General features: G+C 39.7%; 3 protein-coding genes and 1 long non-coding RNA gene across 4 annotated transcripts; 3 read left to right on the forward strand and 1 right to left on the reverse strand.

The window, feature by feature from the left end:
• Window positions 1–7,316: 7,316 nt before the first annotated feature.
• On the reverse strand, window positions 7,317–8,908 carry LOC106907776 (D(5)-like dopamine receptor). Its single transcript, XM_014973626.2, has one exon. It carries the CDS (start codon window positions 8,673–8,675, stop codon window positions 7,317–7,319), a length of 1,359 nt encoding a protein of 452 aa, XP_014829112.2. The 5' UTR covers window positions 8,676–8,908.
• A 91-nt stretch (window positions 8,909–8,999) lies between these two features.
• LOC148153655 (uncharacterized) lies at window positions 9,000–20,965 on the forward strand. Its single transcript, XR_015766385.1, has 4 exons — window positions 9,000–10,631; window positions 18,275–18,338; window positions 18,436–18,495; window positions 20,772–20,965. It is a non-coding gene; the product is annotated as an uncharacterized LOC148153655 (long non-coding RNA).
• A 420-nt stretch (window positions 20,966–21,385) lies between these two features.
• On the forward strand, window positions 21,386–59,312 carry ccser2b (coiled-coil serine-rich protein 2b). The gene is made up of 14 exons (XM_014982821.2): window positions 21,386–24,164; window positions 37,841–39,078; window positions 39,200–39,367; window positions 39,692–39,862; window positions 39,949–40,022; window positions 41,930–42,103; window positions 43,989–44,079; window positions 44,224–44,302; window positions 45,662–45,718; window positions 45,821–45,935; window positions 46,245–46,328; window positions 46,412–46,498; window positions 46,661–46,786; window positions 52,985–59,312. Exons 2-14 carry the CDS (start codon window positions 37,878–37,880, stop codon window positions 53,399–53,401), a joined length of 2,844 nt encoding a protein of 947 aa, XP_014838307.2. The 5' UTR covers window positions 21,386–24,164; window positions 37,841–37,877; the 3' UTR covers window positions 53,402–59,312.
• A 10,440-nt stretch (window positions 59,313–69,752) lies between these two features.
• Window positions 69,753–72,890, forward strand: LOC106915316 (uncharacterized). The gene is made up of 5 exons (XM_088016629.1): window positions 69,753–70,141; window positions 71,460–71,601; window positions 71,667–71,889; window positions 71,980–72,264; window positions 72,636–72,890. The coding sequence occupies exons 1-4, from the start codon at window positions 69,872–69,874 to the stop codon at window positions 72,197–72,199; spliced, it is 855 nt and encodes a 284-aa protein (XP_087872755.1). The 5' UTR covers window positions 69,753–69,871; the 3' UTR covers window positions 72,200–72,264; window positions 72,636–72,890.
• Window positions 72,891–142,758: the final 69,868 nt, after the last annotated feature.

Consider the following 142,758-nt stretch of genomic DNA (forward strand, 5'->3'; position numbering starts at 1 on the left):
TTGCCAACAAAGAGCGACAGTTAGCAACAGTTAGCTCCTCTGCTGATAAGCGGTTGAATTTCTGTTGACAAGAGCAGCTGTTAGCTTCAGCGGATCAGCTGTTACTCCTGTTGACTTTCAGTTGACTTGCTGTTAGCACCAAGAGCAACAGCCGACGCCTCCGCTGATCAGCCTTCGCTTCAGCTTTCCATTTAAGTTAAATAAATGTTTAACAAATACATTATCTTTAAAAAAAAAAAAAAAGAAAACAAAAGATAGCTGTGTCCGAATTCAGGGTCTGCATCCTTCGAAGGACTGGTCTACGTAGGACGGGTCCTTCGAAGGCCGGGAATAAACTAAGACCGGAAGAAAAATATCTGTGGATTCGGACAGGTCTAGCCTTCACCAACTGTCCCCGCCCCCACCTCAGCGTAACTCATGTTGCCAAGCAACCGTGACAGCGTGAAGCAGAGAGCGGAGAAGAAACAAAAAACAAAAAAACAACGGAGCCGAAGTTTGTTTTTCAGTCATGTATTACTGATTTCTATATTATTCTTCAACTTTTATAGTAAAGGATGTTCCATAGTAAAAAGGAAATCTCTTAGTTTGATTCTAAAATGTTCAAATGTGTACTGCACTTTTCTACAAGGAATACAAATTATTCATTTACAAATATAATACTCTCCACATCGCAGATAGGACATTACGGTTAAATAAACCTATTATGTTTGAAGGCTTAACTTTAATTAATAAATCAAACCGATGTGCTCTGCTTTGAAATACTTTGTAAACCAAACATTTTCAACCAGACCTGTCTGAATAATATCGGTGTTTAACTCCCACTCATTGGGGAAAGCTAGCGGGAGTTTTTATAACAATGTGCCAGGAGTTAGGCGTTTTCTCTCGGTGTACCGAACCTGGAGCGCCTGGCCGGCTGACAGCTGGAGGGGAGCTGGCTGTTAAAGCAGCGGTAGCAGACAGGTCCGAAAATGTTAGAGCAATATTGCAATTAGGTGATGTATTGATGAACCGAGCATATATTTAAGATTTACACACTTACATTCTCGCCTAAAAACGTTGAACCAAATCACGTTGTGTCATTTAAAGTGTTATATAGCTAAATAATTTGTCGCTATTCACCGCCATTATCGCTCTGCCTGAATGCCCAGTTGGAACCCGCAATGAATTATGGGATATCGCGGGCCGTGAAGGATACACCGGACCCATCCTTCAAATCTGGGGAAAAGAAGGACGCATTTGAAGGATGCATTTGAAGGAGTCTTTGAATTCGGACAGGCCTTGTCGCCACGCTATGACGTAATCGGCCTACAAATCCGTCCTTCGAAGGATGCAGACCCTGAATTCGGACACAGCTAAAATACACTTTCAACTCACCAAGTCCAGTTCCACAACACAAAAAAAATGATCCCGAACGCAGTCAGGGTGAGAGAAAAAATATGCGAAAAGCTCCTTCTCAAGAAATAAAAACACAAACTCGTCTTAAACAGCAAATCAGCTACGAGTGGTCCATTTCTCTTATCCGTCTTTTCTTTTCAGCACAATCCCGTTTGCTTCTGCGCTCTCTGCTTGCTTTACGCTCTCTGCTTGCTTTCTCTCACGTCAGAGAACGTAGTAACCCGATTGGCTGAAGCTAGTCACGTGGGTTACACATAAATGCGACCCTTCAGAATAAGAGAATAACAATTTTAAGATCGATTAATTCCCTATTTATTTATTTCCTATTTATCTAATTTACTATTATTTTTATGAAGAGGCTATTTTAACCTGGGTTACAAATGCATTAGTTGGTATTAGTATCAACTAATGCATTGGCTTCTGACCTGGTAGTGGTCATTCGGCTGGTGTTACAGCACATCTTGATATTTCCTTCAAGAGAGTAAATGACATAGAATATAGTAAAGGAGCAAAAATTAAACTTTTTTTTAACAGTAACTTTGCAGACTTTAAGTGCAGCAAATCTATAATTGACCTCTGCCTCTCAAAACAAGCATGTAGTTTGGACATGATGGAAAAGTTGATCTGATCTTTTATGTAGGAAACTTTCAACTCCCTGGGGTAAAAAAAAAACAACAAAAAAAACATGAAGAGTCAAATCAACTATCAGCCTGCAAAATAAGAGTGTAGCATTAGTAGCGTTATCTGAGCCATAGGGGTTTTCTTTCTACCCCCCTGCTCTCCATTCTAGCTATTTTTTGACTTTACTAAAAAAATAAAAATAAAAATTTGTCTGTACAGGTGTTCTTGGATTTGTTTGCTGCTCTTCACCATTGGATCCTGTGTGCCTGTGCAAAAAAGCAAGTGTATGTGCTTAAACTATTGGCTCCCTAAGGTACCAAGTCAAAATCTTAGTTGTGTCTTATGATGTTTGCCTAGCTGAACATTGCTCTATGCTGGGGTGGGGGCAGAAAAAAGAATCGGTGACTTGTTTTGGGTGTCTTTGGTGCAAAAGTACAGCCAGAAAGCTGCATGCTTTAAGGATTATAAAGCATGGCTCTTACTGACTCAAGCATATTAAGATGGGCACTAAATTGCTAGTATTTTCTAACTTGATGCTTCACTCTTTAAGGTCAAACCGGTGAAGGCTACTATGCCAGAGGTTCTGGGTATAGAAGGGGCCGTTCTGGAGGCGTCTCCAGTTTTGGAGTTAGATCAGACGGCGGTGTTGGCTCTGGTTCTTCCACTAGCTTCTCTGGTGTCGGTGCTGACTACTCAGCCGCCCAAGAAGCAGAGATTGCCGAAATGGTGGCCACCCTGCTGGGCCTGAGTCCCGACAGTAGTCCTCCTGTCCTGCAGGGTCACTGGAGCGCTCGCCATGTTCCCCTCGGAATGGTTGCGACCTGCCTTGTGTACCCTTCATCCCTTGTTGTCCACACCGGCAGAGGCTACAAGCGAGCAAGAGACTTCCGCACCGACTCCAGATACACCCAGGATGCATCTGATCACATTCCTGTACCTGGAACCCCACAGAACCCAGGGAATTGGTCTAAAGGACACCAGATGGGCCAGTGAGGTAATTACTGTCTGAAATGTTCAACAGCCTGCTCTGATATTAATAGCTTTCTTTCCTTCAGGTGAAACTGGCTGGATGATTAGATCCTGGTGATTGGCATCCTTGCTGTGATGCGTCGCTCAATAAAGCACTGGCTAAATCACCCTTGTCTTGGATTTGACTAAATCTTGGTATCAAGATAAGTGGTGATGTGGAGTACTTTTAAAACTGAAACTTGGTAAACTGATTTCCTTCAACTTCTATCCATGGACCACATTTTTCTAAATTTCTTGCGATTTCAGTCTTTGCACCAGGTAACATTTAAATTGGTTTGGAAGTTTATCCTAAACTTTAGCCCTCTCTAATGTTTGTGTGGAAGTTTAGATGTCGCCAATATCCTTAAAATCAGTTTTGAACAAAATCTGGCATATTAAAATTGCAGACTTCCCATTGGGGGGAGATGGAGGTCTGGTCGTATTACAGAAATGGAATTATATTCTAGCAACTCATTGAACCTGTTGATTTCAGGATTTGGAACATTTAACAGAAATGGCCATCCAAAAATGTAGGAAACGAGGAACTCTGAGAAACCCTCCCAGGAGTGGCTGACCAACCAAATTACTCCAGAGAGCATTCTTCTGTAAAAAGACCCAAGAATATCAAAGATTGCAGTCTTCAGTTAAGGTCAGTGCTTCTGGACAATGTCTCATAAGACACAGTGTAAACAGTTTGACCTCAAGCACACTTGCACAGCATAGAGAATGAACCCAGTTTCCACACGCCCTTCTCCAAAGAAATGTGGTATTTCTTACTTGGTTGAAAGAATACGCAGACAGAATTTGAACATGCATGAATTCACGCTGAAACCAATCCGAAGAGCTTCTTGATGCTGCAGCATAAATAAACGTCCACTCAAGCAATCAGAGATATTCCACGATGTGCGGAGGCCGTCCTTGAAGCTGATGGTGGCAGAGATCAAGAGGAGCTGCAGATGGACTCATCGGTTCTTCAGTTTGCTCAACAACTGGATCTGGAGGCGTTAAGATGTCTCTTTCCAAATGATTACGGCTAAATTTGAACAATGAACTCATAAAGCACATCATTGTTCATCATGTGTTTTCTGCGGCTTTTATAGGCGATTTATCTTGGACAGAAAGGTGAGACCACATTTGAGTCAAGGTGGTGGTGAAATCAATCCCTCTGCAAATAAAATAGATGTTGCACTCAAAGGTTCTGGTTGTGGAAATGCAGCCATAACTTTTACAGCATTCTAATAAATTTTTGTAGAGAACAAAATGGACACACCCTTCTGTGGCCACCTGAACCCACTGTTATTACCAGCTTCCTAACAAACTTTGAAAAAAGCAGAGAGAGGAAACCCAACCCTGATTTACTGAGACTGATGTTCACTGCTGAAGGATTGGCTCAATCTGTTTGGTCCCGTGATTGAAATCTGACATGTTCATTGAAAGTCTTAGATGCAAGTCTTAAAAAGACTTGCATCTAAAAAAACATAAGCTATAAGTACACATAAGGATGTGTACTTATAGTAAAATGTTAGTTTTTAGCATTAGGTTTATCTTAAATGGATTTCACACACACACATGAAAATTTACTATACTTTGTATGAGCCTGGTTGAATGTTAGATTATTGAAGTTTATTTTTCTGTCTTCTACATTTTAAGCTCACACTGAACAATATGCTTACAAAAAAAGGCCTCCAGGTATCCTTTGATCTAGATCAAAAAACTTGCTGCTTATATGAGAAAGTAAAAATCAAAAGAAATCTCAGTCGGTTTGAAACTCTTGCCCATTGTTGTGTTTCTCCTGGCTATTAAACCAGTGTTTTCTGAGATCTTTCAATTCCCACTTGGCTTTCCAACACCAAAGTGAACAACTCCCTCTTGTTGGTTGCTGTTTTTGTGCATCACCAATTTAACATGATGTGAAACTTAGAAACGTTTTTACAATGCAGGGCGAGGAGACACAGTTCTCTTTGTATAAGAACCGGGTTCACTTAATTCATTTCTATTTTATTCGTATACTCAGCATGTTAGTCTATGACTCTATCTTCCATAATTAGAAAAAAAAAGAACAAGAAACTCCACAAACTTGTATAATAAACCAATCTAGACTGGATTCGGTCCCAAACCACAAAATTGAATCTGAGTGCCTGCTATTGGCAGAGCTCTATCCATTTCACAAGTGTCATCTTGTCAATTTAGGACCTCTTAAGTTGCTTTGTGAAACAATTTTATCATTAGGAGCTTCTTTTAGTCTTTTGGAATATGGGCCTTGATCACTGTTAAGCATATTAAGTTTAATTTCAGTTGAAATAAACACGTTTCAAACCCAACTATACAATGTAAACTTTTTGGGGAACATTCGACTATCTCAGCTGTTAAAGAAGCAAAAAGTACCGGGACAGTTGACTCATGTCGAAACAATGCCGGCTTTCTTCTGCTGAACATGGAAGCAGCAGCAACACCTCCTGTATGTGTGCGTGTGTGTGGTTTATTTCTAGCCAACAGGGACAAAAGCTTCAAACGGTACTCACACCTGCTCTCTGTTCAGACCAGAGATCATTGCCCCAGTGTGGAGTCTTGGACCAGTGCACACAGCCTCTGAGTGCAGCACTGAACAATGGCATCCAGAGACACCTCGACTGTAAGGCCTTTTTTGTTGCTCCTGTGTTTAATGGTTCCAGCTCTCTGATTCACAGGTAAAAAAAAAAAAATCAGAATGTCATCTTGTATTCTGACGTGCACAATGGAACATGTGAGGCAGATGAAAGGAGTCGAGGTTAACTAACTTCCAGGTTCCCTTTTTTCCCCTGAACCAATTAAAATAAACAAAAATGTATATAAGGAAGTATTTTTTTTAATCTTTCCTGTATGTTTCGACTTTTTTCTGAATTAAAATCAATCTGATATTATTCCTTAATTGATCAAACAAGTTCAACTTTTTTCTGCATTGGAAAGAATTCAGCAAAGCAGGTCTCACAAGCTTTCTTAGCGTTTCCGTCTCTCTCTCTCAATTACAACTGTTTCATTTATTAATCTAGTTTTAAATGTGGGCGTACACATGGATACTTTCTGGCATTTTCACTTTTTTCCTGTTTCATTTTCTTTCTTTCATAAACCCCTTTGGCTAAGAGTGTGTTTTATTAAATAGTTTTTGTGTCTGTACAAATCAAACTAATTGGGACTTCGACTCGGCCACTGCGTCCTTTCAGCAACAAAGCCAATGGTGTGGAGATTCCATTTTACTTTCCGCAAAAGTACCCCTTCTGGAAAGCGAAATTGTTTATAGATTTACATGAGAAATGGAGGATGTAGAGAACAAAAACAATGAAACATTCAGATTCTGAGTTAAAGCCAAAACCACAGATGTGCTTCATTCTAATTTCTCAGGCATGAGATGGCCGACCCGAAGCCCCGACAACTATGAAGAGGCAATCAGCCTTAGAAATTAATGACATAATTGCTGCCAATTATCCTTCCATCTATGAGACGTCTTTAACATATCAAAGACGGCGACACTCACATCAAACAACGAGATATAAGTTGGAAGAGCATCAATTACCCAGACAGCCTCTTGGGGGTTGTGCATTAATCTGTTGGCATAAAACTAATTTTTTTGCGGGGTTCTCTTTCAATTGGCAACAATAAGCTTGTAGATATAAAATTATTTACAGTCGGCATTGAAATACATCAGCTGCTGTGTCATTATTACAAATTTAATAAAAGAATGAAGCGTTGGGGGTGTCCAATTTAAGAAAGTAGTAGTAGTTGTCAGTAGTTTGTTCAATGGCAGACTTTCTGAGTCTCGTTCAGAGAGAGAAAGGCATAAGAAAGGTGTTACAAGAAGGTTTTTGAAGAGGCAGTGTGAAATTTGAGCATAAAAAAAATTGAGAGAGGATGTCAAGGCGATGCTATGATCATCAAAAGTAACAGAAGTTTCACACAAACTTTGAATTCCAGTGTGTAATATATCCATTTTGAGTGTTGATTTTTGACTTTGGTGGCTTACCATCCTTCACTGTCAAGGCCATGTGTGTGTGGGTCACAATCATGACAAGAAACACCTGAAATATTTCATTCTGTGTGTAAGGGTCAGTTTATGAGATTCATTTTTGAATCTAATAATTAAAACAAATGATTATTTTTAATGTTCTATCTGATTGAGATGTATTCACATGGCTTTGCAGACGAGCCAGATAATTTTTTTAAAAAGTGGGGACGATAATTTAAGGTGATACGTCTTCTAAAATAATCTGATATATTTCCAGGTAACAGTTCATCTCGGCCGGGTTTTTGAAAAACCCTCAGAGGTCCTGGATCTGACCGGGAATAACACAGCAGTCGTTGTGCTCTGAGGAGTTAAAGGGCATCATGTCCAAAGAGATCTCTGGCTCGCACTCAAACTGCAGGAGGGCGGGGAGCAGCAGATTCCGCTGGTTCCGGTGATCTTCGGAAAGTTTGTCGAAGTTCTGCTGAAGCTCCCCGGCCGTGCGCGCCGGGACGAGTCTCTGCGGCCCGGGCCCCGTCGTCACCTGCTCCTTCTGCAGCGTGGTGTCGTGGTGATAGGAGACCAGCTCGTTGCTGAAGTCCACCGTCTCCACCGCCGAGGCGGAGCAGCATCGGTTGCAGCCCAGGATGGTGGAGAAGGCCTTCCGGAAGTCCGCGTTGAACGCGTAAATCACCGGGTTCAGAGACGAGTTGGCCCAGCCGAACCACACGAAGATGCTGAAAGTGGTGTCGCTGACGCACGGCGCGGCTCCGGGCTGGTCCGCGTTGCAGAACGGCACCACGCAGTTCAGGACAAAAAACGGCAGCCAGCAAAACACAAACACCCCCATGATGATGGACAGCGTCTTTAGAACCTTGGTTTCCCGCTTAAAGGTCGTTTTCAGCGTGCTTTCGGTGTGCGTCGAGGTGGAGAGCCGCTGCGTCTGCGCGCGGGCTTCTGGAGCCTTCTCCAAAGAGGAGATGCGTCTTATCTGGGTCTGCGCGATGCGGAAGATCCGCGTGTACGTGCCCACCATGATGACCACGGGGATGTAGAAGCTGATGAGCGAGGAGGAGATGGCGTAGGTCCGGTTCAGGCTGGCGTTGCAGTCGCCCGGGCCGGTGCGGCTGGAGTTATCCGCGCGGTGCCAGCTGAGCTGCACCGGGATAAACGAGATGAGGATGGAGAGCGTCCAGGCGACGCCGATCATCAGGAAGGCGAACCTGCGCGTCATCCTGCGCTCGTACCTGAACGGGCTGGAGATGGCCCAGTAGCGGTCCATGCTGATGATGCACAGGTTGAGGATGGACGCGGTGGAGCACATGATGTCGAAAGCCACCCAGGTGTCGCAGAAGCGCCCGAAGAGCCAGACGCCGGCCACCTCGGAGACCGCGCGCCACGGCATCACCAGCACGGCCACGAACAGGTCGGAGACCGCCAGCGACACCACGAAGGAGTTGGTGACTTTGGAGCGCAGGTGGCGGAACTTAACGACGGCGGCGCAGACCAGCGTGTTGCCCAGCAGAGTGGAGACGATCAGGACGAACAGGACGCAGCCGGTAAGCGCGCGGACGCCGAGGACCCGGTCCGGTCCACGTACGTCGTCTCCGGCCGCCTCCACCTGCGGCTGGCTCAGGTGGCCTCGGATTTTACTTTTATTTAAAAACGTCCCCATGGAAGGAAAGAAAGAAGGAAGGAAAGAAAAAGAGTCACCCTCAGCACGCCCTGTCCATGTCCGGGTCCATCCTATCCGTGTTTCAGATGGAACTCAAGCAGAGAGATGCGCTCCGGTCAGAATCCGGGACTGAATCTGGAGAGTCTCAGCGCATCAGACTCAGTCACATCACCCTAAGATGTTTTACTTCTCCATGACCTCAGCTTCACTTTAAATCCACCAGAATCAACACATCCGCCACGGTTATTTTACTTTAAAGAGCTGGATATAACTGAGATGACGCTGAAGACGGTGACGCAACAAGAAATAGGTCAAGTACTTCGTTCAGTTTGAGTCTGTTAGATACCATTTTCAAACTTTTAATAAAAATGTTTAAACTGAATTGCCTTGGTATGATTCAATTAATTCACGTTTAAGGCTTTTATAAGTAATTAAATAAATTATGTGGTTAAATGACTTTGGTTTAGTGCAGTATAGTCACAGAATGTGTATCTTTAATTTCTAATATAGAAATATTTAAGCAGTGGGGAATCGAGATACAGCCAGAGAAGGATTTGAAAGTGTGACGCCCAGAAAACAAAGAAGGTTAACTCTGCCCTCTGCTGGACAGACGCTGATAGAACAGCTAAAAGTTCTATATTTTTCGTCTCCGAATATAACACGTTTTATGTGAATCTTAATCTTAAGAATCTGGAGTTTCATATCGCTATTGTACGGGGCTCCGTACTATTGCTTCTTTTACCTCTCGTTTTTTTTTTTTTTTTTTTTTTTCTTCCCCATTTAAAGCTCATTGCAGTATTAGATGTTTAGAACTGGAAATAATTTTAGGCTTAATATTAACCGTTTTCCAGATTATTACCTGAAAGAGTTGAGTTCATTTTAATTCAGACTTCAGCAGCTTTTAGATCGTATTTGTAGTTTCAAACAGCATGCAGGCCGGTCATTAAAGGGTTATGTTTACAGCCAGAAGATGACGTCAGAGTCAGCTGTGTGTGTGTGCGTGTGTGTGTGTGTGTGCGTGTGTGTGTGTGTGTGTGTGCGTGTATGTGCGCGCGCACACACACACTGTTCTTCCAGCTGTGACATTGCACAGAGGTTGCGTGTACTCTCAGGAGCAGCAGCAGCATCCTGGACGCAGCCAGCGCGGCTTGGGGAACCAGGACAATGCTGCTGGTGGTCTGGACCTTACTGAACGTAGTGGGACTGAAGGCGGAGGACGGCGGAATGGTGAAGGTATAATGCATTCTCCATTCTCCATGTTTTCATACTGACTACTTCCATGGAAGTTGCTCAGACACGTGCGGGGGGGTGGGGGGCTTGGGGTGCTTGAGCACCTGACCCTTTTGCTCCTTGACCCCAAGTGCCCTTTTGGTCAAATTTTTTTTTTTATTTGTTTTTTTTTTTTTGTACAACATATAATAAGCCAGTCACCTTGTTACCTTTGACCTTTTGCCCGTGACGCATGACTCAGTTGCAGTGGTGGGAAGTAACGAAGTATAAGTACTTCGTTACTGTACTTAAGTACAGTTTTCGTGTATCTGTACTTTACTTAAGTAGATTTAATAATGGATACTTTCCACTTTTACTCCACTACATTTTACAGTAAGTATCTGTACTTTCTACTTCACTACATTTCTACAGAACCGTCGCGTTACTTGTTACATCCACGTCGCATTGAGCTTTTTGTCCGTTAAAATGTGAAGTTCAGGGTCTTAAGGTGGCGCCGTAAAATCCAAGCAATGACTTACTGTCTGTTGTCACCCATCGCCTCCACCTTTACTCGCACGCGGAGCTCCAGACATGCGCAGTGGTGGATATCCGTCTAATCGTCAGTAATATAATAGCGCTGCATAAACCATGAGATATGGTGACATGTAAAATCAGCAGCGCTTCGCTTTCACAGACGGTGGGGACTTCGTGCAACTTTTAGCGTCACTTGGAAGGAAAGCTTAAAAGGTAAGATCTGTGGACGTGATGCTAGCAAAGCTAGCTGTACTGACTGAGACACATGCTGCATCTGCGATGAAAAAAAGTTGTCACTCATGCCATTGTGTGTTGACTGAGGTGTCGCATATGGGACAACGCTGTGACCAAAATGGAATATAGTATGACATTCAGGAACGATCCGATTCTTCGGGACGATCTTTACTAAGTCCTAAGGACTAAAGCCTCTCTGGGTTCTTGTGTACACTGCAGTAGCTAACACATATACACGTTTATTTAATCGCCGAATAAGTAAAAGTTGAATGAACACAGAGCATGCTCATTGATTGATTTCGTCTCCTGTCATGGTGGCAAACATTGCAGTGGGAGGGAGGGTGAGAACAGTCACGGTGCTCCTTCTGCTTGGTTTCTTGTTGCGCCGTTGGACAGTGTTCATAGTTGAATATTTGCCGTTAATTGCGATGTTTCAGTTGTGGTTTCTGACATGGGCAATATGGGCAACCGTCCAGGGTGTTATTTTTCTAGGGATAGCAGGAGACCTCTGTGGAAGCAAAACAGAATGAAATGAGTTTTAATTGATACTGGTTAAATAAATTTCAGCTCTAAGTATTTAACATCTAGGTGTTTTTATGGGAATGTGGATCTTTCAGATCAATCTGAGAACCAATTTTGATAAACTTAATTTTATTGTGTCATGTAGCGCAGGGCACTGGTCTTGGTCTCGGGTTCAGTGGTCTTGACTACAACTCTGCTACGTGGCTCCTTGGTTGCATGTTCTCCCTCACCCACCTTCTTTCCATCCCCTTTCTGTTGGATTTATTTCTAAATAAATGTCACTAATGAAGTTCATGCTATGTTAGGAGAGGAGACAAGATGTTTCCATCCCTGAAATTATGATTCATAGAATCACATATCTAAGTATAAACTGTTACAGAGAATAAACACAATAAGAACATGTTTAATCTGTGGCATTGTTCATTAAAATGGCACATTTCTTATGTATTAAAATTAAATATAATCAGTTCACTTAATGATATTAGCGATTAGGTTATGTATTCAGCAAGTACTTTTACTTTTAATACTTAAGTATTTTTAAAAGCCAGTACTTTTTTACTTTTACTTAAGTAAAATGTTAATGTGGTACTTTGACTTTTACTTGAGTACATTTTTGACTGTGTATTTGTACTTTTACTTAAGTAAATTTTTTGAGTACTTTCTCCACCACTGCACCTGCCATTAGTGCCACTGTTTTCGGGGATACTGGTTAGTGTTGTCACTGCCTTCGTCTGACCTCGGCACCTCATACTGGCACTTCCTCTGACACCTGCCATTATGCGCCACAAGTGCCACTGTTTTCGGGGCTAGCTGCCAGTGTTGTCACTGACTTCGGATGACTTCGGCTGACCTCGGCACCTCATACTGGCACTTCCTCTGACACCTGCCATTAGTGCCACTGTTTTCGGGGATACCGGTCTGTGTTGTCACTGACCGGTATCCACTTGTGCCACCTTACTTTATAGTAAGGTGGCACAAGTGGACACCTTACCACCGGGTAAGGTGGCACAAGTAAGGTGGCCATGGGTGCCACGGGCTGCTAACCTCATTCTCTATCTGTTCCAGACAGAATGTAGCATATGAATAACTTTAGTTCAAACAAATAGAAATAAAATACATCTTAATTAAAACATAATTCTCATACATATTTAAATATACAGCCGGCGTTCAGACTTAACAGAGAAAGACAACTCTTGCACTGAATGCATGTCAGATGGGACCTCTTCTGCGACAGCTGATAATAGCTACCACTAGGTACCTACCACTACAACTGACACTAGGTCGCTATGGTATGTCAATGCTGACAAGCTCCTGTCAGTTCCGGATTATAATTATTTTCATACAATGACCTTAATATAATGCTATTGATTATTAAACCGGGTAAGTTCACTAATATTGACTTATTAGTTAATATTAGTGACAGTGGCAACATGAGATATTGACAATTCCAGAGTGACATTATGTTCAGCATGGTTCCATGACAGTGCACAGGATGTCATAAGTTATAGAGGCTGCCTGGTCTATTACTTAATAGACCAGGCAGCCACTATAACTGTATCAGTGTTTTTTGTAAGATAATGCAAATTTTGTTTTAAAACATGTTATAATAATTTTCCAAAAATGCCTGTTAACCTGTTGTAAAGAGTTATTACTTATTTAATAAATTTAATCTCTTCTATTTTTCATTATTTGTCAAGTTCATTACAGATTTGTGTTGCATAAATGAAGGTTGCTTCTCTGTGTTTGTTTCTGGTTCTGTTCATTGTCTTCAAAGTTTTCTTATTCAAAGATGAGAGAATGACTAAAATGTGAGCTACAAAATGCATTTCAATAGCATTTTCAAGGCAGCAGGAGGACTTTCACTTTCAAGTTAAACCACCTTCAAATTTTTTACACTAATATTGAATATTGATAAGTCAAAACACAAAGTACGTACACCTCAAAAACTTTGACAATGTGTATATCCTAAGCAGCATTAAGAACAAGATTGTTACATATTTTTTGAAATAAAAATTACTTTGGGTTATACTTAAGATGCAAATGCTTTTTTCAAAGAAAATTGTGCTGTTTACATATTATTTTATTTGGCAGATATGTTTCAACATTTTTTAAAGTTTATGTCACAAAGTATATGCATAGTAATTGATTTGTCAATATTTATTACCCATTTTATGTAAATACTTTAAACAGCAATAACATATCATTTAAGTTTTCAATAGCCAAGAACTAAAATATTTGTGTATTATAAAATCCCTCTCTGAAATCATTTGAAGTCTTCTGTAAAATTCATGTTTAGTCAACGAGTGAATTTACTACATCAGGATCACATAACACATTATTTCTCCATGAGAAATTATAATATTTCATTACGTTTACTTTTTTTTTTTTCAAATTTTATTAATTTCTACAATATACGTTTTACACAACTACTACGTATTTCCATCTTGGCCAAAGCCCTATCTGGCAACCCAATGGAGTTCAACAAGCTCCACTGTAATAGTGACAGTGGTAGATTCAATTACTTTGGCCATCTTCCTTCAATTAAATTAAGTCAAAAATATTCAAGGTGTTAAATGGATAATTAACCAATACAATTACCATTGAAATAAAAATGTATAAACAGGCAATATAAAACACGTTTTCCAAAAATTGTCATTGTCATCCCCCAAAACATCGGCACCAGTTGTGACAGCTCTGAAACATTCTGGACACCTAACGGCAGCTCTAGTTGAAGCCAGACTCAGCTGTTGCAAAGGTGCCGAAACCAATGGCATCCCTGATTTCTGTTGTGTATTTGATTAATTCAAAGACGAAAGGAGTCGGCTGGATTATTCAGATGAACTTTAGTGAATAAATAGGATGAACGAATCATACATGATATACAAAAAGTGTAGGAATTCAGCTAACATAGGTCTTTCTGCGAAAAAAACCCTGAAAAATTATTTCTTCTTCGTCTGTCTTCAAGTTCTTCTTCTACTAGTTATAAAGCATCATGGGATATGTAGTCCATTTGCCGAAGCCAGTGGCAACCATGGTGGCAATGTCTATGGTGGCAACACTGGCAGCTAGCCCCGAAAACAGTGACACTTGTGACCAATAACAGCAGGTGTCAGCGGAAGTGCCTGTATGAGGTGCCGAGGTCAGCCGAAGTCAGCCGAAGGCAGTGACAACACTGACCGGTATCCCTGAAAACAGTGCCACTAATGACAGGTGTCAGAGGAAGTGCCAGTACGAGATGCCGAGGTCAGCCGAAGTCAGCCGAAATCAGTGACAACACTGGCAGCTACCCCCGAAAACAGTGGCACTTGTGGCGCATAATGACACCTGCCACCGGAAGTGCCATTAGTAGGTGCGGTGTCACGATTTGCGCTCGGCCCTGCTGTATGCAATAGGGGCACATCGCCAGTCCAAAACCTGTCATCTCCATAATGGATATATGTCTGATCTTCTAATTTCCTTTGCTGCATAATGTACATTGCATTTATTTTGGCGTTAGGTAAATGTATCTTGAAGTTGAAGGAGAATAGCACTTAAATAAAAGTCCAACAAGGATATTAATTTAGAATTAAAAATAACTGACCCTGAATTACCAAGATAGATATAATAATAAAAGCGTGTCATTAATGAAGGGGAAAAAACTCAATCCAGACTTTAAGTTTAGGGTCTGGTTTGCAGAGTATGCAGTTAATTCCCACCCCCTACCCCCAATTATTCATTGAAAAAATAAATAAATAAATTAACCTCAGTTAAGTAATATAAAATTGTAATCAAAACGTCTGGAATTGTAATTTCTTTAAAAAATATATATATATATTTTGTTTAAAAAACTTTTTTTAATTAAATAACTCATTTTTGTCTCGTGAACTTAAAAAGTTATTTGCCAAACATAAACTTTTATTTGCACACATCAGAAATCTTTTGTTGTGATTTTTGGCCCTGCCGACGACGTCATGTGAGAATCACAAGCAAAACTTTGAGTTACAAACAAAAACTTAGAATAGCAAGAAAAGATTTCTGACATGTGCAAATAAGCTTGTTTTGCAAATAATTTTTTCACTTCATGAGACACACATGTGTGATTTTAATTTAATTTTTTTTAAGCAAAACTCAGTAGGCTTTTCTCATAGTGACATGCATTAACAATTCAATTTTTGCTTCTTCTTTTTTTTTCCTGGAAGTTCCACATTAAAGTTTGATGCAGCTCTGCTTTCTAGAATGGACCATCTTCATCTCCACTGCAAGTGTAGCAAACAGGCAGCTCTTTTTTTATAGATTACAGTCACTAAAAGGTTGCATTGTGCCCTTGTTTATAGTTTTAATAGTGTAATTCTGTAAAGACAAAATATGCCTGGTCTAGCTCTGATTTACATATCTTGCTAAATTGCGGGTTTGAATGTAAATACAAACAGGAGTTTTTCCTTTTTTTAGGAATTTTTTGTCAAAATTGAGTGTTTTTCTTCAATAGCTTCCAGGTCATGTGACCTGTTGACTCAAAATCACTTTGAAATAATTCTACTAGTCTGTACAGATGAGGCATAGTCATTTGTTTTCCATTTTAAGCCATTTTTCTTTTATTACGAATTTTTTTTGGTCAAAATTGAGTGTTTTTCTTCAATAGATCCCAAGTCACCTGACCTATTGACCCAGAATCAGTGTGAAATAATTCTACTAGTCTGCATAGATGAGGCACAGTCATTTGTTTTCCATTTTAAACCATTTTTCTTTTTTTTAGCAATTATTTTGTCAAAATTTTGTATTTTTCTTCAATAACTTCCAGGTCTCGTGACCTTTTGACCCAGAACCAGTGTGAATTTGTTCTACAAATAGAGAGAGATCAGGCACACCAATTTGTTTTCCATTTTAACTAATTTTTTATTTTTTAGCTATTTTTTGTTAACATTTTGTATTTTTCTTCAATAGCTACCAGGTCTTGTGACCTATTGATTCAAAATTAGTGTGAAATTGTTCTACCAGTCTGTATAGATGAGGCACACTCATTTATATTTGATTTGAGTCCTTTTTATAATTTGTAGGTATAGCTTTTAGATCATCAATCAATCAAATTTTATTTGTACAGCATATTTCAGCAGCAAGGCATTTCAAAGTGCTTTACATAATAAAAACAAAAACTACAGAGTTAGATTTGTTTCACAATTATTCAATTAAAAAAAATGTCAAACAAAAAAGTAGTATTCAATCAAAAAAAAATTCAAACAGAAAAAATCTTAAAAACTTTTTAATCCTAAAAATATTTTTTTACGAAACAAAAAAATGTTTAAAGATTTTTTTTAAAAATTGAAATAACAAATTTTTGTTTGAAACTTTTATTCTGACATGCAAAAATAAGTTTCAAACAAAAATTCAAAAATTAGTGATTTAGGAACAGTCCGGGGGCGGGCCATGGCACAGGAGGCGAACTCCACGCCGGGAAGCGGAGTCGAGGAGGCGGGTCCGGCGGTCACCGCCGCAAGAGGCGCTTGGGCCCGTGGGGCCAGCTGGAGGCTCTGGAAGGCCGGCAGAGGGGCCCGCCAGCTGGAAGCTTGGACGGAGCACAGGGAGCACTGGGAAACTTGGACGGAGCACAGGGAGCACTGGGAAGCTTGGACAGAGCACAGGGAGCACTGGGAAGCTCGGACGGTGCGCGCAACTTCGGGGTGGGGACAGGCGGAGAAGGTGCAGCGACCACTGGAGGTGGAGCTGGCGTGAAGAGTGGAGTGAAACAGGAACAGACACGGAGGAAGACGGAGAGATGGTGGGAACATGAAGTTGGACAGTCTAGGGGGCAGCGGTCCTCCCTTCAGCACCGCTGACGCCGTCCTAGTCCACTTCCTGGCGTAGAACCTCCAAAACCGGGAGGTGGAAACAGGGAATCCACTCCTCCAGCCAGACCAGCATCCGGGTGGCGGTGTTGAGGCGGCTGACCAGGCCGTAAGGTTTCGACACTTCGTCAGCATAGCGCTGGATCTTCTTGATCTGGTGGGTCTTTCTGTAATGATAATAATCCACAAGAAGACAGACTTGCTGGTGCCTATTGTTGAGACGCTTTACCAAGGCCGAGAAAGAGTCACATGCTGTTAGACAAAGGGCCCATAGTAAAGAGTTACATTTTTGATTCTGTTAGACACCAAGGTCCATTTCTCACGAGAAACAGAAATTTATCAGGCCACAGACATGGTGTGATTTCAGGGAGTGTCCTCAGTCCATATAATCAGCTACCCTCCTCTTTCTCCTCAGACGCTGCACAGACTTTTTTAGAAACTCTTCTCGGATGTAATGGTAAAGCGTCTCCTTTCAGCGCTGAAAGTTAATAAAATAAGTAAAGTCTGAATGCTTTTCTTGGCTGATTTTATGCTCCGTGTGTCAATACAAATTATGATTCATCGATTGAGATTCTCATTCTCAACACTATCTCCAGCTAATGTTCCGGGTCATCCTGGACAGGTCGCAAATCTGTCGCAGGGCAACACGGAGACAGGTAGGCAAACAACCATGCACACACACACACACACCTAGGGAGAACTTGGAGAGAATTTGTCAGTATCCAATTAACCTGACAGTCATGCTCAGAGCCCAGAGAGAACCCACAATACACATGGAGAACATGCAAACTTAATAATTAATTATCACTCTTATCCTTGCTGGCGAGAGGCAGGGTCGCCCTGGACAGGTCGCCAGGGCAACAAGGGGACACACAGGACAAACAACCACACACACTCACACCTAGGGACAATTTAGAGACACCAATTAACCTGACAGTCATGTTTTTGGACTGTGGGAGGAAGCCAGAGTACCCGGAGAGAACCCATGCATGCACAGGGAGAACATGCAAACTCCATGCAGAAAGACCAGGGCCGAATTGAACCCAGAACTTTCTTGCTGCAAGGCAACAGCTCTACCAACTGCACCACTGTGCAGCCCACATTACAATCAAAGTATATAAAACTTTTTATAACCAGTACCTGCAAATGAACCACCTAATTCAGGGGATGCTGCAGGTAACCAAACAAAACCCAAAATCACAGGTAAACAACCTGGTTGTTCATTACAAAAAGAACCAATACATTCCAGGTGAGTAATGTCTTTTTTTCTCTTCATTGCAGGAAAGAAGGTCCAAAAGACCCAGTAGACGACGTGGCTTCCAAACAGAAAGTCCCAAGGCCCCAGGTAAGGACCTCACTTTGAGGAATCTATTTAGTCCTTTTTTTTATCATGTTTGTATTCATTTTGTCAGATAAGTAACTTTTCTCCTCCTTTTTTGCAGGAAGACAGCGAGGCGTACCCAGCATTTAAGTTTCCACCGAAGAAACAATATAATCCCCAGGTAAGTGAATCAATTTCAGGGAATTAAACAGAGTAAACAACTAATTGGTGAATAAAACTTGACTTTTGACCCTCCACAGGTCATGCAAAACAAGTGAAAGTGAAAAATCATCCGTAGAATTGCTTGTAGAACCTCCTCATCCTCTTACATGCCCAGTCCTTAGAAACTGCATGATAACAAAAACCTTTGTCCATTCATCCACTTTCCTCTGCTTTTTCTGGGTCATGGGATAACAGCTTCAGAAGGGAGACCCAGACTTCCCTCTCCCCAGCCACTTCTTCCAGCTCCTCGGGGGAAATCCCAAGGCGTTCCCAGGCCAGCCGAGAGACATAGTCCCTCCAGCGTGTCCTGGGTCTTCCTTGGGGCCTCCTCCCGGTGGGACGTGCCCGGAACACCTCACCAGTGAGGCGCCCAGGAGGCATTCTTACCAGATGCCTGAGCCACCTCAACTGGGTCCTCTCAACTTGAAGAAGCAGCAGCTCTATTCTGAGTCCCTCCCAGATGACGGAGCTTCTCACCTTTTTTCTAAGTGAGACCCCAAACACCCTGCAGAGGAAACCCATTTCGGCCGCTTGTATCCAGGACCTCGTTCTTTCGGTCATGACCCACAGCTCATGACCATAGATGAAGGTGGGAACGTAGATCGACTGGTAAATCGAGAGCTTCGCTGCTCTCTCTTCACCACTCCAGACCGGTACAGCGTCTGCTTCACAGCAGATGCTGCTCCAATTCGTCTGTCGATCTCCCGCAACCTTCTTCCCTCATTTGTGAACAAGATCCCCAGATACTGAAACTCCTCCACTTGAGGCAGGAATCCCTCTTCCAATCTCTCCCAGAAAGGAGACATTCCACGTCCCAAGAGCCAGGTTCTGCAACTGAAGATCAGATCGACGGGAACCCCTCCCTCAAGCACCACCCAGATCCAGAACAGTGTTTAGGACAGGAGTTTACAACACACAGTCAATACAATGCCAGCAGCTGTGCCAAAACCCAAGCCAAAACTGAAGCCGCTCATGAATGACTCTCCCCAGTCACTCATAAAAGTCCACACACTCCTTGGTGGACTCTGCTCCTGATTCTGCTGTTCTCGGTGCAGATGGTGGATTAAAGTCTCCACTATCTCATTTTCCTCATCGTCATCCAAATCGTACAGTCTTTTAAGTTTCTTCATCAGTTCTGCAATCTCATCTAGTAATTCCTCTATACTCAAAAATTGTAACCTCTTTCTTTGTATCTTGAGATAAAATTCCTCAAGTTCCTCAATTAACTCTAGATCCTCCATCGTACAAGTTTTAGAACAAGTTGTACAAGTTTTAGAACAAGTTGCCAGTCTTTCTTCAGTGCTCGAATGAAAGATCTTGGGAAAGTTCAACAGTCTTAAGACTGTTGTATGATGTCATAACAAAAGAGAATGATATTGTGACATCACAGTGAGAGTGATGTCATAACTGACATATTTGCATTTGCATATATTTATGCATTTTATAAAATATGTTTATATGGTTTTCTTTTTTGCATATTATTGAAATATGTTTAATCTATGTCATGTTATTTCTGCTATTATATTGTTTTTGTCGTGTTTTTAAAGTGTTTTAGTTCGTGAGAAAGTGTGGTGGGAATTTCCCACACAGTAACATTATGGCTCCTCCTTGCAGGAACTTGTTTTATGCCAGACACTGACCTTACCTTGATGCCCATTGTGTTTTACCAAATCTCTTTATTGTTGTTACAGTTGGTTAATCAAACTGAGCTTTACATACAGTTTTATACAAATATATGGTTCATTTATGTTCTTGCATTGTTCCAAAATGCAAGTTTATATAAAAATGGCATCCAGTTAATAAAAGATCAGTATTTTTATTTTATTTTCAGAACATTTTAATTACTTGCTTTGCTTTCTTTGAAAAGGATAAGGATTATCATGTTTTATTTTATTTCTTCAGCTCACTTCCACTGGATGTAGGATTATTTCTTGTATCTTATTCTGAAGATTGGAATTTTGATTGTAGAGTCCCTTTTTTCATCACATTCTTTTATTTTCTTCTTTATTTCTCTATTTTATAACTCAGTTTTTCTGACATGAAGCTTGGTTCAGCTTTTATGCTCACTTCTGAGCCCTGCTTAGAGCTGGAATTGTTCAATCAGATGGGAACTACAAACTTGCCTGCCGCTTTTACCCAGAATGCACTGCAGTTAGTTGATTGCTTCTCTGAAAGCTGAGTGCTGTCTTTAAAACTCCCCTTTTTCACAGTGCTCTTTTGATTCTTTGTTTTCAGACTCCTTTTCCTGATATGAAGCTTCATTCAGCTTTTAACTTCACTTCTGAGCTTCTTCCGACAGCTGGAACCAGGGGCGTCGCCAGGAATTTTGGGCCTCCTGACAAAATATTAGATTGGGCCCCCCTGCGCAGCTGTTGTTACAATTTTTTGAGTCTTTTTTTTGACCCATAAAAAATGTTAAAATTTTAAAAGCTTGCAACTTGCTTTCTTTGGTTCAATACTGATACTAGCACAATATTTACCGCAATTTTATCAATTTTACATGCAACAGTCCACATACAGTGTGCAGGTAGAGTGTTTAATTCTTTTCTATTAGTTTTAATAGAAATGTTTCTCCTCACAAGCAACAGTCATAGGCAATGTGGAAAATACATATAAAGCAATCCAGACTTCTAAAAAAAATGCTATGTAGTTGCATTTTATTCATGCTGCAGTATATAACTTTAATGAAAAATATGTTTTTTCCATGTTTGTTAAAGCTGTCACCATGTCGTGACAGTTTGTTATGAGACAGATAATCATTGAAAACAATCTCCTCCACTTCCTTCCTGAACTATTACCATCTAAAGTACTGCATTGTTCTGACCAAAAACAACCAATCAGAACCCGTAGGAGGGTCTTCGTGCTGTCATTCAACTTCATTCACTCACTGCTAAATATGCTAAGGATGGAGAAACAACTTATAATTACAGGGAAATCGTTTATCTGCCGTCATTGGCAGCTATGCTAACATTTTTCTATAAAACATGCCTTGCTCATAACGCAGTGACCGACTCAAGTTCAAATTCTTACAATTAACGTTTGGGTTTAGAGTCCGCATCTTCTTGCCATCACACATGGGTATTCCAGAGTGAAGAGTGTAATGCAAGAAACATAAAAATAGGAACATTTGGGATGGATTAACCTGTAACTGAATTCCCTGCCCTTTGCACACATGCTCTAAGAGTGGCCTATTTCTCTTATCGACTCGCTGATGAAATACAAACATATTGAAGTGAAAGGTGTTTTGCAAAAGAATTCATACCCTTTTGTCTGTTTCACGTTTTCCTCACATTACAACCACAAACGGGTATCTCAGTTGAGATTTTAAGTGACGCACCAAAACAACATTAGTGCATAACAGGTAAATGGAAGACAATTTCACAGTATTGTGCAAAAATCTAATAGTTTTGCACCTCTAAAGTAGAGAAATGAATTTCTAAATGAAATATATGCCCATTTTTCCTTGGAAAGCAGGTCAATCTTTGTTGGACTGGATACTCTGGACTTCAATTAGGCTCTTCAATTTCATATGTATATGTTTTAGGTTGTTTTCCCGCTGGAAGGGGAACCTCTGCCTCATTCTCAAGCCTCTTAAAGTTTTTCTTCTGATATATATTTAGCTACACACACTTGCAAATGCACTACTTTGTGTTGGTTTATCTTATAAAATCCCAATATAAGAACTTTTGGTTTTAGAAATACATCGGGTTTAACAGTAAAAAAGGGAAGGAAACTAACTGATTTTTTTAATGACCACTAGGGTTCAGTGCAACAACACCAGCTTGAAGCCTTAACTAGATCTGAAGCCTCAATCATCCTGACTCAAAAGCCACATTTTCCTGTATTTTAGCACCACTTCTTTGTTTAAAAAGATCAGCAACTGCATAAGACCCAAATGGTGCAACTAAAATGGGACTTCTGACGTACATTCACCAGATACCACTCCAAATTTTTCGCCCAGTGACAACTTTTTTTTTTTTTTTTTTTACAGGTTTTATGGGGCGATTTCGATTTTGTTCAGGTTATTTTTCAAAGAATTCAAAATACAGCAATCACCCTATAAAACTGTTTACATTCCTTCAGTGACTTAAAGGTGTGTGACCTTTCAGACTGAGGGTTTAATGAATCTGTTCACTGACAAGAGTCCTCACTCTGAAAGAAAAGCAAATGTAGCCAAAAACTGAGAAAATAAAGTGAAGGAATCAGGTTGAAATTCAAATTCTTCATTTTAAGTCAGCAGTGTTTTTTTTTATTTATTTATTTATATATAGCAACCAGTAGTGCTTCTTTGATAGTGGTGCCCTGTGTGATATGGCTCTTCATACAAGACACCACTTTTCAAATCGCTTTTCAGTTTTGAGTAATGCTTTTTTAGTGCCCTAAAAAGGATTGCTCTAGTTCAAAATCTAAAATGCTAATCAAATCTGAACTGAATTACACTCCGTTAATAAACTCTGTAAAAGAAAAAAAAGTCTGCAAAAGTTTATTCTTTGTATGAATATGCAAAAAGTAACCTTTTTAGGCATTCAGATGAACAGCAATATAGAAACTTGTCAAGCTTGAATTTTGAGAAAAAAAATTAATAAAAATAAAATAAATAAACCTTATATTCTTAACACTGAAAGAACACTTGTTTCTCAATATTCCACATGCACCATCAGGTGCAGAGGGAGGAGCTTTGCCCGGGGCAGCATTCATGCAAGAACCGCCACTGTTTGTTTTCTAGTCCATTTCTCCTCCGAATGCGTTTCGATCTGCTGCCATCATAACTACTACAAATTAATGCAGCGTATTTGAAAGCCACGCCCCTTTCTTCCAACATTTCCCTCTACAGACCAGATCATCCCAAACGGGACATTGGATATCTACTTCTCGTTTGTCCAGCGACGGCTCAGATTTCCTGTTTTCGAGAGGAGGTGACCTCCGAATTGCACAATCATCAAAATCTCAGAGCAGTGACTCAGTAGCTTACTGTTCGGTTCGGGTGTGCGGGTGGTCTCCTCCTCCGCTGTAAGAGCGGAGCTTTTCGTTGTATTGCGCTGTGTACCTTTAAAAGGTTAAATTCTTCGGTCTGTGAGCGCTGGGTTGTGTCTCCACTCGACTTGGCAGGCTCAGCTGTGCGTGTGTGTGTGTGTGTGTGTGTGTGTGTGTGTGTGTGTGTGTGTGTGTGTGTGTGTGTGTGTGTGAGAGTGAATGATTCAGCAGCTCGCAGCGGCAGCAGCTCCTACTCGGCTCTCTATCAAGAAGAGCAGCGCCGGCTCTCCGCGGATTTAACCAAACCCGTATTCTCGCCTAGACGCGCGAGGGACAGAGGCAAACCCCTGCAGGTGACAAACATCTCTCGGAGACCCCGTGCTGCAGCGTCCACAGGCCCCGGGCGGAGAGCAGAGGAGACCACAGGCTCCCGCAGCTCCGCATCCCTTCTCTTCCCGGTTCTCCGGGAGGATTTTTACCGCTCTTCATCGTTCTAATTCGGATTCGTGTGTCTCCGTCAGACTGACTCGTGTTGGATTCAACTAAAACACATCTGAACTACTGACTGATGATTTAGAAAGAAAGAAAAGAAAAAATAACAGCGGCGACATTTCCGGGATTCTGGTCTGGGTCTGATGCTCGGAGTGTCTGCAGGTGAGTGTGACTCGCTGGCAATTCTCAAATACCGGCATATAAATATCAGCATTTAATGTCACCATAGCGCAATAATGTCTGTCTTTAAGGAAAACTGAATTCCACTAGGTGTAAGGTAGGGGAGAAATATTGTTAAATAGTAAAGTAACTACAGATAAAAATGGCCTATAAGGATGGACCGCAGTGTTCTCTGCAGAGTTGATGCTGTGAAACGATCAGCAAAGCCTCTGACCTCCAGTGGAAGGGCAAAATTATTGAAGAAGTTGATTCTTTTACAATTACAACCGTTCTAACAAATTGAAATCGTTCTTAAATTATGCTGTGTGAACATTTCACACCTCAACTACAAATACTGTATATTTTTGTGTTGAGTAAAAGAGAAAACATTTGTTTGTCTTTTTGTCTGTTGTGTTTGTAAGTCAGGTCTGCAGAGTGACAGAGGGGCTGTTCTGTTTTCCTGAGCTCAGAGACAATGTGAGGAATGTCTCCAGAGCCAATTAAGTGTTTTCTGAACAGCCACATTCTTTACATCTTTGGCCCCATTATTCTCATGTTGAAGTCCCACTGCTTTAAATTTCCTCAAGTGGCTCCCAGAGCAGCGTGGAACATCATGGTTCTGTCATGTGAGGGTTTTAGCTTTAGTTAAGGCACCAGTTATTTTAAACCTCAGATCCTCTTGGGGCTTTCTTTGTCCTTATTTTTCTGTTGCTAGTTGTTACTTTGGGACTGGTTTTGCAGTTTAAAACAAACAACAACAAAAAAAATTGATTTGAGATTTGTTCTGCAGGTTCTGTTCTCTGGCGGATTTGTTCCACAAATTCTGTTATTTGGTCATTTTTTGCTCTTCAGAATTGCTTCTTTTAAGGTGATTTTCGAGGCTCTGTTTGTTTCTCTTGTGGTTTTACTTTCCTGTTTCTGTTCCGTACTCATCTGATGATGCACTTTTTATCCATTTGATAAAGTTTACATGAGACTTGTACCAACCTTATTTAATAGCTCATTAAGTAAATATTCCTTAACATGCATTAATTGACATGGTGGAAAGGTGTTACCACTCCCACAAAAGCTAATGTTAATAGCCAATCAGCACCAAGTAAAATTAATAGCACTTCTTGATTGGCTGCTTAACAAATGCAGCCAATAGCATGTCAAATAGCATTGTAGCTAGGTATTTCTTTAGATTTTTTTTAATATGCTCTACGAAAAAATCCACCAATTTTTTGCAAACAATTTTGCGTTAAATTCCACAGACAAACACACAAATAGGTGGGAGTCCACTCTGCTGAGCCCTTGTGGATTTTGTTACCATCGATTTACATTGTTTGTGTGGTGTAATGGGTAAAAGTCTTTAAAAATCAAAATATATTAGTTTTTAGACCTTCTAAACAGTGAGCATTTTAATCAATCGGGTGTGTAGAAAAACATATCTTTGTCTAAAAGTGCTGTTGGTCGTATTGTGAAACTCAACCACCAAAGAAGACAGAAGTTCTTCTTCTGTTGCGGATTTCAACCGAAAACCATCAGATTGATGAGAACCTAACAAGCGAGCTGTGTTTTTGTTGAAACGGACCACAATAGGATGAAAGAGTTTTCATCTCTTGCTTCTTAAAACCTGGTGAAGTCTCAGTTGTTCGTCTCGGATTGCAACTCTTTATGTTCTGATTGTAGGAGATCTGGACACGAGTGTTATGTATTCAACAAAACTGTTCCAAAACCATTTCAGTGATTAGAATGACTACAACATGACTGAAACAATTCAAAATGCAGTAAACTGTTTACTGTTTACTTTTATTCTTCTTTTGTGTTAACACAGCGCCTTATTTTGGCCTTGTTCCAAATTTACTTGAACTGATTTTTTTTGTTTTGTTCTGTTTTCTTGTTCTGGATGTTCTCTCCTCAAGTCCCTGAATGCATCGTCCCATTTCCGTCAGCTCTGTGATGCTTTCTGATAAACGTTGAGTCATTTCGTAGTCTGGCGTTGTTATCTGTTCGCTGCGCACTGCAGCTTCTCTCCGCCTGATCCACTGCTTCTCCGCTGACTGTGTGATCTGTTGGTTCTGCCCGGTTCTCAGTGCCAAGCGGCGGATCACAAGCTGCCTCAGCTGCTGTCAGAGGGAAGCTGCTGACCGCTCGGAACAGATCGGCAGAGCGTGTTACGTCCTGGCTGGGATCCAGACTGTTTTTTTGTTTTGTTTTTTTCTGTCTGTCTCTCTCAGGAGTTTCCACTTAATTTCTTCCCTCTGGCTGCTTGAATCCCCACAGAGGGGAAGACTTTGCAGAGATAAAAAGTTATATCTCTTTTTTTTTTTTTTGCAGTTTGATATAAAACTGACATTGAGGCCCAGGCATGTTTCACTCAGGAATTAGATCATTCTCAGACACTGTGATTTTTCATGGAGGAAGCGTAGACAATGATTTTGCATCCATGTGATGAAAGATTAATTGTTTTCTGTCTGTCTGATTAATAATTTAGAGAAAAAAGTGACATCAAGAAAATCCCTGCAGCGAGTGAAAGACGCCGATTCCTTAGGCGTCCTCCAACATCCATCATTAGATCACATGACCTGAGTTAGCTTTAGCACTGATAGACATGTCTGATGGGAACTTTCTCACTTCATGTTCTACCATTAAATGGAGATTATAACTAACAAATGTCATTTTTTTTCCAGCAGCAACTTTCTCTAAAGGATTGCAAGTCACAATAATTCAATAAAATTAGCTTTAAAACGAGACATTTTCAGGGATTAAAACAAGGGAATATTACTGTTATTGTTACCAGTTTCTAACTTTACTTGGTGAACTGTTTGTCGGTTTAAAGGCTTAGCATTGGCGCTAAGCTAATGCTACTAGTAGGGCTTTTATTTTCCTCTGTCCTCTTTTCCTCTTCCTGTCCTCATTTGCTTCTCCTCCTGTCCCGTTTTCCTGCCTCAGACTCTTTTCCCAGGGAGCTCTGATGGATAATTGAAGTTGCTCTCAGCGTTGCTGCTGGCGGCAGGAAATGTTTGGTGAATCTTTCCATCTCTCTGCCTGGGTGGTGTCTCTTTCTGCTGTGCTTCCTCTCTCTGGTGGAGCCGCTGCTGATGATGGTGACGAGGAGGAAGAGGACTGATGTCTCATTTAGCATAGAGAAATAATAAAGCTGTAGCATTAAATCAATGTTATCCAAAATAAAATACAAAAACTGCCAGTTTGTAAATGGCTAAAATCGCCCCAAAAAGATTAGAAAACTTTTCCCCGGAAAGAAAGTATATAAAACACTTGTTACATGTACTTGCACACATAAAAAGAATTGCTGTGAAACTTACAGGACTAAACATTTTATTTTAGGCCGACATGTCGAACACTACTTCAGCTTTTAAGCTACAAAAGGCATCAAAACTCAAAATTTTAAACATTTTTGTCCTACTTTCTACGGAAAATAAACATACATTTGATCAGTCTTTAAAAAAAAATTAATAAAATAAAAGTAGGAAGAAATTTTATCTATAGGTGTGTTTTTTAATGTACTGTTTCAACAGAAGAAAGTTTTCCTCCTGCCTGAAGGCTTGAGTTGAGTTTGCTCATATGAGGGAGGCTGCTCCTCCTCTGTAGGCAACATAGTGAAAGAGATGCTTTGTAGAAGATTAATGCTGCTGGTGGAGCTGCAGCACAACAGGAATGTTGTCCGTGCCAAGTTGCTATGAAACCCAGAGGAATGGATATGGGGTTACGGGGGTGTTCATGAGGGGCTCCCAGGAAATGCATGCGAGCTTCTCTCTCAGAAAACCTAAAAGGTTTAATCATAAGTGTTTCTGTTGCATCCTGGTTAATGCAGGTTGATATATTGTTATTTATTTATTTCACGCTACTTGGATGTTTTTTTTTTCACTCCTGAGATAAAAACCAAAAGGATGGAAACTCAGAGATGCAGTCTTTTTGGAACAAAAAGTCAGACAGGAGTTGGGGGTGGGGGGAAGATGAGCTGTGTTTGTGTTTCGCAGCGCAGTAGAAACACATGAACCTGTTTGACCAGTTACCTGTGGGAAAGAAAACCGCAGCCGAAGGCAGAGAGACCAGGAGAGTCGGGACTTCCTGTGGTGTCGTCATGGTTTCAGCGTGGTGGAAGTGTGTGTCAGAGGGCGACGCTCAGTCAGTTGGGATGTTTGTGTCTGTGAGTGGGTGTTGGTTTAACGCCCAGCAATGCAGGGCGTTCATGGAGTATGTCAAATCAGGCCGTCAAAGACAATTCTAGTAGCCTATTCATAAAAAATGACATTGTGTAGTTTGATATATTATGTTTTTATAAAATTATACCAATTGCATTTTACTCATTTCTGAATAAAACTATCATCTCAAAACTACTAGGTGGAATTTAGTCATATTTCATCAGTAAGGTAAACTATTAAGTAATCTATAAATTCTACAGAGTCGGGACTGCTTGGTTTTTACGGCACTGATTGCAAATGAAGCTAAATTTGGATCAGCGCACAGCGAATGCGCTGTGGCTGTTTTGGTTTTGGTACAACAGAAACTCTTTAACCTGAAATTGTTCCACACAAACATAATTAAATCAATATGTTTTTACTTACAGTTGAAGTTCTTAAAATCTATTCAGTTACTTTAATGTTTTCTCACCATCATTGCGTTCAATACATTAATCACAGGTCTCAAATTCTGTTGTAGTACGACTGTTTAATCTTGTATATTCTATGTAGTTTTCTTTTTTCTCGTTGGACTTTACGGTTTTGCGAAAGTTTGAGTCGCAAAACATCAAACGGACATCTTAACTGGGGATGGAGCAACTGGTAACTAACTGCTAATATACCCTTGCTACCTAGCTAGCTTGCTAGCTTTTTGTATGTTCATCGTGGGCAAGTGCAAATTTATCATCAGTGTTCATCTTCACCATTTAGAACAACCCATTGAATTTATGTATGTGCAATTATTCAAATATGATTTTTTTGTAAATCTATGTTATATTACAGGTCTTAAATTCTGTTCATAATGGTCTGTAAAAGATCTGGAAAGTCTTAAATTTGATCCATTGAAACCTAAAGACACCCTGCATCCCAATGTTTCAGGATTTTGGAAGTAACCAGGTTGGAGCTGAAGTTTTACATATCTGTGAAACTGATATGTTTTGGATTTTGCATAGATTCAACTAGAGAAAGTGGAACAAATTGGATTTTTTTTTACTAATCTTTTGCTAAGCCTGACTGTTTATGAATTTAATTGATCAATTTGTCTGTGAGGGGGTATTATGGCTGAAAGTGATTGCGTGATAAACAATTTTTATTTTATGTTTTTGCTGATCCACATCCTGACTCCGTCGCCCAGTTTGTTTTTCAGCCTGAGAGTGGCTGACCTCAGATCAGGTTTCTATTGATTCATTTATCTGTGGACGTTGGAAGAGGATCCTGCAGCTGAACACTGAGCTCGTCTTACAGCTTTAATGGACAGAAATGTGTTAGTGACTGCAGCCTGCTCTCTGGGGCCAGGGTCGACCAGTTTCCAACCCACACTGGGACCAGTCTGGGACCATCTGTCGTTTTGCTTCTCCATCTGTGGCACAGAGAGGTGGTTGGTTTCACTATAATTTTCAAAAGCATGAGCTCATTTTCAGCCGTTATGTTTAATTAGGCCTAATTATAAGATTCTCAAAGAAGATGATTCAATTTTTCACCATTTAACTTGTGTATTAAATTTTTCTTTTAGCTTCTGTTTTTTTGATTTTGTAAAACATGGCTTCCACTCTCATTGTTTTCAGAAGCTTTCCTAACACTAAAAGTAAACAGTCTATAAAATGGAAATCGTTGTCGTTGTTATTCAAATTAAGTGGATAAATCTGAAGGCCTGAGATGAAGCTGTTGACCTTTTTCTGGCTTTCTAGCCGCCGGCACTCGGCTCCTCTCGGCTCAGCGAGCAAAGAAATGGAGCATGACGACATGATTGGTCTGATGTACAGAGAAGGAGGAAGAAGATGGAGGAGATGCTGGATTTGTTTTTGGATAATTATTTTCCATCAGGGTCCATTTGAACATCCATTTCTTTTTAATTTTTTAAAAGATTTTGTTTAGTTATTTCATATAATTACAATATGACCTTTTGAGTCAAAGTTCTGTTGTAGTTTCAGCCATTTATCTGCAGATCTGAAAAGCTAAAGTATCTAGAGGTACTCCTCCATCCACTTTACCACTTGTAGCAAAGCAAACCCTCAACATGATGCCAGTTTCTTCAAACTACTAAGCATTAGCTTGGTATTTACAATTTTTCAGAAATTGCTCCACAAAAACTCACCAAAACCAACATATCTAGTTTAATGTAGTAGTAATAGTATTTTCGAGTACGTAAAGAAAACTTTGAATCCTGCAAACGTTTAATAATTTCTCCAGATTATTTCCTTGTTATGTTTAACATTTTGCACTTTCTCCATATACAGGGATCTTTGAATTAAACCCTTAATTACTGTTTGATAGACAACATGTAATTAATAACACCAGAGCGACTTCTTGTAACTCCTCATAGTTCACATGACTCATTATATTTTTCCGATTAAAGTTTGACCTTCGACCTCGCTTCAGTTACAGACAGCAGCTCACACGCTAACCGAGACAAAGTGCTGCGGCACGGATTGCTGCTCTGCGCTGCATTAATGAAAGCGACTCATTAGCCCAGCACAGTATGTGCAGCTTTAGCCTGCCATCGTATCTGTTATCAGAGTCGATAACGTAGCTGTCAAGGTCAGGACTTGTGAGCATATCTGTGCCGCAAACTGCTGAAAATGACTGTGGGATTATATCGCAGATCACTTTTATTGCTGAAAGTTTTTCCTAATATTCCTGGTGGTAGTCAGACAATGACCTGATCCTTTTGCTGCTTCTGGACCAATCACAGCAGAGCTTTTTTCTTCTCCTATTGGTGCTGCAGCTGACTTTGACCCCAGAGGTTCATTCATTAATTCAGATGGACTCTGTGGCTGTCAGCCAACTCTGCTGACTCATCAGAACACAGATGACCACACTGGCTGTGTGTGTGTGTGTGTGTGTGTGTGTGTGTGTGTGTGTGTGTGTGTGTTTCTTGAACACGCACCTTCTTTAACAGAGGCATAGAAACAATGGAATCGGGCAGGATTACAGATGACAGATTAAGGTTTAGTTCCCCTCAGAGAGGCCGTGGTTGTGAATCAGCGCAGGGAGGAAGGTTCTGATCGATCTGCTCTGGTCACATGGTGACACTTTGAGCCCAGGGAACATTACCCTCCAACAGAGTCTGCCCACGTGGCAGACCGGTCAGTGTAAACTTTTATCAATTCCCTGTGTGAATCTCCAACGGCTTTTTCTAAAGGAAACGCACTGATTTTTGGTTAGATTTTCTTCAATCGTACATGGTTGTTATACTGTTATTCCTTCCCTGGTTTAAAAAAAGCAATTGTTTTCATTTTATTATTGTCTACATTTGGTTATATTTAATATACCTTGAAATATCAGCTAGCTATATTTCCCAGTTTCTTCAGGCATTTTGTCATTGTTTCCCTGTATAAAGAACTAGCATACCTTTAATGAAACCGCTTATGTTTACCTTGTACAATATCTGAATTATATGGCAGACATGTTCAGTTTGTCTTTGTTGGTGTCACAGACTTGAAATTTGTAAATAAAGTTATAATTTACCAAGAGTTTTCCCTCTTTGGATTTTCTAAAGCTTTGTCTCACCAATACAGATTTCATTTAGATTTTCCTTAAAGAACTACAGTGTAGCAAAGTATAAGAACGGCACTTGTCCTTATACTTTTCTTTCAGCACTTTATTGCTATTTTTCAGATGTTCTGGAATGAGCAGTCATTGATTATTTCTTTGGGGAGTGAAAATTATGTTGTGTGTGTGTGGGATAATCACTTTAAAACAAAGTTTTAAGATTATTTCAAGACAAAATAACTATGGAGTTCACAATTGTAATTTTTATCTTTTATATTAGCTTCTATCATGGCTACCATTACTTAAACAGCTAACTCTGCATATTTTATAGAGAATGTCAATCTTTACATTAACTAAGGTTTCCAAAAGACTTCAAATACTTCCTAAAAACTTGACAGATGAAGATTGAAAGCTGCCTTCCTGTTATCTGCTGAAAGCCTTCATCTCTTTCAGACACAATTTCCTTTCAAATTGTTTTTGTTTTACATCCCTGTGCTTCCTCTGACAGATTTTTTTTTCAAACACCTCACTGACACTGAAAATAGCTAAACTTGAATCATAATCCATTACCAATGTCCACAGAGTGTTGTCAGTTAAACTGGGAAAAGCTGGAATCTGCTGATTGTGTCACCAGTTGTTTTCTTGGCATTCATCTAACAATGCTTCAATCCCCTCTGAGTTACTTTGTTGTAGCAGAGTTTGAATAGCTGTGATTTTATTGCTATTTTTACCCACAGTTAGGAAACCAGCGCTGAATAGAAGCTATAAAAAAAAAAAAACTTTTCATCATAGGTGATCTTTGTCTCCGCTTTGAAATCAGACTTTATGCGTGACTCAATAAAGTCATATAAACTCCCATGTTAGAGTCGACAATGCCTTCCAAGCCCAGTTGTGCTACATATGTGTTCTCCTGTTTGCAGGAGTGAGTGGGCTTTGCACAGGCCACAGGAAGAAAGGAGAAACTATTTGTAGATATAAAACGTAAGGGTGAAATTACACAAATCAAGAGAAAATCATGATGTGATGAAATTGTTCTATGTTCATTTCATGAACTGATGGAAACAAATATGATGATCGATAATAACTCCTTAAAGCTCTGCCTTATCTGTAACCATCATGACTTACGAAGGGAAGATGATGAGCAAAACAGATTGCTGGTGTGTTAAAAAAAATCTTCTTAAAACAAAAATAAAGAATGCTTAGTCTGGTGGGGGGCAAGTAAAGCCTGGCGACCCGCCAGGCTTATAATACACTATTAGTTACAGGGGTCGCTTTTATGATGCTTTAAAAGAATAACAATTTGAATCAAAATAGCAAGGTAGGCTTACCCAGAAAGTCTCTCTAAAGCTGCTGCTCAGCCTCAAGAGATTCACATAAAGAAAGAAATACAAAAAAAAGATGATTAATGAGCACAGAGGAACCACAGAGGCATGCAGAGAATGGAGACAGATGCAGCATCTCATTATCACTGAGTCATGACCTCATTCTTCTCTCCATTCCTCCTGTGTGTCCTTTACAGCAGAGACTGCTGCAGTGCACACTTCATCACACACACACACAGACACACACATTCTTTTCCACCAGCGTTGGCAACATTGAACTGTCTTGCAGACATAACCAACTACTACTTAAACCAGTACCTTGTCCGTATAAAGTCATTGCCATGACATCAAAAGGCCCAAAACATTTTACAGATAACACAACATAGCACATAATGCCTGTAAAAAGGCTTATCTTTATCTTTATTGTCAGTAACTTGTTACTGACACAATAAAGACTGCGGAGGCTTATAGTACCAGTGAAAACCCCAGATTCCTGCCATAAATAAGATTTTAAGTTTGAACGGTTTATGTCGTTTTTAGGATTATCAAAAATTAAATATTTATGCTAAATACCAGATTAAGAGATAATAAGAGATTTATTTTGGTGTTCCATTGACTCCCTTTAACAATTTGGTAAGCCGTGGCGGTGATGTTAGGGCAGGGTGGTTCAAAGTGAAATCGGACACAAGGCAAGCGAGGCGTCGAACAGATCTGTCTTTATTACACCGGTTCTGTCAGGACAGACGGCCCAGAATCCCAGTAAACTATTGTGAAAAGCTTGTGGAACGAAACCCAAAACATTTTGAGGCATACGGCCTATGTTAACTTTTAACATTTGCATCTGAATGCATATTTGAATCAATGGAGCTTGCTGTAGCTGAATGTTCTGGAGGGAATCATTGGTATCAGAACCAGAATAATTCACAGATCCCTGTTGACGTCAAGGAACTTCCGATCACAGTTATCCGTTCCAGACACAGATCCTAGTCTTAAATGCCAATCTGATTGTCCATTAAAGTTAATAACATCAACAACACATAATGCTTGAACTCTAAAAGCTAAGCTAAGAAAGCTACCATGCTATTCTCTAACACTCTTTCTGCTTGTGATGGAAATGAAACATTGAAAAGCTGCAGTTTTGGACTCCATGTTTGTTGTTTCTGCTGCAGATTGTGTCTCTGTGGCGGTTGTGGTGAGTCTTGAAGCATCGCCTCTGTGTGACGGTGACACAGCAGCAGGGAAGTCATGAGACAGCCGATTGCTGCGGTTCAGCTTCCTCTTTTGCAGGATGGAAGCGGTCGAGGGTTGATGCTGCTCATCACCCATTGATCATCAGAGTCTGTTATCCGACATGTGGAGGAGCCTCTGCCTTCATTCGGGACTGCTTGTTTGTGTAATCTTACATCTGTTCATGACCTTCAGAGGGTTGTTAAATAAAGAAATAAAAAAAATAAATAAAAGTCATCCTCTCACAATAAAATCACAAGCTCCTCAGCTGTTTCCTTTCGGGCTTGAAGAAGCTTGTGATGCGCAGCCGGGTGGCTCCGGGTGAGGAAAAGACTGCGGAGGCTTATAGTTATAATTGCTGTTTTATGTTCTAGTTTAAATGAAGACGCCATGTGCTGAGGCTGCAGGGCGGCAGGGTGATGTTGTGCTATATCCATGACAACTTTTGGAGTCGGATCAAGAACAAAAAGTGCTCCTGCATAGAATATTTGACCTCTTCTGTTTTTTTTTTTTTTTTTTTTGTTGTTTTGTAATTGGAGAAAATTGACTTCAGAGAGCAAATATTCTGAGGAATTCCTGCCTAAGTTATGGAGGGATTATTGAGAGAACTCGGCCCTGGTCTGTGAACCAGGATGTGTCAAAAACACAAGGATAGCATTTCATTTTTGCTTCCTTCTAATCCAAATTGAATGAAGTCATGAGGGAATATACCAGAAAATCAGCATTAAGTCTGTCGCAATTGCTTAATTGTGGCAATTAAGCAACTAATCACGTAATAGATTAAAATGAGAACTATCATTTCCCTTGTGATTTTTAAAAATATTTTATTTATAGTGACCTCATGATCCATCTTGTTTATGGTTCCAGTTGCAAGTGGTTTTTATTTCTTGATTTTGGTTGTCGTGTTTCAGTTTGGATATTTAAAATGTCTTCCAGTTTCAGTTTTAAGTGTTCTTTACAAAATCAAAGTCGATTAGTCTTGGATTATAAAGGCATCATCAATATCTAAAGCGGTCTCAAAACTACCATGTTGTCGTTTATCACAGTAATTACTGGGACAATTTATCTTCCAGCAAAATTTGTTATTGTAAAATGTCAATCTCTCTCTTCTTGTAGAAGAATCGATGATCCTTTTCGAACGGGTTATCCAGATTCAATGCAGTGCTCTCACTGAATGTGACTGGGATTCTTCTAAGCGAATGTGATGAAAAGAGGATGAAACAGGCCTGTGATGCCATCTCAGACTTTTATTTCTTCTTTATTGTCCATAAAAGCAGCTTTGAGCCAAAGCCAATAAACTCCTGGTGTTACGGACCTCAGCCGCCGCTTTTTAAATGAGCTGCTTTCGGTGTTAGTTTCCTGGTTCTTGTCTGTTTTGTATTTGTGTAAATAAATGGGAGACCACATTTTGTCTGACGCTCACGCCAGTTGGTCACAAATGTTAGTCATCCACAGATAGACAGAAAAAAGGTTTAAATCACCTACAGTGAGGCATTTTAAGTCAGATATAAAATGCAGCTAAATGAATCTAATTTCCTGTCTCCAAAACGAGTAGAAACAAGCAAAGTACAGACATAACTGTGGTGTAAAACTATTAGATATTCAATCTGTTACTGTGAACTGAATATTGTTAGCTTATATATGAAGAAAGATGTAAAATGCAATTTAAAATAAAGTAATGGCATCCCAAAAAATGCTTGGTTGGTTGGTTGGTTGAATGTAGGAACACACACACACACACACACACACACACACTAGCTGATGTTTGCAGTGTTTCCATGTTGACGCCGTACAGTCTACATGGAAACGAAGACAGACCACTTTCTTTATGAGCGATTTGCATGTTGACACCCAAAATAACTTTCTTGCTCCAAAGAGTGCAGTACCAAACAAAGTGGAAGTCCAAAGGTTAAAGGTTAAATCAATGGTCACATCTGCAGGGTCAGTGCCAACTTTGCATGATTTTGTAAATTATGATAATTTAATGCAAAGTTGGCATTTTTAATGGACTTTCAATGCAACTTTTAGAGCAACTTTGCATTAAAAGTGTCATTATTTACCGAATGACACTTGATGACAACTGTCATAGACATTCATAAAGACGTGACAGTGTCATGTCTGTCTTATGCACACCCCTTCAAATACAGTGTTACCCATTTTTGTTTTATTTGGTACATATTTTTTGAATACATACCACGTTTCCTTGAAAAAAATGGCATCACAGTTTGTTACTTGCATCACTATTGTCATATTGAACATGTATAATTTACGTTTAACCTTATGAACCAGACAGCTGACATTGTTCCTGGTTGTTTAATCGCTGATCTTTTCTGTGAGTTTTGTCTCAGGAACTGGTTTTGCATTTCCTGCCTCGGGCCGTGTAAATTTCTTGCGTGTGTGTGTGAAAGAGGGGGAGAGAGAAACTCACCGTCAGGGTGCTGTAGGCGTGTCAGAAACATCATGTGTTATTAGTATCCTGCCTTCCATTTGCAGGAGCAGCAACACTCAGCATTTTTATTACGGGTGTGGCACGTGAAAGTATTATCTCGGTTGTAGGCACGTTGTCAACACACGCATGCATGGACTCGGCTGCCACATGTTTCATGTGTTAATCACTGACAGTACCCTTTGAATTTTTCCGTTCTCTCAGGGCTGCTGACTCTAAAGTCAGCAGTAAAATTTCCGACAGCCACATTAAGCAGGATTAAAACTAGACCCAAGTATATCAGCTCAAGGAGAAACTATAGCGTGGCTGTTGTTGCTGAGGATAACAACCATTCACGAAGATCAATATCTGTCAGCTGTCAAAGGAAATTTGAGATTTTCCTTAATTTTTCTGGAATTGCTGTATGTAAGGTGGGCAGAAACATCATGTTAAAATGCTCTAGTTTCTTTCAAACAATTTATAAGGAAAACTACTTTTTTATGATTCATTGCTCTCACCTGCAGACTAAAAATGGGGTTTATTACAAAAATTGTATATCAAAAACACAATATTTATTTTTTTCCAATTTTATTTTTCACTTTCTGTTTGCTTTATTTACCATTTTATTTATTTATTTTTATTTTTTATGTTTCCGGACCAGCAGTGTGGCACTCAGAATTGCTTTCTGAGTGTCAAGGTGAGGCCTAACAGCTTTGCTTTCACAAGCGGAGCATTGCGGTTTGGGCCATGATGGTGCACTGGAAACTTTATTAGAAATGACTTTGGGTTTCTTTCAAATGTAAAGGTCATGGAGATTTAAAAAAAAAAAGAAAAGAAAGGAAAAGGTGGGGAAAAGTTGTAAAGGGAAAGAATGAGACAGAAGTCTGCCTCTAGACCTGCAGAAAGAAAAAAATGTATAAAACTAAGAAACAACAAGAAGCAACATATGCATATATAGTAACAGTTATAACATCATTGGAAAGTACACGAACTGTGCCTCTTCTCATCACGTCTCTGCTCCCTGTTCAGCTCTCCTGACTCTCCATGGTGAAGTGGGCAGAGTCTGATGTCAGCCCCACCTCTTGTTGACCCCCCCGCCATGCCCACCATGGTTTCCAGGTTGCCGAAGTTCGGCTTCCGGCCCCGGTCCCAGACGGCTCCTGCAGCGGTGGCTCCGCCTGGCGGAGCTGCGGCCGCCGCGGGCAGAACTCGCCTCACCAACGGATTCTACCACCACCCCGGACCGGCCGGCGTCTCCGTGCCCCCGTCCTCTGCAAAGCAGAACGGATTCATCCGAGTGCCGTGTTCGTTTTCTGCAAAGTGGAGGAAGGAAAACGCAGCTGACGGTGACGAGATAATGGACGGAGAGGCTGAGTGCAAGAGAGGGAAAGATGGGAACGTCGTCCAGAATCGCAGCAACTGCCAGCTGTATTTCTACCAGCACGGCGCCAGAAAACACACCACATCCACCGCAGCAAAAGGGCGTGGCCAGCTTACATCATACTCCTCGTCATCATCATCCCCGTCTCCACAGTCCAGCCCCAGAGCTCTTCCTGTTTCTAAAAATGGATCACGAGGTTCCAAACTGACTCCAAACTCTTCTGTACTGTCCAAGCAGAGCGTAAACACATGTCCAGGATCCAAAGCAGGGACAAAGGCGATCGCTTCTCTGAGACCGCCTCAGAGTTTTGTCCGCCTGGGTACGAGGCCCAGTTCGGGCCCTGCATCTCGATCGGGTTCTCCGCTCCTTAAGAAGCCGGCAGCTAGCCGGTCCCATTCCAGCGACAACCTGGGCTGCGCTGCTTCCGCGCGGCTGACTGAAAGCGACCGATTCCGCTCCCGCAGCCTCACCCAGGTCCGACAGCAGGCCTCTCCCACCCTCACCCGGACCGCCGCCTCTCCCCACACATCCCGCCCCTTCTCCACCAACAGGGCCGCCCAACGGGTTCCCCCTGCCTCCGCCTCGCAGGCTCCTCCTAGAGGCAGCTTGTTGAAATCGCCTGTGAGCAGAGCCGCTTCAGGCAGGGCAGTTGGCGGCGCCCCCTCCCAGCTGCCGCAGTCAGCCCTAAGGAAGCCCCTCTTACCGAGTCCGACCTCCAGGTCCAGCGGCATCAGCTACAAGCTGTCCCGCCCGTCCCTCGTCAAGCAGTCCAGACCCCTTCGAGCAAAAGGAACCAACGTTTGCAGAAGTGATCAGGAAGTAAACAGAGGACCAACGAGACGTAAGGACTCTGTGGAGACGCCTTCATCTACCGAAAACAGTCCAGGTTCACCTTCTTCTTTTATCCTTTTTTTTTTTTTCTTCTTAAAATCAATTGTCATTTTTAGATTTGAAGACTCTGATCTCATTCTGGTCTGGTTTCAACTCTGTATCTGATCTGCCTGCAGAAAACTCTCCAGATGCTCCGGAGATGGAGCAGCTTTCTGACGACCTTGCGTCCCAGGGAGTGGGATCGATTGTCGGTGAGACGCTTGAGGACATGTCCCTGTCCTCCACTTCCTCCCTGGACAGGAATGACATCAGCCAGGAATACATGGATGACTTTGACAACCTCGGTGAGACACTCTTTCTCTTTCTTACTTTATTCAATGTCACATGCTGTTTTTATTTTAATTATGTAAAGCACCTTGAAATGCCTTGCTGCTGAAATGTGCTATGCAAATAAAATTTGATTGATTGATGTTTTGCTGTAAATATTAGCATAGAAGCTACATAACAAAGAAAATGCGTTGGTCGGTGATGTGTTTATGTGAATAATGTGGCATTACATGAAAAATCCTCTGTTCAAAATCAGAACTAGACTCTGTGTGACCGATCTCCTTTACGTTTTGCATTTTAATACGTTCTCTTCTTTTTTTTGTTGTTGTTGTTGATGTCAGGAAACGGAGGAGTTGGCATCTTACTGTTTTCATCCAAAAACGAGGAGGATGACTCAGGACTCGACCAGTCATGCACCAGGCTGGATGACGACAAGGACGCGATTAGCACGGTCGCCAAGACAACAGGACTGTGCTTCCTGGATGATAGTCTGGACTGGACTTCCATCAGAGGTGAATTTTTTTTTAAAAAGTTGCTGTTAAGGTCAGCTAAATACTTTAACTATTCCAACTGAAAGAAAAGTTGTTTTTGTGTCCAGGTGATAAAGACGAGCACCGACTTAACCAACTTGCCCGTCGGAGAAAGTCAAGTCAGCCTGACTATCATGAACAGGTAACTGGTTTAAGCCAGTTAGATAAAACCTTAAACAATACTTCTCTTTCCTATTTTGTTTTGATTAAAATATATGGGTGAAAAATAGTCAAAAGGTGCTTAAACCCAGATTAACTATACTGTTAGAGATATAACATTAATCTATCTGGTCCACTTACTGAACCAGATCAATGCGACGGCTCCTGCAGAGGTTTTCCTGTCCTAAGGTCCAAAACTTTTTTTCTTTAGCTCTTTCCTCAAAGTAACCCAAAAATTTCAATTTTAAGGCCTCATATAAATTTAAATGTATTGATCCAAGCACACAAACCTGTAGTATTTCTAACTTCTTTGCTGATGAATGGCTGTGAGTTAACATTCTGGAGCAGAGGTTGCCAGATTGTTCAGCTTTATCTAATCCTGTTTCCACAGCTGTAAATTCAGAGTAGAGTTCTATACATTGAGTGTTTTTATCTAACTTTATCTTCTAAAAAAACGACATAAATTGAAATTGCCTTACGCTTTTAGATCATATTTAAAAAAAAAACTTTTATTTTAGCCATTATAAGATCCTAGAATTAAACTGTAATGTGTTTGTTTCCTCGCCGTTACCTGAGTACGCCTCAGCTCATTGGTTTACCTCGAAATTTATAAAAATGTTGAATTCCTGTTTGATGTCCAGGTCAAGATATCTTGACCCCAACTGAAGCCGTTTTCCTGAAATAAAGCATTACAAGTTGAAAATGTGCAGAGAGATAACTCAAGATCTTTCTCCAGATTTTCATCTAGGAAAAAAAAACCTACGTATTCACATTATACAGCTCCGAATAATTAATCCAAAACAAACACGGCTTTTTGTTACTCTCTGTAGATGCTGCAGGTGCAGTTTCACCCCACCCAAAGCAAAGATAGGTGAACTCATCAGTTCATTGTTTGGAAGCTTAAACACTCCCATCAGCAAGCTGCGGCTTTGCAACCGTCCCACCAAGTTCATTGGACATCTGGACCGAAAATGCTTCATGTGGTTCCTGCTTTGAGTTCTTTTCAAACATGAGTGGAGCAGAATCACAGGAACAATCGTTTTCTGTTCACAAAAGCCTATTTCAGCAAACGTTTCAATTCTTAACCTGTAGAAATGATTTGCCTCAGAGCTGGACGTGACGTTGTCCCACACAGCTGTTAGCTTGTACTTATGAAGTTCGGTGTGAGAGGAGATGTTGTGCAGCCTTAATGTAATGTAACAGCAATGGCAGAAAACCTTAGGGTAGTGATTCAGCTGGTGGCCGAACAAATGCTTTAGATTTAAATTTTATTTCTACTCTAGCTCTGTTTAGTGCACCTTAGCCAAACTCTAGTTTGTGTGTCTAGAAAGTCCAGTTCATTTGCAGAGATGTGAATCCACAATTTAAACAAAGATGCAGACCAAAAAAAGCAAACTCTGGTCCGCCTGAAAACCTAGGTCTCGGTTCGGTTGAAGTCAGCTGTGGCGCGGTTCGAATGCAAATATGGGTGTAGGCAGACAAGAGATCGCTTCAAAAGCAGGAAGCTATCTATAGCGCAGGGCATTGTAAAGCTACAACCAAAACAAACTCGAGAGTGTAGTGCCAGCGGGAGAAATGGGTTGTGGTCAAAACAATGAGGGTGTAATTGTCCACAGCAAGAAAATCAGGAACACTAGATTAGAATTTGCCACAAAGGTTTAGAAATACGTCTTGAAAAGAAAAAAAAGAGAAGAAACATTTCGGTCAAATATTAAAAGACTGACGAGACAAAGATAGGACCTCACGCAATGCGATTGAGTGTTTTTGCAGAAAGAAATAATCTGCTCTTGGAGGAAAACTCACAAAAAAAGAATAAAGAGCATTTCTAGAATATACCTTAGACTGTCGTCAGTTCAAATCGAAATCATCCTGAGGTTTTCCGTTTCGCAGGGTGGCTCCTCTCTGGACCTGTCCCCCTCTGACAGCTGTGGCTCTGGGGGGACCTACATGTGGGACGAGGAAGGTCTGGAGCCTCTGGGGGGCGCCACCACCACTGCCTCCATCCACACCAACAGCAACACCACCCACCACATCGGGAGCTTCGACTCGGACATCAACAGCATCGTAAGGAGTCTAGACCTCATCGTTTACTCAGCTGACAGTTATTTATTCTTGCTGTAACCAGAGGGGGAGATCGGTTTATTACGCCTCACCAACAGCTAAAGGTTTCTAGCAAAATATTAGAGCTGTTCCAGACTCTAGGGGTTGGAACTGTAAATATGTTGCAGCATAACTCCACAGTTCAGTCAGGGGAATGAATTTATAAGATTATTGGACTGATATTCCATATTTCCCCTGGAAATTGTTCCTTTGCAGGTGCATTTTCACAAAATCAATCCACTTTTAAGCTCCCCCTCCTCCGGCCAATAAAGGACTTCTCTGCTTCACAGGACCCAGAAACCAGAAGCCAAATATAAAAATTTCATATCAGGCTGATTTTATTGCTTTAGATTTCACATAAGAACCATAATCTATTGAAGGTGCAGCTTGGATGGACCCTTAAGCATCAATAAAATTTGTAGCGCTGTTTGAAAAAGTCTAAACAACGTTCTCTGGCGCCCTCTGATGTCCCCTTCTGCTAAGTACAACCCAACCAGATTCAGGGTTTTTTTTCTTATTCTTTTGCAGCATACAAAGCTGAGTTCTTACTGGTATACATTTTTTTTAAACGTATTCAAAACACAATATCATTTCTGGAGGACCAGAACCTCTCAAACTTACATCTTTTTCCCTGATCAAATAAGCAGTTTGAGCAGATTAATGTCACAGCTGAGAAAATTAATCAGCTCTGCTTTTGGTCTAATTTCATAATTATTCACCCGACATTGACTCTTTGCTGCTTTTGCGGTTTCTGTGAGATAAGCATTTGGGTCTGATAAACGAAGCGCAGAGGTTTCAGATAAGCTGAAGGAGGATCAGCAGGCTTAGGCCCGGACTCCGACCTTCAGTTCAGTTCAGCCGGTGGACCCAGTGAGTGATGCAGAGAGGCTGTTAATGGGCCTGCTGTCTCAGTGTGTCCTCTGTGTTAATGAGCTGTGGCTCGCTCAGTGCTTGATCCTAACGAGCGCGGGCCGTTAACGATCTGAGAACTTTAACGAGCTCTCGGCTGAAGGCTGAAGTCTTTCTCCTGTTTGAATTTACACCTGTGTTTGTCTGTCGTCACCACCAGGAGTCAGTGTTGCTCTTCGGGGTTGTTCTCTTACCAATTTCTTGTTGAGTGTGGGGGAGAAAAAAGCAAAACTGAATCTGAAAAATTTTTTGAATTTCAAGACTTTGTTGCTAAGTTCATTTGCAGAAGATAAAATTTAGAATTTTGTGAAAAACAACTGGCTTATTAAAACGATTTACATGATTTCTAATCATATGATGTCTTTGACATGCGGATTTTGTCCAACTCTCTTTCTCGTTTTGGGTTGTAAGTCACTGATTGAACTCGGATGTATTCACAACTAATTCAAAATCCCAAAAAGTACAACTCTACTATCTTTAAACTTGATCAGAAGTTCCCAAGCTAACTCCAGTTTAGATGGCACAAAGGCATTAAGGAAGCATAAAAAAATAAAGAAGGGATCAAACTTCACACAATGAGATTTAAAAGAATTGTCTGTATGGTAAGAAATTCTGGATTTTTCTAATCACAATTATCCAAATAAATCCTTCTGAAATTCCACACTTTTCTGGAAAATGATGTCAACATCAGAAAGAAAAAAAAACAATAATTTTTCATGGAACCATTAAAAATCTGACAGAGAATACACCCGAGGTGATTTGTTTTTTAAAAAAATCATCTTTAATGTCATTTTTAATGTCACAAATATCCGATAGACTGTAGCTGGAATGGACTCAAATAATGTCCAATATCAGTTTTCCTTATTTTTCTTTTCTAAAACTTGATGTTTGATGCTTTCAATCTATCCAAACATTTCCCTAAAGACGTACTTTTACGCAGGATCTCTTAAACAACCTGGACTCTTGTGATCTGGCTGACGATGACCTCATGCTGGACGTAGATTTCCCAGAGGACTCCTCGCTGCATAGCGGTATGTTTATGTAGAGTCCGATAAAGAAACACGTTTGCTGTCCTCTCTGAGGAAGAGAATCCTCATGAGGATGTGTAAGGACATTTGGTGTCACTTCCTGCTTTGCATCTGCTAAAAATGACCTTGAGAAACTGAACCTTGCAGATGGAGAGGGGCTGTCCAGCATGGCTCAGTGGAGAAGAAGACAGCTCTGTTGGGGAACGCAGGACAACGACATGGAGAGGTGAGAAGACAACTGGTTTATTATCTAAGGCTGTTTATAGTTAAATCAAACCATCTTACGGTTTCTAGCATATGATAGAGCTACAGTAGTGGTGCATTCAGGAAAAATGATCCCTTTATGAGTTTTCCTCCCACTGGCAGATGTGTCTCTGTTGCAATTATAGCTCCGAATTGCGAAAATAAATTTTCTTAATTGAATCGAGTCCAATTTTGGGGGTGGGGGTGGAAAAATGTTTTTCAATAAAAGGTTTTTGTGCTAGGATGAAGTTGTTTTCCAAATTAATTTCACAAAACAGGACTGGAAAACCTTTTTTCTTGCATCATACAAGTCATGTGACCAACCACCTGGATGTTGTACTAGTAGTAGGAGGATGATGGTACTTAATGACTTATCGCATGAACATACTTATTCACGTGTGATTTTAATTTAGTCTCTTATTAAATTGAACCAATTGCTAAATAGTGTTTTTTTTTTTCAACATTTGCAGAATATCAACAGTGTTGTTCATTTCTGATTGTAATGGAAATGCAGCTAATTTCACTTTGACTGAAATTGATGGTGGGAGCTGGGCTTGCAGGGGCAGTAGCCCAGGGCTCCAGTTGTTTGGGGGCATCAAAAACTTTTTATTTTCTTGTAAGTGAATGGGCGTTTTGAAATCATTTAATTTTGTATAAAACTCATGGTGGTTGTATTATTTTAGGATTTTTATGAGTATAAACAATATTCTAGTAAAACCAGTTCTTTGTACAGCACATTACTATTTATTGTCAAGAAGAAGTATTAAACTTACAATGCATCAGTTCATATCTGCTGACGTAAAGGGCTACCTGTTAACAAACTGTAATTTGCATTAGTAAAATTATTGTTTCTTAGTTTACTGGGCACCAAAACAGGCTCCAGCCCAGGGCGCCACATCTGGCTGTGGGCGGGTGGGAGAATGAGGGAAGGTGTTTTCAGATGAGGCAGAAACATGGCAGAATTTTCTGGAAAATGTGGAGATTTAACCTCTTTTTTCTGTGGATGGGGAAAAAATAGGAAAATCTTACAGCGCACAGCTTGATGAGGTGAACTCTGCTCATGTTTAAATACTCTCAGTATGTGAAGGCTGCTTGAGCTTTCAGCACATCGACACCACTGGTTAGACTCAAGGCCAATTTCCACCTTTGGAGCGCTTTCAGAGCCGTATAAACACCACTTCAGATATCTAAGGCTTCTGCAGACCTTGACGATGAGTTAAGAAGTCGATGTGGGCGGATTTTTTTTTTAACTGAATTCATGCTGGTGAATCTTAATTTTTTTGTGTTTTTTTTTTTTTTTTTACTTCTTTAACTCTGAATCTATCATATGGTCGGTCCACAGTGATATCCAGTGCTACAAACTCTCTCAGGACCCTGAGACAAAGGAGGATAAAATCAGGTAGCGTGCTCTGCCAGTCTTTCTTTCCTCCATCCTCTTAAAATCACAGCTTCCCTTTGCATTTTCTGCCTGCTTCTGTAAACATTGGTTAAAACTCTGCAGGTCGGCCTGCTGCTCTCCGGCTCCTCAGGCTCTGGGTCTGGATGTGGAGGAACTCGCTGAGGACTGCTCTGCAGTCCGGTCACAGCTGGAGTTCCTGCAGAGGTTGCTGCTGCAGGTGAAAGGGAACGCTCTTCCTCACCAACAGTTTGTCTAAAGAGACGTTAAACTTAGAAGTCTGCAGCAAACGTCAGATCATCCATTGTTTATTTTCCAAGCATGGTTTAAAAAAACTTTACATTTGGCTGCTGGAGCCTTGATGGCAGGCTCCAGAAGAAATTGAGAGTTTATATATTAAATATGAGTCATCAAAATATTGAATAAATCAAGACATCTATAAGCCTAATCTTGTTTCTAATTTAACCATGTCTTTATGTATTAAATATGTTTATTTCCACTCTTTTTTTCTTTCTCTTTTTTTTTTTAGGAGGAGGATTTGGACGACGACACTCTGACCACAGACACACTAAGTCCAGAAACAAACGACTTGTCTCACAGTTCAGACTCGCAGGTCAGCAAGTTCAGCCTTGTTAGTCTTCTGTGTTAGCCTACATTTCCCATAATCCCTCGGCTCAACATTCCACCTGTCTGTAGGTGGAGGCGCTCCTTCAGGAGGTGCAGCAGCTCCGGGAGGAACTCAGGAGCCGAGACCGGACCATTGCACAGCTAACCATGCAACTGGTGAGTTTGATGCTGCTGCAGCTTCAGTTTGCTCAGTTTTAGTTAAAAAAAAAGGGATTAATAAAAGCCCGTCACAGCCTTGAGAACTTTAGACATTAATAAATATTAAATATTTTAGTCACTGTCTACTTGTGTATGACTGAAGATTGTGTGCGTGTGCAGACTGTTCCCACGCTGACCACCAGGTGTCGCTGTCAGGAGGCATCTGAAAGGATGGAGCAGCAAACACAGACAAGTCTGACACAAAGCGAGTGTGTGGCCTCGCAGACACCGTGGAGAGAACACACTGTGAGAACACACACTGACACACACACACACACACACACACACACACACACACACACATGCACACACACATACTTGAACACTTTCATTATGAATTAAATCAAGGCTGATCCACAAACAGAACCTATAATGATGTTTGTTGTTAGTCCAGGACAGAAAAATCCAGAAAATAGAATGTAATAATCTGAACTAATCACCATTAGTTTAAAGGTTCTCACAGGAAACATCTTTAAGTCTCTTCTGTGGGGTAAAAAGTTTGTTTTTCTTCTTACTTTGAAAGACTTTATATTTTCAGAAATCTTTTATTATTTATTTTTTTTTTTTTTAGAAATTTTCTTGCCATCGGTTGCACCATCTCCGACTCTGATTCATGAATTTCTGATTGTATTTCTTTTTTTTTTTTTTTACAAACTGTGCAGGCAGAAAGCATCTTTTATTCTCCTCACTCTGAAATCTCACTTTCATTACCTGCGGCTATTTTTGCTCCACGTTCTTTTTTGTTCCTCGTTTCACTTATTAGCTTTAAATCCTTTTATTTAAGGGGAAACTTTCTGAGAGGGCTACCTTCTTTTTTTTTTTCTCCTCGTCCCTCATCTATCCTGTCGTCTTTTCTCCATGTGGAGTATCAGCATCTTCTCTATCTCTCTTTGTCCCCGTCTCCGTCTCAGGTGTTTCCTCCTGTCCCTTTTCTCTCTCCACCCTGGCAGTATCAGCGCTCCAGGCCTATCAGGGGGAGGCCCAAGCCAAGCATCCCCTCCCACCTTGCTAGAAAGAGTGAGTCACAAAACTGTCAAGACTCCTTCACCAGACGTTCACTAATTAGCCTTTAATGTTTTAAAAATGCACAGAAAATTTTGAAAAACTAGTCATGAATGCAACAGTTTTGACAGAAATCAGCCGAATCTACTTGGAGGAAGTTCTTGCCATCGCTTTCAAACCTTTGAAGCTCCTGTCTGAGCAGGATGCAGTTCAGGTTTGCCTGAACCGATCCATTGATGTTCTAGAATTAATCTGCTCCACCGGCTCCGTCTCTGAATCATCTGTTCGAAACACATTTCCCCCCAAATCAAAGAGATTCTCCTAACTCACCCATTGGGATATTTATCAGCAAGCCTGACTGCAAACTGACCTCAGACATGAGCTTAACTTAAGTTTACTGAAATTCAGCTTTCTCAATGCTTTCCATCCAGGTTTCCTTCCAAGCAGCCAGGGCTTCTGTGCCCTCCTGATCAATAGTTCTCCAAGGCTTTTTGAAGGTATTTCAAAGTACGTTTGCACATTTTGTTCCTCAATAACTCGACGCGACTAAACGAGTTGAGGTTGCATCCCCAAACAGATGAGCATGTCTTCCAAGTAAAGGAAACCTTGTCAAGACCCAGGAGAGAGTCAACGTTTGGGTTTTCACCTCTTTGGAAATCCCCTCGTTGGAGCTAAGATCCTTCTTTTTCTCTGTCATCTATGACAATTTGCAGAGATTTGACAAGAGAAGTAGGATTCAGTTTTGACCTCCGTGACATTCGGCTCAAAACAATTTCTCTGAAAATTCTGTTTACACTAAATTGTCCTTGTCAACACAACCCCGGCTCATAAAGTGCCTGAATGAGAAATAGAAGGCTTAACAAACAAAGAACATACTCTTCTGAAAATGGACAAATCCTAGACTGAGAGTGAATGAAAAATGAAAGTGCAAAGAAACTGAAAGACCTTCAGAAATTCTGGGAGGATTGTTGGTCCCGACCTCTTTAACAAAGGAAATCTTCCTTGTGCTTTAAACTGCAATGAAAACTGACTATTTTTAGCTTTTTTCCCCTCTAACCTTTCCTCCTCCTCTCCTCTCTGTGTCTCTTCTCCATGCTTTCGCTCAGGAGTGGAAAATCTTGTGCTTTACTTCAGTGACAAAGCGTGGTACAGTAGCAACTTTCCTTTGTCTTGCAGTCAAACCTTCTCCGTCTCCTCATTTTCAGTTTTCTCCCCTCCATTTTCCCACTGTGATTCCCACAAAGCAAGCTATCTGTGAGGACTGTGTAATCTGAGCTGGTGCTGTAAATCACAACTGGAGAAAGTTAGTCACACTCCGAACTGATGTAGTCTTTGATGGTAAAATACAGATTAACGTTCATTGATAATACTGCCACCTGGAGGCCAGTTGCTGAGCAGCTGAAGATTGTGGAAATTGTAGTTTAACACCAGAGTGTCTGTGCATCCTTTAAAATTCTTAAATTTATGTTTCTAAAATTAAAGCCTTAAATTTATTAAGAAAATGTAAGTTGGCCTTGTTTACGGTTTGTTGTGGTGGGACTATTTAATGTAACTTTTTTTTTAGTTGCAAGTAAACATCTTCATTGCTTTGCAGATGAGGTTCCCGGTTACTAGCTGGTATTATATCCTTGCTAAAGAGCTAGCTTTCTAGCTTTTCTGACTGCATCATGGGATCCAAGCTGAGTTCACAGGTTTTGCTATGCCTCACTGTAATACACAATTTCTCAGTCATCCAATATATTTATATCTTTTTCCTGTATTGAATTTCAAAAGGTCTTAAAAGGACTTATAGTTGCTGAAAGCTGCAGATAACACATGGTTGTCTCTCTGCAAATGATTGCTTCACATCAGACAAAACCCTTAAGTCCTCTCAAGCTGCTGTGCAGATTAACTTAAATATTGTGGGTATTTCAGTCGTTTCTCAGAAAGCTCTGAGTTTTTGTTTCAAAGCGTTTCTGAGAAGGCAATCGTGTCAACCCCTTGAGCTGATCGAAGCGTTAACAACATAGGAACTGGCTAAGGCGGTCTTATCCACCTCTGTAAAATAATATTGCAGCAGTTCGGAAATCCCAAACCTTCTCAAGAAACCCAACTCGCACACCATCGGTCCTCAGATAACCCAACTTCTATCATTTGAATTTTAATACCACTACTTCTATTTTGTGACTTGAACAAATCCATTGCCCCATTATTCCAAGCTCAGACTTAGGAGTAGGAATGCATATCTTTGGGATCGATCTTGAAGGGTGGTCCTCAAGAGGATGAATTCTTTTCCGATGGAAGTTTAGCAACAATAGAACAAACTTTAGTCTCGTCCATGTCAAGATAAAACAAGTTGTCAGGATGTTCCCGTTTCCTGTCCATCCGTCAAAGTCCAAAAGGGCTCCAATCAATGAAATTACACTCCCAAGTATGAGAGCGAAGAATTCACACAGTCAGGATAAGTGGTCTCATTACAACAAGACTATGGATCTTTCCACTTTGCCTGTCTAAGGGTGCATTGACCGGCCCTCTGTTCCTGGATTTGAGTATCTCTGCTCTGCAGCTCGTCTCGTCAGCGGTCCCAAGTTAGGCTGAACATGCAAACACTCCAGTGAGTTCCAGGTCTGCTCTCCTGTTGGTTCAAACCGGATCAAACCAACCGGTTTGAACTAAGGTTCAGCTGACATACGAATGTCCTCCCGTTTGGTTCTCTAATGAAAAACAGATGAGTTCATGGTCTACTCTAATGACGCATTGCAAATTAGTATGAGACGTTCCAGAAGCGTTCCTCTTTCATCCAGACATAACTTGGCAATTCTTAGTGGTGCAGTCACACCTGCTTTTGGAAAGAAGACGCGTTATCCTTCAACTCTTCCAATAACTCTTCCTTTTCTAACTGTCCTGTCATGAACTTCAACGTTTAACATGCTGACTGCGTTGTGTCGAGTCTGAGATGGAGTTTCTGAGCTTTTGTCTTTTCTCTGAGCTAAACTGGGATTTAAGTTATTGAACTTCTCACCCTTGTAAGGTAAAAATAAGCACTGTATCCTTCCAACAGGCATTTTATTCACAGTAAAACTCAGCCTGTCTCAGTTGCTCTCTTTGTCCCGTGTCACTGTTGACCAAAGAAGCCCGTAGCAGTACATGCAGTAATTGCCCAATAATCAGCATTATTCACTTCATTCGTGAGTGCCCTGTGTTTCTCCTCATCTGCGTGTAAGCCATATTTCTGCAGAGCTCCATTACAGTCCTAATAATTTCCAGGGTAATTGAGGAGTTTGACAGCAGCTCGTTGCCTGCAGCTCAGCTCGACAAGCTCATGTTTACCCATTATTGTCACGATTCTAATTGTTGATTTTAGTGATGATGCGATGTGGCGAGATATTATAGCCCTGATGGGCCCCAGGGGGGCTCATAAGAGGGCAGTTTGGGAGGTTCAGCACTTTATGTTAGTATCTCATCAGAACACTTAGAGGGTTGGAAAGGGTTGGCAGCAGAAAGAGAAGAGAGAAAATAAGAGAAAATAGGAGAGTGCTCTTCATTTGTCATCACCATTCTCTGTAAGGTATCTCGTCATTTCTGTGAATTTTCTTGTGATTTTGAGTTTACATCCTGTCCTTTTTATTCACTCTGGCTGCTCATGCATGTTTTATGAGGATGGATTGAAACGTCTCAGTCGGAAATGCGGATACCAACAGGCTGCAGCTCCTTTTCTAGCCACCAGATGTCGGTGTTTACCAGTTAATGTTTAGTTTCTTACCCTGAACTGCTGATATCAACCAGGAGTTTGTTTGTTTTTTCCAGCAAATATGTCTAAACTGTGTTTCTCCAAAATATGTCTTCATAACTACTTTAGACTGAAATTACATAACTGAAAACCACAGTTTTCTCTAATTTTCCACTACAAACCTTTGGAAAGTCTGGAATCTAAGGTTGTTTTTCCCCCCCAAATTATTGACATATATCTGTCTGTCTAAATGCGCATTCCTTAAACAAATTTAAACATCAGAAGTGGATAAAAGGTTAGAAAGCTGGAAATTTAATCAGCTTTTTCTTCGTTTTCCAATTTTTAGATAATGAACAGTTTGAGGATTCACCGACAGCAATCAACCATGAATACATTATAGCGTGAAAGTAAAAATGGATTTCTTAAAGTAAAGTGACTAAAGTAGAGGACACACATCACTAGTTAAACAAGATATTACGGCTGGACGATATTCCTGAAAACTGTATCGCCACATAGGAATTTCATATCAGTCTATTGATAATTATTGATTACCTTTTTAACTGACTAAAAGTGTGACATTTCTTCTTTTAGTCACAATTTTCACTCCATGCTGTTTTTATTATTATTATTATTATTATTATTATTATTATTATTATTAAGCTGTTATGAGGAACAGTGGCAAAACCTGAAACTGCTGCTGCGCAAGTTAGTCAACGAGTTGTCGTTGGGTAACCACAGAGCGAGAGAGAGAGAGGTTGAGGAGATAAAGACTTTCCTCTGCCTACATTTCCCAGAATGTTGTGAGGCTCTGGATCGGAGTTCGGTGAATATTCTATATGTTGAACCTTTTATCAGTCGTACTATCTGTTGCTGTCGATCATGTTTCTATTATTTTATATATTGTTATTGATTTATTGCCCCGCCCCATAAGACATATAAAACAAACATTTCCCCCGAAACGATGCACAAACATACAGAAAATAGGTAAAGTTAGCCTGATAATTCAGTCGCAGCAGGGTACACTCTTTTGTTACCATCATCAGTTAAAGCTGTGCTCAGTTCGGCAAAAACACTTACAGGTAAAAACGGCTTCTTTCTGTTCTGAGCTCTCCGAAAAATGACCACGCACGAATGTGATCATTTTAAACGGCTTTTTTTTTTTCCAATGATTTTCGTGACAGCTTGACACGAGTCCCCTAGCTCTGAACAACAAGCACTTAAGTCATTTGCTTTTCTACTCAATAACCACAGAGAGGGCTGCCATGAGCTGTGAGAGGAAAAGTAATCAGCAACTACAACAGGAAGCAAGCAAAACCAACAAGTAAATTTAAATAACGGTGTAACGGTGTTGTAATTAAGCTGTATACACACACACACACACACACACACACACACACACACACACACACACACACACACACACACACACACACACACACACACACAAACAGATGAAAGCGAACACGCAGATGAATCAAAGCGGTTTGACTCTCGGATCAAAGTGTGGATGTGTGAAACGATTGTCCACCTGACAGAACAGCTCGCTCCGTCTCTACTCGGCTCCAACACCTGATAAATTATGCAACAAAGAGCTGGAGGTTTATGTTATTGCAGAACCCCGTCCAGAACCGAGCTTTTATGTTAGTCGAAAATCAGAGCCAGGTGTGTGTCCATTAGCTGATGAAGACCTAAAATGTGTTTTTTTGTTTTTTTTGTTTGTTGTTTGTTTTCAGTCACAGGTACTTCACTCCTCCCATCAGGAAGACCAGGAACCACTGACAAACCAAGCGCCGCCTTCAGGTAACCCCGCCCATGCTGAAATGCCCCCTGATGGTCTCCCCCCATCCTTTAAACCAATCGCCGCCACCTGCACAACCCCAACAAGAGTGACGGACGATGGAAACCCACAGAGGAAGCCGGGGAGGGAGGAAGAAGAGACGGAAAGGAGAGGGACCGATTCCAGATCCCTGATGCCTCTGCACCCTTCCAAGCTTCGCCTTTTCCTGTCTCATGCCGCCAACAGCTCCGCCCTGGCGTCCCCGAAGGCGAGGCCGTCGAGGCAGCTGTTGGATCGCGCCAACTCTCCGGGGCTGAAGGCGAAAGCCTTCGGCTCCGGATCGTCGCATCTCCCCAAACCAAAGAGCTACTGAGGCGGCGAGCAATCAAACACGCCGACTGATTGACCGTACCCGCCCTGAATCCTAATATTGATATTCTGAGCTCAGATTAAACAAAAAAAGCACTACATTAGGAAGATTGATACCACCTGGATCTCAGAAGACGTCACGGATAAAAACCATGGATTTGTGCCTTTGATTTGGAAGACGTCGTCATCTCACTGCGGATCGCTGGAACCGAACGTCATTTAAAGTCTAACCTTAGATGTTTCACATGCTGCTGCTGCTGCTTACATTTTAATCTTTATTGGTCCTCTGGTGAGTTTCAGACTGACTGCGCCCAGCCTCTGTGAGAGGAAAAGTGTTAGCGTTAATTTAAATGAAGTCTCCGACGTGAAACCCGGCCTTCTTTGCATTCCATCGAAAGCACTCACTGTATTCCTGGATAACACTGGAGTTCTTGATCTGCAAACCGATATCTAATATCTTAAGTTCACCTTCAGCAACACACCCTCTCTGCTTTTTTAACCACTGGTCCAGTTGTTTCTCCCTTTCCACAACCACAGAAGAGACGGAACCCTTCGTCCTTCTGCCTGCTGTCTATCATCTCTTCGTTCAGACAACCTTGACATGAGGAAATACTTTTTCTTCTGAAGTTTTTGAGCCTCGAACTTTCTTCTTCTTCTTCTTCTTGGTTAAATCCCCAGCTTCTCACAGGGAAAAAAATCCTTCCTAAAGGAAGAATATGGATTTGTCTAGCTGTTGCTTCAAGTAAGATCTTCTTCCAAACTATCCGGTTAAGCTGCACTGCAAAAACACAAAATCTTACCAAGTCTTTTTTCTTTGTATAGTTTCTAGGGCAAATCTCTTGGCTATTTTTAATTTCAAGTGTATTATCTTAAAAGTAACTTTTAGTAGCTTCTTTTTAAGAGTATACTTAACATTGATGGAAAAATACTACTTCCATTGGCAGATCTTCAAACTTAAAACTGAGTGAAAACAATCTTCCAATAGAACTAGTATTTTCTTTTATTAATATCAAGGAAGTATTGACTTAAAACAAGCTGCTGTCTTTCTGAAGGTCTTATTTTAGCCGACCTAAGATATTTGCACTAGAAACTGGACAAAAATACTTGATATTTAATGTTTTTTTTGCTGTGTGGAGATAGTTTTTTCCCTTTCGCTTTAGAACGCCACTCTGGGATCTTTTTCTCTCTCGCACTGTGGCCGTTCTGTGACATTTCTATTAAAGTATTTGTTCTCAATCCTTCTCCAAGCAATGTTTGATCCAAGCTCTGAACTGAAGGATCTAAATCCTTACAGGAGTTATCTTATGGTTAACATTCAGCAGAGGAGCTGCCGTTTGTTTCAGCATCTTTTTTTTTTTTTTTTTTTTGTTCCTCAAACGAATCCTGACATTTGGGCCTCGTTTTGCCATCCGAAACAGCTTTCAGCCGGAATGTCACATTTCCACGGCGCCCGATCTGAAACCGGGACACGTTTCCAGAACCGTTCCTAACATTTTGCTAAGTCGAGGAGTTATGCACTCGCCTGGATTCCTTCAGGAAGTTTGAACCCAGTGACATTTTCGCTCCGCCGATGCCTCAAACCCACCAGTAAGATCCTGTGACATCTGTATCGGCGAATATCTGTCGGCTCTGCCTGCTTTCACATTAAACGGCTCTGGAATAAAATATGCAACACCGTTAGGAAAAAAAAACAAACGGACACAGAAATATGCAAACTGGCTTCGCTTCAACGCAACGACTCTAAGTCACAGATGCTGGTGAGTTTTCAGGAAAGCGATGAGTTTTTTTTATATACGACTGGATGATTCCATCGTTTAGCTTAAAGCTTTAATGAGAAAAAGAAAGTTTCTGGGTTTTTGACTGGTGGGAATAAATGAAACTAATTAGATGTCATTCTCCGAGATCATAAACTCCTAAAATCTGACGCTTTTCATTTTCTGTGAAAAAAAGGTTTGTTTTAGTCAAATTCTTTTTTTTTTTGTTTGTTTGTTTGTTTTGTCTTTGACCTTTTAAACATCCAGCTCACCACAGAAAATACAAGTTTTTAATGTTTTCTCTGAAAACTAAAAAGCTCTCCCTTTCATAAATACAGTAAAAGTTGATAAAGAGTAAACTTTTCTCTAAAGAATCTGAAATCAGTGTAGGATGATTCTGTCGGGAGTGAAATAATTGATCCCGATGCCAAAAAATAGCATTAATACCTCCAGTTTTCACAGCCCAGACTTCTTAACAATAAATAAATGCAGGAGTCATTGCATCCATAGAATAAATGCAAAATAATTTGGTTCCATTTTAGATTTTTAAGCATGAGCGAGAATCTTCAACTTGGATTCCTAATTTCAGCATTTTTATCAAATATATTAAAATTACACTTAGGTTTACAAGAGTCTATTTGAGTTAATTTAGCTATGCAAAGCTAGCGCTGACTGTAGCACACCCGTTTTCAAAGACGGCTGTCGCAAAGCCAAAAATATTTTAATTTTTAAGTACGTGATTTAGAAATTCAAACAAAACTCAGTCAGCATGAAGAGCGATCGAAAGTTTGGATCTCATCCGGTCAAACTTTGTGTACGTTTCTACAGAATGAAGAGAGGATAAATGTTTAAGTCAACTGCATCTCTGAGTTTTAGCATTGACATCGACATTGAAACCACCTCTATTATACATATGATCATGTTTTCAGAACAGGAAGCATTGATAAAACAAAACGCTGGCGCGTTTTGTCATATTTCATCAAACCAACAGAGATCCAGTTGTGCGTTTTTTTATTTTCTTCCTCTTGTCGTTTTGTTTCCAGGCTAAACACAGATGTTTATGGCGGAGTGCTCACCTGCCTCGTGACTCTCTGACCGCCTCTCTCGTCCACCTCCCTCCCTTGCACCTCGCCCGCTGTATTAGTATTATTATTTTTTTCTTTTTAGTACCAGCTATTAGTCCAGTAGTGGAACGGCATCTTCTGCCCAGGTGTAGCAGTTATGGCTTGTTGCCATGGCAGCGCAGATCCGCAGCAGCATCCGTGTGGAATCGCAGCACATCCTCGTGTTTCTTTTGTTGTTCCCTGTTAAATGAATCATCACACATACACGGTTAAAACCCGCGGGTGGTTGGGCGGGTTGCTTTTTTTTTTTTTTTTTTTTTTCTCCCCAAATTTCATCTTCCACTGGATTGGAAAAATACACATCAAAGTTTTTCAGTTCCAAAATGTTTTGTCTGATTTTTATTTTATTTTTTTCTTGAAAATGCTATAGAAAACAAGGAGATCCTTGTTAAAAGTTTCTACATTTCATTCCACTTTCCGGGTGTTCAGGCTCCACCTGTGCCCTTCTGACCTTGGTGCGCTTTGTCGTTAAAGCGGGGGAAGGTTCGGACATGCGGCTGCTGCTAATGAGTTCTTATCTGAAGCTCGGAGAGCACAGGCAGGATTTCGGGAGTGATAAATAAAAAAAAAAAAAAACCGCAAGCAGATTAACAGTTTCTTAGCGAAGGCTTACACTGGATTAGGCAGGTGAATATTCACACAAGCTGTGACGACCGAGAGCTGGATTAAACCTGAAGGTCCTTTCATCTTAGGGAGATTCCTTCACGATGAGGAGTTGCCTCATCGGCGGTGTCCAGCCAAACACGGCCGAGCTGCTCGCCACCAACGCTCTGCTGTTTTTAAAAACGATTTCAGCTTCTGTAATTTATTTATTTATTTATTTATGTTTTTTTTTTTCCCTGAACGTTTTGGGAAAAGTCTGGAAATTTGCGTGAGCATGAACTCAGACAATCAAACCTGACGAGGTAAACATTTTGCACACAAACATAAAGTATTCGACCCTTGGAAAAACTGACGTCCTGAATATTTAGTCGTCCAACCAATAATTGATTAACTCTTTTTCCTTTCCATTGAATCGACTTAGTGAAATCAACCGTAACTTATAAAATCTTTTGTCATTTGTCCTCTTTTTTAAATGATTTCTACAATAAAATGTTGAAATCATGGTGATGTTGTTGGGTGTTGACAATAACTGAACCTGCTGAGGGAAAAACGTCAGTTTCTCGTTGTTTTCCATCTTGTCCCAAACTCTTCAACTCTCCTTAGTTTATCCTCAACCAATTTCACCGCTCTTTACTTGAAAACTTTTTCTTTGCTTCATCTTTTATGGTTGTAAATTGACTGAAGACTTTATATATTAAGCTGAATACATTAAATTTCTTTGTGTGGTACGAGTTTTATTTTTTTATTTTTTTTATTTATTTTTTTTACCAGACACATCTCTGAGCACCAACGTTTTGTGACGTATGTCCTCCATATTTGTCCCAAATAATTTATTAAAACAAATTTCTTGATTTCATCTCAGTTCGAAACCCAGACATTTTGACAGCAAAACATCAAATCTTTTCGTGTGTGTGTGTGTGCGTGTGCGTGTGCGTGTGTGTGTGTGTGTGAACTTTCACTAAAAATGCTGCTGATCAATAAACATCCCAAGTGTAGATAAACTGGCGAAACCTGGAAATCGCTTCCTTGTCCCTCGTCCTCTGACAGCTTGGAAATGCTTGTCTTTGTCCTGTTTTCACACTCTGGACATCTCAAATCAGAACCTGGGGTAGATTTCACTCTTTAATCTTCACATTTTCCAAATAAACTGGAGGAACTAAGAAATAAAAGCAGGGCTCTCTGCCTGACGGAGTTCCCCAGATGTGTCGGTGTTGTGCGGGTTTCTAGAATAAGCTTACATTGCAGGTGAACCCGTGTCTATATATTTCACTGTAAATTATTAACGGAAGTTCAACATGTTATTGTGCGTTATGTGTATCCATGATATTAACTGCATTGTGTGTGTTTTTTGTTTCGTTTTCTGCTGTAATCCCTCTGTGGGAATCCTTTAGTTTGGATAACTTGAAGGAAAAGCATCCAGCCATTTTGTGTCACTTTATTTTTATTTTTTTATTTTTTTTGGTGCAATATCTGCTGCAGTGTTTTTGCTGTTCAGCTACATTAACTCTTATTTATGTGACAAACTGTAAGAAAAAACCCCCATCTCCTTCACTGTAATATTCATTGTTATGTCTGAATGATGAGCTTGTAAAGAATCTAAAAAAAAACAAACAAAGAAAGCACTTTATTTAACATGAGGCAACACTGGACTTATCCAAACTGCTCTATTATTTAACTTTGTGTTGTCAAATAAATGCTGCGTTCATGTCGCACAGTAATAATGATTTCACTCTTGAACATTTTTGTTTCGTTTTACTTTCATTATTTAAGCTTTACGCCTGTAATTCCATAGCTGCGAAACAAGATTACAGATAAAGATACAAATATCCACTTTTTTTTCAGTTTATTTGTATAATTATAGGTGATTTGCTCATTTTACTCTTGTCAGAGATTAACTGAAATTTGTTGAAAACTCATTTTAATGTAAATCCACACATTTATTTCAGATTAATAATATTAAAACAGGTGACATTTTCTATTTAAACCGAGGTACGTGATAAATTTTGCACAGTTGTTTTGTCCTCAGTTTGTAAAGTCTGACTTGTTGAAGGTTAGTTTGGAACAGAGTCGAAGTGCTCAAACTTTGGGAGACTTTTGTTGGTCTTGAGTTTTTTCTCTGGTTTCCCACTGGACCTGAATGCAGCATTAAAGCTTTCCTGTTGGTACTGCTGTTTGAAGCTTCGGTCAGACTCTGTGCCTCTGAACAGTTGTGGTTTAACACTCTGGGTACTGTGGATGTTCTGTGAGTTTCCAAATGTTCTCTGTTCACCGTAAACCAAATCAAACACAAGTGATAGTTTAAAAGAAAAAAGCTTGTATTCCTGTTTTATTTGGTCATCTCACTCCTCTGCCTCTCATCACTGATTATGGTTCTCTTCTGTCACTGGCTGAGGCGATTTGAATGCTGCTGAAATAAAGACTCACAAAAATCAAAGCTTGTCCATCTCATTCATCTCAATGGGTAATCATGAATCAATAAAAGCAAACTGTACCACAGCCAACCACCAGGGGGAAACATAAAGTCCTCAACTCGATTATTGTATGGGGTCAAGTCCACAAGGGTTTTTACTGGATCTTTACAGAAATGTTTAGTTTTATATATATAAAGTAAAAGATGAGAGAAAGTAACTGAGTGAATGCCGGCAGACGTGGAGAATAACCTGAAGACATTTAGCAGCATTACTGGTGTTTGATTGGTGGCAGTATCGCTCAGTTCTCTATGTGTAGTTAGCATTTTGGTAGCCGGTGATGCTAATGTCAAACTTAAGTTTATCCCACTAAACATTTGTCCCCCAATCAGCGTTATTTGTATCTATAGTTGAAGTTATCAATAAGCACCCAGACGTTAGATAAAATAAAACTCAAATATTTTGCTTTTGTTGATGGAACAATTTCCTTCTTCAACTGCTAATTTCTTTTCAGTCTTATTTTAATTTCTATTCCTACACAGCGTATCCCCGAAAAAGGCAGAGGGTTCTTTCTGTATTAGAAAGATTTGAAGATCATACAGTGATTTTGTTTTTAAATTAAAGTGCTTATTTTATTATTTCTACAATGTTTCCAATATGATTGGGTCGGGGGTCATGATGGCTGATTTCCAACCCAAGAAAGTCAAGAAACATGTAAAAAAGCAACTAAAGAAACTGAGCTCAAGGTAGTGCAGAGTTGAAACAAATATGACTTTGCAAACAAATACACCAACACATAACGCATAGTTAACATATTGTGTCACTTCATGCAAACTCTTGGCCCCAAAGTGATAAGTGAAAATACTCAACCATTCCATAGTTCACTTTGCTCAGACGCTGAGGAAAGCATGGGTAAAAATGCTGGGACAAACACACACAGGAAGCTGAAAACAGTTGAAACAAACAGTTGCACAAAATAACAAATGGTAAAGCTGGCTGTCAGACATTGTGCTTCAATGTTTTGCTGTTTTTGCTCTAGCTGCAGAGAAGTAAATGCCCGCTAACCGGTTAATTGTTTCTCTCTGCTTGCGTCGACGAGGCTTTGAAATAAACTGAATGAAGCACGAAAAACAGTGATGAACTGTTTGTAACTCTGCTGCAGAGCTGAGAAGCGGTATTTAACTTCCAGTCAGGTTCCTCCGGAGCAGAGCAGAGTGGATGCAGGTAAAAGTGGGGCGGCTTCTCTCCTCGTTATTTTCCCACACAGTTGGATTTTTTTCTACCCAGCCAGTTCCTGCCGCTGAAGATTACAACCTCAAAAAGACGAGACAGATCCTGAGGACCGCACATGCAACAGGAAGCCCTGTAGTAGCTCTTCTAAGACCAAGGTCAAAGGTCAGCACAAAAGCAAAAACGCCTTCTGATTGGCTTTTTAAAATTTTAACTCAGACGCTGCTGTCTAACTTGTTACAGTAGCTGGAATGATAAGGGCCTATGGCTTTGAGGCAAATCATTTTCAAAGCTTGCCCTCACTTTAAGTTTCACCTGACCCATCAATCGTAATTTTAACAGAAGATTTTTTTTTTTTTTTGAAGATCATCTGGTTCTGTTGGTTTTGAAGCTAGAGAAAAAACATCTATTTTAGGAGTAAGGCAAGACGGAGTCCTATGGTACTCCTTTGATCTGGTAGCAATTAAATAAAATTGAAAAACGAAACTCAGAAGTTGCATCTTTGGTCCAGATTCCAACCCTCACCTGCCGACGTTTGAATTATGAGAGACATACGTGTTCTTCATTGCACAGAGAACTGGGACACGACATCAATTGGCATTGCTTCCTGAACAAACTTTGAATTTACAGCACCGTTTAAGTGAATGTGACTGGCTGGGGGTGATGGTTGGAAACTTTCCAATGGCAAAAATGGCTGGCACCTCTCTATTTAAGTTATTTCAGTTGTTACTGAAATAACTTGAAACTGACAAAAGTGAATACTGAATAAACATGTACTTAAAATGAACCAATGAAAATTTGAAGATGCCAGAGAGGACATTTACATAATAAATAATTCTGCAATTCTTCCTTGAAATTGAAGCAGCGACATTACGTGTATTATGATTAAACTTCCAATCAATTGCAATAATGGAAGGAGTAACTTTAAGTTCACGTCTGAAAGGTTCACCAAAAAGAAAAAGAAATATATAAAAAGTTTTGAGTGGCCTAGTCAAAGTACGGCCTTAAATTTGAGCATAATGTTGTGACATGACCTTAGAAAGTCATTTTAAGACTCTCATCTCCGGTGTGATGGTGGAGTTGCATGAGAAAGTCTTTCCATCATTAAAAAAAGAGCATGTGCTGCTTTTCTGATTCCATGACCTGTCTACCCTACCCAGACAAAATGTTGCGTTCAAGTGTTCAAATTGTCATGAAATGAAAGCGAAACGTGCGTCCAATTATCTTCATCCTCATCCTCACTATTAATGAGATTCTGGCAATCCTGAAAGTGGATAGCTCCTCCAGCACCGTTGTAAGTAAATGGGGTTTTAATGAATACTGTTCGGTTGTTTCGGCACACTGTGAGGTCAGTACAGCTACAGTATTAAACCGGTTTAATTTAATTATTAGTGAGTGTTGATTAAAAATGCAGGACTGCGAGCGTCCTGAGGTTGTTTTTATGGGACAAAACAATAGAAGCATCCTAAATTCTTTATATAAAAAAGTGAGTGGCTGCATATCTCCTCCTATCTCATGTTCTGCCTTCCTGTTTACCTCTTCTCCTCCCTCCATTTTATCTTTTAACTTCTACCTGTGGAGGCGGGCTAATCACAGATGGACTTTTTCCGTGTCATTAACGTGAAGGTAAGCAGTGAGGCTCACCGCAGTGCTAGCTAATTCGCAAACATAAAAAAGTGTGTGCGTGTTTTATTAGTGGTTTGACCCGTAGGTTTAAAAAGAGATAAAACCTGCGACGACTAAAATGTAACGGTCAATTATTTTGGCAGAATAAAAATAAAGAAACTGAGCAAGGGGTTTACAAAGAAGCTATGTGATGCCTGAATGTGTACAGTCACTTGGAAATTGCAGTTCCCCGAACTTTTCCACATTTTGACGTGTTGCAACCAGAGATTTCTTTTTCTTTCTTTGCTCGCGCGTTATTTGAAAGGTCAATTCAAAGTGGGGAATAATTGTAAAATGTACAAAAAGTGGTACTTGACTTTTCTAAAATGTTTTTTGAAATAAAAATTCGAAAGTGTGTTGTGCTATCCAGCCCTAGCACTTTTACGTAACAGTCAACCTAAACCTGCGTGTACTTCAGTCTCAGTAAAAATCCATTTCTGTGGGGTTCCTTTTCTTTTTCTTTTTTGTTATTCATACGTCAGCGAACAAAAAATATCGCAAAGATTTAGAAACACAGCAGATGGGTCAGGGATAAATAATATCTTATGAAAGAGTCGCAAGAATGTGAAAATCTAATTTTCCTTTCGCTTCTTCGTTTCGTCTAAGCGTCTCGTAACACGATAAAATACAAACTACATTGCCACCTGGTGGAGGAAATTATGATGACAACTGAAATAGCCAGTCCAGGTAAGGTCAAATCCACACGGATTGCTTTTGCCTCTAACTTCCGAAGCATCTCAAAAAAGTTTTTTGAAATAACCTCAAATAGCTGCTGACATTACTGGCAGCACAGAAAGATTGTTTCCAGTTGGCAAAGCAAGGAGCAGCTGAATGAAGCCATTAAATGCCATTTACATGCAGCACATATCCACTTCCTGAAACTGCAGGCTTTCATTGTTTCACTCACAGTTTGTTCTTTAAACCCAGCGTTGCTGAGCCGTGACATGTGCGAGCAGCGATGTGGAAGTTTATAGTGTTGTTGTGATCGTTGAGAGTCACAGAGGGCAATAATATCAGCGAACACATCAGCTGAAAGAGCAATACGGGAGATAAAAAGTGGCAGAAAGCAGGAGGTGGAAAGGACGCAAAACCTATTTGATGGAAAAACAAGCGGAAGTGAAAAACAAAAGTTCGTCCAAACCCGACTGAAGCGCAGACGGTTGTCAAATGAGTGTGCAGTCATCTGCTCGAGTGTTAAATATTAGGTTACTGATAAATCTTCAGCTCCCCGATGGTTAAAAATTTTAAAAATGCACAGTTTAAGTTCCTTCTTTCCTTGATATATCCCCCAGGAAAAATATTGTTTGCAACAAGGAAATTCTAGACTTAAGAAAGGCTTTCCTCTGTGCAATATAGACAAAGTAACTATATTTGATTTCCTTTGCCTCTCTACTTTTTCGCAGCTCGTTCATTGCCTTTCACATATAATAAAAACATCTTCACCTTTCTGCGCTTCCCTCTGTTAGAGTTAAGAAATAAACTGCTACATTACAGACAAACTTTCTTTAGTACCTTCCAAATCCCTTTTTAAACTCATGTTCTAATAGGGTCACAGAGAGTTGCTCAGGAAATTGAAAGCATATTGACGATTATGGTACAGAACCCATTAAATATGACCTTTTACACCTTTTCACCTCCTGTAGGCGCTAGCGGTCAATAACAGCCCACACCACTAGAGATTAAAGCTCAGTTTCTGGCCTAAGGCCAGCAGCTGGAATAGCTTTGACTAACCCTGATTAAGTTTCTCTAATACCTCAACATGAGAAGCAACATTATTGGTTTTCTAATTTAATATCTAAAATTTATGATTTGTATTATATCTGTAAAATGACTATTATGTGTATTATGACTGTGGGAGAGAGCCTGGCTGCTTCTTTAATATTTTATTTAGATTTAAATAGTGATTTAAAAATCTTTTCAATATGATAGTTTGGCTAATTCTCATCATAGTTTACAGGTTTTGCCACTTTGAGTTCACTGTCATTATTTTAGTATGTAGACTGAATTGATATTGTTTATTTGTTTTACTTATTTGTATTTTTTCTCAACTGAACTGTAGGAATGGAATGAATGAAAAGTTCAAAAACAGAAAAGAAAAAAAATATTAACTGACTATTTGTCTTGGTAGTTCACCTGGATTTTTTATTTTGTGCAATATTCTACATAATTTAAAAAAAAAAAAAAGCTTACATGCACAATATGGAATTTTAATACAAACAAGCATGCTGTTTGTAAAAGATAGATTAACCTTTTTTTTTTAGTTTTTAAAGTTGGTGAATATTTGAAAAGGTTGAAAATTCTAGTCATACATCATTTCTCATTATGAAGAAGTAAACTCTCCCATTTTGTTTCTTTGTGCTTTAATGCAGCACGTTGGAGCAGATGTGTCAACTTTGGAGGATTAGATCCTGTGGAGGAAACCTGACAAGCATTTTAAAGACTGTTTGTTTAATGAAAGTGGACTAAAGAACAACTGAACCCGAGTAAAGGTAAAGAACCTTATTCATGTTTGCGTCATGCTTAAATGTTGACTTTGAGACACTGCTGCGTTTTGTGATTTACAATTGAGCTCATAAGTAAGTTTTAGACTTTCCTAAACTGATCTGTGGTATATCGGCCTGGATGGTTGAACACAAAACTAAAGCTTACAAAATAAGAGCTGGATGGATGCTCTTCTTTTGTGGTTTGATGCATCAGAGGATGCTGATTGATGTCTCCTTTGGCGAAGAAGCTTCTTTCCCTTTGTGAACCAGTTCGCTGAAAGCAGCCAGAAACCTGCTGCGTAAGATGAGTGCTTCCTGTTTGTTGCAGATGAAGAACAGTCGTTATAATCTGCAGTTGTGTGCGTGCGCGTGCGTGCGTTTCATCCTGTTTTTGCCTCTCAACTGTTTGCACGTTGCTTTGTCACGAGTGCCTCCGTCTGAAGTGTGAAATAGCTGTGCTGTTTGTGTCCTCGGTTTGTCCTCCTCTTACGTTTGGCACTTTATTTTTTAACACTTATGTGGAAAATGGGAGGTGTGTCTGTGTGAGGCTCGCAGCTGAGACTGCATGTGTTCAGTTTATTGTAAGAGCACAGCCTGTGATTTACATTTAGATGGCTGTTGTCGCTGCTCGGTGTGACACCAGCGGTGATGGAAAACCTGCTGAGTTGCTGTACTCCAAGGGGGTCATAGTTGTTTTTTTTTTTGTTTTTTTTTGGATTATGCTAAATTTGTTGTTTTCTCCAGATGATATTAAGCTTATTCTCAGAAAGCTGTAATGAAGAACGTCTGAACTTTTGACCTCACAGGACCTGGCTTTTAAGTATTTAAACAACTTAAGCAGTATTTCTTTTGAACTGAGAACAATTAGGCGCAAAATCGTAAACTTTCCTGGCAGATTTGGGTTTGAGATCAGGGAGATGGCAAGGAAACTTCTTTTAATCTCAAAGACTTGGCGCTCATCCCCAAAGATACATTTTCAAGAAAAACTGGAAATGGCTACTCAGCAACAACAAGATGGGTTTCATTTGTTGACTGATTATTTAGAAGGGCAGAAACAATTTTCACCATGCCTAACAATTTTCAAGCAAACGTATCGGTTAAATCAAAAAGACGCTTAAATTTAAATCTGCCAGGCGTATAAATAATTCTGCACAAACATAATCTTGTACGATTCATCACTACATATTTATTTGGCCCACATAGACTTGACTTTGTGTAACTTTTAGAAAGTTCTAACATCGGTACGTTTTTTTTGGTTGTTGTTTTTATACCACATGTAACCTAAGCAACTTCACTTCCTGGTTTAACAGTTTTGTATTCACTCTGAATGGATTTGATTTCTAAAGAGACCATAATTAATTAATGCCATAACTATTCAAGTTATGAAAGAACATTTGATCTACTCATGGTTACTGTTAGTCTGCGAACATGAGGTTTAGTGAAGAAGAAGAAAAAGGAAAAAAAAAATGGTTCTCAAGGGGATATTGATCAGTTTTTAAGAAGATTCTGGCTCATGTGTTTGTAGAATGTTGCAGATTTTTCCGTGTAATAGATAAGAAGTGAAACATATTCAGAAACCCTCAGCAGAGTTCTCTAAACTTGTTTTATGATTAGCATTTTGTGTGTGTGTGTGTGTGTGTGTGTGTGTGTGTGTGTGTGTGTGTGTGTGTGTGTGTGTGTGTGTGTGTGTGTGTGTGTGTGTGTGTGTGTGTGTGTGTGTGTGTGTGTGTGTGTGTGTGTGTGTGTGTGTGTGTGAGTTGTCGGTCACCGCCTCAGGGAAGGTTGCCTGACTCTCGGCATAAGTAATCACATCTTTATGTACGTGTCCTCTACTGTGTTTACACATTTCTACACTGTTCATTCCAAGCGTGTGTGTGTGTGTGTGTGTGTGTGTGTGTGTGTGTGTGTGTGTGTGTGGTAATGAATTTCCAGTTTCTATGACTTATTCACATTGAACCTTCTGTCAGGCAATCTCCATTTTATTATTATTATTATTTTTTTTTTTGCTTGAATCTTTCCTTTAACAACCTCACGTGGTGAGTTGATGGAAGAAGTGTGTGAATGTGTGTTTGCGTCCGCAGCTGAAGCCAATCATGAAGGCAATCTTTGGTGCCTGTCGTCCCATCAGAGCGACTATATAAAAAGCGAGGCGGCTGTAAATCGGAATGACGGATTTAAGAGCTGCAGCTGCTGATTTTTTTTTTTTTTTTAGTGTCACCGTCTTTGTTTTTGGGCGCTGCAGTTCCCACACCCGGGGCTCACAAACGATATTACCCTCATTATTATCTGGTTGTTTCTGATTATGTCCTCGTTGTTGCGTCCTCATTCCTCTTCATTTGCATCCTGCGCGCCTGCAGAACTGGCACGCTGTGGACAAGCCCAGTTTTACTCAGGGTAGTGTTTCAGTCCCTTTTTTTTTTTTTTTAAATCATACGAGGTGAGATTTAATTTTCATGGACTCTTTTCACTCTCCACCAGAACTTTTTGCATGAAATTCCAGCTAAAAAAATGGGTAGTAAGATGTTTTATCTTTATCAAGATATGAAGTTCCTTACCCTGCTGCCAAAAATAACCCAAAACGCTGTTTAAAGCCAGTACATAGTCAGCTCCAGGCGCATCGGGATGTAGCCCTGTCACTGAACTGGTATTTTGAAGGATTAATCAAAGAAAAAATCTATTTTTTGAGGTCTGTCAAAGTCGCAGTAACATAGATTTGGCAGACCAAATGACAAAAAAACCCCCAACTACTTACGCCTTTGAGGGCCGTGTTCATGAAAATAACAGTGGTGCAAAATAATGAATTGGTGTGTTGTAATTTTGTCCCAATTTTATGTGAAGTTAAAGTTAATTCTTAGTAACATTCTATTGCATAAAAACTTGGAGTGCCACTGTTTCAATACCAAGTGGAGTCGAGGTTTTTTCATCTGCTCACTAACCAGTACACTAGTATGAGGTTATGACTTGAGTTTAAGACGTTGACTTGAATCACGCTTAAGAAGTACCATAGCTGAATATACTCACTTAACAGAAAACTTACTTTGCATTGAAAATTGTCTTTTTTTTTCATTCATTATCCTGCTTAACAGAAAAATATTGAAGAATCTCAAAGGTTGATGCGATAAAGCAATATTACCGCCCCGCTGAAGCTGTTTGGCAATTACTGCGGCGCATTAAAACCGTTTGACGTTCTGAAAAAGGCCAGAGCTTCCTATTGTGTCCGGTTGGTGGGTTTCGTTTGAACCCTGAAAAAAAAGGGAACTTGAATTTAATGCAGTGGTCTCAAAATGTCGCAGTTACATGCAGGTTAATTAGGTGTTTGGATGAGAAGCAGAAAGAAGAAGAAAAAAAAACACATCGTAGGCGACATTTTTCAGAATAAATCTTCACTCTGACATCTCACTCTGTTCTTGTTGTGTCCTGAAGGACTTGTGATGCTGAACGGGTGCCGAGTGAGAGTCAGAGAAGCGGAAACAAGGGACAGTTACAGAGAAATGAGCAGAATCAGAACAGGTGCAGGATCATTTTAGATTCTGCAGCTGGTTGGATGAATCCGAGGTGGTAAATAAAGACACGGCGGAGGCCGTGAAGACATAATCTGTCTTCAGCAGATGTGATTATCTTGGGTATTTACTGTCAACCTGCAGCGAAGGGGATGCGCAATAATCTGTGGTCAGGGAAAATTGAGGTTTGATATCTGCATCGTGACTAAGGGAGACAGATGTGAGCTTTTACACGCTGACGCTGGGACACAAATTGGCTTCAAAATGAGAACCTCAGACAAACATACCGTACAGGTGGAGGGAAGAAAAATCCCAGTGTGGGAGTGACTTCATGATGTAAAGTGTTTTAATGGGTTTTATGGAAATCGGCGAGGCACACGGTGACTCAGCAAGTGACTGAACACAAATGCGGCTTTTGTTTCATTAGAAAACACATAGTCTTAAAGGGGGAGCAGGATGTAAAATCGACTCCTCCTCTCCTTTACCACAAACATACCCACAGTATTGTTTGATTCATTCGCGTATGTTTGAGAAATCCTTGAATCTCCCGTGGCAACCATTCAGGAGAACAAAAACGGAGCTCTGCATTTGGTGTTTATATTTCAGAGTTTGCTTCTATTGCCATCTGAGGAAATGTACCGCTCCCGGTCAAAAACAACCAGTCAGAGCCAGGAGAGAGGTCTTAACACTTTCAGTCACTTTGTGTGCCAACTTATGGTGACAGAAAGACAGTTTATTTGCAATCATCGGTGGCCATGCTAACTAGCCTGAGCATTTGTGGTAATCTCCGTTGTGGTGAATCATTTGTAGCCTAGCAGAGAGCAAGGGGGAGTGTCCAAGCAGCATGTACATCAGCATGATTTACAGCGCTGAGACCCTCCTCCTCACTCTGATTGGTTGTTTCTGACCACATGTATTTCTCCAGATACCACTGGGAGAAGGCAGTTTTTTTTGTTTGTGTTTTTTTAACCAGATTATCTGTGTCATACCATACTGTCACAACATAGTTTTATCAAATACGTAAAAAACATTTTTTTTTTAAATAAAAGTTACATAACAGATGGAGCACATATTTTTACATTGGAGGTCTTCATGGAGATTCAGATGGTGTTTAATTTTTCAGAAATCTGAAGTCTTATTAAGAAGCAAATTTTCATTCAGTGGCAGAGGGAGGTGGACACACTGAGAGGATAAGATCATTTATTTGTCTCCCATGGAAAGAATTTGTCTTAGAAGAGGGGACAAGGCTGCACAAGGACAGCAATACTTTAAAGAAAGTCAATTATGACAAATACATAAAAGTAGCACAAAAGATTAAATAGAACTGTGCACAGAATCATATCTTAATAGTCAATATGAATCTTGTGGCAAACTGTGGATCTTGTTCTTACGGAGAGCAGCAAGTTTAATGTGGATAGCAGAACTCTCATTTCAATGATGTTCAGTATGAATTAAAACCTTACTTGGTTTAACATTACAATTGCAAGGAGTGTATAAAGCCCTTATGGCGTTTGTTTTTGATACAAATCTGTGATCAAGTCATGTAGTACCCCATCTCCACCAGCGAGAGGCAGTAATGCGCTAGTTGGTGCACTATCTGCCGGAAATGGCAAAGGAAAAGGAAGAAGACAAACGCCAAGAAGAAGAACTCCGCGCATCTACTGTACTACTCAGTGCAGTCCTTTTTGGATAAATAAATAAATAAAAATGAGAAGAAAATGTATTTTCGGATGCCCAGGAGACTACCCTCTTTTTAAGCTTCCCAAGGATGAGACGGTTCTTAAGCAATGGCTGGACTTCATTATTCAAAATAACACTCCGACGAAAAAAAATTGGCATATCTGTGCGAGGCACTTTACCGATGACAGCTTTCTAAACAAAAGGGAATTTGACAGTGGACTAATAACAAGATTATCACTAAAAGACGACGCAATTCCAACGCTCAGAAGTGCCCATACACCGTTGGCGTCTGCTCAAGTAAGTTGAAAAGCAACTAATTGTTTTTGTTAGCTTCATTGTTGTTTGGTGTATGTATGATCGGTTAGCATTCATAATATTATGTTATTATTACAATCTGTGTCCATTAGCTGGCTTGCACTACACAGCTAAGAATGCCATATTCTGCCACGTTTGTGGTGTATTTTCATTTACAGAAGCTAAACATGATATAAAAAGCCAGTCAGAAGTTTTTCTACATTTGTAGAGAAACTGTTAGCTAGCTGCTGAGTCACCTCCAGTAGATACTGAATTTCTATAATCCCTCTGTGAGAGCTCATGTTTGGAGAATATACATGACGCTTGGTTGGCTTGCGAACTTTCAAAAGCCTCATCCTTCTTCAAGCTTCATTAGTCTGTTGTCACATACTTCCTGGTTCTTGCACAGACGTCACACAGCAAACCAATCAAGAGCAAGGCTGAATAAATTTAGAGTAGGTGTGCACCGATAACCTTTTATTTAATTTTTTATTTTGTCTGAAATGTCTCTAAATATAGCAAGAAAGTTGATGAGTTGGTAGCAGTAAGGTGACTATTGTTAACTGCAAACCAGATGTGACCTGGTAGGCCGGTCTGTCAGTCAAACCTCTCTCACTGGGTAGCAAACGAGGACAGTGGTCGACTTTTAGACCTTTACTGCGGCAGATAAGATCATTCACATGTTTGTATTTGGCCGATCACAGATCTCCCAGAAGTAAAGAAATCAGCTGCAAATCGGTGCACCCCTAATTTGGAGAAAACGAAATTAAACGGGCAGGTTAAACAAATAAGAACTCCGACTTTAAAAGTTTGAATTTAGCCGATTAAATGTTTGTAAACATCAAAGGTGAAAAAGTAAGTCAGCTATTAATTATCAGCATATCTTTCAACCTCTTAACGAGTTGCACAGAAATACAACAATTAAATATTGATCCTTAAACTACTAATTTTAGTAGTTTAAGGATCTAGGAATTACTGGCCACAGACGCCGGTAATTTACTATTGCCACTGTTAACGGAGATTTTATAATGTAGAATATTAATGAAGTCATTGGATGCTACAGTGTGAAATATGTTTACCAGTAATGACTAAGCATTTTTCTTTGTACCTTTTTTCCACTTTCTAATATGTTTTTTGCAAAACATGGAAGATGTTCATGGTAGCGGTGAACTTATAACATTGCACTCAAATGCTAGTAACATCCAACCTGTATAGTTTATGAAGTAATAATAATATCTATTAAAATCGAACTGATCATTCTTGATGTTTTGACTTCATTCTGCCCAAATTTTACTATTTGTTTTGACATTTTAATTCCAAGGGACTACCTCAAATTAAACAAACTCGACCGCCTGGTTCCACAAACTCGGCATTGGAACACACTGAATGTTTCCTTAGCACAAGATCGGTGTCTACGCAGTTGTCAGCTGGAACGTTGAGGTTACAACACTACAGGAGCAAAGGTAAATATGGTGTTTACTTCAAAGTTATTGTATGTGTCACACATTTCAATTGTAGTTCTGCACAGGTGTACAAGCTACTGTTCACACTGCGAGCAGAGGCACAGACGCCAAGCAGTCTTTACCGCACTTCCTGTCAACACCTGTGAAATCTGCACTTGGCGCACAATCGAAACGACCTCGCATGGAAGTTGGGAAGGAAGAGGATGATGACTTCAGGATCTCCAGTCCTGCATCTCAGGATTCAAACTATTACCCAGGAGATGCAGTCACAAACTTCTCTGACCTGATGTAAGATTATTTTCTTCTTACATTTGATCTTTTTTGTATTTAATGTAATTATTTAATTCTTTTAACATGATTCTATTTTTCTTTGAACAGTGACATGGAGTCTCCTGAGTTAGAAGAAGATGCAGAATACATTGTATCTGAAAGCGCTCTCAGGGAGATTTTTGAGAACTGCCCCGTCTGCGAGAGACACTGCATAGTACATCTGCGCAGATGTGGAACAGTTGTTGCTTTCAAGCAGGACTGTCCACATTGTTTTTTCACTCGGAAATGGCAGAGCCAGCCAACGTTGGAGGAAATTACCACAGAGTAATCTGGAGTTCTCAACGGCAGTGTATTTCAACGGAGCGGGGGGAATCATATACAACATTTGAAAGGGTAGGTTTCATTATTACAGCATAACAGGGTTTCCTTCAGTTTATTGTAAGCCTGGTGGGCCAGTTATTAGCTTATTTATTTAATTTGTTTTTAAATGTTTTAAAAAAAATGTTTTAAGTCTTTTTAGTTGATGTTCAGGTATTAGTCTTCCAATCTTCCAATAAAACATAATTATCAAGAGAGATTTTTAAATTTCCTGTCAACTTTAAACATTTATTTACTTAAAAACACGGTGGGTTGCTTGATGAATGACTGCCCGAGCGTCACAACCACCAGGCTTAGCAAGTTTTCTGGAGGAAACCTCGCACAAGTATCTAAATTACATGTTAAGGATAATTTCTGACATATTTTTCAAATTATGTTTTCTGTAGATCAGCTTTTCGATGCACCGGTGCGATACGCTTAGGAGGCAGAGGACGATGGGACGTCGAGATCTAATCCAGCTTTGCTTGGAAGCCAACATGGCTTCCGCAAGAACAACTACAACCCGAAATCTGTCTCCAAGGAATTGCCAGCACCAACTCACAAAACTAAGATATGGCAGAAATCTGAAACGTCTGTAACTATAAGAAATTGTAAATATTATAACTATTAAGGATTGTAATAAATGTTTGTACATTTTAAAAGTTTTTTTCCCTATTTTCTGAAAACATGCTCTACCACTTCTCCAGAGAAGTTCATTACCACTCTGTAGGAAGTTTACTTGAAATCCAGGAAGGTATCTGATGCAATTTAGTTCTGCAGGCAGCTGATAAAGCTTCCACACCTTACAAGAAAAATAATGTCAGTTTTTGTTTTACCTGGAAAACCCCCCCCCAAAAAAACCGACATTTTCTGCCAGGAAGTGGTTAGACGTCCTTCTCATTCTGTCTAACCAAATAGGATTATACATTTGACAGAAAATACTAGATTAACTTGCATCAAATACAGTTCTAGGTAATTGACATACACTTTTCTAAGTAAATATGCTGGCTAAAACTCTTGTTTTAGTCAGTTTTGAATGTTTTGAAATGTTCCTATCGGAGAAGAAGGGACACAGCTTTGGCATCTCATTGCAGCAACCATGATGGAAAATATTTTTGCAAATAGAAACGCATTTCTCTTTTTATCATTAAGGAATTCAATCAGAGACTTTAGTTCCGACAGGAAGAGAGTAAAATATGTAGAGTTTGTAAACTTTAGTTTGTGAATGAAAATATTCACATATGTAATAAAATTATCCATATCTTCAAATTCACAATTTCCTGAAAAAGTACTGTAGTCGCCAACGTCTGAATTTAGCAAAAATATGGTTATGTAAAATATTAAAGTGTGCTTCTTTGGCTTTGTTAGAGAGAATATTTGTGAGGACAGTTTGTAAATGGCATGCAGCATTGTTGTGCTGAAGTGGGATTGTTGGAAATGTAGGAGGTTACTTGACTTTGGTATAGAACCGCCTTGGAAACACACAATGCTGCCCCTTTAAATGTTCTTGTCTTCCTCCCACCCTTGTTTTCCCATCTTCCCAATGCCTTCCACTTCAAAACGATCACGCGTCTTGTTGTTTCCGACCTCCGTGAGATCCAGTCTGAGCGCTGCACAATCAAAACCTTTGATCACCTTCATCTTAGCTCGGAGCTAGTTGTTTTTGATCAAGCAGCCACAGAGCTCCTCCAACAAAGCCCCCTCTCTAATCACTGTAAATACTTATCCAATGAAACGCTGTAGCTGAAGCGTCTTCAAGGCCCGCGCTCTTGTTTGGATCATCGGCGTGGATTACAGCTCGCTGAGAGACGCTTGCATCAGATCCTCGCTGTTTGGGGAAAAAAATAAAAAAAGAGAATGTGAACAAAGCCAACACTGCTAAGCCTTCTTTAAACCTACAGAGCTTAGCGGGTCTGAGATTTCATTTCAGGGAAGAAACGCACATGCAAATGTGTCTGCATGCGCTTCACAGCTGGGACGTCTTTTCAGCGGGAGACTCCAGACGCAAGTCTTGTTATTAATAAGGATGAACCTCCTATGAAACTCCCTCTTGACAACAAGAAGGAAGAAAAGCTAGTTCACACACTTTAAAGTCTGCAGTCTCGACCTGGCTCTGAAGACTTTCTAACCTGATTGTACAACTGGAAAAGAAAGCAAAAGTGTGTTACTATTTGCTTGGCGTTCATTTAGATTAACAGTACTGTTTAGTAAGGGTTAGGGTTAGTTGATGTTGTAAATATAGCTACAACAACAGAGTCACCACTTAATATTGCTATAGATATGTATTGGTGAGAGGTATGAGAAGCATTTCTTTCAAAAATTAACACTTTCAGTGTGGATTCTTTCTGTAGATAAAGTTGATGGTCAGATGAGAAAGACTGAGGCGTTGGTTCACAATGAGGAATGTTTGGATGAGTGAAGTTGAGGTTTGCAAACCAATCAAGCTGCCAAACATGAAAATGATTATGCTAATACTTTTAGCCAAGCTAGACAGTTAGACGGTCCTTATTTTCATATGTGTCACACACCCTGTTACAGGTGTCCAGCCCACCTGGGCTTACAAGACACAATAAAAACAAACAGCTGGTCAGACATGAATATTATTTTAAATATAGTGTCCTCTTTCTAAGGTGCCAAGCTTTCAAATTAAACCGTGCTAACTGAAACACAAAATACTTACAATGATGCATTTTAGCCTCATCAGTTAAATAAAAGAAATCTAGATAAACATCAAGTACTTTAGTAAATAAGTCATTTCTCAAACTCAAGTACAAAGGACAGTAAAACAAAAAGTGCACTTCACTCTCAATTTCCCCCAAGTCACACAAAGAACATCTTCGGTCGTCCTCTGGGACTGAACAAGTTAATTACAGGGCAGTAAACTGAATAAATTCACTGACTAAACTTCAGAATGGATAAAGACGGTCAACATTTGCAGAATACCTTTTCCAGAAACTAGACTGGAATTAAACCAGTTTAAATGAACTCTATCAATTCTGTCAAGACGACTGGTCACACACGATGCCTGGCTACGATGCCTGGCTAAGAACGGGCATTGTTCTTAGCCAGAACGATGCCCGGAAAACATATGGTGCAACTCATGATGCACCTTGCTCAGGGATTTACTGAATATATACTGTATGTGTGTCGCATAGTAATTCCCAAGGATGATGGAAACTTCTAGATTGACACGTTTGTCCACCGATGTTTATCGGTTATTAATGCCAGTAAAAGAAGCATTTCAACGGCCTTTGACAGTCTCTAGACCAGAAGCCAATTGAAAATCCTGACCTCTGTAATTGTAAACAAAGGCTACTGTGTCAAATTAAGTTCTACACTTTACATGACATACTTGTCTCATGGAACAAAATTCAAATTACCATTTAAAAATCATACAGTGTGAAGTTTCTGGATTTTTAAAGATATTTCACAGTTGTGGTGAAGCTAAAAATTACAGATGTCTCCATTCTTTTTAATTGGAAAAACTTAAAAAAAAATAAGAAAATGATAGTATATGAAATACTTATTTTCCCCACCGTAAATAACTTCTAAACCCGCCTGGTTTTGGGAAAATGGTCACCAGTTCATATTTCTTGTGTGCTATGATAACTCACAGAGCCCAACTGGTGTCGCTTTGCATTTGTGCAAATGTCAGGCTTGTGCCAGTTGGTGTTTGCTGCAGCTGAATATTCCAGTGAGCGGAGCCAGCGTTAAGGATTATACGTTTCCATCACTTTCATATTGTTCTGTTCAGCTTCAGAGGCTGAGCACGGCCTCTAGAGGTTCCCTCGCCATTAGCATATAGAATTCTGATTTTCTCTCTCCGTGATGCAGCCATAAACATTGCATTACAATACACAGTTTGATGTTTCCATCCTAAATGCAGGACTGACAAAGAAAAAAAAAAAAACAGGTGATGGAATAATCTGTATGCTAGCTGAATCAGAACAGCAAGAGGTGGGGGTGAGGGGAAAACACATCTCATCCTGCCATGGATGTTTCTTTTTAGTTCTCATGGGAGCGGCGTGTTTCTGCAGGGCAGACGAGCTCCTCGTCTTAACAAGGAGATTGTGTGTGTTAGAAGTCAGCCTTCGTTTTCTGCTGGGTCTCAGAGATACGGGAGACTGCAGAACAGCTGAGAAGAGCTGCTAACCATGAAACCATGGCAACATCAAAACCTCAAACATGCGGCAAAAAAAAAAAAAAAAATTCCAAAAGCGAAACAACACTCGCAGGCTCCCGGTGTTTTCATGTAATATACAAATGATGCTGCTGTTTTCTGTCTGTGAAAGCTGTTTACTCAGCTGCGTCTTTCTGTAGGTTTGCATTTTTCATGCAGTGAGACGTTTGTGTTGTACCAGACTGTATTTCTGGAGATAAAGAGGAAAAAAAAAACTGTGTTTTTGGAAACTAATCCTGCTTTAATGTGCCAAGAGCAGACAGAATATCACTTTACCACCCGAAGAAGGATGCTCAGTTTTTTTTATTGACACCCAGATGAAGCAAAGATGAGACGCATAAACACATCTTAAGTTACCTGCAGTGACTTTTTATTTTTATTTTTATTTTTTATTTTTTTTATTTTTTGGTTTGTCTAACTTGACAGGGTTCAGACTACATAAGGGCAGAGCCTCTTAGTAACAGATGTATGTACAGATCTATTGAACTGGAACCTATAAATGAGAATTGAAGATGTTTGAAATAAAGATTATATAGTTAGTAGGAATATAAGATTTGTTTGCAGAAGGCAGTGAAAACATGACCCACTAAAGAGCCTGTTGAATGTAGGCATAATCCGGACTTTGGCTGTGTGAGGAAACCTCCTCGAAGACATTTTGTTCTCATTACACGCAGAGGTGAATTACCGGGGCTACCCTCTTTCCCAGCTAATGGCGGGTCCTCTTCGTAATGGTCTGGTTTGTCCGTTTAATTGGTCACTGGCTCACCACATTTATTGGATCACATTTATTGTATCCAAGGGTCTGGTTACACTCTGCAGGGCAGCCAAAGCATTAACGCCAAGGTTTATGCCTCCAACAGTGACGTCGATAGGGGTAAACCTTCACAATAAAAGCTTTCTCCAGGTATAAAGTGCTCTGAACTTTAAATTGCGTGAAGCTAATTAACAGCGAGCCGTCAAAGCCTCTCGACTCATAAACTGCCTGGTGCCTTGTGTGAGGCAATAATGCTGTTTATTACAGAAGACATTCTGTTTTATTATTAATCCTGTACCGACTCAGAACCTGAAGCTTATTTCTTTTGAATTCAACTCAATTCAAACTTCAAAAATACTTTATTGATGCCAAAGGGAATTTCAAGTAATAGCATAAAGGTAGGCAAATTTGTGAACCATTCAAAATGTTAATTCAGACGATTCGGATGATTTACTTTTAATCTTGCTCCCTGCTTGTTAGGAAACTAGGAAAGCAAAATTGACACAAATTTCATGAGGCTAGGCCAAACTATAATCACAATCTGTTTAAAAACACATTTAGTCGCCATTCCCTCCGTCGGTCTTGAAGAATTTCTGACATGGACTCGGTTATCATAAATACTTTGTGCTTTTCAAACACATTGAGGCCGTTGGAATGGAAATCATGCTGAGCACAGCTCATTCTGGGCACCTTAGTCAGTAATATTGAACATTTGCTTTAGACTGAGGTTTTTAAAACCGAAAACTTCACCAGTGTGTGGTTGTGAGCCGATGTTTGCTGTGTTGTGCAAACATCTTTTTTTTACGTAGTCCCCCCACGTAAATGAGCAAATACATGCTGCCTTCAAGCTGCACTTCAGCTCTGGAGCTTGGTTTGGAGAGATTGTTTATTCCATCGCAGAACAAACGAAAGTCGAACCATAAGTTAAACCCCTGCCCAAAAATAAAATTAGCATTTAATTTTTTAGTAATCAGAACTACTGTGTGCGTTTGTATTTGATGACAAAATTAAAAATAAAAATCAGTCAACAAAAGTTAATTAAACAAGTAGCTTATAAAAATCAAAAGCAAACTTTAGAGAGCAAAGAACAACCTCCGCAATTATACAGACCTACGATATCATGAAAGAAAATTAATCTATATTTTTAGATTGTTTTCAGCGCCAATGCACTTCATGGGGTTTAAGAAAAAACACATTCTGACCATTTGCAGAGTCGGCCTTGAATAGACCAACCATTGATGAAGCTTCCTGATGGCCAACGTGGCCACCTCCCATAACTTCTCTAATTCTGGTCATAAAATAGCCATCAAAGTTAAATATTTGTATTAAATGTGCATGCAAGCCTGGTTCTGAAGCAGAAATATGGTACAAAGCCTCACATTGCTCTTCTGTATCGCTTAAAGGGAACCTTCTCCGCAAGTGTACAAGCCACAAAGTGAAGAAGCACTTCCGAAATCAGATGGCGTTCTTAAACCATTTTACATTGTCTGACAAAATACTGAATCACTGCAGCTTTTCAAGGAGGGGTGGGGGGAGGGGGGGCAAAAAAATGTGTTTCGACTTCATTTTCCTCATTTCCACCTCCACTCTGATATCAGCAGTCATGGGATTCCGCAAGTGTTCCAACGCAGCCGCCATTTGTGAGAATCAGAGTATCTATGGGCTTTCATTGTATTTTATGCAGTCTTGGTGATTGCACAGACACTCGAGTGTGCATGGGTCACAGCCGAGGAATAAAAGATGAGACTCCGAACGTGGGGAAGAATCGATCTTGTTCTTCAGGAAGCCCTCTGGGAGGACAAAAGGAGCCACTTACGGAGCAGATGCATGAATAATGTGCAGATGATGTTAAAGCGGGACGCCTGGTTCCTGACGCAGCTGACCTCTCATAAAAATCCTCATGTCCGCACGATACATAAACAATGCGCCGCAGAGGGCTTCAATGTCTCATTGACTTGGCTTGTCTCTGGTTTGTTAAAGGCAGTGAAACCCATCCTGACCCAGGAGACGACTCCTTAACGATCCCATCTAATCCCATGTTATATATCATGGAACAAGTGCTCCAGAAGGCGCCCGGCTGCGTTCTTTGACACTGCAGACACAGCCGCTGTTGCAAGGCGAGCCAGGGTGGAAAGAGAATGAGAAAAATAAAAGCCACGGGAGCCAGGATTGGGGAATCATTTCATGTTTGACTTTGTTTGAGGAGAAGACGGGCAAATAAGGTCTTCCGACGTTCCAAAACCCTTTTTATTCATTAAACCCGTGGCTGACTTGACAGTCGCAGTTAAATTCTTGTTTGGTTAGGATCAAACGTCATGACGGGTTTCTCTTGTGGTGTCGAACGTTCACTGGTAACAGAAGTATCAAATATTAATTCAATCCGCAGATTTGTTGTACAGACTGATCCCGTCACTCAGCTGGGAAGCCTGTCTTAATATTTAGTGTTTGTACTAAGATCTGAAGTATTTCTATATGCAGATTTCAGAGGTTAGATCTGCGTAGTATTTGAGTAGTTGAATATAATTCGATATTCTTTTGCATGTCACGCTGGCATATATCCATTCTGGCTTGGGTACACCATTCAAATAAAACGGAAAAAATTGAGTGTGCTGGTAAAACAACTGGGGCTAATAAAACCTTTTTTTTTTTTTGTAACACAATTTCTCAGGAAGACTTCTTGTGAGTGGTGTTACCACTGCAAGTAATGGGCAACCTGTTGCTGCTTGTAAAATGTTGCCTTCCTAAATAAATGACCTCTTCTGTAAAAAGTGTCCTGTTACAGAAATATGGCCAGCCTGGTTTGCTGAAGAGTGAAACTTTTAAATGTGAAAAATAGTGACTGGCTGTACTGATGTCGCGTTATGCCGAATAAAACAAATCAGTTTTGGGAAAACCCAGCAGTGCTGCAGGCTGGCAGAAAGATTACAGTCTGGTTGTGAACATTTTTATTCTTTAAGAAAAATGTTTAAGTTTTATTTCTAAGTAATTTTGTTTCGTAATGAAGAATTACAAAGTTTTGTGTAATTTGTGTAAAATGTAAAAAAAAAAAAAAGGTAACATTTTATATGAAGGGATATTCATTTCTACTGGCGTGATGCTGTCAAAAACATGAAATAACACCTGTTATGAACATGAAAGAGTCTTCATGAATGTTTACGACTGTTGTCATGAGGTGTCATTTGGTAAACAATGACACTTTTAATGCAAAGTTGTACTAAAAGTTGCATTAAAAGTCCATTAAAATGACCAACTTTGCATTATTCTGTAAATAATGATGGGTTTAATGCAACTTGCATTCAAAGTCCATTAAAAGTGTCAACTTTGTCATTATTTACCTAATGACACTTCATGACAACAGGCATAAACATTCATAAAAAACTCAGATGTTATGTCATGTTTAGGACAGTCTTATGCACACCCATTCAAATAAAGTGTTACCCAAAAAAAAGATCAATTAACAAAAATACGTTTTCCTGTAACTGAAAGGCATAGCTGCTTTGTAAAACAGACAGGCTTTCGAACTTGCTGGAAAAAAGAAAATACTCTCAATAAAATAAAATCCAGATTTTAAATGTGCATTTTTTTTGTATTTATTTCACCGGGTTGTGGAAGGGCTGAATACAAAAAGGCTTGGAGACTCTCTTCTGATGCATAAATACATTCTGATGTGGAGAATGTTCTGGACACAAATCGACGGGGTTATGTTTTATGAATCTTCGCACACCTATAGAACTCGTAGAATTATAAGAAATTGCCTATGGGCGCATAATGATAGATATTTTTGTATAGTTTTGCGCTTATTTCCGTTCATTATGAGACCTTGTTGCATCGTTACCCAGTACAATATATCTCGTCGTTTGCTTGAGCTACTCGAACATTTCCCTTCTCGCCTCCCGTGTCTCACTCTGCCCACGGCCTCGCGAGTCCTTCACCACGTTTCCTTTACTTGAGGCAGATAAAGGCTCTCTGGTCTTCTTTTAGCTGTAGAGAGGGGAAAGCAGCCTTCAGAAATCTGTGCGGAGCAACACATTTTTGCAGGACTACCTTCTGAAAACGTTTGTTGACCTCCAACACAGTGTTTTGTTGAGACGCAGAGTGAGGTTTAAGTCGGTGAGCACTCTCCTGAAGTGCAGGCTCATTCCATCCCCTGCCGGACGCTCTTGCCCTCCCCGGCTGACAAAGCAAACAACAAAAACCTCCAATCCGTGTTCTCGTTCTGCGGCCGCTCGATAAGGGAGCCGCAGGGCGGACTCCGGCTGTGGCATGTACTCATTCAGGGCTGAAACACGCCACGCATTGAGGTCGTCTATCGCTGCTGTGCTTTGCAGGCACCCTCTCGGCCTTCACAACAAAAGACTATTAATAAATCTTATATTCGGGGCCGCCTTTCAGTCGTTTGAGGTATTTCCATAGAGCAATCTGTTTATGTTGGCCACCTTTCCAAACAGAAAACTGTCATACACTTAGAGGATGCGCGTAGCATGCGGTACCACAGAAATGTACATTTTGTTCATTCTGTTTTTTATTTATTCCTCTGAAGCTTTTCGGCTGCACCACCTCGTCTTATTCCCAAATCTGTAAGAAGATTTGGTTGAATGGTGCTTTTCGTCTGTATCCAGAACCGTATTACCTCCATTTAGTACTTCAGCTTTTTTTTGTTTTTTTTCCCTGGTCTGCCATGTTTCCATTTTTTGTACTTGCAGAATCCAGGAGAATCCAGGTCTGATGCATATGAAGCTAATTATTCTACCACCTGCAGGATGGCTTCTGATTTGTCCAGACTTTTTTTTTTTATTCAGGTTCTTGCAGTTCAAGAGCTAATAAACTCTTGAAATGAACAATAAAACAATTACTTAGATAAATTAAGTTACGTTTTAATCCTAGATTTCATCGACCATTCTCTGAAACGTAACAGTTTGTGGGTGCAGAAACGCAAACAGTAGCTGGAGTTTTTTACATCCCATGCAGGGATGTAAAAATTCATCTCAAAGGTGTTGATGCTCTACTGAACTTTTGTCTGGACCTGGTTCTGGTTTTGCAGTGCATTGTCCTCTAATTTAAAAACCGCAGCTTATTTATTAAAGCAACCCGAAATTTGTACCGTTTTGTACCAATTGCAATTCACAGTCCACAGCAGCTCTTCTGTGGTCATGCAAATTCCATTTCCTCGCTGACCTCATTCTGACCTCATTCTGCTCTTAAATCTTCTGTTTCCCTCCCAGATGAAGTGAGAGAACCTGCCTCGTACGCGTTTGGAGGGCTCTGCTGCGAAACAAGGTTAATCATTCAGTAACAGATTTTTTTACCGTGACCCTGTGAACCCTCAGACTCACAGCAAGGTCCAACCTTTCAACTCAATTAGCTTCAATCCAGGCCGTGCGTGTAAAATGTGGGGCTGCTGGGAATTCAGAGCAATATTTGTTGGATCTTTTTTATTATTATTATTATTTTCAATGTGGAGTTAAAATATTTTTTGTGTGTTTGGCTGAGGAAAAATAACTAAGGCAGCGATGAATCTCAATGATGTATAATGACCATTTATCCAATCTCTTGTCTTTTACAGTGGACCCCTGCCAGTCTGATCCAGTATTTGCATATTTTTTTGTGGAGTACAACTTTCAATTATTCTCTGAAAAGTCACACATTTTCAGATTTGAGAAAAAATATGAATATTCAAAAGAAAATGCAGCTTGGGAAGCTGAAATTCATTGGCGCAGTGCTTCTTCAGACACTATCGGCTGTTGTTTGGATAGCAGCCAATCAGAGCCAAGCCATTTTTCTTAGCTCTGGTTGGTTATATCCCCAAAAACAGCTTAAGGGAGACTGTCACTGTTGGAGCTTACATACCTTTCACTGGACATATTAATGAATATTAAGGTGTGTTTGGTGTTTGAACTATCAAAATACAGCTTGTTTTCTTTTTTTTTATTTTAGCCATAAAGCCGTCGAATAACACCTTGTTTTTGAGTAGCTTAAAGTAGAAACTGACCAACAGCAGGTCTGTAGATTCAAAGATACCAGCGTATCAAACAAATATGAATATTCAACCCAAATACCGGACAGTTATTTCTAGGTAACAAGTCAAAACTCAGAACATATAATGAAAATTGCCTGTTTTTTTTTGTTTTTTTTTTACAAAATAGAAAATTTCTCAGCCAAAAAAGTCTGATAGCTGACTAGTTTTAAAACTATGCTTGCATTTTTAAAAAAAATAAAAAAAACTTAATTGTAGCTGAAATATTCTTTTAATATAAGTTGGAAAATCAGATTTAAACTTATCAATATGTACAATGTTGAGATTTAAGCTCTGACAGGTAAAATATTGAATAGCTTCTCGTAACAGTGGGGTTTTCATGCTATAATGTAAACCATATCAGCCTAAATTTGTCAATTCATGCAGAACTTCCCGACAAGGTAGGACTGTTAAGCCAAGAAAACATATTTCACAAATATTTTTCCTATCTTGTGCAGACTTTAGATCGTTTTAACATATGAACGAGTTCACTGTCTCCGAGCAGAGCCAAAGACGGAAACATGATCATTAGTTTCTTGGTTACGTGAAGTTTGTCCTCTCTGTTAATTGAATCTAGCAGTTCTTTAGGCACCGTGTGAGTGCGGGACACATCCCTGGGGAAAATAAACCGAGAGAAGCACTGGAGAAATAAGAAAATCTTCTGCCGAACCGTGGAAATGAAGCTCTCAGACTGTAAAATTAATTCTTCTGCTTGAGAACTCAGTTTCGTCAAAAGCTAACAAACAAAAATAAACTAAAGTCTTGGCAAGGATTAATTACTGATGAGTGGAGGAGCTCAAGAGTAAAGTCAACACTTGTGTGAAATGAAATTTCCTCCCTCCTCCCCTCTCGCTGGAAGTTTTGTACCATGGAGGCCAGTTTCTTAATTTTGTTTTTGTGGAGATTGCAAACATTTGGACTTGGCATCAAAAATGTGTAGAATTTTTAAGGATTTTGCTGCTGCAACTTTTTTATTTCTTTCTCCTTGCACACTTTTCCTGATGGAGCAAATATTAAAAAAAAAAGGTGCTGAAATTTAGCAGAAATATCCTTATGGTCCTTCAGCCGATGTGCTTCCAGCGACTCCTCTTTTGTCGAGTCATGTTTCTGACTTTCCTGCAGTACTTTTACGAGCCCTGGAATGTCTCCTGTCAGGTGTCCTTTATGCGTCTTTGCAGCAACGGCGTCTGTCAAAATTTATGGCAGATGTCTCCCTCGCTTGTGTGGCAGTTACAGGTTGGATGATATATGTCTGTGTGTTTAACTGCTCCTCCACAATGTCCTGAATCTCTTCTCTGACTTGGGTTTTATGCATCCAGGAGAGAAAAGATACAGTCTCTACTTTTGTTTGTGTGTGTGTGTGTGTGTGTGTGTGTGTGCGTGTGTGTGTGTGTGTGTGTGTAAAATAATCTCTAGATTGATGATTGATGACTGATGTCATTCCTTCTGTTGAGCATTACAGAGGGAAATGACATCTTTCATTCTGTACAGATATTTTAGAAGCAATTTTGTCTTAGTTTCAGTCTGACTTTTATTAACTCCCCTTGTCATATTGGTAATCTAACCATGTTTGCACGTTAGCACAAGGAACTGTCAATATTAGCTTGGGTGACTGAATATTTCATGTACTCGTTTCTCACCTGGAGTCCCACAGGGCTCAATTTTTGGTCCTCTTCTTTTGATTTTCATTTGTTCCTGCCAGGGTCCATATTGAAGGAGAATAGTGTGTAATTTCACTGTGATACTGATAGTAGTCATTTAATTATGCCATATTATTGGCTGGACAACTCTTAACTTTTGAAAGTTCAGAGAGAGTAAGAATTAAGAAGGCAAAGCTGTGAGCAATTTTTCACTAATTTTGGCTGGATTACTGATGAACTTTATCAAGGAGTCTGTGGTTCTTCCATTAATAAAGTTCCTATACAAATGAACACGTTTATTTTTGCCCTCATTTCACTGCTTTTTGCCAGTAGAGCGGTCTTGCCACTGCCAATTGCTGAAGCTTACCGTTTGCTACATTAAAAGTGGCATGGATGATAGCTCCTTAGAAAACAACGGCTCTTGGACTAACACTAGAAGAACGTTTCTCGTATTAAAAAAACTAAAACCACATGTTAAACTGACGTTTTTACTGATTTGTGTGGATTATCGGTTAGGTTGCAGTTTAATTTAGTTACGAAAATAAACTCAGTGTAGTTTCATTCTTTGCTGTCTAGGTTTTTCAGCTGAATTAGGACTATTTTGCACCGTTTTTAATTTGATTTAGAGAAATACAATCTTCTGACAAAATTGATTACATTTTTGTGACATGATCAGTTCATTTCCGTTAACATTTCTCATCCAAAAAAAGGTTTTAGGAGAAAAAAAAGGATTTCTAACTGTATATTAATTAAATGTTACAAACTGGGATTTCTGTAAATTAAATAATTAACACTGATAAGGGTGAGTACATGTGAATTGAACATTACGTCGTCTTTGTGCAAAATTCTCCTCTTTTATGTCGTGATGGATTCTCTCCTCCTGCTCATCACTCTTTGATCCCAGATTCTCAGGAAAGCGATTCATGTGAGAACAAGTCATGCTTTTTGATGCTCATGTTGCATCCATAGTTCCTAAAGTTGACTTGATTGAACAAAACCAATGTGATTTTTGGATTCAGCTCATCAAAATTACCCTAAAACAGTTGAAAAACCCCAGATAATTTTTTTCTTTTGGCTGTTGACCCTTGTGTAATCAGTGATAATGTTCAGAATATCTCTTGACTGATGTGATATTTTTTCTAGCTATTCTTTGATACAGAATATCATAATGTGCTATTTGCTTTGTAGAGTAGTCTGGGGATAGTGGGAGTTCTGCTCTACTTTAGACAGAAACAGTTTATCATGGGTCTCCATATCATGCACAGGTACGTCCATCAAAAGTTTGACCCAAGCTGCAAAACTAAAATTCAGAATTCGTATTGAAAAATGCCTCCCGAGAGAATAAATTTACAGCTAACCAGCTCCAGGTGTCCAAAAAAAAAAAAAAAAAAGAAAATAGAATACTGGGGAATTAAGGTCGTTTGCAGGCTGGCATTTAGCTCACTCTGACTCGTTTAAAGATAAAAGCTGATGGTTCATTAGAGAATATCATCCTTAGTGAGCCAGTCTTTAACAAAAGGATTTATACTGTTCAATATTTTTTTTAAATCTGTTTTCATCTTTATAACACCATTCTACCCAATGCTACCAGTGGGAGAAATATCAAAAGAAAAATAATCAGGATGTTTTCACCTCTGAGGTGTGAAATGCTCTCCAGTGAGTTTTAACTCGTGTACATCTCCCCCGTCGTGTAGGAGGAAACTCCTTTTTAATGATCTGAAACCAGCTACTTCAGATTAGAGCAGGGATTTTTATTGCTATTTCTGGCAGAACTTTATCACACTCCAAGTTCCTTGTTGGTATCTTCGTGGTTCAGTTCTACTTCATCCAACAAAGACCCTGTAAATGTGCAAAGCTAGTTGCTCGTACAGGACAAAAATGTGCAAAATCATTGAAATTGGATTGTTTTTTTACCAAAATATTACAGCCACTTAGTAACACAATGGCACATTTTACGGCTGTGCTATGTTTTCTACCATTTGTGGGTAATTTTGCTGTTCATTTGAGTCTTACCTGAATTTTTTAACCCTTTCACAAGCTGAAGGATATAGATCTTGTTTCCCCATTTGTTGGGTTTTTGTTTTTTTCTGATTAGGGCATGATGTCTTGCTTTTGAGACCATCCTGTCTACTGCTCGTTACCAGACTGGTTCTAATTAATGACTGATGATTATACGGACTGTGTCTGAATAAATCAACGTTTCCTTGGTGTAATTATCGTAGTAAAAACTGAACCCATCAAAAAAAACTGTAAAGTTACAATTTTACAATCTTCAAACCAGAGATTGTACTAGTCATTTTGACTAACCGAGTCAAAAACGTCCCGTCATGATCTAGTTTTATGCGTCAATTTTTTTTCTTATGGTAGTGAGAACATATTCAATAATACTTCATTTTCATTCATTTTGATTTTCAATCTGAACAAGTTGAACAGGAAGTCCACATTTTGCCATCACACATTAATAAGCACATGAACACAGTTACCGAAACCACTGACTGTGGCACATATGACTGCAACCGAACAATTAAAATATGAACAGTCATCCTGCTGTGGAATGAATATGGTCTGATCGCGCTGCCTCACAACCACCCCATCTTCACCGGCAGCAGCTCTTGCTTTTCTTCCACGTTTTCTTGGAAGATTTTATATCCTTCCAATTACAGATTTAAAACAATCAAAGGAAAATTGGTTATGTTTTTATAGATTATGTTCAAATAAAACTAGCTTTTTTGTTCCTACCAAAAGAGCTACATTAATTTCCACAAAAAAAAAAAAACCATGACAACACGTTACCCCCTGCGGTGCTGTGCGCTCTGAGGCATTCCCGAGCAGCAGACATGAAAACACCTTGTTCGCTGTGATCCTCCACTTCTGTTTCTATTGGAATCACGTTTTAAAGCCAATCATTTTCATCAAAGAAATTCCAGTTGGCCCCTTGGCACCGACCACCAATAGTCGGGGGGACTTGACAAAAACCAGCCTGGAACATTACAACATCAAATACGGAGAGTTATCTCTGTGCAAGCCCGAGGGTTTTTTTTTTTTTTTAACCACCAATGCTGTTCGGTAGAGAGGCAGTGTGACTGAAGAGGCCCCAAAACGACCGTAAAGCTTTGGTTCACTTCCAACAGAACCCTCAGTGCTTTGTTCTGTGGAGAAGTGGAAGGTGCTCTCGTGGTTACGGGCTCTCTCTGTGTCTGAACAATTATACGTTTCCCTTTTTTCTTCTTCAAGGTCTCAGAGGGATCAGAGTTGGAGATTTTCCTTCATGGGAGGAAAAAAAAATTAACTCTATGAATTTAGATTCATTATGCAAGGATGGAAGAACAACATTCTGTCCAAGAGGCTCATCCAGCAGAAGTTTCATGTTTTTTTTAATTTTGGTCCTTTAACATATCCAGACACAACTGCAGGAGCTGATTAACAGTAAAATTTGTATTTTCGCACTCGGCCAGAAATGAGAAACGGTCAGTAAAATGTTCAGTTTTACCTCTGGATGTCTTCCGTATGATTCTTCCCCACCAATTTTATTTATTTTTTTTGTTTTGTTTTGGTTTTTTTAAGCGGTGAGTTAAACACCTTTGTCAGAAAAAAAAAATCCAACAACCATTTAAAAAAATACTGAAGACCATTTTGCTCACAACCTGAAGCTTCCAAGTATTTTTATAATCTCATCATTTTGCGTATCTGCAACTTTTTAACCCTGGCTTCAACTTTAGTGGGTTTTTTTTTAATTATCTAATTTTGTTCCAGGCTTTAGGGTCGAATCCACATCAATCAATATAACTCAAAAACACGGCATATCACTTGATTTCTGTGTCTAAGGCTCACGGGCCAAAAATAAAAAGAAAACCTGTTGTGTTTTCTCAAAGAATATCGCAAAAGAAACAACAAAAGTGCACAAATGGAGAACCATGTTAAACTCAGCAGAATATTGGAGCCTTGAGCTGTTTTTAGCGAAATCAAAGGGACTGAAAGATGAATCTAAAACATTCCTCTTAGGTCTTGGTTATAATATATATTTATATAATAACTGAGGCTTCATCTGGGTTATGAAGCTTATAGTGTTGATCCTAAATCTTTAAAAATGTTTTTGTCTGCGATTGCTCGCAGTTCCACGTTGGCCAGAACAAATGTTTCCAGATCCGTACAGCAGCAGCAGCGGCAGGAAATTCAAACTCCTCTCCCCCAGAGTGATTTCTCCGCCTGATTAACGACGTTTCTCTCATCTGTCTTCTGAATTACTAATTACGTAGATAATTAGCAGAAGTGATTCATGAGGCGGGAACATGTAAAAGCAACATTGCGTTGGTTCTGTACAGCAACTGTGAGCAGATTAACACAAACACAGTTTTTTTTTTTCTTGTTCGAGAGTTACTTATCTCATTTGGGGAATTCCTTTTTGACCCTTAGTTTCCATCTCATTTAGAAAACAGTAGGGGTGGTGCAAGGGTTAAGCACAACCCACATATGGAGGCCTTAGTCCCCACTTTCCTGTCAATTCACTATCAAATAAAGGCCACAAACCTTTAAGAAAAAGCAGTAATCAGTCTGAGCCAAGAGCTCATGTAACACAAAATATTCAGTATCAGAAGTGTTTGTTGTTGTTTTTTTACTGAAATTCATGTGAATGGAAGGAAGTGAATACATTAAATCTCTAATTCTGTTAAGAACAAATTGAAGTATCTGACCTGAACTTGTTTCTACACCAGAATGGATCCAACACACCTGAAATATGTGGAACCAGCAGAAACAATAAACACATTTCACCACTCAAAGCACATTTTATTAATTCGTTTTTTTTTTTTTTTCTTTTCCTCCCCCCTGTCGCCCTTCCTGGCCTTCGATCTGTATCATTGCGCTCTGTTCATGGTGTCAACTAAATCAATTCTACTCATTTCTGTTTCTTGGAAGGTAATTTATTCTGTGTTAAGTACCGGTTCCTCCCTCCTCCATTTCCTGTGAAATTGGCCCCCCGTTTGTCAGTGATAAAGACTCGGAGACTTGAGACGTATCGCATTTTCTTTTTCCCTGCCTTCCACGCGCTCCCTCTATTACGCTCCCCCTCATTGTCTGAGCTGACACGTCGGGCTGAGCGGCTTTCATCAGATAGTTTTATCTCAGGGAACATGACGCCGACACTGTGGGGAGAATAAACAAAGGCTAGGCAGCACATGGAAATGTGAGTGATGACAGCGTTTTAAATATGGAGCAGGAAAGTGTTGTATACCGAATGTTATTTAAATATTTCTATTAGACATACCTGACCTCAGATTCAATATGGCTCTTGTGTTTATTCTTGAGGTTTTAGCCTTTAGAAAATGTATTTATTTTTTTTCCACTTCCCACCACCAATGTAATATTTGAGCTTTACATAATGTGATTTTTTTTTTTTTTGGTCTTCAACATAATGGAACTTTTTAGTTTCTTTCAGTAAAAACAGCGTCATAATGCTGAGGCTGAGGCACAACCGAAGAAACCCGAAACACTGACTGTTCTAAAACGCGACTTCTTTGATAAAATGTCTAATCTTTACTATGGCATCATTTTCCTCCAAACCCTAACAGTCACTTATTTTTATAATAAAATAAAATAAAATAAAAAAAAACATAAAAAATGGAGCAATTATTCGTCAACCTTTTTAGTTCCACGCTGCCTGATGAAATTTAATTATAAGGCACGTTTAAAAATAGTAGTTGACCAAAGTGCTGTACAACAACAACAAAAAAAAAAAAAATAAATAAAGGTATCCTGGCAACAAAGTTACAGTATCTAGTTGATTTTATATCATACATGAAATCCAACATAAAAACAGTTTTTATATTAAGTTAGCAAAAGTCTAGTAAAAGAGGTTCTCCTGTGGTTCTCTTGGCCTGACCTCAACGATCTAGTCTGGCTGTAGGAGACGAAATACCCGTCCACTTACCTGATCTCCAACCACACATCTTTAGTGATTTTTGAGGAAATCGGCTGCTTTTCTTCACCCGCTCATCCTTATATTATTTGCTTTGGGATGACGCCAAACAAATGTTCCAGGATCATCTCCACGATTTAATCCTCCTTTAATCCAATCATCCTCAGTATATGGCTGATTCTCTTTATTCTTTATTTTCACTCCGATTGCTTTGAGATTTCCGTCATGAAGATTGTGTTATGTTTTTGTTTATTGAGCTACCAGGACATAATCCATTTGTTTGGACTTGGTTTAAATGTTAGAACAGTTTTTTACAGGAAACACCCAGCAGCTTTCTTCACACTCTCTGTTTACTTTGTTAAATTAATTTCAGAATCATTCTGTTTTGGCATGTTCTCCATCAGCTTTAGTTGGTCTTTGAAGTGTGCAAGCTCTCTGTCAACCGCAGACTTCGCTACAGGTTTAGACTTGTGCAGGTTTTTCTTTTAGAAATGCATATTGCAGCATTATTTACATTACATTTTTGCCCTAGATGAACCAAATCAAATCAAGATTTATTGTCAATTCTCCTGTGCATACAGTCATAGTGCAGGAAAATGAAAAAGTGTTTCTCCAGGGTCAGCATAAGTAATTTAAAAACTCATATATGAAGTGTCTAAACGAAAAGTCATTAAATACAACTTAGATTTTATACATATATATATATATATATATATATATATATATATATATATATATAAATTCTTTTACATAGCAGAAACTTTCAGCTGATAAATATATTTTTCCTTTAGTTCTCATGTGAATAATCTAATGGCTGATAATAACTTGATGTGAAAAGAAAGGACAAACATAAGCTTTTTTTTCATAAGATTTTTACATTTCTGCCTGAGGCTGTGTATTTCACCCTGTAGGCAAACACACTCACTAATACAACATGAACGCATACATGAGATTTTGGCTTATGAGGAAAATAATGTGAGAAAGCCTTCCACACATTTACATTTACAACTTTATTTAACCAGATTTAGTGACCCAAAACATTTACCTTAAGTCTAGCAGATGGAAACAACCCTGTGGGAACACAGGTTTGGTTCTACAAGTTTGTTTGTATTTATTGATAGTGCCAGTTCTGGAACCTGGTCTTAATTTCCCACCAGTCCAGTGGATCAATTCAAACCATGGTATTTTCTGGTCTTGGCCGAACTGGACACCAGTTTAATTTATTTACAAAGAAGTTCCAACAAAATCCTCTCAAATGCTTCATGAATATTTTGACATTCTTTACGTCTCTTTATGATAAATTGCTAGCATCTGGGTTGATGGTCTTTACCAGATAGTACAAGTATCTTCTTCTCTTTGGCAAATGACCAGGTAGCAGCACCACCTGGTGACGAAAAATGTTACAGGCAGCCAAAGATAAAAACAATGCAAGCTCTTATGGAAGGATCATAAGCATAAGCATACAGTGAAATGGCCACTGAATATTTCTGAGGAATTGAGTTTCTCATTTCTGAGTTGCAGTAAAAGTAGAATTGATAGCATCTGGATTTTGGTTTAAAGTTAAGAACAGTTCATAATTCCCCCCGGTTTAGTAACAATTCAGCAAAAAAAAAAGTTTTAGTGTTATGCAGAGACTGTAATCTCAAAATCTGGATAAAATCCTATCTGGATCCTGATTCAATATTTTAGTGTCTAACCCTTTGTAAATTAGAGTGCCACTAAAACATTTGTAACTTTGCCATTTTACCAAGAACAGTCTTTTTCTTTTGTGCTTGTTGCTCATTTCTGATATTGGTGAAGTTGTGTACTACAACACTTTTACTCAAGTAAAAATAATCTGATTTGTAGCTAATCCTGCCTTTAAAACACAAGTGGTTCAAATAAAGTGGTAAACAGAGATAATTTGGACTGATACCTGCTGTGTTTTAGGAGAATTTTTCCATTGTATCGTCTCAGCTTGTCTGAAGGAAATGTATTCCTTCCTAAACATCCTCCTGAGAAAGACGTCACATGTCGAATCTGATGCTCCTGTCCTTGTTTACGGAGGTTTCTGTGTGTCTTTTCAACAAACAAGAATTGAAAGTTGTATCGTCCCTTCTGAAGGTCAGAATAAATCCATTTAACGCCTGTAACCTCACCTCCAGAGGAGCTGAAGCCTTGAAAAAGATTGATTTAACTGATTCACGTTTTTTTTTTTTTTTGTTGTTGTTTTTGCCTCCTACATCTTAGTAGAAGTGTAGGTACATGTTAAGTTTAAAATACTTTGTGTTTTGTAGCTTCTTATATTGTGGTGCATTAAAGGAGTGTTGGGCACTGTTGAAATTTTGATGAGTGAGTTCATACAAAGATCCAACCCTTGTTTTATTTTATCCTTTAATTTTGGTAAACCGATGCACAAATACTGTTCTGTTCATTTTCTCAGTTGTTTTTGTCCAAGAGTGTATTCTAGAGTAGGCACCAAACAATAAAGTCAAATGTAAAAGAAAGAAGTAGTGCTAAAAAGCTATAAATTTCCTTCTTCATCTCTGTAATATTACCATTTCTTCTACTGATTTGGTTTAATCTGTTGGTTATCTGCAGCTCTTTGAACATCATAAATCTTTTGATTAAATGAGAGCAGAAGAAAGGGGTGAGAGGTGATGAAACACAACATAAGAGACGCATGCTGACTTTAAAAAAAACGAACCAGAAATAAATGGCGAAATGTCTCAAGGAAGATGAAACGAATTTGGCAAAACCTGAAATGAGGATTAAAGTGAAAAGGGAGGCAAAAGAATAAGCTGCTGACATGGACCAGGAAAAATAGTGGATGTCATGGTCGCGCGGTGAGATGTGAACATCAAACAGCTCCTGTCAAAAGCCCATTTCTACTTAAGCCACTGCCGTAAAACACTTGCATTGTATCCTGAATCTAAAAAGGAAATCATTGGCTCCTTGTTCCACACGAAGGTGAGAAGCTGTGAGACGGATGGAGGGAGTGTCGCAGACCCTCTGGAAGAAATTCAAACATGACTCCGTGGGCCATTTCCTATCCAAGCCTGGTGTCAATTAAACTTTTGGACTTCTCGCTTGTTCAGACACTGGAATAAGAACCTGCATTTCTTCCACCGATGCCTTTTTTTCCCCTTTAGTGTGGGGAAAGCTAAACTAAACCTAATTTTGTATAGAGATAATTTAAAATAACTTTATACACAGAGAAATGGATCATCAACCAATTTATCTACCCAATTTATTTGGTTATATTTGAGTGGAATAATTGCTTGGTTAGTATTCAAAGCTATATCTTAAAAATCTTACTTTACCCCTTGGGGAAAATGGTTAAAAAGGACACAAAGTTACAACAGAATAATGTACTAAAGCCATCAGTGAATAATGAATAACCTTATTGGCTCATCCTAACATGCCACTCCTCTGCCAGGTAAAACAGTACAAATAGAACAAGGATTTAAATGTATTAGAAAAAACACATTTTCTCAATGAATAATCTAATGGCTAACACTTGAGATTGAGGAAAAAGGCTCTTAGCTGGCATACTTGCACAACAACAGGCGAATATAATGGCCTTCCCGTGTTTTTACCCCTTTTATGTCCTGTAAAGGTCAGTAAGAGACTCTGATACGTGCTTTTGAATGTCTCTTTAACATCTGCATTGCCGATAAACAAGCAGCACAGGCCAGACCATTGACTCCGAACAAAGTCAGGAAAGTTTAGTGCTTCGCAGAAATCGTTTCCGCTCGGCGTCCTGCCTGAACAAAGCCACACAAAGAGGGCCAGTCTCGTTCAGCATTCTTCTTCCCTGCTGGAGCTCAGGTAATTTCATTTTCCCCAAAGCACCTCATTCAATAGATTCCCCTCCAAACTGTTATTTGTGATTATTATAGGGCTGCATCCGTTTGGGAATGATAGTTACTGGACCAGGAAATCGACTGTTCCAGGCACTTCTTTCTTTCTCTGTCAGGTCCGACGCCCGCTGGATCGATGCGCCTCTCTGTGCTGTAATTTTTGTTGAACTGCTTCCCATTTGGACACTCGCTGTGTCCTCCATTCGGGACAGAAGCCTCTTCCTCTCATCTGGCGTTTTATTGTGCGCCGATGGAGCTAAATGCGTCTGACGTGAATCCTGTCGTGGTAATTCCCTAAGAAGCCAATTAAACTTGCAGATCTTTCTGTTTAAACTGCTGAGGTACGCCGGGAGGGGTGGGGGTTCTGGACATCTCGCCATTCATCTCGGAAACTTTCTGGAACTTAGAGGCGATAACCTCCATACTGTCAGGTGCTGAAACTTCCCAAGAACCCATCAAAGATTAGTTTTGTGCTGTCAGAGTGAGTTTGTGAGACATGTTTCCGAAACCCCCAGCAACTTTGAAACTCAGACCCCCTTTCTGATGAATCATTGGAGCTATTTGGGCAGCTGTGGGGGCTTAGCGGGATGAGAGTTGTGCTTTAAATCTACTTTCCCGGCTGTCATACTACTCAGACCTCCCTCTCCCCAGATTCTTCTTCACGTTCCTCCAAGTAACATAGAAATACTTGGTTTTCCTCCATCCTGCTGCTAGCCCGATACCATCAGGAGACTTTCTGGGTTGGAAATTGAAACCCGCAGCAAGCCTGCTGCGGCGGGCCTGCAGGGTCCACAAGCCAGATGAGATGAAAGCGAACGATTCAATTATCTGATACTATTATCTGCACCGATGCTTACATGTGACTTTAGAGTCAGCTTCCCTCTAGATTAAGCTAAAGACATGACAGTTTACCTGTTGCTCATTAACAAGGAATGAGATGGGAAATTTTAATCTGAAAGATGCCTGCCAGCGAAGATTTGGTGGTTTAAAACAGTCGAAGGCTTTGTTTGCAATACGTGTTACATACGCCCACTTAACAATTAGATAAAATCCTGCCTGGAAGCTGAAGAAAAGTCTAGATAAAAATCTGATGTTGCTTATTTGCCCTCTCCTGCCTAAAAACGGTTGCAGTGAGTCAGTTCTGTCCTCAGATGCCATGAATTCTATTCGATTACTTGTTTACCTCAAATGAAGGATTGTATATAAGTTGCATAGCCATTCCTCTGTTTGCAAAATACTATATAAAAAGGCAGTAGTTTCATTGTTATTTTGCACCTTCACCTATCAGCATTATGTTACAAACCCCTTAGCTGTCACGTTCAAAATACCTATTTATAAGTCAGTGAGTCCATGAGGACACTGGTGTCGTCATGAAGTTTAAAGCTACAGTATATAACTTTTACTAAAATATGTTTTTTACATAATTGTTCAAACTGTCACCATGTTGTGACGGTTTAATACGCGACAGATAATCTGTGAAAAGGTGCTGCTCCCAAACAAAAACAACCAATCAGGAGGAGGGTCCTGGCGCTGTCAATCAAACTCATGTATGTGCTGTTAGATGTGGTAATGGTGGAGAAGCAACTTAAGTTTCTGGGAGAATCGTTTATCCGCCGTCATCTGTGGCCATTCCAACATGCATTTGTGGCAGACTCCGTTATGGTGAGTTTACGGTCCATGCCAGGTTACCTGGGTTACTCCTGAACATTCATATCGATTTCCAAATCCCTTGTAGGAGACAGTTTGGTTCAGTGTTGACAACTCTGAAAAACGTGTACTGACCATCTGGGTTTCTTTGGCCCAAGCAGCTGTTTAGAAATGGTTTCGTAAGAGTTTTTCAGCTCGACTTTAGGAGTTGGGAACTCAAAACAATCACAACCACTAACTAGAGGTTATCATGCTTTGGCTTTGTCAGGTTAAATAGACTAAGTGATTTAGTGGAATAACTTCTGCGGATTAAGCCACTTCTGTTTTAAAAAATTAATTGCACTATGTTGCATATTTATTGTACCCTGGAAACGGAACAGTTCAAACAGACCAACTGTGGTCATTTTCTTTTTGTTCTGCCATCAGAGAAAGATTTTTTTTTTACACTTTTTTTTTTACATAATCTGTTACTCCTTCATTGTGTTTTCAGTCGCGCTTGCATCTGTTGGGTTGTTTCATCTGTGGATGGAGCAGCAGGAGGCCTGATGAAAACCAGGTCTCAACGCAGAGCTTTTTTTGTACATCTGTCTTTTCATATTCCTCTGGTTGAATGTCTTATTTTTATTTATTTATTTTTTTTCATTTTCTCTGTCCATCTTCCTCTGAGCGCTCCTCTTCATCTTCACTTTGATTTCAGGCCTTAAGAGGCTCTCTCTGATGGAAAGCAGCTCTGTCATGTGTTATGCTCTGCTGGAAATTGCCTCCATGGTAATTTTCTAACTCGCCTAACTCAAGTGTGAGTAATCTGTGTGTGAGGCCTCCTTCATGCTCATATACATGTAGATGCTGATCACAGGCGAGGCTCATAATCTCTTATATAAGACCATAAATATGCTGCGTTAACAGCCACTGATCTGGAGTTATTTCCATCAGATGTTTTTTTTTTTTTTTTCCTTTTCGGGAATTACTTCGGTGCAGATGAATCATTTCAGCAAAATGAATCGTTCCTCCATTGATGTTGTTATTCTATGCTGCGTAAAAAAGATTATAGACAGATGGCTGTGAGAGCAAGTTTGACTAATTAGGAACTATTCAGTCTTTCTAATGAGCTCACAAAGGACTAATAAATGTTTCTAATTTCTTAATACAGCATTCAAGAATTACTTTATTCACATATTGGGTTTAGACATTGCATTCATGGTTTTGACGGTCGTTTTGTTGCGCCGCTGTTGCTCGTCTCCCTCAGGGGATGCCGCGTTCTTCTTTTTACTCCTCCTTTCGGTTTTCATGCGTTAACGTCCAGGCAGAAAAATCACATTGTGGGCTTTCTTCACACCTCCATCCTCGGTTGCCACGGTAACGCCGAGCATCACTTCGAGCAACCTTAATAGCATTCCTGGTGAAGTAAAATGGTATCCTCTCCTGCCTCTTTATCCACCTCCTCTTTTGATAGTTTCTGGACATTTCTTCCCCTGGCCTCTGTTGTTGTTTAATGTCTTTGTTTCCTGTTTACCTCTAATTTTCTTTTCATTCCATTGCCCTCATGTTGTGTCATGCCTTTTTGGAAAATCTCTCTTTTCATATCTGTTTTTAATTTTGAAGGGAAAACCGCTAACCAGAAGAAATTACTCGGAAAAGTTTTTTGAGTCCTATGAAATCTTTTGACTTTAACCGAATCATGTCAACATTTGAATTGCACAGACACAAAAACGCTGAGATGGAGAGTGAACTAAAATATTTTTTTAAGTAAGAGCTCAGTTACAATAGTGAAATAATTTAAAATTATCGGAGACAAAGGATTAGTGGATAAACTAATAAACATGCTGTTGAACTGAATCGAGCAAAGTTTAGATTACATTGCAATAACAAATTCAAAACATTCACATGAAATATTTTTTTTATCCTGTTCAGTTTTTTTTTTCCTGTGGTTCTAACAAATGTCAATTCAAGATACTTTGCAGTAGAAACCCATCCACAGTTACTTCTCAAAGAATTAGAAATTATAGGAAATGAACAGGTGAATACGATCTTGGATATCATTGAGACAAGTTGTATGAATAAAGGTCAAAGAAATAACAATAAAAAAAGACTTTAGATCTGTACTCTGTGTATTGAATTTACAGAACTCTAATTTCACTTTTATAAGTGAGGAAAAAATTTCAGATTTTGAGATAATATTCAGATTTTTTTTTTTTTTTAGATGTACTTGTAGAACCTATTAGAGTCCAAATTCAGCTCAGCCCAGGTTGTCTATTTGTTTAGACAAATTGGATAAAACTACATTTAGTCCAATTTGGTCCTTGTTACTGTGATATTGCGCGACTGTCATAAAAGTGCCAACTTTTTCAGCTGCTAAAAAGCTCTTCATCTGGTATTACTTAGAAGCTTCTAATGTAGCTATTATGATTGGTTTGAGTTTTCACAAATTTAAATTAAACATCAGTTAATATAAAACAAATGAAAAGGACATAAATACTATTGTTCACATAAGGATAAAATAATCACATAAAAGCCCCAAACAGGTCTTAATTGCAATTCTGGGCAGAATACTGGACAGATTGCACTAAACACCAGTGTTTACCGGTGTAACATTTTGCTCACTTCACCTTCAGGAAATGTTTGAAATTAGTTTTTCAGCACATCATATCAAGTGCTGATTTTCCCGCAATTAAATGTGGGTGAGCTGATGCTGCTGTCTTGTTTCTCATCCTGTTAACAGTGTGACTACAAATACAATCCAGTTGCTAATCACCACTGAAATGTCGGAACAGCTCAACCTTTCTAGTTTATCTTCAGCCATTTTTAATTCTGGGTTGCAATACAACTTTTGTGCTGGAAAAAAAAAATCCAGATTTATCAGATGCAGTTTTTAATTCTCCACCCCCTCCTCCCCCCAACACACACACACACACACACACACACACACACACACACACACACACACACACACACACACACACACACATATCAAGTTTTAGTCTTCTTTTAAATTACACAGAAAAAAAATCGAACAGAAACTGTAACTATCCAAAGTCTGTGAGGATTTTAGATTATAAAAAAAAAACCCAGCAGCTAGGAACAGAAACTCTGAGCAGAGTAATGGGCCTGTCAGTACAGGCGCTTATTAAAACAGACTGAAAATTAGCAGTGTAATTTTAGAATCATGTAACTTTGTTCTTAGTGATCCAGCCAACAGTTCGCTATGTGGGTAATTATATCTGACAAGCTTACACACAAAGAATGAGGGATAATTGGCTTCATGGATGGCTCATTGTCCTCAGCGTCGGCGCATAGTTCATCCACCAAGAAGTTCTGCGAGAGCAATGAAAACAAAATGACATCCAGCAATAATATCACATCTATTACACATTCATAGTAAAAGTAACACTTTTGCTATGAAGGCAGTATTCTCTATGTTGGGATTTTACTGACGCTTTTCCAGGTTTTGTCAGAGTTGGTCCAAAATTCTACTGAGGTCCGAAGCAGAATTTATTTTGCGGCTAACCTCTAGGTAAGCTCGCCAGCCACCCTTTGTTGGTGTCGCCCTCATACTCATCCTCACCTAGTGCAAACATTGGTTTATAAAATGGCATCATCATAAAGCGCTATTACATGACTGACAATGCAAACGTTTAACAGGAAGTATTTTTTGTTTCCATCCAACTATGATTAGCTGTTAACGGTTTTCTCTTCTAATGTCCTTATGCATCTAAACATACGATGCAGTGTTTTACTAAGACTCTGACACATCAGGATCAGTTGTAATCAAAAATTGAAATTCTTGGTTTACATCTAACACAAAACGTGTTCCGTCCTCTTTGGGAAACAAGCTGGTGGTTCATCCTCGAGCAGGCCAACAATCCTAAAACATACAGCCAGTGATGAGATGGAATAGTTCAAATTAAAATATAATTTTGTCCCATCAAAGTCCAGCCAACTCACAGTATGCGGCAAGACTTGAGTCCAATCAATCCGACTGAACTAGCTTGCAAAGATAATATCCCAAAAGACTTGCAGTTTTACTTTCACATACAATCCGTAAAAGTACAGTAAAGTTTGGAGCTGTAATGCAGAACAAAAAAAAAAAGAAAGCTGACAAGGTTGGAATACTTTTATTTGATACTGTCTGTGCAGTGGCCGAAACGTCTCTCTAGATTTTAGAGATCATTTTTTTGTGGCTTAACTAACAGCTGTCTGTCATTTTATGCATGCTGAGCCTAGTTGAAAATTTAGCTAGCTATAAAATTACTGGATCTTCACAGTTGATCCCGAGTCAGGCCCCTTTCACAATGGGATCGAGAGCAAGCTATGCTGCACTACCACTACAACACACCTGAATGTTGTTGACAGCCAATCGATACGGTTTCTGCTCCAGGATGTTTCCTTCAGCAGGTCAAAGTCCTGATGGAGGTGGCAGATTTCTGCCCCATAACCATCAGTTTCAACCTTGCAGTGGAAGAAGCATCTTATTATTTTATCAACTTACCTACAGCTTCAGAAGAGGTGCAGGAGAAAAGGACTGATCACGCCGATATTTATAACCCAGGGGCATTCCTTGGAAAATGCAGGTCAAAGGAATTGTGCAAACTGCACAATCTGTGTTCTCCATTGCAATGCCAGTCACTGATAACAAGGCACAGCACTAAAAGCAGAGGAGGTTCTTTTAGGAATGACTCTATGAAGCTATATTCCAAACCTGCTTTCACATTTCCCACCCCTCGTCTCTGCTAATAAGAATGCCTGACCTTTTTCTTTGACGCCCGAGAGGAATCATCATGTGGAGTTCACACGAAACTTGTTAGCAGCAAAACCCAAAGTGAAACTGTTCCCTCCTAATCCCTTCATCTTTTTCCTGGTCACCTCTTCATATCCCTCCACCGCTCCGGTCCTCCTTCCCTCCACAGGGGCCCAATAGTTCCTCTCCGGCTTCCTCTAATTGACAGAGGACCATTAAAAAGCCATCAGAGACGTTTCCCTCTCGACGTTTACGGCATTAGCCGGAAAAAAATGTGTTCCTTATTCCTTCGCACTTCAAACTAGCTGACCAGGTGAGGTGGGGAAGAGGCAAGTTTAGTCCTTGTTTGTTCTTATTGGATACCGATTGCTCTTTTAATGACCAATAAAATAACCGAGAGGCGTAGTGTTTGGTTTTTGTGGCCTGCGAGACTGAAGTTTTCTTAATCTGTGCCAGTGATGAGATGTTGCTTTCGTAAAAATGTGACATGCCGACAGCAGCAGAAGGTTACGTTTCAAAAAAGTAGTTTTGGCCTGACTTTCCACATTACCAGATAATTTACATGTCTCTATTTTTGTCAGCTATGTTTGGATTTGAAAGGTAGAAGCGATACGCAGCATGAACTGATTAGACGGAGGTTAATGGGGTGTGTGCAGTACAGATGCTTTTACACTTGTTGCCATTGTGCCACAAACAAGGGATGAGCTTCTGAGAAGTTCACCATGACAATAAATATCCAAATGAAACATCGATACACTGTCTTCATGGATGTATTGAACCTCTCAGACTTTAGTTAAAGTGAGCTGTAAAATGTCTTGCTTCTGTCAGACTTAAAAATTCATCACCACAAAATCTAAAAATCTAAACTTTCCATATATGTATTTCTTAGACTCCAAACAAGTTTTTCTTTTTTCTTCGCTTCACTTTTGGCTTCAGCTAGTTCAGAAAATACTTTTTTTTTTTTTTTTTTTTCTTTTGCCGTTTCATTTTGCTTTCCAACATCAGAACTCAAACTCCTCGACCAACTTTCTTTTTATTTTTTGCTTTCACACATTGTTCTGTTCGGCCTCGTTTCACACAACCTTCCATCAATAGAGCCGAGATTGATTCAGCAAAAGCAGCATCATAGAGGCGAGCAGCTTTTCTCTGTCGATAGTCGTGTGAGGTTTTTCTCTCTCTCTCTTTTTTTATTTTTTTTTAGCTCTTTGCATCTTTTCTCTAATGCACCTGAGTGCCTCACTGAACAGCTACTTGGATCATTTGGGCCACAAAAGCCATTCTGAGGAATCCATTCACTCTCTTTGTCGGTCTTGTGAGGGCTTTGTGTGTTGCTGAAAAGATGGTGGGGTTGGAGGAGACTGGAAAAAGGAACGTGATGTTCATCGCTTGTTGTGTTTGAGACAAAATACAACTCTGGATCCATTGCCATTCCGCACTTTACAGATTGGCCTCATTTCGGCTTCATGACTCTCTGAAGAAGTTTCCAGCCTCCCGAGAGCCGATGGGCCGTCTTGCTGCAGCTCCGACTGTTAACCTGCAGAAATCGGCTGCCGGGACAAATTGATGGGCTCAGATCTGAGAGAAGTGCAGGAGGAAAGGGAGACGATGATGATTCGAGGTCAAAGATTGCAGATGGAAGCTGCTAAAATAATTTTTTTTTTTTTTTTTTTTTTGCATGAAGACAAAAATTTTTTTTACAACGACTGTAACTGGAGAAGCAACAGTACTATAAACGTACTACTTTTTACGATAGTGCCGTAGAACGTTGACTCCCTTACAGTGTACAGATGAGCTGGTTTCCAATATACCAAACATGAATGAATACCTTTAGTAAAGGTTGTGGTCATTTTCAAAGACACCGATCACAGTTTGTTCACTTCTTTGTCTCCTCTCGCTTTTTGAGAAATGAACACAGGTCCTTGGAGAATTTCGTGACCAGAAATCAAATTTTTTAATTCAATTTGAGTTAACTTTTGCTCCTCAGCACTAGGTCAAGCTTGGTAAGTCGCATTCTTAAAGGAAGCTTTGACCTAACTCATCATCCATGATAGCTTCAACTGGTCTAAAATAAATTTAGCTGATCAGTGAATTTGCATTTTATATAAGAATTTAAATTATCATTATTTTTTACATGGCATGCATCTGCTTCCACTTCTGCCATAAACCCCCCCCTAAATCTGTCATGTATTAACACTATTTTTGTTCAGTTTTAGACACATAACCTGTCTGAAACTATCTTGCTCGATAAGATCTCTACAGCAGCTAGCTGGAACTTAAAAATTAAACTTTAAATCATTTAAAAAAATGTTTCTGAGTAGAAACAAATTTGAACAAAGTTCATCCAGACTTGATTCTGCTCTCCCTCCGTGTTTCTCTCAGTCTGACCCGTCTTTCTCTTGGGCCTCCAGGTCCCGACTCAGCACAAACAGACACACACAGTTAGCTCTGTTTAAGGTAATCATGAATTGGGGAAGATGTGTAGAGAAATGTATTCATGTAGAATTGACTCAAAGCAAGCTAAGTTAGTAGCACTCTGATTTTCTGCGAGAAAAGAATTTAACTCAGAAATTCTGATTGTAAAATAAAACTGTCTGAATGCAGAATGGCTCTGAGCTGTGCTGCTGCTCTGTGTCTCTGTAGGCTCACAGGTGATGCTGAGCTACTTCCTTTGACCTCCGTCAGTCTGTGGCTTTGCTCTGTAGGAGTAAGAGAGTCTCTGTCCTTGAGGGAAAAAAAACAACTTTAAAACTCCTCATAGCTCTGTATCGGCTGGGAGGCGCAGAAGGTCGGCTTCTGCAGGTCCGTCCGCACCCACTGAACAAAACTTGAAAGCTAAGGTCACGTGACCCAGATCTGGGGGCGTATGTCGGGTTTTCTTAGCCATCTGTCTGCACGGCAGCTTCAGTCGGCTCTGACATGAATATCTTTACCCATAATCCCCGGTGATGCAGGTTATTATTTTCTCACACCTGACAAACTGCAGTTCTGATGTTTGATGAATCCCACCAAGATATATATATATATATATATATATATATATATATATATATATATATATATATATATATATATATATATATATATATATATAATATGTTTTCTTTGTTGCTTTCAGGTTTTCTGCTTCTTATTTTGTATTCTTTTAAAAACTTACAGTCACAGTGAAGTCCTTTCACAGTTGTTTTGTTCTCTGTTGTTTTTGAAGGCAAAAATTATATTCTTGACTTTGAAAGTCGATCTAACGTCCCCAGAGAGGCTGAATAACTCCTGGAACGTCGTGTACCACACACAGATATGACTGATGATTATGTTATTACTGCAACTCTCAAGGAGCTATATTACGACCTTAGCACCTCTAAGCTAATTTAAGACCACATTTATCTCTATGAGGCACATCCTTGTTAATTATTTCTGATTAAAGATGCACAGTTTGAGCCACAAAATCCTCGTAAAATGAAAGGGATGTTTATTTATTTTTTTGTAGAAAATGTTAAGACAAAATTTATTACGCCCTATTGACAGAAAACGATATTCCTCACGTTATTAATGTCGTCCTATGTGAAAATGTTATGAATAATCTAATGTTCCCAGCATACTTTACATTTTAATACATTGCTCAGTTGTCAGAATTTTGTAGCCAGAGTTATTGAGAAGCAAAGTTGATGACTAAAAAGTCACATGCAGTTCCAACGCTGCAGTTTGCAGAAAACCCTGACCTGTGTAAATCCTCTGAACGTACTCCGTCATTATATTCCGCTGAGCTCAAGACATTACAATGAGATCTATGGGACATTTCTGGGAAAACTGTTAAAATGCACCGTTTTGGAGGACAATTCATCCCCCGGAACTTGGTAGAAAGTAAAAAGACTTTTTTTTTTCTGAATAAGTTAATGAAAGAAAATCAGATTTCTATATTAAATGTACAGGAAGGCATTGACAAGGGTAGCTACTTGGATCATTTGGGCCACAAAAGCAGGACAAAAGCTCTGCTTCTTCAGTTTCCAGGCTTATCATCCACATAGCATCCACTCACATCTTCCTGCCACTGACACTGAAAAAGCTGACAGCTGACCCCGTGCCATTTGTAAAAAAAAAAAAAAAAAAAAGTAAAGTCCCACTTATGTGTTCAATTTTAAAAACAAAAGTTTACCTTTCAGAAAGAGCGAAAGAGAGAGATTTCTATCTTTCCTTTCGTTAAGTCAAATCTATGAACACTCATTCTGAGTTTCCTTTGTTTATGCTGTTATTTTTCGTTTTATTTGTCATTGAGATAAATTAGTGTGATTACTAATAACATGATGGTGTGATTAGGTCCAATATAATCATTCAAATTCCAAATGAAGTGCCAATAATGTGATTGACGCCAAATTAATTTTTTTTTTTTTTTTTTTTTACAACGCATGCCTCTCATTCCTCTTTATGAAGAATGCAATTAAGGCCCGCTGAAAGCAAATTATCCCTCGGATTATTGGTAGATTTTATAGACGGATGAGAAATGATGTTTAATTAATGAGACTGATTAGATTTTCACTATACAACAATCTGCTGTTTACGACGCCATCATAACTTCTCCGCACAGACCGGACATCCGACAGCGTATCTGAATGCAGGTGAAAACTACGACCACTGAGATTTCTTGCGTCGAAAAGACTTCCTGTTCAAACCAAAACAATCTAATGGTGAGGTAAGTGTTGGAGATCGTTTGCCTGCTACTGACGCACCGTGAGAACACGGCCTGCTTGTCACAGCCTGCTGCTGCAGCTCTGATGGCGCCGGCCTCCGTCCAGCAGCCATTGCGCGCCGCTGCCAGTGAGTCACGTCTGCAGTGGCTCAATCCGAGGCCCTTGAGCGCGCAAAGCAGACGTCACATCATTCGCTTCCTCCAGCTGCCAGCAGCGACCAGCTCCTCTCCGGGCCTCTGAAGGAGAAAACATGCCAGCAAATTAGCAAACACACCAACTGCCCGGTTCAACGGCCGCCGTCCTCCTGCTCCGCCCCGAGGTCGGAATCTAATCGGTAGCCGCGACTAGCCAGCTGATGTAAAACAGCGTTGTTCCCGTCGACACGAGGGGTTTCCAGTTTCCCCCTGGAGGCCTGAGTTATGGCCCGCTGGAGGTTAATAAGAAACAACCATGCAAACATCGCCCTCCTCTCTCCTCCCTTTCACCTCCTCACTTCATTACCTGCCCAGTCTTCCTTGCTCTCCTCAGTCTCCTCCAGCGTCTAATTTACGAGCCCGGACTCTGAGTCAGTCCTCCTTTGCTCCCTCCTCGCTCTGTTTGAAACAGCCTCTGGCTTTCCAGCATGTTCCAGGTGAAATAAATTGACTCAGCCGCTGCCCTCTGCTCCCTCTCCTGCTCGACTTTATCATATTATCAGCAGATGAAAACTAACAAATCACCCTGAGAGCTTAATATTAGCCGGTTAGGCTGAAACGCCGACCCACTGCTTTAAGGTTGTGGGGTCGGTCAGCGTAATACATTCCTGTTTAATCACACCCAAACCCCCCCCCCCCTCTCAGGCCAAACCCCCGTTGTGCTGCTTCCTTGGCTTTCACTGGAAACGGGATCTGCTGCCTGTGTTCCAAAATGTTCGGGATCAATCTGAAGTTGATTTATCGTGGCTTTAGTTGCAGCGTTTCGATACTTTACTTTAGTTAGCGACTACCTGTTTTGTGTTTTATTGACTGTCGCGATTTAACTCAGTGGAAAACTTCCCTGATGTGTAATAAAGCTAAACTCAGCAGGTGATAAATCTCTAATAAACTTCTGGCTCAGACTTAATAACATTGTTCACTTTTAGCGGCTCGATTTTATTTCACCCTTGAAATGAAGTGACTAGGAAGCGTTGAGCGGCTTTGGACAGCACTCTGCCGAGCCCCGCCCTGCTCCGGGGTGCATCAAAAATATTGACATCAAAAATATTGGCTGACATTACAACCTTATCTTCAGTAGTTTCACCAAAGCCATGTTTAGCTTTAAGGAGATTGCCAATGAATGAATTCATAACATGGTTTAGACCAAGGTTGTCAAATTTAATCTGGGGCTCATCAAGATCTTGATGATCTCAAGGGTGAGTTGTGCCACCATGTGTCGATAAAACCAATTAAAACTGTTAAAATACTAATGATTAACTGTCTCTGCATTCTTCATCAAATTAAATACTGAAGATCCTTAGACATGCATCAGTCTCTCCAGGATTTTGCAATTGTTTTTGTGATTAAATTTTTTGCTATGAAAATCACAGATTTCGTGGCGCTAGTTTAGAAATGCTTGCGAGGAGATTTGCTGGGGTGGAGGAATGTAGCCTTGAAGCTGACTTTTTCTTGCTATCAGTTGCAGAAAGTTGCTGCTTGCTTGGGTTCGTCGTGGGCATGTGAGGTCGTTTTACCTGACTGATAATCTGCATGTGTAAAAATAGGCCGACAGCATGATAGATGACGGGCGTCAATGACGGCGAGAAATGAAAAGAAAGTTTAGTGATTGCCAGACCCTGATGAGCCCTCATCAATCTTATCAACACATACACACACGCACACACACCAAGCCTCGCCGTGGCTCCTTACCTGCCTGATGAGAGCGAGTAATGAAGGAGACACCCTCAAATAAAGATGAGTGACTGTGAACTCACACACACACACACGCACACACACACACACACACACACACACACACACACACACACACACACACACACACACACACCACAGCAACCGACAGCTTTACTGACTTTGTAATGGTAACGATCCAGTTTGTGGTTTTGTATTTTCCTCATCCTCAAAACATTTTTGTCCCATCCAGTCTCTGAACATAAGACGAGGTGGTTTCAAAATATTTCGCCAAAGCTGGAAAATTGCCAAGTGTGAACCCAGTTAAAAGCTTATCTTTATCCCTAAATTGGACTTAAGCCATATTTTGCTGAAATGTGTATATTTTAATTAAAATGTCCAGAAGCAATTACACTAAATGTAAAACATTTCAACTGTTATTCTATTTATGATGTTCCTGGATGAAGTTTGTAGGCATAGTTGTGGAACAGAGGGTGTCTGATTTGGGATGACAGGAGAATATCAGGGATCTTAGCTTTTAATGGATGATTTATTTATTTTTTTTTGGCAGGCTTTCTGGTATCTTTAGGCCATTACCTTCAGTGCATTTAGTAGTAGTGTGAATCCACAAAAGCGAATTTATTCTTTTAAACCACGTATCTTCAACCCTTGTCCTTCAGAGCTCCAGTCTTGCAGGTTTTGGATGCGTCCCTTCTCCTACACACCTGAATCAAATCAAAATTATTTGCCAAACTTTGTGGCATGCCAAAGCGGTAATTCAGTCATCGGATTAAACTATATTGGAGCAGGAATATATCTAAAACAGGGTTGTCCAAAGTTGGTCCTCAAGGGCCAGCATCCTGCAGGTTTGAGTTTTCTCCCTGCTGTTAGTTGCTATACCTTCTCAGCATTTCGATATTCTGCAGAGACCTGCTGAGCCATCACTTCGTGAAACTAGGACGAGAGCTAAAACAGGAGGCCAATCTAAAAGTTGTAGGGCGGTAGCTTTGGAGCACTCGGGTTGGAGATCCCTGCTCTAAACCTCAGGCCAATGTTCTTTGGAACTGGAGAGGGGAGAGCGTTCTTTTCAGTTTGGGGTCAGTCCCTGCCTCCAGTGGACACGTTCGAGTATCCACTTGTTCTTTAGTGACGGCGGGATGGAGGAGGAGATGGGCAGACAAATTGGTGGGTTAATTGCAGTAATGAGGACGTCCTTCGTACACTGGGGAGGACTCTGACTTAGAAAGGAGGCGAGTATCTCCTCTGGACATCATATTAGGATTTCAGTGGCTTGCTTTTTCTGCTGTGGCATTTGTATTGTTTTCTATAGAGCCAACATTGCAAAAAATACAAAATGTTACCAAGTGTTTTTGGTCTAGTATCTAACGCAAATATCTTAGTACACTTGAAATAAGACAAACCTAACATATAAGTAACCTTTCAGCAAGATAAAGTAGCTTGTTTTAAGTAAATAATTCAATAATATTGAACTGTTCTGAAGACCTGTCCAGGGTGTACCCGTCCTCTCGCCCGTTGACAGCTGGAGATACGTACCAGTACCCCTCCTCACCCAAATGGGATAAGGGTGTAAGGAAATGTATGTATGTATGGATTTTTCACGTTATATGTGAAATAATCTGCCAATGGAACAAATTTTTAATCAACATTAAAGTATTATTTACTTAAAACAAGCTGCTGAAAATTTACTTGCAAGTTAGTTTTGTCTTATTTCAAAGATATGAAGATATTTGCACTATAAACTAGACCAAAAATACTTGGCATGCTGTCCTGTTTTTGCAGTGAAAGATTATTAACCCAATTATAATTCACTCTGAATTCTCATTACTTGAATGGGAATTGCAACTGTGTTACTTTGCCTTTTACATTTAGACTGATGAACAAGCTGAAAAAGAAGCAGAAACTTGAAAAGGCGCCCTTCCTCTAATTGTCAATATGAAGACCGGATCCCACAGAGCAAAACGACACGGATACTCCCGCCCAACCCGTTTCCCTTTTTCAACGCTTCATTAATGCTCATTCCTGGTGAGCCGACTCCGTAAGCAAGGCTATCCATTCTACTCTCAGAGTTGGTAAATGTTAATGATGAGGTGCCGGCATGACACGATCTGTCGGTCTGCTGGGGCTCAGATGAAGGATGGGGGAGCAAAGGAGAAGGCAAAATGCAAGCCTGCAAAGTCACTTCATCACCAGATTAGACCTGCTTCTCCAGAGTGAGTTTCTGGGTCATTAGGAAACATAATGTGTTGCCTCCCAAAGTGTTTGCCAGCAAAAGTGTGCAACTGACACAAACATGACTCGGTTTTGGGTGTAATCTGACCACTGTGAGCATCACATGTTTGAAGGATTGCCCTGATTCTTAAGCCATAAAGATTAATGGCGACCAACTTTTCATTTTTTTAATTTTTATCCAAGACAAAATTAGTCATTGGAGATGTAACTTTTCAGTTGTGTTGTCTTCTGCTTGATATATTTCTTAGATGAAATACAGCAACAAACAGCAAGTTTTGTCAAACTCAAAAGCAGACTCTGATGTTAGTTAAGAGTGAGTCAGGGTGAGATTATAGTGGTTTTATGGAGGTAGGTGCAAGCTTAAAATTCAAGCTGTATAGACATTTCTTGCAACAGCAGATGAAGCTTTGGGTTATTGACATAACTGGATCTAAAGCCAGAGAATTCAACAATCAGAATCCCAACAAGACTATTTGCAAATCTTAGAGTCTAGGACTGTCTCAGTCACTCAATCAGAAGATTTAGAGAAGAGTGGATACTGAGCCTTAGTATTTCTGGAAAGTGGTGCTAGAAAATAGCTGTGCCAAGGTTCCTAGTCAAGGAGGAGACTGCCCAGCCAGTAGAGAGGGGGCAAAAGATCAATAAATCGTTGTTTTCCAAAAGTAAAGCAATTATTTGGATGTCAGTGAGTGAAATAAATATCGAGTCTCTTACAACCTAACTTAAACTTTGACCCCATATGGATGCATGACCAGGTCATGCACAAATCAGTCAGCTCTCTATGTATAAGAAGTGCAACAGTAACACCAGGGACAAGACATCAGGTCCGCACATAGCTTGAGTGCTCTCAAAGACCATCGACAAAAAGCTTGCTGATGATGATAGCTGTTCGTGAGCTTTTTGAGGAAAAATTACCATCAACTCCCATCAGTCATTCTGTGAAGCAGGATGTTGGTTCATAGTGTGAGGATGAAGCTCGCAACTACGCAACAGGAGTTCGTTAATGACCCTAAAGCTATCGGGACCTCAGGCACCAGAACACCACGTAATGCTGTAATGGAGCCCCCTGCTACAGAGCACATTAATAAACCCATTTTGGGGTTTGCTGTACAACATCTAAAAGATTTAGAGAATGTTTGGGAGTAAGTGCTGTAGTATAGACTCTGTTGAAGTGGGGAGGTACAGGAGTTGAGGCATTATAGTTCTGCTATAAGAGGCCCATTTTCAGAGTCATGTATCATGCTGGATGAGAACCTTCCTCCCTCAGCCTGAAAGACTGAAATCGACGATCTTCTGTTTGAGGAGTGGGGCCAAAATCTTCCATCATTTCACTCAACATCCAGCTTCTGAAGTCACAATGGAGCCATCAGGTATGTCATCCTCCATCTGTGGCAAACTAGCACAGATGTAGAATGCACGTCATTACATTCCTCCTGCTCTTTCCACATTTAGCGCAGCCCCAATACGCACATGGAAGTGCAGTGTTATTTGTTTTTCAGGCTTTTCCTAGGAATGAGAAATCTAATATTACCTAGACGCCATAAAGCCTGCAGAACATATGAACACATAAGTTGATTCAGAAGAGATTTAGGAGAAAAATCCTGTCAAACAAAATAAAATGTGAACTGATCCTGTCTGTTTGCGCACCATTAGGAAAAACACTGGCACCGCATGTAATATAATGGTTTCATCCTGAATCTTTATCCTTTTTAGCCTTAGACTTGGTTGGAAATCCGAGCAGATAACCCTTTCTCGTCTGACTTGTATTAGTCAGTAAAATGAAAGTAAAGTAATAAAGGAATGTGCACTTTTCTATGAAAGGGGATCTTTAATATTCAGAGCCTTTCATTCCCGTCTAACCCCCCTGACGGCTCTCCACGCAGCTGATCTAAACCTTTCATCTAACTTTATCTGATCACTTCGTCTCCGGAGAGTCTCCTGTCCAAAGTCTTCAAGAACTTTTTTTTAGTTTTTCCTTTTCAGGGAACTTTCTTACTGATGGGGCTAGATGGGTCTTTTCTGTGGTAGAATGTAAAGTGGCTGAGGAGCTCTAAATATATTTACCTGAAGGCAAAATAAAATGTCTGACATGTTGACAGCGAATCCAAGACAGATTCAGTGAAATAAAGACACGGTTTTACGCTGAGCAGAAAATCCGATGCAACAGTTTTGGAAACTGAGGAAGAGTATGAAAACTCTTAGTGCATGAACTAAAACAACTTTGACACGTTGTGAAAGGACTCTAGAAAGAGAAAATTATGTGGTGTTTTCCCCAAGTACTTCTTATAACAAGACCTGATTTTTTTTTTTTTTTCCAATTGGATGATGGTCTGCAACATGTACAAGCAACACGTGGGCATATTTAGTATGAACTAAAGCATGCTACTATCATAATATGTCAAAACACAAAACACTGGTTTTATTTTGAACCAACTGTTTCTATTACTCTTTAGTCAATTTCCATCTGTGTTTTCACTAATATTGGAGTCAGGTGTGCTGAAGCAGAGAGACGTCTAAAAGTTGCAGGACTTTGACTCCTGAGGACTGAAGTTTGAGACCACTGCTTTAAATCAAGGTTGATTGTTCTCACTGATCAATCACTGGAACACTGATGATTATTCTCAGTGATTTTGATGTCAGTTGACACACACCGTTAGGTTTCTATCATGTAAAGCACTTTCAAATGCCTGGTTTCTGCAAAGTCATACAAATAAACTTTGTTTGACTTAGAATTTTTTAAAATAATGAGCCCCGTTCATAAATAGCAACCTAATGACAAGGGCAATACAGATTAGAAAAACGTTTGTTGTGAATTGGAACGAAATTAATAAACTGAATTGAATCGCTGGGTTAGTTCTGGAGCTTGTTTATCTAATCATAGTGGCAGAGGCTGTGACTATACACCACACATTCAGCCATATTTTACATTTGGCAATGCAGTGGCTGACTTAAACAATTAAAAGCAAAGATGAATGAATGTAAACAAAGCCAAGCAAAGAAGTTCCTTAATTATTGTCAACCTGTATTGTATATCATCCACGGCATTGTTTCACCCCTTTAATGTGTCTCAAACATGCAACTCGGAAGCATTGATTGTTTGACTTTAATCAACAGCGGTATAATTATGGCCTCTGCAGAGCAAACAAAGCTAATCCATTGTGTGGCCTATACTCTGGAACATGTTTATTAATGAGGACTGTAATGCTAGCAGACTGGCTGCTGTGGCTGCTTTCCTTCTTCCATCTGATGGTATTGATATCTCATTACTCCATCTCTATCAAGCAGACCATGTGCTGATAAATTAGTCCCACATGCAGAGACACAGCCAAAGGTTTGCAGAGTTAAGCGGAAGTCCGATTATTAGTTCAGGACGGTGGTGATTAGGTGTCACACACCAACATGCATTCTTTCAGAGTTGAACATCGTCTTTTACCTGCTGCTGTCCATGCCTGGAGGAATCATTCTTTCACTTTTTGCTTAGTATCCTTTGGCCATTGGACTGGTCAATTGTACAAGTCAAAGATTGGTGCTGGTGACTATCACTCAACCACAGTAAGTTTCAGCCTCTCGCTTCAATCTGTCTTGACTTTAACTTTGATCTGGTAGAGAGGAAAGAATCACTTGTCAACAGCAAGGAAGGAGACAAATTCATTGAGACCAAAAACCAACCTAAACAATCCAAGTGCAACTCTTACAACTCCTGAGTTGGTTGTGTTTTAGAGGCACCCAATTCAAAACAACTATTGGAGAGACGCAACATGAACAAATCTGGATTAGCAACAGAGCAACATGATCATTGGTGGGTAGAACAGCTGAAAAATTGTACTCAAGAGTACAATTGAGTAGTTGTACTTGTAAACAGATTTAAAAAATGTTTTGGTAGAATTCCCTGTTGAACTGTGACTCAGATCATTTTGGGATTCCTTTCTCAAGCAATTTTGCCTCATTCCTCTTGACAGATCTAATAAACATCAAGTTTCCTGGTTGTATTGCTCATACAGATCTACTCAGCTCTTTTCGTAGGGCTTTCTTTGTGTTAAATGCTCGAAATACTGACTTTTTCCATACGCCACATTATGGTCATTCTCTGTCCCCACACTCTATCTTCCTGTTAGATGTCTTGAGATGTGGCTTCAATTTTTCCATGTCATGTTCTTCTGTGATGACACCCAACAAACTTACACAACTTACTGCCACTCTTTTACTTTTCAGGATTCCCAGAAGGAAGCATTGTTTGTGGTATTGCTTCAAAAGACATCCATAATTGTGCCTCTAATTTTATTCATCAGAAGCTTGGAAGTCTGCCCTGGTCTTGACTTCCCCAAATAATTAGGCATAGTGTTCTTATTGTTTTTAAAATTATGAATTTTTAAAATAGTAACAGATATTCTCTGAAAACTTTCATAATATCCTGGCATTTAGCAGGTAGAAATAATTTGGGTAATCCCAGTTGTGTTAAGAACAATTCTGGTCTAATCTGGATGGAGGACTGAAGCCGTGCCCTCCAAAACTTTGAAGCAGTTCCTAACGTTGTTGTCGCGACCCGTGGGCATTCAAATAATTGACTCTGTTACCATGGTAGCCTGGTGCCTCCTCCCCCCCGATTTCCTGGTCATTGTTATTCTGATATAATAGTTTTTTTAAAGGTGGTCTGTATCCCTGAAAAGCCTCCACCAGCAGCAAAGTCTTCGTGTTGTGCTCAAGCATTTCCCCTATTTTTCCAGCGAGCAAATTGTTTTTAAATGCACTGTCTCTTCCTCTTATTGCTTTTTTAATACTGTGTTTGTGAGCCTTTATTCCACTTGTCGTTTTGTGCTGATGAATCCCATTACTTCTGCTGGTTCTGCGAGGGCCTAATTTCCCTGCGGGGATCACTCAGGTTTCATCTCGTCTCATCTAAGGAGCCGCGTTGCTGCGAGCTGGGGCTACAGCAGGGCTGCATATCATGCAGGTGACCTACTATAGATGCTTGTTCGCCAATGCGGTAATTGTGCAAACTGCACAATTTATTGTTTCAGCAATGATTAACCCTTTGGATCCGCTGTTATTGCTTCTGTATTTACTGATGTGTACCGCCTTCCTGCACGTGTGGATTTACTGATAACTGCTTGCAAAAGTTCTAGCTGTCTCCATCATTCGCTAGCTAGAACTACAGTGGTGTTACCAAAGGCTTGGTAAGGTTTTAAAATTGCAGGCAATATATTAAGAGTTTCATTATGTCAAAGACTTAAATTATAAACTCCACTTTTAAAATTGGAGGAATACTCCATCCAGTTACTCCATTGATAAGGGAAAAAATCTAATAGTTGTAGAATAACATGAAGTCTACATTTGCTGCTGGTGAAAGGTCATGGAAATTAAACAGATTTACTGAATCATGTTGTATCCGAGCAATGATGTGCAGACAGTTTTTTGCATCCAGAATTGTATCTGACCATGTGCACAAATACGAATGAAAACTGCTCAACTCTAGTAGTCATCGGTTGATGTTTGCATTTTCTCTTGGAATAAATCCATTTGCGTTGACGCTAACTCGAACGGTGCGTTTTGATGCTGCAAATAATCTTAAAGTTGACCTCCTGATGCTGATTGTTTTCTTCTTGCCCTCGTATATTATTTTCTGTAGGTGCAAAAGTGTTTAAAAAAAGAATAAAATAAAAGTTGAAAGCAGCTCTGCAGAACAAACCTGACTGGAAGTGTAACAATGCAGCCCCTCCTCCAGTCAGGAGAGCAGCCATCCAGGTCTGATGCAAATCAGCTGGGAGACGAAAGCAGCTGAGTTGAATTTAGATTCTGTAATTTCTCCCGACATTAAAGCCCAAATGCACCAGAGTGAGTGAGAGCTGCTGGTGATTAGATATTAACACAGATTGTGTTTCCAATCTCCGGACCTCATGGCCCCTGACCCCTGCTGGTTGTGAGTCCAGCTGTCTAATCAGAGGCGGATTAATTATGGAGCTGGCAGGTAATTTATATGAACAGCAGGAACTAGAGTGGACATGTTTTTTTCCCCTAATCTATTTCTGATAAACATATCTGTCTGAAAGCAGTAAAAACACAAACTCTGTGAAGGATTAATGAGGTGCTACCTGATGACGGTGATCGGTCCTCCAGTAGGCGGTAAAAAGAAAGAAAAAAAAAAATGGGTTGGCCCATATTTGACTCTTTCTTTTATTTACGGTATCTGTGGTATTTTCAAAATTTGTGTCTGCTATTTTGGTAATGGCATTTGTTCGCGTTTGTCATTTTTGTCTATTGGAGGTCATCTCCTTTTCAGTGTCATACAGTTAATAGTTTTTTGTTTCAAAGTATCCATGGTTGGATTCACAGGTTTTCTAGCCAAAGTCTAATATGTCGGTTAGACTTTTTAAAAGCTTGAGGTTTTACAACAACTGATGCAGTTCAAACTTAAAGGGTCGCTGTTATGTATTTTCCAGGTACATAACACCATTTCATAACACAATCAAGTAACAATGTTACCTTCAGTAGTCATTGAAATGCTGTGCATATCAAACACGACTTAAAAGAAATTTGACTTCCCAGTTTGACACCTTGAAATTGTCATCTGTCTCTTTAAGAAGCTCTTACTCTAAAGTAGACTCCTTTCTTTATTGAGGCAAACCTGTAGAACCCTTTTTTACATTTTGGATATATACAAATTCCTTTCCAACAAACAGTTTGACTATTTTACTCATTTTTTCCCTTATTTTGTTTTTGGCCCACAAGTCATTTTGACTGGACCATGTGACAAAAAATTTGGACACCCCGGATTTACGTAGCACCCCCGCCGACCCTTTAAGAGAAAAACACACATGCAGGGAAAATTAATGCAAAAAGGCCATCTGAAAACAACAGTATGTAAAGAGGAAATAAAGTATTGACAACAAGATGTTTTACTTCATTGTTCACAGCTTTTGATTTTCTGTATCTTGCTGAGGTGCAATCTGTCCCCTTTGTGGTTTCACAAATACTGCTTTAAAAATACAAAGTATCATGTAGGCTACTTCAAAAAAAAATAAAAATAAAAATAGTGAAGTGCAATTGTATACCCGACATGCCGCACAATAATTGCATTCAATTATATTGTCAAATGTACTGATGCTCTACTGGGTGTTTTGTGTTTCCCTAGTGGTCACTTTCGCTCTCTTTTTCCCCCCCCCCCTTTTTCTTTCTTGTTATTTTCTGTTGTATTTGTAGTTGTTTTTAGTGTCCAAGGTTGTTTTTCACCTGAGGATTTGTGTCAAACCTTTTTTTTTTTTCTTTTGGTGTATTTTGTTTTGTCTCTTCTGTTTGTGTTGCTGCTTTGAGGTTATCTTAATTCTTTTCAGGAATGTTTTTTTTTCTTTTTTTAAAGTCTTTTCTTTCTCACGATTAAGTAATTGTGTTTGGATTTTTTTTCCCTGGTTCTCTCATCTACATTTACTTGTCCCTCTTGAAGGCCATCTTTTGTTTCCGTGGCAACCTTGTTTTTCTTTTCTTGTCCCACTCGCTCTTTAAGGTTTCTGCATGTCTTTTACAGGCTTTTTTTTTTTGTTGGTTTCCCTTTGTAGTACTTACGGCTTGCCAGAAGGGGGGTTAAAGAAGCACTTTCCGAACCCAAACAATAACGTGTAAACGAAAAATTATGACATGTTTCCACTTATGCTTTGATACAGCGTTGTTGCCCTGCAGTCGTATTTGTGCAGCTGTTTGCACGTGTTTTATTAATTCCGGCATCTTAACGCCTCAGGAAGCGTTGCAAACATGATCAATGATTCACTGCCTCCAATTAGTCTGGAAAGTGTTGACACTTCACTGGCAGACAGTGAGTTGACTAATGATTTACACATCATTTTGTCAATAAAGGTAATTACGTGCAGCAGATTGTCATTTATTAATACCTTTCAGGGATAATGAAAGAAGTGTGTCACGGGCGAGAAATAGAAAGTTTAATCAAATTTCATCAAAACGCCACCTGCTTTAAATATATGGCAATATTTTTGTTTTATTCATGCAGCTGTTAATCGGTTGATTGTGTTTCTTTGCCCCTTTGCGAAGAAAAATGGGACAACATGGTTTTGCGTTCAAATCCCATTCTGTAGAGGTATTTTTTTCTACGCCTTGACCCCAAACTTGAAAACACCAGACAAAATATTAAAATTATGGTTGACATTGCACAGTTCTTTCAAAAATATACGTCAATGTATGATGATGATTGCTTCAGCAAGCAAATACACCATTGAGTGATGCGTCTGAAAAATCTTTTAATCGGATTGGACAGCCAGCCGTTCTTGGAAATTGGAGTTTGCTTTAAATTTAAATCTGTTAAAGTAAACGGACAATAATACACCAAAGCATAACTTTTTCCAAGTATTTATTTTCCAGCTGACTTGAAGAATCTAACTTGGAGTGGTTTGGAGTGATGTTAGTCAAATGCTGAGCAACACAGAAAGGTGTTGCTTAAGTTTAATGCCAACAAAGACGCAGCAGTGGCTTAATTCAGTGTTGCTAATAATGCTTTCGAATTATATGTACCTGTCAGTGATGTGAATGTGTTGAGGCTCCTTCAACGCTTTGGCGATCGAGTGTTTTCATTCAGCAAGGCAAGTAGTTTCTCAAGGTAACTCAATAGATCCTTCATTTTTATGCTCTTAAAAACACTCAAATAAATACAACAGAATTTATTTGACCCTAAAGTTCCTGTTAGCAGGAACTTTAGGGTCAAGTGTATGCATGTCAAAAAATGTGAATATTGCATAAAATATTTACTGGTAGTCATCCCAGAAAGTGTACTGATAATTTTATAGAGAGTAAATTATTTCAACTTTATTTTTTTCCCATGATTGTGCAGCTTACTGACCCAAAATAAGAGACTGTTATAGGTTACTTAGACCCTTTTGGATAAATTGGCTTCTTAGCGTGTGACACCATGAGATTCACCATATTATAATTTTACGAGACGCTGAATTTTGAGTTTTTGTTTTCCAAAAGCAATAATCGTCAAAATTACAAGAAACAGATGCTTTGTGTATATATTTACTCTGTGGGATTATTCTATAATATGAGTTTTGCTTTCTGAGATGACTGGCAATAAATAATACATTTTTACATCATACAAACATTTTTGAGATATACTAGTAGTAGCTTATTTACCTCACTAAACTAACTGACATCCTGACAAATACTGCACAGCACTTTACAAGAAACATTGTGTAGTTTTAATAGTCAACTCTTTTGTTTTGCTTGTCTGTCAGTTTTTAGTGCAATGCTACTTTTTCCAGACAGATTAACCCTGAGCCTGACAGCAAATGTGATATTGCAATATGTCATCCATAAAACTCCGAGAAAAATGTCATTGTTAGCCTAGTCGCTGGGCCAAACGAGTAGATGTTTGTTCTTTTTTTTTTTTTTTTTCCTGACTTGTTGGAAAATAATTAAGTTTGTCTTTTGGGAGCATTAGAATGGAGTTAATCTCTTTGCAAACACTGAAATTTTGTGGAAACTGGTTTTGTGATTTACAAACGAAAGTGCAACGTCTGCATTTTTAGACCCTAACGTCAGACGAGCGCCAGGCTCAGAGACAGACTTCTGGGTCGGATCAACAGCTGAAATGGTTCAGCATTAATGCCGCTCAAGAGAATCTAGGTTAAGTGTTTTTTTCCCTTGTCGGTATTGCTGTACAGTCTGAAATAACTGGAATTTTATGCAAGTATTTTCCAGATCTGGATAAATGCAGATCTTGTAGTGTGACAAAAAATACTTATTCCAGTCTTTTTTAATATTAACCCAAATGCCAACATCAACATCAGTCAAGGTGTGAACTTTTGCATTTATCTTTGAGTAATTTGAATAAAAAAAAAAAGAACTTAGTCCTAAATATGCAGTTACTATGTCGCAGTTCAGTTAGCTGTGCTCGGCCTTTACTGTCCTCTTCTCCGAGTTCCCTGTCGTTTTGATCTTTCAATCAGGCTTTGGCTTCATTAGTTTTATCAGCGAGTGTGTTGGTGCAATCAGTCGCTTTCCTTGCATGACAAATGGTATCCATCAGTTCGCTGGTGCAGAGGGGGAAACCTCCTGCAGGCCGATTTAACATCCAGTCAGCGCTCCACAATGAGCAAAATTCCACTTTTTCGGGTAGAAAGCTCACGTCTGTGCACTCGCCGCACACACACACACACACACCGAGGCGAGGCTTCTTTTATTTAGGGAGGCCAATCAATTTAGAGTAAGAGCAACGGTAGTGTGAAGTTTGATCTCTCTTTGGGAGTCGGCTGTTGTAATTTGTTCACGGAGGAGGAAATGTGCGGCTGAGTTTGAAGTCCGGGTTTAATTCGAGTTCAGTAGGCCATTTTCCTTTTTTAAACGAATCATCAATTAATATACTGATTTAATATTTTCTGATAGGATGGCTCTGCTCTTCGTATTTCTGTTGAAATAGTAAAGGAGCAATAAGGAGTGTTCTTTTATATTGGTAATTGGTAACTTAAGGTGCTTGCTTTAGTATTTTTACAAAAGGACTGATGGAAATTGGACATAATAATCTACACACTTTTGATTCTTCTACTACTGCCACAAAGCTAAATAGATGTAAAAAAAAAAAATCTATAAAAAACCCTTAGGAGCATTATCATTTAAACAAAAGACATTGTTTTTGTAGTTTATGCAAACTTGATGGAGAAATATCATTTTCCAAAGACAGACGAAGAGCCTGAACTCCTTAAAACAACTTTTTATTGAACAAGAGTTTCACATGTTCACAAGATTCTCATCCCACTGCAGGAAGCCCAGCTCTGCAGGATGCATCAGTTTTTTTCTCTATCTTTTATTCAGTTTTTGACCCTAAAGTTCCTGTTAGCAGAATGTTTTTTTTTTCCGTAGCTGACCAATGTTGCCAGATGCCCTCGTATAGAATTGGGAAAAAATGTGGAGACATGCATTAAGGACTCGTTCTGCAAAGTATTGACTCAGGAGACATGAATATAAATGTCCAGAAATCATAAAACAAGCAAACAAAAAATAAGAAAGAATTTTTTCTGCCACGTGTTCATTACTTTGTCCCAAATAAATCACATGTTGTAATTACATACAAGTTCAAAGGGTGTGAATACCTTTACAAGGCTCTGCATGAATCTCATCGCACTGTCAGTCATGGAAAAATCTTGTGCATAATAACTGACCAGGATCAAGGTGATGGTGTGATTTCCCAGCTGGCTGCAGAAATCAATAAAAGTTGATGAATGCCCACAGTAAAACTCTTCCTCCCTTGTGAGAAATCAGAAAAAAATAAAAAACTGGTTTTGCCCTTCAGCAAACTGCAGCCGGTCAGAGGTTTTCCTCTCTTGTTCCTGAGGGGTCAGAGGTGACTGAAAAGACCGAACGCTTCACAAACAGAGCTGCGGCAATCCTCCTGTGGGTCTGCGAGAGCAAAGCTGGGAGATGCTGCAAAGGAAGCCTGTCTCCATCACTGTGGGTTAACTCGAGACAGATCATGTCACACAAAATAACGCTTTGCGTATCCCCCCCCTCCCCAGGGTGTGACTATTCTTTTTTTTTTTTAGTTGTTTTCGGAGATTCATTCTTTGGTATTTAACTTTGCTCGCACTTCCTGCTTTTAATTATTTTTAAGGGTGAAAAAAAAAAGAGCTGATATTAGAAAACTCACAATGGCGTATCACACAAAAACCCTTCAAATAGTTCAATGCTTGATCAAAATGATACAGTTCAAATCCCTAAGATAATAATCTTAGTTAAAAAAAATCCCAATTTAGGAGTGCTATAACTGGCTGTTTAATAACCGATGAGGTTTAAGTGAAGAGCTCTTTATGTGCATTTAATACAAAAACGTCTCATTACAAAGCATTTTCTTGCATTTTTATCTTTTTACATATATATATATATTTTTTTTTTTTTTATCTGTTTTGCCATAACGCATCACACAGCCATCAGTCGCATTAAATAAAATAAACCATTCTCATATTGTTTACTCTGTGGAGTAAATTCTCTGAATCCCTGAGTTGTTGAATTACATTTCTCGACAGTTTCATGAATATCAACTAAAGTGCTTCTGATCTAGGATGTTATTTCGAGGGTAAAAACCCAGAATTTGGACCTGTTATTTCTTGGAGATCGGTTTATATATAAAACAGTCTAAGATTTCTTCCCCTGTTTCCAAACGTATGAAATTAATTGATTGCAAATTCCCCAAGTTTGCGAAGCTACGGAGAAAGCACCGTCGCCGGCGTCCCCTGAAGCTTTAAACCGTGCATTGGGTTGAAGAGTGAATTATTGGGTTGGATGTTTTGATCAAATCGTTTCAGGTGTCACATAAAAGTAATAAAAGCCCAATTGTATTTTTATCTCTGCCAGCGACCAGAATGGCTCTGAATTATGTGGGTTGTCTTGGTGAAGCCGCGGGGACGTTTCTTCCTCTCACAGCACCAGGAGCAGAGCTCCCGCCTTCCAGGCATCACTTCCTCTCCCAGACAACGTAACATCTGTCACAAAACGGTAGCGTCCATCCAACCTCCTTTATCCACGCGGGTGTAGCTCTTTGCGAGGAATTAGTAAGACAGATATCTTCTTCAGAGACTCTTTACACATGCACACATCTCACACTCCGACAAAATCTTGTGCAGAAGACCTACATCGTGACATTACGCTCATCTAGAGCTGTTAAGCTGTTCGTAATCCAAAATGCTGCTAGTTTAGAACGTAAGCATTCATTCATTAGTTAGAATCTTTATTGTGTTAACTTAAATGTGTGCATGTTTTACATCTCCTTTTTAATGCATGCCTCAGACTTTAAAGGAGTAAATGGCTTCTGGCCACCATTATGCTTCATCTAGTGTGTGAAAACTTTGCTGAAGTCTGATGACATCACCATGGGGCAACTTATGTGAGATGGCTCAGGAGAGGCTGATAAGAGTGAAAAACACAGATAGCCAAGAAGAAGAGCAGTTTGATTTATTAACTTCAATATATCAGTCTAAGTGCTCTGAATATTCTTATTTCTTTGAAAGATTTCTTTTTGGATGGTTTTGGCTTCTTGTTCAAATAAATTAGGGTAATTAAAAATAGGTGATTAATGACTCTAAATGACCATTTCCAACAGTAATTTAAGTTGTAGAGCAAAATGTCAAGTGTCTGCATTCAAAGTGCTCACATATTAAAGATGAAAAGTTGATATGGGGAAGGTTTGATGATGTTATGTCATTATTAAATCTGAAATGTATCTTTGTTTTGCTATTTTGTTGTTTTTCTTGTGTTTTCTCCATAGATTTTGGAGTTAGGAATTTTATTTTCGTCGATGCTTGTGTCTGTTTTTGATTCCCTACATTTGTCCTAAGCCCTGCAATTCCATAATGTCCAGTGTTAGAAAAACCTGGGTTTGGGTTGGCATAAAGGCCAGGTTATGCATGGAAACCCCTGGTTGCATGGAGGTCTTACTTTATTTTAATGTGATCGTAACACGTATATCCACTTGGTAACATACTAATGTTTTTTCACCAGGAGCATTTTCAGTGATGAACAGGAGGAGTTAATGAGGACTGTGCACCAAACTTTAAGTCTAGCAAAGAGTAATGTTGACAGGCGGGGGGAAAAAATCCTCCAAAGTGGAGACGTCAGCTGAAGAGTGTGTGGAGTGCTTAGCCGCATACGTGATGGATCAGGGGCTTTAAGTTGAAGTGGGATCACACCGAGGGAATCCTGAACTAAACCAATAAATCAAACATCTTTTTTTTCCCAGGTTCTGCCTGCACCACTGTTTCTGTTGCTTGTTTTTTGTTTGTTTCATCTTACACTACAACCATGAAGCTTTACTAACCCCTTTCCTGATACTGAGGTAGAGAAAACTCTTAGTTCACGTCCTTAAAGGAGAAGTGGCAAGTCAAGCTGGTGTTGACTCCACCATCCTAAAACTCTGAGCAGATCTTTAGCTCATCTCTAACCTTCAGCCCGAGTCATGAGAAGGTTCAAGTACTGCCTCCGTTCTCAAGACATCTACAGCAATGGAGAGAGGGGGAGGCATGTGCAGCTAATGGCAAAGAAGAGGAAGTGGAGTCCTTTCTGTGTTAAACATGTCAACAAGTTCAAGAGAAGACTTCTTAGCTATTTGTTGGTTTGGATTAGCAATGCTTTAATTGTTTGCTTACACATAACACAACCCTTTATTAATGCCTTTTTTTTAAAACTCCTAACCAAGTATGAGTACATGTGTTTCCACTCCTATGAGTTCATAATCAAGAGGCAGAGATTGTGGAGAAGGAAATTCGATGTGGCTGTGCAGCCTGTTAGTGACCACACCGGTTCCCAACATGGCTCCCAGCCCGAGGGCTGTGATTGGGCCCGAACGTGAACGTTTCAGCTTTGTGTCATTACGGATTCAGGAAGGAGCAAAGACGGCTCCCCCCGAGCAGCTATACATCCTGTCAGCCGATCTTTGAGGACTGAGGATTGTGAGCGAATGTAATGTTGAGGAAGGCGATTAACATTCACTGCCTCCAGGCTCCTGATCAAACTGGAGCACTGATATCTCTTTTTTTTAATCTATCTTGGTTGGTTCACGGCGAGGTGACGTTTTCACAATGTGTAGTCATCTCGTTCTGACGTTCCTCCCCGAAACGATTTTCTGGTGAATCCAGGAGTATTGTGGCAGCAGTGTGAATTAGTTAACGGAGGGCTTCTTGGAGGACTGTAGAGTTTTTACTAATGCTCCATGTTATCATAAAGCACTTTGCAAAAGGATTCGTTCTCTAGAATCCTTTTTACACTTTGACATAATTTTTTTTTTTTTACATAATTCACAAATAAGATTCTGAAAGCTTTACTTTAATGCTACATAGAAAAACAAACTTTCCAGTCACCAATCTAGCAAGTACTACACATTTCATCTGTGTCGAATGTTAATAAAATTGTTTGGGTTTTTTTTTGTTTTGTTTTGTTTTTTTTTTTGGCCTAAAATTACTCTGAGAAAATTGGTGGTGGCAGCATCATACCATGATGACAACTTCAGTAGGGCTCCAATCAGAACGCGCACGTAACATCAGTGGATTTTAAGCTGCTTACTGGTTAAGAGCAAGTTGCATAATTTGCTGCACCGCATCACGGGTGGAAAGAATATTCTGGAAGGATACGAAACTTTTATCATTGGAAAAATGTGAAAATTGCCTTCAGAAATAAATAAATCTGCGCTTTTCACTGGAATGCAAAAATGTGACCTCAGCGAATTTTTTTGTGTTCACTTTTTTATTTTTTATTTAAGGTAATCATCATACTTACACCTTCAAACTTCCGCAACAAACGTGATTTCCAGATTTTCTCATCGTCTCTCTATATTGAGTCCTTAAGATTAAGCTTAAATGCTATTCAAAGCCATTCAAACTGCAACTCAATTCAGACGCCTCCCAACAATCACATATACACCCGTGACCCCAGGACGCTGCCACCACCTCTCAAATGAAGGTTTCTGCCTAGTCAAAGCAGTCAAGTGCTTTTTATGCGCCTTCACTCATGTTAGGGAATGTGCTGGAGTGACTAATCAGTAGCTACATTTTTTTTAGCTTTTTTCTTATGATATTCGTTGACTTTTTTTTTTTTCCCTAAAATTTGTATTCTAAAGCCGCTGGCAGCCGGCTTACCACCATACTGCATCTCTCTTCCAGGTCAGCTTCTCTGTAGTTTTAATAATCGTCTGGGAGGAGAAAATTAAAAGACGGAAATTCCAACAAATTTGAAAAACAAATTAAGCTTTCTTTTATTTGCCTGTTTTAGTTTCAATCTATCCAAGACTAGATTGGAGGCACAATTGCCTTGCTTGAAATTGACTTTTGTTTCCCAGCTCCGTTTTCCTGTTGCAGAACGCAAATTACACTAACAGGCATGCTGACACAGAAAGAGCACATTCGGAGTTGATAATAACTGTTTGTATAGGTTTCTTACCCACTGTTAATGAGAATATCATGTGAGCTATAAAATCTCAACTCACAGCAAAGGCACCCATCACAGTTTCTCACATTGACATCCTGAATGTCTGGCGTGTCAGGGTGTAATTAAAGATTTGAATCTTTCGTCTCAATGAATTGATTTGAGCAAATATTGAGTGCATACATTATGTCAGCCTGAATCACTAGGATATCTGTCTGTGTGAGAAACAGTAGGTACAACCCCTGGCAAAAAGTATGGAATCACCAGTCTTGGATGAGCACTCATTCAGACATTTCATGCTGTAAAACAAACTCAGATCAAAAACATGATACAATATTAAGGTCGTTCCAAAGTGCAACTTGTTGGCTTTCAGGAACACTCAAAGAAATGAAGAGAAAATATTGTGGAAGTCAGTGAATGATACTTTTATTGACCAAGCACAGGGAAATAAATATGGAATCACTCAATTCTGAGGAAAAAAGTGTGGAATCACTCAAATTGGAGGTAGAAAAAAAAGGACACACCCAGTCTATTTCCTTTCCCTAAATGGACACCTGCCCCAGATTAGATGTGCCCGTTAGTGTGCAGTTCAAAACACCTGCAGTCATGACACCTTGGAGGGCTGCTGGACGAAGTGGAGTGGTGAGAACCATGGCTCCAACAAGAGAAATGTCCCTTGAAACAAAAGAGAGGATTGTGAAACTTCTTGAAGAAGGTAACCCTTCACGCATGGTTGCTAAAGATGTGGGCTGTTCACAGTCAGCTGTATCCAAGATATGGACCAAATACAAACAGCATGGAATGGTTGTTAAAGCCAAGCGTACTGGTAGACCAAGAAAGACATCAAAGCGTCAAGACAAACAACTTAAGGCCATTTGTCTTGAAAACCGAAAAAGTACAACTAAACAGATGAAGCATAAATGGGAGGAAGTTGGAGTCAATGTATGTGACCGAACCGTAAGAAATCGCCTAAAGGAGATGGGATTTCAATACAGGAAAGCTAAACGAAAACCAGCATTGACACCTAAACATAAAAGAACGAGACTCCAATGGGCTAAGGAGAGGCAATCATGGACTGTGGATGACTGGATGAAAGTTGTCTTCAGTGATGAGTCAAGAATCTGCATTGGACAAGGTGATGATGCTGGAACTTTTGTTTGGTGCCGTTCCAGTGAGATTTATGAAGAGGCCTGCCTGAAGAAAACAACCAAATTTCCACAGTCCTTGATGATATGGGGCTGCATGTCAGGCAAAGGCACTGGGGAGATGACTGTGGTTAATTCTTCTATCAATGCACAAGTTTACATTGACATTTTGGACAGTTTTCTCATCCCTTCAATTGAACAGATGTTTGGTGATGATGAAATAATTTTCCAAGATGACAATGCATCGTGCCATAGGGCAAAAACAGTGAAGGCATTCCTTGAAGAAAGACACATTCAGTCGATGTCATGGCCTGCAAATAGTCCAGATCTCAACCCAATTGAAAACCTGTGGTGGAGATTGAAAAAAATGGTCCACAAGAAGGGTCCAACCAGCAAAGCTGATCTGGCAACTGCTATCAAAGAGAGTTGGCACCAAATTGATGCAGAATACTGTTTGTCACTCATCAAGTCCATGCCTCAAAGACTGAAAGCTGTTATAAAAGCCAAAGGTGGTGCAACTAAATACTAGTGATGTATTTTGAATGGTCTTTTGTTTATGCGTTTTTCATGATTCCATACTTTTTTCCTCAGAATTGAGTGATTCCATATTTATTTCCCTGTGTTTGGTCAATAAAAGTATCATTCACTGACTTCCACAATATTTTCTCTTCATTTCTTTGAGTGTTCCTGAAAGCCAACAAGTTGCACTTTGGAACGACCTTAATATTGTATCATGTTTTTGATCTGAGTTTGTTTTACAGCATGAAATGTCTGAATGAGTGCTCATCCAAGACTGGTGATTCCATACTTTTTGCCAGGGGTTGTATGACTGCTTGGAGAGTTTTATGTTTCACTTCCAGGTTTAACCTGTCAACACTTATTTCAACAGGCTTGAACACCCATCTCGTTGAAGATTATTAATCAGTCCTTATTTTCTTGTCACTCGCTTTTTTCCCTTTCATGGAGAACATTTTTGGAACATTTTTTTTTTTTGACTACTTGACTCTTGGAAAAAGGTCAGCATTCTGATCTAGTGGGGTCATTTGTCTGGTCTCTGTGGGAAGTTTCAAAACTGCACCGACTGAGCAAAATGTGGCCAAATTCCTTCTTTGACATAAAAGGGCAGAATATATAGTTTCACCGAAATCTTGTTGGAATGCAAATGGAGGTTCTGTTGCATCCTCACCAACAGCACAATGTCCACACCTCCCAAGACGTCACAAAAAGGTTTGAACCATCATTGAATTGATGAGATTGTTTGAGCTATTTGCATATATTTGTTTGTTTTTCAATATTATTCAGAAGGATTGCATCTTTTTTCAGACATGAAGAACCCAACAGATCATCACCTGGCAGAAATCATAGATTAAGTGTTAACGTTTTCCAATAATTCACACACCCACAATACGCTCTACACGACCCGGTACAGTAACAAACCTCTAACCCCCCCTGACTGAAATCAAAACGGGAGAAGGACTGAATCATGTCTTACTCAATGAAATTTCTCAAACATTTTGCAGCTTTCCGGATTCATTAGTCATTCTTCGAAATGAACCTTTCAAGACAAAACAAAACTAATTACTTGACAACGCGTGAACAAAGACGCAAACTAATTCTCAGTCTGTAGATTATTAAGAAAAGGATAAAATTACTGATAACATGAGCTTCAATCAAACATTCACCACGTTCTCCCTCCCACAGATACGGACATGTCCCCGTTTCATCCCCAAACTCCGCTGTGTTCAAATGTCTTGGCGCAAACGGGACCCGTCTCGTGATTTGCGATGCTTGCACGAAAGCATTTGGCAGGCTTTTATTTGCACTTGCCTCCTCCGCCGATTGTCTTCGGAACAAAATGTCACTGTGCATTTCCTGATTTTTCTGTGAAGGTGCTTCCCTGCAGGCTGCATGAGTGAGTGCAGAGCATTTACAGGCTATTATATCGCACATGTTATATCGAAGCTGAAGGAACAACTGGGGGCGAGAGGGAGAAGGAGCATTTAAATTTTTTTTGGCCACAATCCAGGATCTCTCACAATTCTCTATGTGGGTTGATATCAAAAAATAAAAAAATTAAATCAGTGAAAAGCCTCTTTATGTTATCAAAGACTGAAAGGTAGTTTTTTTTTTTTGTTACCAAGCTCCAGGACAATAACTTTGTGAAGATAAAGCTCAGTGTTCATTGAGTTGTACTGAATAAATAAATAAATAAATGCGTTCACACATTTCGGTAACAATTTATTTGAAGGGGTGTGCATAAGACTGACATGACACTGTCATAAACATGACATAACACCTGTCATGAACATACATAAGTCTTTATGAATGTTTATGACAGTTGTCATGAAGAGTCATTTGGTAAATAATGACACTTTTAATGCACAGTTGCTCTAAAAGTTGCTTTAAAAGTGCCAACTTTGGAAGATATTGTAAATTATAATTTAATGCAAAGTTGGCATTTTTAATGGACTTTTAATGCAACTTATTTATGTTCATGACAGGTGTTATGTCATGTTTATGACAGGGTCATGTCAGCCTTATGCACACCCCTTCAAATAAAGTGTTACCCACATTTCTTTATTTTTAAAGGTAATAAAGCAGCTTTCTACTCTGACTTAACTGAACCATTAAATGACGTTGCTACGGGAGTTTAGTTAGCAATGTTAGGAAAATCCATGTCGAAGCTGGGAGTTTTTTTCAGGTCTGTAACCTGAAAAGGAAAGCCGCTGGTTTTCTTCCATTCTCCGGTCTCCACAGAGACACGGATAAATGTCCCAACATGGCTGGACGGGTCAATAGATGGAAATCAGAGACGTCTGGTCTGTTTTCACTAAACTTTAAAAGATCATGCAGTTAATCAGTGTTCCTACCGAAAGCAGGAGCTGATTTGCTGTCAAGAGGAACAATGTTGACTAATAGAGATGTCATGTGACGTTGGTAAGATTAGTCTACACAAATCTTAACCAACACCATTTATCAAAGGCTGTTTTTTGTGGGATTGTGAAGATTTAAGTTTCACTTCCAAATCAGTCTGATTTCATTCAAACTTCATAGTTTTTATTTTTCAAATTTGACCAATTGGAAGGCCGTATCAACTCTTTGGTGTGCTGAAGTCTTTTCATAAACATTAACAAAAACCAAAAAAAAAGACTAAAGTTCAGGTTATTATTTGTTTTAGATTCTAAAACTAAGTGAGATAAATTAGAAGTATGTAGGGGAAAAAAAGTCCACTGTTTTACTAAGTCAAAAAATTATTTGCATTGTATTACTTTTGTACTCAATTTAAAGCTTAAAAGAATCCCTTTTAAAGGTGAGAACATGTTTACATGCCGTGCAAAGTTTATCCACTGTATAAAATCACCATCATCTAGAAACACTTGCATCCAGGCAGCTTAGAGACCATGTAATAAAAGAGCCCTGCCAGTAGGTGGCAGTGTCAAGATGAAACGCCAAGAAAACATCTTGACCGTGGCTTAACTTCCCTAGAAGTCACTGCAGATGTAGCTCTCTTCAACAAAGTTCACCATTTGCTTAAGGTTAATGTATGTCTCCAGAAAGTATTGGATGTCTTAGAAAAACAGAACAGGGGGGGAAGAACAAACCAATGTGGGAAGAACTATTTCTATTACTTCTATTTCTGCCAGTGGCAACATATTTCTCTCCTTGTTTCAGAAGAGGATGAAACAAAGCGTAAGCTTTTCTTGTCCAATGGCAATCCAGCATAGTTGCATCATCTCAAAGTGCTGAAAAGGAACCGTAAAGGCAGTCTGGCCGCCTGCATACCAGAGTTAATTTACTTTGCACAAAACGTGAATAAAAGTTATTACTTGTTCGGACTGAACTTTGTTTCCTATAAGGAGGTGTGTGCTGCGGGTTCTCATATGGAGCAGCTTTGAAAACCATTTCCATAAGTGGCCCACTGCAGAGGTTTTCAGTGGATTTAGTGAATAAAACACTGCTGACGGGGCCACTCGGGGGTTGATCAGAAACCTTCTTCGCAGAAAATTCATTAGGGAAGTGTTACGAGGTGCAGCAGAGGATCGAGCGTTCACTCTGCACCGTTAAACGTGCTTGAACTAGGTTTTGCATATTTATAGCCATGTTAAGCCACCTTTAACACTTGAGAGCCATGTGTCAGCAAGGGTTTCATTTCAAACTCACATTATTGCTTTTAAAAACTGGAGAAAATCGATAAAAAAAATCTTTGGGGGGAGAGAGGCTTCTGATTTGAACATAAAATAAAATCAGTCATGCACTCATTTCAAGCACAAAACATCATCATCGTGAAACTGAACGCAACAACTATTGAAGCAACTCTATCCGCAAAATTATAACCACGATCACACATACACACATATCCGCGCCCTAAATGACCCGAGACATTAAAAATGCACAACCTCCAATCTCCCGTCCGCTGCTGTTCATTTCACCTTTCAACTTTGACACACTTTGATCCAGTGTGTTTCAATTCTACTAAATGTGACGCAACTCAATTTTGAGACAATACAGCATGATGAATCGGGATGAATCAACGTGAAAAATCTGCCATGTAACCGAGGTTTAGGTGAGAGGAGGTAATGTAATTTATTAACATTAAATGCAACCTTTCAAAAGAGGTGTGTTTGGATGATAGATGAGATAATGTAAACTGAATTCGCAGGATGCAAAAACACCAAAATGTATCAGCTAGAATAGGAATTAAAGGAAAAAGGCCAAAATATTAAAAAGTGATCGGACAACACCTTTGCAAAGCAGATTAGTTTCCATAAATCATGAAATGGTCAGCGCTATGTTTAACCCACAACTCAAACATTCGTGAATAATCTTTCATGCACACAGAGATCCATCAAATTTAGGCTGCAAAATTATTCTTCTGGCCAAGTGGTTCATATGTGACTAATAATTTAAGCATATAGAACATAGAAAATTCCTTTTGAGCGTCGACCGTTTCTCTGATCTGGTAGAACCTTTCTGGACTTTTCACTTTCCTGCATTTTTCACTTTCCTTAGAATGTCTTGGTTCATTTCTAATTTACTTTGTTCAAAGCAGATTTTCAAGTCGATACTCCTCACTTGCTGGTGTCACAGCGGGTTACCCGCATTCTGCATGGAAAGTCATGCAACGCACTGCGGTGTTGATTAACATCTTCTTTTGGTTTTCTCACTCAGCAGATTGTATTTTTGATTTTCAGCAAAACTGTTTACTTTTTCTTTCTTTTTTTTTTTTCTTCCACCAGATTTCTGCCACAAGTAGATAATGTGAACTCTACAATAAGAAGATCCAAATCAGAAATGATGGGGGGTGGAGGGGGTGATGATTTGGACTTTCAAAATAAAGCTAAGGGATAACTTTTCTGAGATCTTAAGAAAAAGAAAGCAACATTTAAATTTTTTTATGACTTGCAGAGGTAGATTCCAGGTGGATACTAACAGAGGAATAAAAAACTGATTTTGTTGACCTTTCAAAATAAAACTCACATACTTTTCAAAATAGGAAGTTGAGTTTTAAATTTAAAATAGGTTTTAAAGACCAATGCTAATGTATATTTTGGGAATAAATTCTATAAGATGTATTTATTATGGTATTGAGTTGAATGCACAAAGTGGTAGGGTTTTAATTTTTATTTTTTACTGAAGTCAGTTTTAAATAATGTTCTTAGATTATCTTATGGTTTCCATCCTTCGATCTGTCTGTGTCTTGGTCTCACAGTGACGATCCGAACTGAACAATGTCCTGTTTCGGATCCAACTTTCAGACGGATTCGCTGCCAACAGTTTCCTGATTGTGCTCGGAGATTTATGGAAAGCAGCTGCTATTTGTCTGAAGTGAAACTATCGCGCGCGTTTCTAACAAGCTATTATAGGCTTCACTTTTGATTCATGTCAGTTCCTCCATTGTACTTCTTCCTGGCAAGCGTCTCGACTCCCTTGGCTCTCATCGGCATCCGCGGATCCCCTACGATGCATCTTGATAATTCTGAGTTTAAATTTGACGGGGGCGGAGGGCTAATTATCCACATCAAATGGGAGTTTAATCAGCGAGGAAGGCGAGGGGATCGTGAGAAGTTTTGCTATGGAGAAGAGGGGGTTGGGGAAGGGGCCGAGAGGAGAGGGGTGCGTGCTGGGTTTAATTCGGAGATGTTTGTGTGGGTAATGGTGTGGGTAAATGTGGATGGAGATTCCTCCTTCCTGGCTGACGTTGAGGCAAAAGCCCTGCTGAGACTCAGCGGCCGACCAACGTCGCCGTGACGAACAAACTAATGATCATTTACGGCTGCTTGTATCAGAATCAAACAAAACAACATCTGTTCCTCGGAGCTTGTGTAGACTTTGCTGTGATGAATGAACGTCTTAAGCTCTTCGCATGGAGATTAGGCGACATTTGGTGCCCGTGTGGCGTTTGTGGTGTTAATCACCGGTAGGAGATTGGAGGGAGAAAGGAAAGTTTAAGTCATCATGGTATTTCAACAAACTTTGTCAGTCTCATTCATAAATTATATTTAATCATTAGCTTCAAATCATTAAATCTATTCATCTCAATTTATTTATTGTCATGAAGCCGTCTTATGTTGAAATATAAGACATGATGAGATGGGAACATTTATATAGCACAAAATATATTGAATGCTGACACTTCATTTACAACCGACTGATTATGTTTCAACTAGTCACATAAAAAATTAATGATTAATAAAAATGTTATTTTAGTTGAATGAAGTAAAGAAGAAAAACAGAAACATAAAACTTACTCATAACCAAAGAGAGCTTAGAATTCAAGTTTAGAGATTTATTAGCCGATGAAAAGTGCAATAACTGTCATTTAGATGCAAATATTTAGCTTAAAATTTCAAAGTAGAAATAACCAAAGGCAAAACTGCAAAGTCCTTTTAGCAAAAAGCTTTTCTTTTTTTTTCTTCCAACAATTTATTTTGTTACTAAAAATATATTTCCTGGAGCAAATATCTAAGTAAAACTGAAGGAGAACATTTTTCTTTGTTTTTATCAATGCAAACAAACATGAGGTTCTGTGAAATTCTGCACCGCAGTATAATTTCACAAAACTAGGCATACTTTAATAAGCTCCAATTAAACTTAAGAGTGAGTAAAATTAGGAGATTTTTGTTTTTTTAAAGAGAAAATATCAAACAGCTACTTCCAGTCAAGTATCACTGAGACGAGGATGGTCTGTGTAGGCATCTCTGAGTTCTTAAGAATTGGGACCAAACCTGATATTCTGGACAGAGACTGAGGCTGACAGAGGCTGAAAACGATAAGGAGGGAAAGCCAACAATGGGCCTATAAAAGTAAAGAAAAAGATTTTAGATTTATTTATTAATTTTTTTTCTGATCTGAGGTTGATTCAGACAGTAGCGGTCGATTTAAGTGGGCGGAGGTCACAGGGAAGCAGGTGTGAGAAGCAGCAGCAGGTTGATGTCAGGAGGAGAGAGAGAGGTTTGGAGGTGAGGAGGTGACGCGGCGCAGAGGAGGTTCCACTCCACCATGTGACCTCTGACTCCTGGTTTTCCACAGCAGTTTAGCTTTCAGTTGTTAGAGGAGGTGAATAAGTTCAACTAAAAACGCTCTCAGAACACAAAGCTGTCAGTGGCAGAACTAGAAAAACACCTTAATAATGGCTTTTCACAGCAAAATAAAAAAACACACAGCTGTCATTCGGATTGATAGCTCATGTTGAGATGCTCTCCAGTTGTTTTTTGTTCATATCATTATAATAAAGCTGTTTATGGATAATATACATATCTATCCATCCATCCATCCTGACTGAAATGGCTGCATCTTTGAAAAGCAGAAGTAGAGCCAGCATCACGATTTAACTGTTTTTACCACAGCCAAATAAAATTGTTCATATACATCTATATATATGAACAATATATTGCACAGCTAAATCATGAAGCAGGCTCTACTTCTGCTTTTCAAAGATGTACGGTGGTATGACTGTGCATCTGTTTGCAGCCATTTTCAGGTGTGAGTGTAAACTTTGAGTTGGGGGCGTGGCCAGAATCATCTTTTTTGGATTGAAAGTGACAAGAGGCGCTAAAATAGGCCATTATTCTGAAAGGAGCTCAAAGCAGGTGGAATAGACCAGAGTCTCTCATATATATATATATATATATATATATATATATATATATATGACCATGTTTTGTATAGCTCACACATGGAACTTGTTCAAGGAAGCATAACAGAAAGCACTTAAAATTAAATTAGATTTAAAATTCAGTAAACAACTGATATTTTTTGTTCATTTATTTAACTTTTATTTTTCCAAGGCAGGACAGATTAAGAATAATGTCTTACAAGTAATGTCTGACATAAGCCAGGCAGGAAAGGGGCTTTGTCCACTTTCTAAAGTCTAATTCCAGGAAGACTTTAGTTATCTATGCTCTGGTTTCCCTCCCTGCCTTATTACTGATTAGCAGCAAAACATGTTAGATTTAAAATTTTGTTCTTCTGTCTGGAGCTATTAACAAACACTCTTCTAGCTGACTTTGTGGTCGGACCTCTGCTAATGACCTTTATTAGAAAAACGCTGACTCATCATTCTAAACCTAAAATATTTCACAAGACTGACATCTTGGATCCTAGGGATAGTCCGTAAAGATTTTTCAGTGCATTAACTGAGCAAGAGATGAAAACCGATATGAAGCCCTCAGACACGGGACGTGAAGGTCTGACAGCCAAAAAAAAACAAACAAAAAAAACCATGAGGTGCACAGTAGTGTGGAAGAGGAAAAATATTTCCCCATCCGAAGGTCACTGGTAGAGGAGAGGAGAGAACAGTCAGAGGATGAGACAAATGGAGCACGGCGAGGAGGTGACAGTATGAGGTTAGGCCACCGAGGCGGGATGAGGAGTGACAGGGGAGCGAGGTAAACGGGGCCAGCGGAGGAGCAGCAGAAAGCAGGAGGAGGACGGAGGAGCCGTCAGGGTGGAGATGACTCACAGCAAGAAGGTCACTGCCTTCAGAGGAGGGCAGGAGGACAGGAGTGATGGATGGAGCCGGACGAGGAGGTGAGGAGCAGGAGATCGACGCGAAGGGACACGGAGGAGGCGACGCTGTCACGGCTGTTCGCCGCTCAGACACGGAGGAGAAAGGAGGAAGTGAGAGCGCGAGGGAGGGAAGAGGTGCTCAGGCTTGTGGTGAGGTGAGGAGAAGTGACAGAGAGGAGCAGAAACAGACTCCAGAGAGGGAGGCAGGAGACGCGATGCTAGATCTGGCAGATGAAGCGCTCGCTGTGCAAAACCACGTGTGACGGTGAGGGCAAGAAAGGAAACGAGATCAGCAAGGAGCGTAAGCTCTGACTCCACCAAACGTCCCAATTCAGAGCCGTCACATTCACGAAGGTTTGAAATTTCAAAGGCTGAGAGGAGAGTTATACTATTATTATTATTGTTCTTTGTCTGAATCAAGTAACATAATTAAAAATATATATTTTACAGATTCAGTTTTATTTAAAATGTCTTCAGAAATCATGAAAGGAACTTTATTTGAGAGTTAGAAAATTAATAAATAAATACAAATATTTCTACAATTGTTTTTTTTTTGTTTGTTTTTTCCTGGAAAGAGGGAGACAGAAGATAAATACGGATGTACAAAATCTGCCCAACTTTTTTGTTTTCTATTTAGTCCTTCTATAAAAAGTTTTTTTAAAATTATTATCATTTCCGAAGCAAGCATTTAGTCTTGTTCTGCTGTGAAAGGCTAATTTTTCAGTGCTTATTGTAGTAATTCCTTACTCTACCACTAGAGGCACTGGAGTAAAACCACAGGCGTTCAGTAATAGCCGCATTGTTCGAATTGATAGTGAAAGGGCTGGATTAAAAGATCTTATGTTCAAAATTAAATTCTTTTAAAGTAAAATTAAATACAATAAACAAACACACACTGTGTATTTGTTGTCTATGTAGCGTTTTATCAAGCTACAGTGGTGATCAAGGATATTGTATTTGGTTTTGCTTTTGTTTTCAGATGCTTTTCTGTGCAGAACTTTGGCTAAAATGGCATGATGGAAATGTAAAAAAAAAAGAAGTATCTAAAGGATAGATGATGTGTTCTGGTGTGTTTATTGGGTAGGAATTTCATAAATGAGCATTAGTTTTCCATTGCATTATGTTTCCCTACGCCATTGAAAAGGAAAGCAGGTATACAATAATAGTGAGAGAGAAGTCATTGTGAGCTTTGCTGGTGTGGAGATTGCCACTTTATAATGAATAAAGATCTATAAAAAGAACAAAAACACATGAAAAATTCCAAATGAATTCTCTAATGGTTGATATCAATTTACTGATCCATCTATTGCATTCTGCTTATCTGAGATCAGGTAAATGGGGAAACAGACATCCCTCTACTTCCCCAGGACATCTAAAGAGAGGTGCAGAGGAGGCATCCAGATCTGATAAAAACAAAAAACAAAAAAGAAAGAAAACCCCCCAGAAATGTTTGCATTCCTAATGAATACCTTGGGAACACACTGTAGGTGGATGACTATTTTTTTTTTTTCCTGGAGAAGATATTACCTGAAAATCGGATCAAAGAAGGAGAAACGGTTTCCTTTGAGGATGCGAATGGCACTTCAGCAGATATTATATATCTGCTTCTCTTCCAGTTGCCTTTGAGCAGCACATCAGTCAGAAAGAAACGCTCCTACTGCTCACGAGAGTTTAACGGCTTCTGTCTCCCCAGGTTTCTTCATCAGTCTTCCTCCTCTTCAGCGAGTGTTGGATTTAAAAATGATGCTGCCTCAGGTCTAGAAAACAAACACAAGGAAGGGGCTTTAGAGGTCTTCGGTGAACGCAGAGACGAGACGACGGGGTTAAAATGGTGGTTTCAGATCTTACCGATAGTCTGCAGTTCAGCAACTGAAGTTTTATTGAACACAGTTTGTAGAAAGAAGAGGAAAATTCATTCGGGAGTAACCGCTACTTACACTGAGGCCTCTGAAGGAGGGAAGCGTTACCCTATATAATCGCTCAAACTCTCATGTTTTATTGCTGCAACGCTACAAGTATTCATCCCACCTTAAAGCTGTTAACATTTTATCACTCCACAGCTGATACTTTTATGTAACAGACCAACACAAAGTGGTGCATTAGTAGCTGTAGAAATCTAATGTTTGCCATAAAGTGTTTATCTGATACTGTTATATAAAATCCTGCGTAAAGAGTTACTTTCAGAATATCACCTCATTGCTTGTGTGAAATTTAACCTCAAAATACGTCCAGATGTTCTGCGAAGGCCTCTGATGTTTGTCAGAGAACATGAGCGAACAAACCTCACTGTGAAGACAAAGAAACACAGCAGCCATGTTGAAGAGCGTGCTGTGGCTAGAAGAAACTAAAGCTGAAATTACAATTTATACAATTTAATTTACACTACAGGGTTTCCCCCCAGTGTATTATAAAGCCTGGCGGGCCACCAGGCTTTACTTGCTAGGTCTTTTTAAAATGTTTGCAGTTTTTAAGACTTTATAGTTTGTGTTCAGGTGTCAATCTTCCAATCTTTCAATAACATGCGATTATGACGTGATATTTTCAAGTTTTCTGTCAACTTTAAACATTTTTTAAGTCAAAAACATGACGGGCCGCTGGATGAATGACTGGCCTAGCACCCAAGCACCAGACTTAGTGAGTTTTCTGGGGGAAATCCTGCGCTACATAAAAAAAAAATAAATAAATAAAAAAAACATTGCATATCAGCTTGTGAATGCTGAAGTTGTGTGGGTTGATTTTCTCCAGCAGGGACAGGTTTGCTGGTCGGCACTAATGGGAAGAAAAAAGCTAAATCTATGTTCCTGCACCAACATGCAATGTGTGGTGGCGCAAAATTGGTCGAGTAACACTTTCAAGGTGCAAAGAGAAATGTAACAAAAACTATCTACAGAACAAAAAAATGGCACATAAATGGTGCCTGCCATAATCAGAAAAACAAAAAAGATATTACTTGTGTACTGCAAGAAAGTAAGGTATTGATTAGAGTTATGGCACTACTGTAGAAGCTGTCTCTGAGTGTATTAGTGTGACTTAAGCGCTTTGCATCTGCAACCCGAGGGCAGCAGCTCTAACAGCCCGTGTCCTGGGTGTGTGTGACCCCTCAGAATACCGAGTCCTGATAGGTTCATCAAGAAAGGAAGAGGACGGCTGATTCTCTGGGCGGTGTTGATGGTGCTCTTTAGTGCTTTTTCTTTTGGGTGCAGCTTGAGAAACATGATAGATATGAAGTATCTCATATCTATCAACAACGAAACAACAACAAAACAGAACAAACAAAAAAATGCATTTTATGCCTTCAAGATGGAAGAAGCACAGATAATGTGTGCAGTTTACCCCCAAATCCAACGGGATGTAAACCACATAGGATCCAAACACATTTATCTGATTAGCTGGCCTTGTTAAACCCATCACTCCTTCCTTAGATATAGTTCAGGCGATTCTGTTTCCGAGCGCCTGATAGTTTTGGCTCCGGGCAAAAAAACGAAACGGGATTTCTCCGAGGAACGCTGCGCCCTCGCCTCCTCCTCCCATCACCGACCCATCTCTGTTCCTCTTGTTAAAGAACATTTCTACCTTCCTCTATTTGTCAAACAACATTCCAGCGCGTTTCCTCTCCATCCTTCCCTTTCACATACACCCCCCTCAACTCCCCCCAACCTTCCTCTTCACTCTGCAAATATTGATCCGACGAATTACTTCTCAAGGTTGGCGGCATCTCCATGGCAACTGGTTCCTTGTCACGATTAGCCCATCGTGAAGGTTTCAGCCACTGTCACTGGCTGAAGGCTCCGGGGGTAAACGGCCAAACCCTTCCTGTCGATACAAATGTCAGGTGACGGAAGATCGAGCAGGAGGGAGACGTCTGCCACACGGGGGCAGTGGTGGTAGTAGATCTGGTCTCATCCATGAATAGGCATAAGAATCCATTTATTTAGCTTTATTTTATGATCATGATAATGTCCTCGTTACCAAAAAGATAAAAACAAGAAACCAACCTGCAATCACATCACCAACCTGCAAGGCTCATTTCATTTTATAGAACTCTAATGCAGCGCTGTGAGTTTAACTGTGCGTTATTTGTCCAATATGCCCATTAAAATACAGCAGAAGACATGGTGCTCATAAATACTTAAAACACATAATAATTAATTGCACATCACAAAATGTAGTAAAATACAAAAAAAAAAAAAGAAAAAAAAGCACACATAGCTAAAGGTTTCATTTGTTTACAATCAAAGTTACATGGAGCTGATCAGGATGTTGAAAACTCTTCTGGATCCCAGCGGCTCATGAATCCAGCCAACATCACATGACACAACCAACTGCTTCAACAATTCAGTTCAGTTAAATAATAAATCGCCAATTCACAACAAATGGTCTTAAGTTGGAAATTTTCTTGAAAAGGCAAGTAGCAACTGTGGATATTGGTGTCGATTGGATTATGTTAGCTTTGCTTCAGTCCCTCAATGAGAATCCACGCAGAGATATTTATTTACCAACAGTTCAAATCAAAATACGAAAGATCTGAGAAGTAAGTACTAAGTACTTTCTTGCTGCTTCCAATGGATTTATGAGGATCTTAAGCACCTTGGTGCTACTTTGTTGAGTGTAGAGGAGTGTTTTGCCACAATATTGGGCAGCAAAGACATGAGCAACGAACTCAGAGAAGCAACTGTCTCTGAGTTGCTTCTCTCAGAGACAGCAACTCTCTGAGTTGCTGTCTCTGAGACAGCACCAATCGTGCTGTGCACCAATCGTGCACTTCACGTGACCAATCGTGAAGTGCACCAATCGTGCACTTCACGATTGGTGAAGTGCACTCTTCACCAATCGGTGAAGAGTGCAGCTTTTTCAGCTGCATCATTCTAGAGTGAGAAGGATTATTACCATTTTGAAAACATTTCAAGACAACTACCAACAATTTTCCATAAGTGACAAAAAACAAGACAAAAAAAACACAAAAAAAAACACAGGAGCTATGTCCTGCTACACTGTTTATTGTGAGGCAGAGTTGACCCATCTTAGGAATAAGGAGGATATTTAACACGTTAAGCTCAGCCTTACCCACTTTTGGGCTTCTGCTCACCTCTGTCTACCGTCCTGTGCCACATGTATTGGTCATATCACCCTGATACAATGAAGCCATCTCAAAAGCAATGAGAAGGAACCGCTTTGATGAGATAATGGCCTCAATCCATCTGGTGGATGACTCAAAGGCGACAGGTGACCCTTTCGACAAAGTGTGGCGCCTATGCAGTGCACCGAATGACGTCTATAAGATGTGAAGATGTGATGTCATTCATAAAACAATCAGTCTATAAAAGCATAGTACCCTATTACGGTCAACCAAGGCTGCAGGTACTTTATTAGGGGCAAACATATTCAGCTTGGGTACAAGATAGAGAGCCTAGCTTCACCCATGGGGTAGCTGTTCCGATGAGTCCACACACATCTTCCTGAAACTGGCTGTGGACACAGTCCAAAGGTTTTGGTTGGTGTGGTGGAACAGAGAGAAGTTCCTCCTTTGCCTCATTGATTAATGATGCCTCATTGAGACAATGCCATCTGCATTAATCAGGATGTGGCATTGCATCTTTAAGCATCTTAAACAGTTCTGAATACACTTATAGTCGTGCCTAGTTATAAAAGGTTATGCATGTTAATTTGTACGTTTTTTTTTAATGTGTGCAAGTAGGTCAGATTTAAGAATGAGAATAAATTTTGACGGTGGTTTTCCAACGACAACTGTTGGCAGGTATGAAATCAAACAACATAAAATGGATTAATTCACAAATATTACGTGCTGGTGAGATCTAGGGATTAAAATGCATGGAAATATTTTGCAGGTAAAATTTTGGGATTAAACAGGGTTAAATACAGGCAAGATCACAGTACCAGGGAATGAGTGTGGGGTATTACATAGATGTGCAGGAATGTAACAAATTTGTCATAACAGTTCATACTAGTTTGTGAAAACAAAATAAAAATCAGAGAACGTACACTTTTCTGAATGTACTGCTTGAAGATTTTACATTTGCAAAAGCCATTTGTCCCATCATCATCATTACTAAGAAGGAGTTGAAAACTAATACCAATGTAAATAAGTCCTTGATGTCAAACTGGACTTTTTCTTTTACCATGTTCAGGCAAACGGTATCTTCGGTCAGGGTTGCCTTGCAGATTCAAGGAATACAAAGTTTGCAAAGTTTGGGGCAAAACTTTCACTTCTCTTTCACATTTAAAGGTGGTGGACGGTTAGAACAGGGTTGCATCAGCTGCAAAAGTTCTCCAATTGTTTTCAGGGCTGATCCCAGCAGAGCTGCTGGATGGACTCTGATTTGTTTGGAAGAGGAGATGCTATTGGAAATCTAAAAGTAAACATCAACCCTGGAAATTATTTCCTCTGAACAGAAGCCCGCTGGTGTGACTGGCGTGAAACTTGTGCTGCTAATAAATGTGTATTCAGAAGTGACGTCTAAAGCTCTACCTGTTGGTTTCTGCGAGAACAGTTGTGTCGCTATGTGAAGAGAAAAGCATTTCAAAGGTTTTATTGACTTGCATTAAACTAAATTCCATTCATTTGTGTATTCCTGTGTTGTGGTGAGAGAGAAAGGTGATAGGTTTTCATTGTTTATCCATATCTGTAAAGGAAAGTATCGACCGATCGCCTGATTAACGAGGCAATAATCAGGAGTTTGATCAACGCTAAAACAAAGATAATCAATCTTTCTGGTCAGGGATTATATTTGTGATTTTATCGTATTGATTTGAATGTTGTGCAGCAGCCCGAGCTTCACTTGCTGCTGCTGTAATTTCTCTGATTTATTGTCGGCATTTCAAACACCTGAGCACATGCGAGGAAAAGCAGGTAGCAGAGGCAATTCTGCCAGCACACACACACACACACACACACACACACACGCTCTCTCACACAAGCTAATTATATGGTTC

Source organism: Poecilia mexicana, unplaced genomic scaffold (assembly GCF_051168715.1).
Source record: "Poecilia mexicana isolate PSO_F unplaced genomic scaffold, ASM5116871v1 scaffold_19, whole genome shotgun sequence".
Classification (NCBI taxonomy): Eukaryota; Metazoa; Chordata; class Actinopteri; order Cyprinodontiformes; family Poeciliidae; genus Poecilia; species Poecilia mexicana.

Bases quoted from the DNA above. Each gene is read 5' to 3' on its own strand.
- LOC106915316 (XM_088016629.1), top strand. From the start codon at position 69,872: ATGAGAAGAAAATGTATTTTCGGATGCCCAGGAGACTACCCTCTTTTT. The intron at 70,142-71,459 runs GTAAGTTGAAAA...TTTAATTCCAAG, and splicing joins CACCGTTGGCGTCTGCTCAA to GGACTACCTCAAATTAAACA. The intron at 71,602-71,666 runs GTAAATATGGTG...AGTTCTGCACAG, and splicing joins ACAACACTACAGGAGCAAAG to GTGTACAAGCTACTGTTCAC.
- ccser2b (XM_014982821.2), top strand. From the start codon at position 37,878: ATGTCAGCCCCACCTCTTGTTGACCCCCCCGCCATGCCCACCATGGTT. The intron at 45,936-46,244 runs GTGAAAGGGAAC...TTTTTTTTTTAG, and splicing joins TGCAGAGGTTGCTGCTGCAG to GAGGAGGATTTGGACGACGA. The intron at 46,329-46,411 runs GTCAGCAAGTTC...ACCTGTCTGTAG, and splicing joins CTCACAGTTCAGACTCGCAG to GTGGAGGCGCTCCTTCAGGA.
- LOC106907776 (XM_014973626.2), bottom strand. From the start codon at position 8,675: ATGGGGACGTTTTTAAATAAAAGTAAAATCCGAGGCCACCTGAGCCAG.